The sequence below is a fragment of the Dipodomys spectabilis genome, unplaced genomic scaffold (assembly GCF_019054845.1).
Source record: "Dipodomys spectabilis isolate Male_0828 unplaced genomic scaffold, ASM1905484v1 ptg000340l, whole genome shotgun sequence".
Classification (NCBI taxonomy): Eukaryota; Metazoa; Chordata; class Mammalia; order Rodentia; family Heteromyidae; genus Dipodomys; species Dipodomys spectabilis.
The window spans coordinates 543,716-655,880 of NW_024871017.1; the positions used below are offsets into that span (position 1 = coordinate 543,716).

The 112,165-nt window shown below is 49.6% G+C and overlaps 2 protein-coding genes and 1 non-coding gene across 9 annotated transcripts; 1 reads left to right on the forward strand and 2 right to left on the reverse strand.

Moving 5' to 3' along the window:
- Positions 1-40,888: 40,888 nt before the first annotated feature.
- Gyg1 (glycogenin 1) lies at positions 40,889-67,091 on the forward strand. Its single transcript, XM_042665659.1, has 7 exons — positions 40,889-40,967; positions 42,470-42,605; positions 44,115-44,289; positions 44,521-44,683; positions 58,972-59,098; positions 64,332-64,551; positions 66,287-67,091. Exons 1-7 carry the CDS (start codon positions 40,961-40,963, stop codon positions 66,458-66,460), a joined length of 1,002 nt encoding a protein of 333 aa, XP_042521593.1. The 5' UTR covers positions 40,889-40,960; the 3' UTR covers positions 66,461-67,091.
- Positions 67,092-69,199: 2,108 nt separating this feature from the next.
- On the reverse strand, positions 69,200-104,637 carry Hltf (helicase like transcription factor). Of its 7 annotated transcripts, none has more exons than XM_042665639.1 (26): positions 104,460-104,637; positions 103,252-103,459; positions 101,849-102,015; positions 100,127-100,260; positions 98,979-99,076; positions 96,473-96,547; positions 96,138-96,329; positions 92,687-92,782; positions 92,060-92,144; positions 90,775-90,865; positions 89,080-89,159; positions 88,944-88,988; positions 87,847-87,933; positions 86,963-87,060; positions 86,052-86,195; positions 85,069-85,207; positions 83,993-84,128; positions 83,268-83,447; positions 79,715-79,839; positions 78,647-78,825; positions 77,241-77,366; positions 75,710-75,822; positions 74,972-75,152; positions 73,569-73,649; positions 71,079-71,250; positions 69,200-70,256 (listed from the first exon to the last, which is right to left on the reverse strand). In XM_042665639.1, the coding sequence occupies exons 1-25, from the start codon at positions 104,477-104,479 to the stop codon at positions 71,098-71,100; spliced, it is 3,033 nt and encodes a 1,010-aa protein (XP_042521573.1). In that variant the 5' UTR covers positions 104,480-104,637; the 3' UTR covers positions 69,200-70,256; positions 71,079-71,097. The 7 variants fall into 7 exon arrangements, with proteins under 7 accessions (XP_042521573.1, XP_042521572.1, XP_042521571.1 ...); XM_042665638.1 differs by having other exon boundaries at positions 87,847-87,936; XM_042665637.1 differs by having other exon boundaries at positions 78,647-78,837; positions 87,847-87,936; positions 90,775-90,868.
- Positions 71,696-71,800, reverse strand: LOC122095230. The gene has a single exon (XR_006145073.1). It is a non-coding gene; the product is annotated as a U6 spliceosomal RNA (small nuclear RNA).
- Positions 104,638-112,165: the final 7,528 nt, after the last annotated feature.

Genomic DNA, 112,165 nt, shown 5'->3' on the forward strand with positions numbered 1-112,165 from the left:
AAGAAGGAAGGAAGGGAAGGAGGGAGGGAGGGAAGGAGGGAAGGAAGGGAGGGAGGGAGGGAGGGAGGGAGGGAGGGAATGAAGGAAGGAAGGAAGGAAGGAAGGAAGGAAGGAAGGAAGGAAGGAAAGAAGGAAGGGAATGAAGATCATTCTTAGTTGAGCCACAGTTGGTGACACTGCTCTTCCTCACCACATCTAATTCCACCACTGCCCCCGGGCAGGAACGGATGACAGAGCAGCTCCGGTTACCCCTGGGCAGATGCCCTTCAGAGGACCGGCAGTTGGGAGTCTGAATGGGACTCGTTGTGCTGCCACCGTCATATCCAGCCAGCCGCTGTCATGCTCAGGCACCCTGCCCCCCCCCCCGGGTTGTTGTTAGACCTTAAGGCAATAGATGCTTCACCAAGGTGATCCGAGCATGTCCATTTTGTTTACATTTGGGACAAAAGACCCTCGTCTCAAAGGGATCTGGCTCACGAGATGCTTCCTGCGCCTGAATCGCTGCTCTGGCTGGGGTCCTCCGCCCAGAGGCGCCTCCCTCCAGGGGAGGCAGTGAAGTGCAGATACCCGCAACTCTGGGCACACGGTTCCCAACAAACGGTGACAATCTGGGGGTTCCAAACACAACCAAACACAAAACCGAACATAATCCTCCGTCATCTCCTCACATTGATCTCAACTCGGTGAGACTCGGTTTTTCTCGTCATTTGCCTTTCCTTGTTGGTTTGTGCTCATTGCTACTGATTTCTTCCTTGCTTTTTAATAATATTCAGAAAAAATTATTTAATATTAATTTCCTACCTAGTAGGTAGATAGAAAATATGGAACGGCTCCAATATACTAAACCAGGAAAAGTAAAAAAAAAATCTGAAATTTTACAAAATGAGTGAAACCTGACAATTTGTGATGGTGCATGGCCAGACAATATTACAATGTCACAAAATTAACCAACATGAGAAAGGTACCAGTGTTGCCACTTAGGAAGAAGGAAGACACAGGCAGGACGCGGGTGCTGATAGGGTCCCCTTTCTGTGCATTCAGTGGTGGCACGTAGAAAATTATGGGCAGAGCTCAAATTAGGGGAAACAACTACAAGAGCCCTTCTGAACTGGAAGGTTTTATTGTGCAAAATCACATTAAAAGCCACATTTTCTAAATAGTGAGACTAATGCAAATACAAAGCAATATTTCAAAGGTTATGCCTTTACACGGCCTCATCCTTTTTAACACAATTGTATTGCGTGATTAAAAGACCCAGCCATTTTTCCATAATGAGTCATAATAGCATCTTGAAAATTTCTCCAGTGTATAGCTTACTGTCAGAATTTTCTCGGGCAAAGCTTTTGGGAGATTCCTTTGCATTTCTCTGTCACAAAATCCATTAAAGCAGGACAGGTACAACGTCGATCTGAGGGTTATAATTTTGTCATAAAAATCTGCTCTCACACGAACTTAGCATAAAAGGTCTCCGTCCAGAAAACAGGAATTGAAATGTAGAACTGATTGTGCTCACTTATCTTCAATTACATGCCTTAAGTTCACTGGCGTCAAGAAGGTTAAGTAAGCCAGAAAAATGTAAAACAATTTTTGAAATAGGAGAGGGGAATTTGACACTTAAGGTTTCAAATGCATTATTATTATTATTGCCACGGTACCACTGAAGTGTGGTTTAAAAGACTACTCCAGAAACAAAGAAAAATGCATACTACCACTTCCTATATCAAGTAATTTGCAAGAACTGTGGCTTCTGTTCCTATTGAAAGCCCCCCAAAATTCTTTTAGTCTGGTTTATAAATCTTAAACTCAAAAGATAATTAAATTTTAATGGGGGAAACAGGCAGATGAGAAGGGTTAAGTTTTGAGAACAGCAATCATAATAGCAATAATAAGCATAGGAAAAGTAACGTTTACATGTCTGCCTCACATCACCAGTTGGGCAGAGGCTAGTATTATTCACATATTATAGGTTATAAAATATAGCTTTCGTGTCTTGCATTCACGTTGCAAATTGAAAACTACATTTTCCCACTTCCCAAACCAAATCCACCCTTCTCTAGGAGCAAATCGGAAGATTACCTAATTGCCAAGTTATCCGTGGGAGCCCCAGTGCCCAAGCCCTGGTAAGGTGCATCATCACAGGCACCCCGACACACCCCGAGGGCCGCATGGGGTGCTCACCCCCACTGCTCACTGCAGCCACCAGGGAAGCTGGTCAAAGCCCCCCAAGGGTCCCGTTCAACACTCTCCACTGTAACAGATTCTCAAGGAACTCCTTGGGGAACTCCAGTTTGAGAACCATTGAGCCAGAGTAACTCCAGAACTTCCTCTCATCTTATTTCTGTAACTTTTTAAAATGTATTTCCAATCTTGGCAAAATAGTTCATTCATGGGTTTTATGTCCAATTTAAAGTATAGAAAAACCAGGTAATAGGTGGAACAGAAATAACCACTCCATTTCATTGCCAACCTTCTGTAAGAACGGTTACCAACAAATTAAAAATGAGGTATTTGAGCCTAGGCATGTTTTTAATAGTTTAGAACTACACAGAAACATGAAGTGCAAAGGGAAAAGAATCCCTAATCCGAAACGTTATCTAGCTGATTCTACACATTTTAAGGAACTCAATGTTAATTCTTATGACTCTATATTCTATGCATTAATTGTTGAATTTTAAGATGCTTTAGCATTTTATCTTGAAGGTCCCATTCAAATCCATTTGGGGAACGTGACCTGTGTGCCGTTGGCCGAGACCTGAGTTCACAGTGGCTCCCGCCCCTGAGAACCCTCTGCTTTAGGCACTGTGGTGGGCACTCCTTTGGCTGTGAGGATTAGCTGTGCTAACAGTAAAACTGGGCCGCATCTGTGCAGAATACCTGCCCGTGTGTCTTTGGAGGTCATGGTATTAGTTTCTGGGAGAATAAGAGGAGTAATGCAGTTGTGTGACAGCCATGTGACTGTGGCCTTCACAGAGACAGGCCTCAGGACACATGTGCCAGTTACTCAGGCAGAAGACCGGAAAGAAAAACAAGAAGCAAAGGTACTGAATCTTATCCCCCAGCCCCTCCCTAAAGCCTCCCTTAGAAAACTACCAGAATATTCTGCCTCTAAGTCTCATGCTGATCTGGCCGTCAGTTCCATTTTCCTGACCTCCCTTTCCTCAGACACTGGGCCAGTCTGGCCTCGTGATTCTATCATATCTGACATGTTTACAGGCTTATTTTCTAATCAAATAACCTTATGGAAGGTAAATCTTTCTCATTCCTTTCATCTTATCCTAAACCAAACATATTTCAGACACAATTTGTGTGTGTGTGTGTTGTGTATGCATGTGTGTGTGCATGTGCATGCATGTCAGATTGCCTTGCACATGCTGAGTCTGAGTTCTATCACTGACAGAAAAATAAATGTTAAAGATTGCAGAATACGGAGACAATATTTAAATGCATAAGAGATGTCATGGAGCGCACAGAGACTTGGAGGTCACCAAAGTCAGGGTTAAGACAGGTGTCAGCGCTTACAAGCATGGACCACAGCCTGTCTGTGAATCTCAGGTGACAGAGCCCCTGCTTGGAGGCTGTTGTGAAGACTAAGAATGGTTGCATACAGCACGGCCCCTTGTGCAGAAGTGGGGGTACACTCAAGGTCTGTGCTCCAGGACAACTAAGTCAGAATGAAATTTTTTTCAAGCAAAAATGACAGGTGTTAGGAAAACCCTTTCTCCTTTCCAATTTTCCACCAAATAAACCATCCGGCAACACGTATCCCTTTTCTTTTTAGGTATAAGACATTTTGAATGGATTCTACCAAATCCTTTTTAAATGCAGCCTGAGATCTAAGTGCCATTTTATCTCTCTCCTTTGGACAGATGCCAAAACGGAGGCAAATGGCCTCCTCTGGGCCACACAGTTCACAAACATGGTGAAAGGAGAATTCAAACCAAGCAGTGGAACTGTAACATGCGCATGCTCACCCAGTACCCATTCCAACAGCCCAGTATCACCCAGCAGAACCAGTGCCAGAAAGCTAGGCACATCATCTGACACCCTGACTTTGGGAAAGACTCCAGAATCTCAAGCTAAGGAGAAGATTAGAAAATGCATTCCATGCTCCTAATTCGAGAGGTCACACATTTAAAGCTCAGAACCTCTAAAAAGCTACATAGAGACAAAAGAAGTGCTTGCATGTTCTAAAAAGAAAAAGAAAAAATCTAGCCATCCCTTGGACCAAGAAGTAGACTTAAATACGTTAACTAAGTAAATTAGAATAAAATTAACCCAAGCAGTGCTGTCTTAAAGCTCAGGGTTAAGTTAAGGGGGATTGCTTCCCCTCTCCCTTCAAAAATACCTGCTGAGAACACAACCAAAATTTCTTCCTAATTCAAACGCACCTGGAAGCGGGTAGAGGCAAGAGCCTACAACACATGGAGGACACTGAGAGAAAAGGCTTTTGGCTGCTCCACTTTTTGTTCTGCCCAAGTTTGTGGCTTTCACATAAACTGGAAATATGAGAGGGATTCATAATTAGTAAACTTGCTCATAGCAAGCCTGGATTTAGAGTTTTGAATATAAATATAAATTAACAAGTATTTACTGTTCTTTTCAGAAAAAAAAACAAAAACAAAAACAAAAACACAGTCTATCAAGCACTTACCCAGAGCTGGAAGCAGAGCAATAAAACCCTGTTCCAGGCTGAAACCAAACACACCAAGTCAGAAGTGATGAAGTCATTATCGCTGCGAGATTAAAAACACTCCGTCTCAGTAACAACTCAGACCCAGTTCGGGGTAACAGCTTCGGTCTATCAGAGTAAATATTTTATGTGCCAAAATATGTTGGTACACAGTCTGTACCAAATTATGTGTTTAATTAGCTGCTTTTCATCAGATGCCTTTACACCCCAGCCATCTCTTCTCCCTGACATATTTTTTTCAGTGGTAATGAATAAAAGAATCACTGGAAACAACTGCATTTAGGAAGAAAAACTAATTCCACCTTCAAAACTCCTCAGCTTACACCCTCATGCCTACTCCCTGGTAATGTGGTAATGAACAGCACACTTTTTCATTCAACTGAAGCTGGAGTTTTCAGACTCCCCTGACGTGGGGAATGGGCCTTGTGGGAGGGGGGGAGGGGTGTTGAAGGGGGGGAGCAGGCAGGCAGGCGGGTGGAGGTGGGCAGTGAGTCATATCAGGACATCTTGAACCTCTGACCAAAGTTTTGACACACTACAACTAGCCATCATCCAGAGTGAAAAATCCCAGACTCAAATGACCTGAGAATCACCCATGGATCCCAGCTAATGGCAGCACTAAGATCTGAACCCTGATCTGAGACCCAAGGCACAAGGCCTTCCCCAGTGCTCCTGAAATCAGGTTCTACGTTTGCACTGTTCTCTGCAGCCACATCCCCGTCTGCTCTGCTCTTGGTGAGACATGGCTAAGAGAGAAATAGAGGCAGGAAAAAGTACCAGGACCTGGAGAAGAGAGAAAACAAAGTCTGGTGATTCATTCACAGGGCTGCCAGGACCATCACACCTAGAAGAGAATAAGGTCTTCTCCTAATTTCCAACTTTCAATATTTCAAGTGTTTCTCATTAGGGTCTGACCCAGAGCTCTGTTGGCCAAAGATGGTGGGAAATGCTCTCCCTCGGCCCTCTCCCAAAGATGTCATATGGCCGTAATGTCTGGTCTAGTGGAGGAAGGTCAGTATCTCTCATATATTCAAGGGTGGGGGTGACCGAGAGTTCCGTGAGGAACCCGCAGAAATGAAGGTCGGTGATACTGCCTAAGGTTGCTGTCCTCCGCTCCTCACTAGTGACCCAGCCCAGCCCTTCCCAGGATGCTCTGCAGACGACGTGCCGTCCACCCATCTTGCAGTCTGACCAGTGACTTGTGGGTCCATGGATTGCTAGCAGGTGTTTTAAGCCCTGCCTGGCTGCTCCCCTGTGGTCTCAGATAAGAAGTGCAGGCCTCAGCCAGTGCCTGGTAGAAACCAGCCCCTAGCCTGAAGCCACAGCCACTGAGCCTGCAGTCTGGCTGACGTACAAACCACCCATGCACCACAAGGTTATTCCTATAAACCCACAAGAATTCAAGATTGCTTAGTAAGTGAATACAAGGATTAAATGTTCAATACCTAAAACACAGCTTGCTACAGGTTGTTAGCTCTAATGATCTCAAGAAGCTTATAAACTGTAATCCATGCTGGGCTATAAAAGTGTAACACAGACCAGGTGCAGGTGGCTTACGCCTGTAATCCTAGCTACTCAGGAGGCTGAGATCTGAGGATCGCAGGCCCAAGCCAGCCTGGGTAGGAAAATCCATGAGACTCTTATTTCCAATTAACCAAAGAAAAAGCCAGAAGTGGAGCTGTGACTCAAGTGATAGAGAACTGGCCTTGAGCACAAAAGCTCAGGGACAGTGCCCAGGCCCTGAGTTCAAGCCCCAGGACTGGAAAAAAAAAAAAAAAAAAGTGTCACATTCGCAGTCTTTCTTTAAAGTTAGCACTAGGCGTTACCAGCCTTCTATAGTTAAAAAAAATCTTTGCTCTTTTCTAAATCAAATTAAATCTAGTTCAAACACCAGATATTAGGGCTGACAAGTCTAATAGCTGCCCTTCCTCCAGCCCCTTCTCTTTCTCAAATAACACAAAACCCTGAGAGACAGTTCCAGACAACAAGGCCCAGAATTTCAGACAATGGACAAAAGTTAACTAACTTCAAAAAATATTTTGTTATCTTTGCCGGACCCCTAAGACCTCCAAATGTATGACTAACACATGCTTTTGGTAATATTGTTAAAATCTAAAGAAGTAAATGTCACCCATTGTCTTAATTTATATTTATATTCCTAATTACTTAAATTAGAATTAGAATTAAGAGGACTTTACAGGGCTATTTGGAAGTAATGGTGACTTAAAAAAAATGAAATGGTCTATCACCATCTTAATTTAATGTATCCTTAAAAAATGTAATCAGAGCAGTGAACACAGCAGCAGAGGATTTGTCTTAAGTGACACACAGCAAGCCTGCGCAGATGCAATTACGTATACATCAGAATAAGTGTATAGAAAAACAATCAAAGAGTAGCATCACTCTTGGAAGGGCAATGTGGCAATACTTAGCAAGAGCCATAAAGTACCTACATGCATGGTCCTTGTAATCTCGTTCTTAGGAACAAATCGAGACCCAAAAACTTTAAAACATATTGATCAATATGCTATCTACGTGGCTCTAGTGACAAGTAAAAACAATCTAAGCATTCTTAGAATAACACAGGTTTGGGTGTATCCTTTTTTTTTCTAATAGTACCTAATATATTTAAAACACAAAAGAACCATAAAAAATAGAAAAATAAGGAACAAACCAAGAGATGAATACTCAATGTAATGGAAGGTAGAAAAGAATTGATAGTGTAAAAACTGTCATTGTGCCAAGTGTGGTGGTACACACCTGTATTTCCAGCTACTGGGGAGCCAAGGCCGGTGCATCACAAGTTTGCCACCAGCCCCAGCAAAGAGAGACTTTGCCTTCAAAAAAGAGTGATTGCACATGAATGAAAATCAGTAACACAACACAGTTCAGATACTAGAGAGAAAGAGAGAGGAAAAAACATTTCAAAAGAGCCAAGATATTTTAAAGATAAGGTTACAGTGCTTACAGATCACAAAGACAAGATATATTTAGAAAGCACATCTCTAAATGGAACAAGAGAAGACAAAAACCTGAGAGACAGAAGTTAATATGCAGAATTGATAAGTGTTGAGATACACTTTATCAATAAGTACAGGTAAAATATTGCGATTTTTTTTTTTTTTTGGGTCCGGTCGTGGGGCCTGAACTCTGGGCCTGGGTGCTGTCCCTCAGCTCTTCAGCTCAAGGCTAGCGCTCTACCACCTGAGCTACAGCGCCACTTCGGGCTTTTTTTCTTTTTGCTTATGTGGTGCTGAGGAATCGAACCCAGGGCCTGAGGCATGCAAGGCAAGCGCTCTACCACTGAGCCACCTTCCCAGCCCCAAAATCTTGCGATTTTTTTAAAAGACAAAAGGGCTTACAGAGCCCTAAAGAGGAGGAAAAATGTGTACATCATACCAAAATTTAAGAATAACTTGACCTGACTTATGAAACAGTAATGCCTCTGTACATCACCCTAATAATAATAATTTCAAAAGTTTAAAGAATAACTTGTTTAAACACAAAGATCATTCTAAAACTGAACCAAAAGGAGGGAAATGTATTACATTAAAGGAACAAGAGTCCAACTAATCAAAAGCAAAGCAGCCTGTAAGGCTCAGCACAATTTCTAACGTCTTAAGGAAAAAGTACTTGGGGGTTGGGAAGATAGCTCAGTGGTAGAGCGCTTGCCTTGCATGCATGAGGCCCTGGGTTCGATTCCTCAGTACCACATAAGCAAAAAGAAAAAAGCCGGAAGTGGTGCTGTGGCTCAAGTGGAAGAGCGCTAGCCTTGAGCTGAAGAGCTGAGGGACAACGCACAGGCCCAGAATTCAGGCCCCACGACCAGACCCCCCCAAAAAAAGAAGAAAAAAGAAAAAGGACTTGGAATTTAGAATTCTCCACCCAGCCTACATATCTGTCAAAAAATAAGGCTTGACAAATATGTTCGTGGGCACAGAAGACCTCAGAAACTCTGTCATGTAAAGTCCCAGGAGGAATAAAAAAAAAAAATGTAGAGGGTAATGCTTGGGGGGAAGGCAGAACTCTGGGTATCAAAGCCAAAAAGACCTTGCTTACACTTAGCAAATGCTCGGCACCCACCTGAGCCATTCTTTTGTAAGAAAGCAAACATCAGAGATGCTGCTGGAGATCTGTGAGCAGAAGATTACACACTCAGATTTCCATGGCTGCCATCGTGGAGGAAGAGAGCCATTATCAACGTAAAAGAGGACACCAAGCAGTCACAACAGTCCCACTGAGGACTTAGGTCCTGTCCCTAGGTTGGAAGCTGGGTTCTCAGAGGCGCTTGGAACTCAGAGAGCATGGCTTGGCCTGCCAGCTAGAGCATGGCCTTTGATCGGTGCCTGGAAAGGCCATGAGCACACAGCAACGATGCCACACTGCTCCACGGAGGTCATTTTGCTCAGACTTATTCATGGAGCAGCCAGGGAGTCTCATGCCCAGCTGACTGGGAGCACTATCTCCCTGTGGATCAGTCAGTGTTTCAAGGAACAACATGTAAAAGGGAAAGAAGTTGATGGGGTGGAGAGAAATGGGAATGGGAGTGGAGATATTTAAGACAGGTGGGAGTGTATTCAGAATTGGTCAAGGGGTTCAACTCTAAAAACTAAAATTTAGAGCCCAGAGCAGTGACTGTAGCCTGTAATCCTAGCTACTTGGAAGGCAGAGGTGAAAGATTTTGGTTCAAGGCAAAAAAAAAAAAAAAAGTTGACATGACTCCATCACAACCAAGCCATGGGCACAGCGACACAGGCCTGACTTCACAGCTGTGGGGGAAGAAAATGGCACAGCACACACCAGCAAAACCCAGAAACACCCCACTCTGTACCCGCAGGACGAAACCACAGTGTACGTCCACAGCCGTGGAAACAGAGCTGCACGGGCAGGTCACTAGCTACCAGCAGGGCACTACGGACGTGAGAAAGACACCCCACCCCCAAGGACACTTTTAGCTTGTAAAAGTAAAAATAAAACTGAAGTACAAAAGAAGAAATGCAGAGGCAATTTATATGGAGACAGACAGACAGCAGCTTCCAGTTCTGGGAAGACAAAGTCAGGGTGCTGTCCTCTAGTTTCTCTCTGCTGGAACCACTAGCATCCCTGGATAGAATGTGTGAAACCTGTGTGGGAAGACTGTCAAGAAGGGTGGAGAGACTAACGCCAGCTGGACAGGGATGTCGGATCTGAGCTAGAGACCCTGGAATTCTGGAGTTTCGGGTGTTTATTTCTACAGCAGTGTCTAGTCTAGCCTGACAAATATTGGCAATGACAAAAACTCCTCCCCCCCCCCCAAGGAAACAATGGAAATTCACCAAAGTGGAGAAAGCATTGGTCATGAACAGCTGGTCTATGCTCAAAGCCCATGGTACTGGGCGGAGAAATACAGTTGGGAGCCATGACAGTGCTGGCGCGATGCCACCGCAGACCCGATGGCTGAAAAGAAGGCAGCAAGATGCTCTCCCCTCCCACCTTCTGCCCTGGCTGGGCAGAGCGGGTCCACTGCCAACCACCAGAGCAGCAGGGCTCTGCTTTGCAGGCACCTGCCCAGTGCCCTGCCCTCCCTCCCCTCCTGATACCCCAGCCCCACGGGCTTCTGTAAGTACAAAGAACACGTCGTTGCATTGAACCCCCCACCCCTGGCAACCTATCCAAATCCTAACCTTTCCTGATTGCCCTGCTCTGAGAGTGGAACCTATTGCTTCTATCCATATTTTAGTACCTACATGTTCATCCAGAAGTGACACACCATGGTATGAGGCATCCAAAAAGGTATCTCTAAGTATGAGCCTATTTATCAGGGTTCTCCCCGGAAACAGAGCGTAGGGTACATCTGTAGAGCTCAGATGGTGGATGTGAGCCCCTTTATTACAGTCACCGGACCTTCTGACCATGGAGGCCAAGGACCACACACACACACACACACACACACACACACACACACACACACAAGGTAAATAGATAAATAGATGAATGAATGGCAGGAATGGAAAGTAGGTCCCATCCAGGATGAGGATTTCCAGTGGGAGGGAAGAGGGTGGAAGAGGGTGAACATGCTAAGGTACTTTATGTACTTGTATGAAAACAGGACAATAAAGCTCACTGAGATTGGTTTGGGAAGAGCAGAAGGTTGTGACAGAGGGGTGCCCCAGATAGATGGCTGGACAGATAGATAGATGGATAGACGGATAGATCAAAGTGAAATCCTGTTGTACAACTAATTGGTGCTACTCAAAACATGTAAATGGAAAAAGGAACAAAACATCAAGTGAAAAACTCAGTTGCAGAGTATCTGTTATGTGGCAGATTTTTAAAAGATCACCGTGTAAAAGAAAACTTTGTATATATCAAGAAGTACTTTTTGGGGCTGGGAAGGTGGCTCAGTGGTAGAGTGCTTGCCTTGCATGCCTGAGGCCCTGGGTTCGATTCCTCAGCACCACATAAGCAGGAAAAAAAAAAGCCAGAAGTGGCACTGTGGCTCAAGTAGTAGAGCGCTAGCCTTGCATGCCTGAGGCCCTGAGTTCATCAGGCCCTCAGCACCACACAAGCAAAAAGAAAAAAGCCAGAAGTGGCGCTGTGGCTCAAGTGGTAGAGTGCTAGCCTTGAGCTGAAGAGCTGAGGGACAGCGCCCAGGCCCAGAGATCAGGCCCCACGACCGGAACCCCTCCCCCCAAAAAAGAAGTACTTTTTGTATATATCAAAAAGTTTGTGCTTCCGATTGTCTGACACAGTGCCTTCTCCAAGAGAAAATAAGAATCAAACACAATCCTTGCTGGGTTCAGGACAGGATGTATATCCTTAACCGGACAGGCTTGTGTGAGGCCCACCCCCTGGGTTGATTCGACTGAAGACCCCGATGCCGGGTGTGTCTGTGCATGTTTATCTGGAGAGGCTGGCATGTGAACTGGAGACCCAGTAAGCAGTGACCCTCTCCAGCAGACAAAGGAGAACTCCTCTCTGCCTAAGCTTGCACAACCACCTTTACCCTGCTCCTGGACTAGTGCCCTGTTTTCAATCGCTTTGTTTTCTGATTGCTCAATGGAGTTAAAGGCATTAAAAAAATTTTTTTTTGTTTCTAAAACTGATTATCTCTGCGACCAGCCTGTTCCTGATAAACACAAGAAGCAGTCTAAGATTAGACACGGCTCCACGCTCCCCAAGACAAGAAGGAACAAGGCTTGGGTGGCCCTTCACCCAACCAGCCTGATCCTGAACCCTGTGTCCTCTCAAAGGCCTGTGCCTTCATCCTAGAATGAAGTTTCCCTCTATACTAGTGTCTTTAAAATCCACAACGTAAAGGATGCTAAAGCTAATGCATACCAAAAAGAATGGAAGCGAACGGTTTCAGGTAGCAAATGAATGATTGGGATTATGGGGAGAGAATAGACACTCCTTCCTGATGGTCCGCTGGATTGGAACTAGTAAAGGAGACTGGTTGTTGTTTTTTTAATCCCAAACACCAGCAACCACGGAACAAGTCATAATTTTTCAAATTGTCAATCTGGTGGATTTTGTTAAACAATGTATTTTTGGCAGAACTGAGGTTTGAACTCAAGTCCTTCTCATTTACAAAATACTCTCCAGCACGTCAGATATAGGTGACAAGGTGCTATCTGTTGGCAGAGTTGGGGTCAACTGGGTTGATATTTCAAAGTAACTATCATTTGACAGCAATCACAAAACTTAGGAAACTGTAGTAAAATATTCTAAGAAACATAAAAATAAGGGGGCAAACTGATTCCATAGCACAAGTACAGAAGATGGGTGTTCTACAAATGCAAATTGCCTTTTAAACAACATGTCTCAGCCTTTGATATTCTAGTAAGGTGCTGAGCCTTGTCTCCTGTGTTTAGTGGATGAGACCTGACTTTCCACCACTTCTAACCTTGCTAAGAGGTGAGCAAGGTCATCTAGACCAATGCTTTTTTTTAATACTGTTTTTCAGATTGAATTCTTTTCATATTTGAATCTCAAGAGGGGAAATGGAGACTGTAAAAAATATCATAAAACCTCCTCATGTCTATTGAACATGGAATCTTGTTTCACCCTTGTATTTCAAGAACTGAGCCACGATTTAACACAAGCTAAAATAATCAGCCTTTCCATAATCACACACACACCAAAAAAACCACCCTCAATGGAACTCTAAATTGTTTTATTAGTGCTTGGCAATTATACCCTGGGCTGTTCTTCTGCTGGTATAGGCAGCATGTATTGTAGGCAGCATGTATTTCTTCTTAAAAAGGAAATAGTTTGGGGAAAAACTATATGCCACGTGTCTGCATGTTGTACAGTTAACTTGGTTGTGCTCTGCTCGTTCTATAAGCTCAGTGTGTCCTGGTCAAGTGTCGGGAGACATTGGTAGGGAACTGGACAACGTCCGTGTGCCCAGTGCTCCTTTCAAGTGTCTCACAGGGTGGGAAGGCAAGTGTCCACCCCCTCTCCCCACCCATACCATGGGGGTCGTCACAGGACCCCGCCCACCCACAGTTGACCGGTCAAGCCCAGGGCTTTCTGCCCTCCATGCCCTTTGCTCCCTACGATATCCCGGCTCCCTACCAAGGCAGAGACGTTCACCTCTCTACTTTGTAACCTCCCTTGACATTTTCAAAGCTCAAGGACAGGACCTTGGCAGGGGAGTGGGTGTGGGCCCCTGGTCCACAGTGGGCTTTGTGTGGCATCTCATCAGAACTCCCACCCCCAGCCCCCTTCCAGACAGGCTCTCCACATGCAGGTCCCCCTGTGGTGGTGATTTCACAGTTTATTTACTCAGCACACCCAAGAATAAAACTAATCACATGTGGGGAGGAGAAGAGCGCACGTGCTAATGTGCACAGAATTAACGGACTCCTCCATCCTGCTTTCTCAGAATCCTCCCCTGGGGTTTCCTGGGTGGTTTCCATTGCTTAAATGGACGTGTGAGAAATCAGTAGATGTCACCGGCCGAACCATTGCCCAGTCTCCTCTCCACTTAATGCCTTCCCCAATTATACAAATTCCAAACCCCACAGCTCAACACTGAGCCAGAAACATGCCACAGGTCCATGCTGGGGAAGATCTTAACCTTCGAATGCCTCATACCAAACAGAACCCACCCCGCTCCTTGCTGAAGGCTTCACCAGCGCCTTGTGGCTTCTCATATCCTGGCCCGCTCAGCCTTCTCCTGCTCCTCCTCCAAACATCCAGGTTTCCACCTCAGCTGGCACCGCCACACCTCCCTGCCTTCCTTCCTGCCTTCCTTCCTTCCCTTCAGTAAGGAATTCCTGCCACATGTAGGGAATTAATGTGTCCCTTTCATATAAATGCCTGTCACATATATGGAATTAATGTGTCCCCTTCACACACATGGAATTGGCGTGCCTCTTTCATACATGTAGATTTAACATGTTCCTTTCACAATGTAGAAATAGCATGCCCCCTTCAGATGGGTAGAATTAACATGTCCATTTCATGTGTGTGGACTTCACATGTCCCTTTCAGAGCTACTCAGCATCCTCCACTAGTCTCATACTGTGTTTAACTACTCTAGTTTTTGGTTGTATATCCTTCAAAAGAGAACAAAGTGAAAATGATATTTTTCCTCTTAACTGAATCCCATCCCCATCCTCAGTGGTAACTCCTAAAATCAGACAGACACAGAGACACAGAGAGACACAGAGAGACTGTGACAGAGACTGGGAGATCCAGAAACCATCCAGTGGGCTTTAATCTTATCTTTTCACTTATCTTTTCAACCTCTGCAGTCAAGTGAGCTCTGAAGAACCCTCTTCTCCTATAGGCAGACCTGATCACTTCATTGGAAGTTTCAATTCAGTGTATGTTCATTTGACCTGGAAGTCCTACCATCTCCAATTTAAATCTCACCTCCTCCATGTTCCCCAGTGGAGATCTGTGACTGCCTGGCAGGACCTGGGACTGGGCTGAGGAAATAGTAGGGGGTCTGCAGGGGGTCCCTGGTCCTGGACACGTCCACCACGCGGGGGGGTTGGGGACCACAACCAGGGCCCACCACGGCGCTTGAGTTCCCAGGCTGTAGTTAAAATAACCAGTCTGGGCATATGGAAAATAAATAAAAACTAAAGCCACAGAAAACAGCCATACCCAACATGAGTGCATGTCACGGTGCACACCAGCTCTTCCTCTCTGTGTGAGTGCATGCTACGGTGCACACCAGCCTCTTCCTCTCTGTGTGAGTGCATGCCACGGTGCACACCAGCCTCTTCCTCTCTCTGTGAGTGCAGGCCATGGTGCACACCAGCCTCTTCCTCTCCATATGTGCATGCCACGGTGCACACCAGCGAGCTGTTCTCAGGATGCATCCAGCAAGGTCATCCTGGACCCAGCACTTCCGACTTCCAGACTGCCCTGACTCTTGGTCCTCAGGCAGAATCCTGCCCACAGACAGACAGGGCTTGGCTTTTGTTCCAGTGGTTAGAATAGGCTTTTACTGACTTACTGGCATTCAACTTTTACTTAGGCATCTAATTTTCCAGCCTCTTTCAGATGCTGCAAGTTTCTGGGAAAATTAGGCTTGGGTGCCAGGCCTGGAGGAGCTGGGGTGGAGGAGCAGTGCCCCCTGGTGGACATGCTAGGGACCGACGGAGGGCCACAAGGCCTCACAGGTGGAGGGAGTTAAGGTTAGAGAGGCTCCACCTGGGGCCTTAATCTGGGGCAGGGAACAGTGTGGTTTGACAGGGTCATAATGCTTACATTAAAACTCAGGCACAGGGGCCATGAGGTGTAACAGAAACCACGCCCATCGCCCCAAGTTGAGCAGAAGAGGAATCTGAGACCACCTCCTAAACTAGGAAGGGCTGCATAAACCCCAGCGATCACTCTCAGGACCCTATCTCTTCTCTCAAAGGGGACTCCCTATATTTTGGAGAAAGAGTGAACTACTATCATCAGATCCCCAAGCTTTCTGATCAGATGAGTCAGCTCAACTGCTCTCTTAGAAATTCAAAGCCGCACCCTCATCTTGTAATGACCCCAAAGAGTTAACACCAAAGAGCCGATGCTCTGATCTAAACATGAACTCAGCATCTGGTGTTCAGGTGTTCTACAGTGTTGGTCCTCCCGGAGGTTGGGGCAAGCAGGTGCAAGCAGGGAAGAGAGAGGCAGGGAGGGAACTGCGGGGGGAAGGGTGGAGGGAGGGGGGGGATGCGGCCGTGCCTCTGAGGTCTGACCAGAAGTGTGCAGAGAGAGCACAGGTGGAGTAGAAGAGGCACTGCCTTCAGACACGAGTCCACTGCAACGTGCAGCCACAGACCTGGATGCCTAGGAACAAAGCTGGTCCCAGCAGAGGTGGCCGAGGGGGAAGAGGAACTCAATCTGGCTCACCAAACCAAAGGCCAATTCATTTCTCTCCAGAAGAGGAGCCCGCAGCTGCAAATGGCTGCCCTCGATGTTTACGTAACCATGGCAACAAGCAGCTCAGCTGGCCCCCTCCTGCTAGGATGGCTTCACTGGACCAGCAGTGACACCTAGTGGAAAAGCTTCACTAAACTTATTTAAAAAAAAAAAAAAAAAAAGACAACACAAAACTCATACTTCCACAGTATACCCAGGGAGTCATGAAAACCCAATTTCTTTGAAATGTGCACTCCGATCTGTGACTTGGGTCTCAGCAGGGCATCAGGAGAGGACCGCGTGCTGGGGACAAGTCTGACTCAACCAGCAAACGCAGGCTGTCGTGCAGAAAGCTTAAGCGCAGTGGAGCATGGAGAAAGCTTCCCCAGGCTCCCGGGGCTTGGAGAGACTTTTCCAGCGTGGGGAGGGAACAGGTAGGACGCTGCAGGGGAGCTGGGGGCGGGGCCTGGCGACTCTGGTCCTCTGGATGGGACGCTTGTGGGAGAAGATGGCGGCCAGAGCTGCCGGGAACCCTGGGGAACTATGGGAAGCCTGAGAGCAGATGCCCCAGGGCAGTGGGGAGGTTTTGTGGGGCTCAGACCACGCCTGGCCTAAGTCCAGACCCCCACATACCCATCACACAGTGCAGGTGCACCTGCAAGCCACCCTAAAACTAGAGCATAGAATGTAACACATAGAGGGAGAGCAAAGATAGAACTTAACACACAGTGGGACCACACAGTGGCCCCATTGCGCTGCTCTGGGACGGACTAGAATGTCACCTGCTGGGGCCACACAGACAGGCCCTGTCCCTTTCTGCATCCATCAAGAGGTCACTCTGCTTTCTGAATGTCCTCCAGGCCCTTTCGCCTTCTCCCTAAGAACAACCATTTGCTGCTATAAAAGAGGAGGAAGATGGCACCAGTCACACAGCGAAGTCATCCAGGATCCCTGGGGCTTTCTGCCCTCCACACCATCTTTGTCCCGGCTTTCTGGCTTCAGGCTTCCACACACAAAAGCTCTAAGCTCTAAACTGCCTTCTCATGGGAGTCCTGAGACCCCAACCCAGGGTTCCCTCCCGCCGGCCACCCTTCCAGCCACCTCACAATGAGGCTGCCCCAGCAAGCATCAGTGGCCACCAGACCACCCCCCACCAAGGGGCTATGACTCCCTAGAAACTCGGCTTTGTGTCTCCCCTGTGGGTCCACAAGACCCACATGGCTGGTTTGCTCCAAAACTTCTGCTGAGCCAATGCCTGTCTCCTGAGTCAAGGCAAATGAAAATGTGTTTGGGGCTGGGGAGGAGTGTGCTCACTTGTATGCATTCTAATGTTTACACTGAGTACACGCGCCAAGGACAGGGATGGACATTCGCTCCTAACCCCCAAGTTCATAGTGCAGGGTTCTCAAACTCAAATGCCTGCAGAAGCCACCCACAAAATAAGCAAGGCATTACCTCGGCCTGCACTGAGGGAGACTGAGACAGAGGAGGGAGACACAGGCCTGGCATTACTTCCTCTTATAGGGACACTAGTTTTGTCAGATTAAGGCCCCAGGTGGAGCCTCTCTAACCTTAACTCCCTCCACCTGTGAGGCCTTGTGGCCCTCCGTCGGTCCCTAGCATGTCCACCAGGGGGCACTGCTCCTCCACCCCAGCTCCTCCAGGCCTGGCACCCAAGCCTAATTTTCCCAGAAACTTGCAGCATCTGAAAGAGGCTGGAAAATTAGATGCCTAAGTAAAAATAGAATGCCAGTAAGTCAGTAAAAGCCTATTCTAACCACTGGCGCAAAAGCCAAGCCCTGTCTGTCTGTGGGCAGGATTCTGCCTGAGGACCAAGAGTCAGGGCAGTCTGGAAGTCGGAAGTGCTGGGTCCAGGATGACCTTGCTGGATGCATCCTGAGAACAGCTCGCTGGTGTGCACCGTGGCATGCACATATGGAGAGGAAGAGGCTGGTGTGCACCGTAGCCTGCACTCACAGAGAGAGGAAGAGGCTGGTGTACACCGTGGCATACACTCACACAGAGAGGAAGAGGCCGGTGTGCACCATGGCATGCACACACACAGAGAGGAAGAGGCTGGTGTGCACCGTGGCATGCACACACACAGAGAGGAAGAGGCTGGTGTGCGCCGTGGCATGCACACACCAAGAGGAAGAGGCTGGGGTGGGCAACTCCTGACTCCCGTGAACAAAGACAGCTCCTCCCCTCCCCTCACTAATGGGGGCTGCAGTGGTCTCCATCCGTGGAATCTCCCCCCTGCCAGCCACCCACACCTGAGCGGACCCTGGATCCTCCCAGAGTGTCCAGTGCACAATTAATGAAGAAGAGAGAAACTGGAGTCAATTCAGAGAAAAACCACAAAAGTGATTCAAGGTGTGCAAAATAAAGATCAGTAGGGCTGAAAGCAGCCAAGGGGTTCCACCGGGGGGCTTTGCAGGGCGATAAAAGACTTAGGCCAAGGGCAGTAACAAGCTTTCCTCCTACTGAGAACAGAACAAACAGAAAACAGACTCCAAATGAGCCTACAATTTGGATGTTCAGTAACTTTTGTATTTGAACAGATCTTTCCAGTAGAAAAGGTTCCTTCTCCACTCATTATCTCCCTCCAGAAAAGACTGTTAACAGGGAAAGAAAAAGCCATTTGCTGCTATGAAGTTGAGGTGTGATGTGGTGCACCTCCCACGAGCTCGGTGACAAGTTCAAGGTCAGAGGCCACAAATGGCCACATTCCGCCCCCCATACACACACACTCACTGCGCACTTTCCAATTACATGCTGCATTTCTCCAGCAAACAAGGAGAGGTGAACCCTGAGCAAACAGAGACAGGTGTAAACAAACACACCGTTCCTAAGAACTCAGTCATAGTTGTCCCCCGCAGAACTGAGCTGAGCATCTGTCGCTCGGGCTTCTGAGATGACCTGCATTTTCTTACTTTTCCAAGTTGAAGACAGCTTTTGTCTGAACTCTCTCCAAACTGGGCTTGGAGTCAACTGATTTCTAGGAAGCCTGAGAAAGAAGCCTGGGATTGTCCCTCTGTACCCCTAAGAGCCCAGGACCCCCTTATGCCTGGGCCTCTAGCAAAATGAATCACTTCTGCCAGGAATGCCGGGAAAGAAAGGTAATCAGACCCAGAAACACACCTGAGCTGTGCTCTTTCTGAGTCTTCCTCTTGTGTACGAGGAAGATCTTCCAGCTAGCAGGTGATAGTCTGTGGATAGCAGTGATATTCTAATAATGGTGTGCTTCTCGACAATCCCAGTGTTTGCAAAGGTAACAAATGAGTAGAAAGGACAGATAGAGACTCCAGGCGAAGACACAAGCCAGGAAGGCACCTGGGGAAGAGTGTCTAGAGTGGAGGAATGTGGGGCTTGCTTGCCTTGCTCAGTGGGAGCTGTGTGGCTGGAGGAAACGTGAGAGGCAAGGCATGCCGCCAGTTCCTGCTCCCCTCCAGGCTGGGCCCTGCAGTATCCTACCTCTCCCATACACACACACACACACACCTATTCACACACACACATATTCACACACACACACACACACACACACACACAGTGTCTCCCTCCTCGTACCCCCAGCACCTTTCTTTCGCCTTCACTGGCTTTGTTGCTGAGTTATTCCAGCCTCCTGCATCTTCAACTAATCACTCTAAGCTTCCAGATTAATCTTCCTACAGTCTAGCTTTATCACAGCCTGAGATACAGCAGAAACTCTTTAATCTGCCTCCAATCTTAGCAGAAAGCTGTCACCTTGTAACCCCATGTTATCACCGTTCCAAGCTCCCACGGCCTCTACCCAGAGGGCCATGATCTATCTAATCACTTCCAACCCAGAAAACCCCACCTGAGCTCTACCTCAGTCTACTCGGAGAGGCCCAGCTCTAAATACCACGGTCTTCCTTCTTTTTTTTTTTTTTTTTGGTCATGGGCCTTGAACTCTGGGCCTGGGCGCTGTCCCTCAGCTCTTCAGCTCAAGGCTAGCTCTACCACTTGAGCCACAGAGCCACTTTGGGCTTTTTCTGTTTATGTGGTGCTGAGGAATCGAACCCAGGGCCTCATGTATATAAGGCAAACACTCTACCACTGAGCCCCCTTCCCATCCCCACAGCCTTCCTTCTTGAATGAATGGAGTACAATCTCATTCACAGATAGAAGATAGATACACACACACATACATATATACATACATACATACATACATGGATACATAGATGGATAGAATAAACTATAAAACATATATATTTTTATATCCAATTTAGCACTTAATATGCATAGGGCATAAAGCCCTTGTTTTTTTCTGTACCCCTGACTCACCAACTAAACTAGATTTCCTAAGCAGGAATCATGCCTTATAGACCCTATATATCATTAAATTGTTGTAAGTTCTACAATATGTGGATGGTAAGTGTAAACAGAGAAAGACTTCTAGGTTATAAAAGCTGAAGTGAAAATGAAATAAAATAGAATGTGGCATCTTTGCAGCCTTTCCTTTCTGCAGGCAAAGAGCACATATAGTGATCAGTGATGGTCACTAAAATTTAGTTCCTCCCTTCACCCCCCTCCACATTCAGCAACTAATTAGGCAAGTAAACATATCTCTCAGCACTTGAATTCTCTAAGAAAACCTTACCAAATATGGTAGAACCAAACATGAAAGCATGTATGCACACGGGCCTCTTAGGTAATGCTAAAAATATATTTTTTTTACAAGCCTTATAAAACCAAGAAGATGACGATGCGCTTTCCATCCTTCCAAACCACTGTTGCACTGGGCGATAGCAACATTTTGCCCACACAGAAAGTGCATAGCAGGGGCTGGGAGGTGTCTCAGTGGTAGAGCGCTTGCCTTGCATGCCATGAGGCCCTGGGTTCGATTCCTCAGCACCATATAAGCAAAAAGAAAAAAGCTGGAAGTGGCGCTGTGGCTCAAGTGGTAGAGTGCTCACCTTGAGCTGAAGAGCTGAGGGACAGCGCCCAGGCCCAGAGTTCAGGCCCCACAACCAGACCCAAAGAGAAAAATAAAGAAAGTTCACAGGGGTGCCAGTAAACACACACACACACACACACACACACACACACACACACACAGACAAGACTGGTAAAGCCCTCATTATTATGGAGAAAGTCTGAAATCATATTCTTACAGAGAAGTCGTTTCCAACAGGAGGCTAAAGGGAAAATTCCTCTAAGCCTCCCTGGTGCCTCGTGGCCTTGCACGGATGTTGCTCAGTGGAACCAAGCCGTGTAGACGTGTTTCATAGGCGTGCTTTGAAGTCAGCACCTGCCAGCCGCTTTGAAGTCCTATCTGTCAAAGTCATAATCATAATAAAGTTCAAAATAACACATGCAGGAATTCAGTATTCAATTCCTATTTCACCATCTTCGATAGGATGATGCACTTGAGAGAAAGGGGGCGACTGGGCTGGCTAACAAATCATCAACTTCCAGTTGGCTCTCCTGTCTTGCTCCCACCACTGTTATCCTAGGTATCATAAAAGGCCTAGCTCCCACACCCATGAAGGGTCAGGACAAGCAGCAGGCACTGAGTACAATACAGGCCTTCCAGGAAGTGTGTGCAGAAGCCCTGACTTCTTCTAGGTCCCCCCAGTAGCTGAGCCTGGATTGCATGCCTGGAAGGCGACCTGACTCTCTTTTTCCTATTACAAACCAGCTGGACAGCAGTGGTCATCAGATCTAATACAGTGGAGTCATTCCAGCCTTCACAGCACCATGTAGGACCAACAGGAGACAGAAGCAGACCCACCAACTCAAGTCTAACAATGAAGTGCTGGGATTTGGGCCCAGTTCCCTAGGCCCTTGAGAAGCCAGAAACCCAGATCGTTATCTAAAGCTCCCTATTGTATGTGTTTTAAGTCAGATCAATTAACTAATTTGTTAAGATGCAGTAGAGACCAAACCCGCTGCAGCCAGCAGGGGAAACTTTCTCAGTGGAGTGCTGGAGACAAAGAGGAAAGAACTGGGAAAGAAGGTGGAGAGGGGGTGGGGAGGGAGGAGGGAGGTTCATGAAGCCATGGAGAACTGCTGTAAGAACTTGGAGCAGGGCTGGGAAGGTGGCTCAGTGGTAGAGCGCTTGCCTTGCATGCCTGAAGCCCTGGGTTTGATTCCTCAGCACTACATAAGCAAAAAGAAAAAAGCCAGAAGTGGCGCTGTGGCTCAAGTGGTTGAGTGCTAACCTTGAGCTGAAGAGCTGAGGGACAGCGCCCAGGCCCAGAGTTCAGGCCCCACGACCAGACCCAAAAAAGAAAAAAGAACTTGGAGAAGTCAATACCTAGAAAGGATATAAGAAATAGGTGTCCATGGGTACCATTACCTTGCTCTATAGTGTCCTCAAAGAACCGACTGACCTTATGGTTCTAGACATTAAAAAAAATGTTGGAGCCAAATGTTGAGACTTAACTGTGCATCCATGATAGCTCCTTCAGGTTACCTGTGTCCTGCGTATTGAAATAATTATTGGCAGTGGTTTTTGTTATGACCTACGGATTGTAGAGCAAAAAGTCTCTTGGCCACTCCCATCTGCCAAGGAGACAAAGCCTGAGAGAATTCAGTGGTCCTACATAATCGCATTCATCCATTGTGCGTCTTCCCGTCTCCCCCCCCCCCCCACACCCGCCGCTTCTGCCATCATCTCATTTATGTTGTTTATTTTCAGCCATTGGATGCCATCCAGCATTGTTGGAACCAAAGATAGTTATAGACTTTTGATAGCTATGGATTTTGATGAGAAAAGCAAATAGTCAGTGGGGAAAAACAAGAAAGAAAGAAAATACTTGTACTCCAAACTAGAATGAATGAAAGTTCTTGCTTTTTCCCTTTTAGATCAGGATCAGAACAGATCCCACCTGTGATCTCAGTGAAGATGTGAAGATGCTGGGGTACTAAGAGGAGGAAGCAGAGATCCCCTTGTACTGCGAGGAGGAAGTGGAGACCCCCCCTGTACTGAGAGGAGGAAGTAAATATCTCTGTATATTAATTCTTAGGGCACAGACAGCCGGTATAGTTCACGTGAAGGCAGGAAACAGTTCTATTTCCAAATGTCAAAATATTATACTAAAACAAGTGTTGTCTGATTTCCAAAGACATTGTTTCCAAAGTTGAGTGATCTGGTGATTCCTGAAGACAAGAATGAGGAAGGCCACGTGGCATTCTGTGTGAGCTAAGCCTCTATTCATCAACCTCTTCTTAATGCATGTCTAACTACTTCTCTCAGCTGGCCGGAAGGATACAGCTCAACCCAACTTGTAGATCTTCTACATCAGCCAAGAACAAGCATAGTTTTGAAGACACAGCATACCAGCTCCCTGTCCAAAAGACCTAATCAGCAAAAGTCTCTTGCCTGTTTGCAGAATACGCTAATTCTTCCCTATGACTTTGTCAGTCCATTTTATCTAGAAAGTGATAAGAAGCCAGACCCTAGAATTCATTCCATACCACTTTGAGATCTGTTCTGCTGTGGAATTCAGTGAGTGAGCCATGCTGTGTTCAAAAAAATGGTCACATCTTTCTTTGGGCCAAAATAAACCAAGTGGATGGAACTGACATAGCTGCTTTGTTACAAACAGGAGCCATTTATAAACAGAATGGTTATTTCCTTACAGCAAAAGAACAAAACTCTTTCTTAACCTATGCTCACATCTGATGCTTTACGAGCCCAAATGCATTCCCTGAACATAAGCTACGTCAGCACTGAGTGCTTAGGACTGGTAATATATTAGCTCTTTATAACTGGACTATTAAGTCTATTAACATTTAATGAAACAATTTTAACTTTACCCACAAAAAAAACCCACAATGCCTTTCCATCAACTCCCTCAAGGCAAAACAACATAAATTTAAGAGAGAGAGAGAAAAAAAAAACATGAAGACTCATTAAGTGCAAATGATCTCAATTGTGCAGGTTAAGTCCTAAATTTCTGTCCCGATGAAGTCCACATCTGATTTTTACTAGAAAGATGAACTCAAGCTGGCAATTACCCTTCACCATAACCCTACAAAATGATCTCAGCACGAAAACCCTAGCCTTCTTATCACAGTGGTGCAGACGAAATTAACCAACACACTCTGACAAAGTCCTAGCATTCCATTTGAAAGTTACACTGTGAAAGACTCCATGAAAACTCCTCTCCTTATACAGCACTGGATGGCTCAGATGGAGGAGGTAACATCCCCAGATCAACCCCAGGTCCACGCTGCACAAAGTACTTCATCAGGATAGAACTAATCACTTGGAAGAAGACAGGAACTTTTTTAAATATATAAATACATTTTATTCCTAGGGTCTGTTCTGAAACTTCTAAGTCAGAGGGGGAGAAACTGGCCTCTTTATTAAGCTAAAAAATATGCAAATAAACTGGCCTGTTCTTATTCATGTTTCTGTGTTTCTGTATATAATATCAACGTCTGGTCAGCTCCAGAGATAACAATTCTAAGCCTCCTCTTCCCCAAGCTGTTCCCCTTGGAAAACTGCCTCCTTTTAAATAAATAAATAAAGCTACAAACATCCTAGACTCTTTGCTATCTGGGGTTTTTGCGAGCTTATTTAATAATCTAATAATTTAAAAAAGAAGTGCTATTTAGTATTATTTTCTAGCACCTGTCTTGGAAGATCTCACGAGGCAGCGTTAGGATTTGAGCACTTCTAAGGAGCGCAGCATCCGAAGGCAGTAGGGGACTCCGGGAGCCAGCGCCCGGCAGTTGTAGAAGCTGTGAAAGCACCACGGTGGGAAGCGGCTTTGCAGGGACTTCAAAGCACACAGCGGTTAATTATCTGGCTTTTGGAGCAGCTTGGACCGCGGTGACAGCTGTTAGGCGAGGAGGCGCGGTGCCTGCACAACCCAGCATCAGCCTTCAGACGATGTCATTGTGCAGCTTGGATCTCACTGGAAAGAAACGCTTAAGGTCTCAGCTTGGTTCAATTCAAATGAGCCTAGGAGTTTCCCCAGAAGGCTTCCCAGCACAGGCTTACAGAGTCTGCTCTCTGCCATGTGCTGCTTGACAGGAGCATCACTGGGGCCTCAAGAGGACAGGACATTTGGGCTTTCTCTGCTCCTGGTTACTGAATCCAACCCGGAGGGCGGGTAACTTTGCTGAGAGAAGCAATACTATTCTGTAGGAAGACATTCACACACATGCGCACAGCTCTCTTTTAGCTGACAGCGAAGGTTGACTGTTTTTACCTGTGCGTAACAGGTGGAGTGCCTTGGGAATGCTCTCCGGCTGACCAGATATTCTGGGCCGAGGAATTGTCTGAGCGGCAGGAATGCAGCCAGGGCCTAGCTGGTTCTCAGAATCCCACAGCATCAGATTCTATCTATAACTCAACAGGCCCAAATCAACCACGTGCCAATCCCCACAGGACACAAGTCCCTTCCTAACCTCCTTCAGACCACTGGGGCTAAAACCCTGCACCCTATACAAGGCTGAACTCCTCTTGCTTGAGCCACACCTGGTGGTCTGTAAACATGAGGGGTGTGCTCCCAGGAAATTAGGAAAGCCAGAGGGAGGGGAGGGGAGGGGAGGGGAGGAAGTTAAGGGAGGGAGGGGAGGGGAGGGGAAGGGAAGAGAAGAGAAGGAAAGAGAAAGGGAGGGGAAGGGAGGGGAAGGGGGGGAAAGAGGAAAGGAGGGAGGGAAAGAGAAGAAAAAGGAAAGGAAGGGGAAGGAAGGGGGAAGAATAACAGGGAAAAGGAGGGAGAAGAGAAGAGAAGGAAAGGGAAAGGGAGAGGAAGGAAGAATAGGAAAGGGAAGGGAAGGGAGGGGAAGGGAAGGGAGGGGAGGAGAAAGGGTGAGGGAAGACTCCTTTGGATTTGTTGAAGAACAGAATTTTAAGTTAAAAAAAAATAGGGATACAGTAATAGGGGGTCAGAAAGCGAATTAGGAAAGAGGTGAAAGAAGGAAAACAAAACAAAAACAGATTAACAAAAACTGATAGGACCTAAACTAGCTTCATTGCTTGTAGAAAAATGTCTGCCTTTGAGTACTCTTAGTGAAGTTGTACTCTTAATGCTGAAAGTAAGTAAGTAAATGTAAGGAAGTAACTAACCCTTCAACCAACTCCCTGTGTCCTTCTGCCCTGTTTGACTGCGGGCTGACCTCTGGCAGGCCTGGGTCCTCATCAGGGCTTTGTAAGGAAGTGTGGTGTGGGCAGCACCATCTTTGGGGACTTGCAAAATTCAGAGCCCTCCTGACACTTCCTTGAAGCGGCCTCATCTTTCTAGTGTAAGCAACGTTTCCAGGCCTGCGAAGTGCGGGATGTGATCTGCCTCCAAGCGTTACACAAACTGACCATCGACACATGAACTTCTTTGCTGTTTCCAGTTCATCTCCTTGTCTAGGCAGAACCAGACACGTTGCACAACTCTTTCAGAATCTTGGTTCCCTTTCATGGCTGCCTTCTTCTAGAAGATTCTGAATACTTCTGAAACCCAGGCTGGATAAATTCCCAACAGGCCAGACAACTAGCCAAAATCCTCAAAGATGACAGGCCACAGCTGCTCCTGGTTTCTTAGGGAAAAAGAAGCAGGTCAAAGGATGCTCAACAGACATCCGCACAAAGGAGATGCAACAGGCTGTGTACAGGACGCCACGTTCCGTGGAGAGTCTGATACAAATAAAACAACTTCCACACTCTCTTCCTGCTTCTTTGTGGTACAGCCGCAAGCTACTCGCCAGAATCACGAGCCAAATAAATCTCCTTACAGGCTATATGCCTTTCCCAAGTGAGTTACTTGGGTGTTCTCACTGTAACACCAAACAGACTAATGTATCCATTGAACAGGCAGTGGAAAAGCCTCTTTATCTAACCCTGGAAGTTCACTTTTGCATCCAAACTCCCTTCTTGTTTTTTCCTTCTTGGTAATGCTCAGCTGTTTGGACTCAGGATCTCATTCTTGCTAAGCAGGCATCCTACTACCACTTGAGTTCCTCAGCCAGTCCATCATGGCGTTGGCTATTTTCAAGGTAAGGCCTTTGCTTTAGGCCTGCTTGGACTGAGCCTCCGCTTTGCGCTTCTGTCACTGAAATGACAGTGTGACCCACTGTGTCCGGTCATCGTGCTTCCCTCCTAGCTGGGTCACTGCCATCTACTATTCTGCCTGGCCGTTGGTTGAGCTGAAGTCCACTGAGCTTTTATGCTCCTGGGGAGATGCTTGGATGTCCCCTCCCACAGAGCTATGATTACACAACTGCGCTGCCTCCATCACACCCAGGTGCATCTTGCAAAAATAATCATTAAAAGAAAACCTCCAAAGAAGAAAACCCGAAGCCTAGCCTGTGTAGCATTGCATACAGGACATGCACCTCTATTTGAACCTCTGCTTCTGCTTTTTCCTTTCTAAAGATACACACTGGCCATCGGTGCCATTGATCATCCGACATCTGAGGCCCTAACCCCTGAGCCTCCCTGATCAGACGCAGGGTCAGGGAGGGAGGAAGTGATATACACCGAGCCATGGCTGTTTACAGACCACAGTCCTTGGGCCCAGCTACAAGCAGGACCTCTGGCCCTTCCAGGCTTTTTTCTCCTGATCTCACCTCAAAAAGCACCTGAACCTTCTCTGGACAGGTGCTCTTTCTTTCCAAACCAATCTGCCCAGGAGGGCTGTGGGACACACTGCCAGAAGCAAGGTCTGATCAGAGCAGCCCTGCCAAAACTTGCTTCTAGCCCAATGCACTAGAACTGTTCAAAGGGACTACTCCAGGGCCACCGGAAATACCAAATCATCACTTTGCCTTTTTAAAGTGTTTTAATTCATTAGAAAAGATTATTCCCATGACTGGATAAAAAAAACCAGGCTCCTCTTAATTTATGAGCTCTTCACTCCACTGACAAATCTCTACCAAACCTCCAGAGTCACCCAAATTGAGCTGAAATTTCACCTCCCCACTCTTCTCTGCTGCCCTATTCAGCTCCCCCTTGTAATCCCCATCATTTAATTATTTACTAATTAATTCCTTGTTCTAAAGGACCCTAAGCAACCCTGTGACTCAGTTCATCAAGGGTAGTAACTTGGCAGGAAGAGCTGACGCATAGGTAAATGCAGAGGAAAGCCTAGAGAGCTGTCTGAACAATGTGAGGAAAGCATGTATTCATACACTTCCAGGTCAGGCCAGGAGGTTGCCCTCCAATCTGAAATACACTTCCAGGTCAGTACCCTCACCCTCAATTAGAGTGTATGTTCCAGTGGACTCCAGCAAGCTGATTCAACATTACTTAAAAAAAAAAAAGCAACTCATAATTAGGAAGGTGAGCACCCTGCCAAAAACTTACATAATACATTCCAGAGCCAATTAAAAAATGAATTCTGGATGAGATATTTTCATAGAGCATAGTTGTATTCATGTAAAATATACCCTTTTCTTTTTCTTTTTCTTTTATGTCGTGGGGCTTGAACTCGGGCTTGAAGTCTTTTGCTCAGGGCTAGCACTCTACCACTTTGAGCCACAGCTCCACTTCTGGTTTTTCTGGTGGTTAATTGGAGATCAGAGTCTCATGGACTTTCCTGCCTGGGCTGGCTTTGAACTGTGGATCTCAGCTCTCGGCCTCCTGAGTAGCTACAATTACATTTGTGAGTGACCAGCGCCCTGCTCTTTCTTTTCTTTTTTTAAAAAAGAAAGCTTAAATCTTTCTTTTACAATTCAGAAATTACGGTAACTCAAGTTTCACAAGAAAACAAATAGGCTGCCATCTCACAAACTTGTGTCTGTGTAAGTTAACATCTGTGCTCCATCTGCATGCCCAGCCACCTCACAACTCAAAACTGGGCCACAGCCTGAGTGTCCCTCTCATGGGAGACCCACCTTATCTACTGAGGCAGAATCTGCCCTTTAACAAGTTCGGGGCCGCTTATGGGCACAGGAAAGTTCAAGGGGCCTTGGTTTCACATTCACCCAAAGCTCAAAACAGAAGGCCATGGCTTTGATCCCCAGCACCGCAAAAATAAGAAAGAGAAGCTGTTGTTCTAGCGCGATGGCTCTGCCCCTGACCTGACCTGATCATTACACAGTGTGCACAGACGTTGAAATGTCACACTGTGCCTCCGAAGTGTACATACAATGACTACGACTTAATTCCAATTCCAATCTATTCTTTAAACTATTCAGATTCAAGAGGTCCGAATTCAGGCACAGACATTTCGGGAGGGCCTGGTGCATGCCCAGAGAAGCAAAAGGCTCCCATACTCCCTGCCTTCCTTCCCCCTGGAAGGGGGTCCACCCTTACAGCCCACTGCATAGCTGCCCCACCAAACACGGGGCTCAGCATAACAACAGGGCTCCATTGTTGACCACAAGACAAGGTGAAGGTGGGGGCCGGGTGGCTCACTGCTCTGCCCAGCATACCTAGCCAGTTCAGGAAAAGATCCCAACTCAAAAACGTCACACATTGCTCTCCTGCTACTGTAAAGCTAAGAAATCTCGAACTCAGCAGCCATTGCAAGCTGAGGACTGCCAGTCACGGCTCACAGCAGCCATTGTGAGTGGTGGACAGACAGCACTGGCACCTCGGCTGATAAATCATTCCCTCTGACCACCTGTGTTATCTTTCAGCTTCCGCTGGCTTCCTGGCCTTCAGTCTGCCTCACTGAGCAACTATTGCTCCCATGGCTGCAGCTACCCAGAGTGAGGCTTTCCAGCAGGGCTGGGGCTGGGGCTGGGGAAGGTGTGACCACATTAGTGGGCTATTTCATAACTTCCCAGAGAAATGACCATTGGACCATTTCAAGATTTGTGAAACAGATTAACCAAAACAGCGGTATTACCTAACTGGCGTCACCACCCCTCACTTCCTGTAGGGAGTACTGTGCCTGAGCTCCCAGGGTAAGAAGTTCAAAGCCAATCCTCCCCGACCATTCAAAAGTAATTTCAGTAGGGCACTGTGGCTCACACCTGTAATCCTAGCTGCTCAGGAGGCTGAGATCTGAGGACTGGGGTTAAAAGCCAGCCCAGGCAAGAAAGTTCATGAGACTCTTATCTCCAATTAACTACCAAAAAGCCAGAAGTGGAGGTGTGGCTCAATGGTAGAGTGTCAGCACTGAGTGAAAAAAGCTAAGGGACAGCACTCAGGTCTGGAGTTTAAGCCCTAGGTACATGCGCATACCTGTACACACACCCACAATTTAACTTCTCCATGCCTCCATTTCCCCATCTGTAAATGAAGGCCCTACCCCGCCCCATTGAGTTGGTAGGAGGATCCAAAGGAGCATTTAAATATCTAATTAATACTGACAGGACTAGAATCTAAATATTCGGTAAATATCCAGAATGTGTATAGGTTAAAGCCATCTTCGGTGCACAAGGAAAGATTCCAGAGGTGGATTTGAGGTTAGAACAGAACATAGAACTGAAGCAGCTCACATGATGGATTGAAACCGGAGTCTGGGCTGAGGGCTGGGGTTGCAGGTTCCTACCTCGGCTGCTCCATAGGCTCTCCTTTGGGTCTGGGGACAGGGTTCCAGGTAGTGGTCCCCGGGGGTCCCAAAGAGGAGTCCCAGGGGTCTCAGTCAGGGCCCCAGGGTCTCAGTCAGGGGTCCTGGGCTGGTAGCCCCCGGGGTCCAGTCAGGGGTCATGGAGTACAGTCAAGGGTCATGGAGATCCAGTCAGGGGTCCTGGGGTTCCAGTCAGGGGTCCCGGGGGTCTAGTCAGGGGTCCTGAGGTTCCAATCAGGGGTCCCAGAGTCCATTCAGGGGTCCCGGGATCCAGTCAGGGGTCCTAGGGTATAGTCAGGGGTCCTGGGGTTCCATTCAGGGGTCCCGGGGTCCAGTCAGGGGTCCCGGGGTCCCAGTCAGGGGTCCCGGAGTCCAGTCAGGGGTCCCGGGATCCAGTCAGGGGTCCCGGAGTCCAGTCAGGGGTCCCGGGGGTCTAGTCAGGGGTCCTGAGGTTCCAGTCAGGGGTCCCGGGGTCCAGTCAGGGGTCCCGGGGGTCTAGTCAGGGGTCCTGAGGTTCCAATCAGGGGTCCCAGAGTCCATTCAGGGGTCCCGGGATCCAGTCAGGGGTCCTAGGGTATAGTCAGGGGTCCTGGGGTTCCATTCAGGGGTCCCGGGGTCCAGTCAGGGGTCCCGGGGTCCCAGTCAGGGGTCCCGGAGTCCAGTCAGGGGTCCCGGGATCCAGTCAGGGGTCCCGGAGTCCAGTCAGGGGTCCCGGGGGTCTAGTCAGGGGTCCCGGAGTCCAGTCAGGGGTCTCGGGGTCCAGTCAGGGGTCTCGGGGGTCCCAGTCAGGGGTCCCGGAGTCCAGTCAGGGGTCTCGGGGGTCCAGTCAGAGGTCCTGGGGGTCCAGTCAGGGGTCCCGGGGTCCAGTCAGGGGTCCCAGAGTCCAGTCAGGGGTCCCGGGGTCCAGTCAGAAGTCCCGGGGTCCAGTCAGGGGTCCTGAGGTTCCAGTCAGGGGTCCCGGGGTCCAGTCAGGGGTCCCGGGGTCCAGTCAGGGGTCCCGGGGGTCCAGTCAGGGGTCCCGGGGTCCAGTCAGGGGTCCCGGGGGTCTAGTCAGGGGTCCCGGGGTCCAGTCAGGGGTCCCGGGGGTCCCAGTCAGGGGTCCCGGAGTCCAGTCAGGGGTCCCGGGATCCAGTCAGGGGTCTCGGGGGTCCAGTCAGGGGTCCCGGGGTCCAGTCAGGGGTCCCGGGGTCCAGTCAGGGGTCCCGGGGGTCTAGTCAGGGGTCCCGGGGGTCTCAGTCAGGGGTCCCGGGGTCCAGTCAGGGGTCCCGGGGGTCCAGTCAGGGGTCCCGGGGTCCAGTCAGGGGTCCCGGGGGTCTAGTCAGGGGTCCCGGGGGTCCAGTCAGGGGTCCCGGGGTCCAGTCAGGGGTCCCGGGGTCCAGTCAGGGGTCCCGGGGTCCAGTCAGGGGTCCCGGGGTCCAGTCAGGGGTCCCGGGATCCAGTCAGGGGTCTCGGGGGTCTAGTCAGGGGTCCCGGGGTCTAGTCAGGGGTCCCGGGGTCCAGTCAGGGGTCCCGGGGGTCTAGTCAGGGGTCCCGGGGTCCAGTCAGGGGTCCCGGGGTCCAGTCAGGGGTCCCGGGGGTCTAGTCAGGGGTCCCGGGGTCCAGTCAGGGGTCCCGGGGTCCAGTCAGGGGTCCCGGGGGTCTAGTCAGGGGTCCCGGGGTCCAGTCAGGGGTCCCGGGGTCCAGTCAGGGGTCCCGGGGGTCTAGTCAGGGGTCCCGGGGTCCAGTCAGGGGTCCCGGGGTCCAGTCAGGGGTCCCGGGGTCCAGTCAGGGGTCCCGGGGGTTCCAGTCAGGGGTCCCGGGGTCCAGTCAGGTGTCCCGGGGTCCAGTCAGGGGTCTCGGGGGTCTAGTCAGGGGTCCCGGAGTCCAGTCAGGGGTCCCGGGGTTCCAGTCAGGGGTCCCGGGGGTCTAGTCAGGGGTCCCAGAGTCCAGTCAGGGGTCCCGGGGTCTAGTCAGGGGTCCCGGGGGTCCAGTCAGGGGTCCCGGGGTCCAGTCAGGGGTCCCGGGGTCCAGTCAGGGGTCCCGGGGGTCCAGTCAGAGGTCCCGGGGTCCAGTCAGGGGTCCCGGGGGTCCAGTCAGGGGTCCCGGGGGTCCAGTCACGGGTCCCGGGGTCCAGTCAGGGGTCCCGGGGGTCCAGTCAGGGGTCCCGGGGGTCCAGTCAGGGGGCCCGGGGGTCCAGTCAGGGGTCCCGGGGTCCAGTCAGGGGTCCCGGAGTCCAGTCAGGGGTCCCGGGATCCAGTCAGGGGTCTCGGGGGTCTAGTCAGGGGTCCCGGGGTCCAGTCAGGGGTCCCGGAGTCCAGTCAGGGGTCCCGGGATCCAGTCAGGGGTCTCGGGGGTCTAGTCAGGGGTCCCGGGGGTCTAGTCAGGTGTCCCGGGGTCTAGTCAGGGGTCCCGGGGTCCAGTCAGGGGTCCCGGGGGTCTAGTCAGGGGTCCCGGGGTCCAGTCAGGGGTCCCGGGGTCCAGTCAGGGGTCCCGGGGGTCTAGTCAGGGGTCCCGGGGTCCAGTCAGGGGTCCCGGGGTCCAGTCAGGGGTCCCGGGGGTCTAGTCAGGGGTCCCGGGGTCCAATCAGGGGTCCCGGGGTCCAGTCAGGGGTCCCGGGGGTCTAGTCAGGGGTCCCGGGGTCCAGTCAGGGGTCCCGGGGTCTAGTCAGGGGTCCCGGGGTCCAGTCAGGGGTCCCGGGGTCTAGTCAGGGGTCCCGGGGTCCAGTCAGGGGTCCCGGGGTCCAGTCAGGGGTCTCGGGGGTCTAGTCAGGGGTCCCGGGGGTTCCAGTCAGGGGTCCCGGGGTCCAGTCAGGGGTCCTGGGGTCCAGTCAGGGGTCCCGGGGTCCAGTCAGGGGTCTCGGGGGTCTAGTCAGGGGTCCCGGGGTCCAGTCAGGGGTCCCGGGGGTCCAGTCAGGGGTCCCGGGGGTCTAGTCAGGGGTCTCGGAGTCCAGTCAGGGGTCCCGGGGGTCTAGTCAGGGGTCCCGGGGGTCCCAGTCAGGGGTCCCGGGGGTCCCAGTCAGGGGTCCCGGGGTCCAGTCAGGGGTCCCGGGGTCCAGTCAGGGGTCCCGGGGTCTCAGTCAGGGGTCCCGGGGGTCTAGTCAGGGGTCCCGGGGGTCTAGTCAGGGGTCCCGGGGGTCCCAGTCAGGGGTCCCGGGGTCCAGTCAGGGGTCCCGGGGTCCAGTCAGGGGTCCCGGGGTCCAGTCAGGGGTCCCGGGGGTCTAGTCAGGGGTCCCGGGGGTCTCAGTCAGGGGTCCCGGGGTCCAGTCAGGGGTCCCGGGGTCCAGTCAGGGGTCCCGGGGGTCCAGTCAGGGGTCCCGGGGGTCTAGTCAGGGGTCCCGGGGTCCAGTCAGGGGTCCCGGGGGTCCAGTCAGGGGTCCCGGAGTCCAGTCAGGGGTCCCGGGGGTCTAGTCAGGGGTCTCGGGGGTCTAGTCAGGGGTCTCGGGGGTCTAGTCAGGGGTCCCGGAGTCCAGTCAGGGGTCCCGGGGGTCTAGTCAGGGGTCCCGGGGGTCTAGTCTGGGGTCCCGGGGTCCAGTCAGGGGTCCCGGGGTCTCAGTCAGGGGTCCCGGGAGTCCAGTCAGGGGTCCCGGGGGTCCAGTCAGGGGTCCCGGGGTCCAGTCAGGGGTCCCGGGGTCCAGTCAGGGGTCCCGGGGGTCTAGTCAGGGGTCCCGGGGGTCTCAGTCAGGGGTCCCGGGGTCCAGTCAGGGGTCCCGGGGTCCAGTCAGGGGTCCCGGGGGTCCAGTCAGGGGTCCCGGGGTCCAGTCAGGGGTCCCGGGGGTCCAGTCAGGGGTCCCGGAGTCCAGTCACGGGTCCCGGGGTCCAGTCAGGGGTCCTGGGGGTCCAGTCAGGGGTCCCGGGGTCCAGTCAGGGGTCCCGGGGGTCTAGTCAGGGGTCCTGGGGTCCAGTCAGGGGTCCCGGGGTCCAGTCAGGGGTCCCGGGGGTCCAGTCAGGGGTCTCGGGGGTCTAGTCAGGGGTCCCGGAGTCCAGTCAGGGGTCCCGGAGTCCAGTCACGGGTCCCGGGGTCCAGTCAGGGGTCCCGGGGGTCCAGTCAGGGGTCCCGGGGTCCAGTCAGGGGTCCCGGGGGTCTAGTCAGGGGTCCTGGGGTCCAGTCAGGGGTCCCGGGGTCCAGTCAGGTGTCCCGGGGTCCAGTCAGGGGTCTCGGGGGTCTAGTCAGGGGTCCCGGGGGTCTAGTCAGGGGTCCCGGAGTCCAGTCAGGGGTCCCGGAGTCCAGTCAGGGGTCCCGGGGTCCAGTCAGGGGTCCAGGGGTCCAGTCAGGGGTCCCGGGGTCCAGTCAGGGGTCCCGGGGTCCAGTCAGGGGTCCCGGGGTCCAGTCAGGGGTCCCGGGGGTCCAGTCAGGGGTCCCGGAGTCCAGTCAGGGGTCCCGGGGGTCCAGTCAGGGGTCCCGGAGTCCAATCAGGGGTCCCGGGGTCCAGTCCGGGGTCCCGGGGTCCAGTCAGGGGTCCCGGGGTCCAGTCAGGGGTCCCGGGGGTCTAGTCAGGGGTCCCGGGGTCCAGTCAGGGGTCCCGGGGTCCAGTCAGGGGTCCCGGGGGTCCAGTCAGGGGTCCCGGGGTCCAGTCAGGGGTCCAGGGGTCCAGTCAGGGGTCCCGGGGTCCAGTCAGGGGTCCCGGGGGTCCCAGTCAGGGGTCCAGGGGTCCAGTCAGGGGTCCAGGGGTCCAGTCAGGGGTCCAGGGGTCCAGTCAGGGGTCCCGGGGTCCAGTCAGGGGTCCAGGGGTCCAGTAAGGGGTCTCGGGGGTCCAGTCAGGGGTCCCGGGGGTCCAGTCAGGGGTCCCGGGGGTCCCAGTCAGGGGTCCCGGGGTCCAGTCAGGGGTCCCGGGGGTCTCAGTCAGGGGTCCCGGGGGTCCCAGTCAGGGGTCGCGGGGTCCAGTCAGGGGTCCCGGGGGTCCAGTCAGGGGTACCGGGGGTCCAGTCAGGGGTCCCGGGGGTCCAGTCAGGGGTCCCGGGGGTCCAGTCAGGGGTCCCGGGGTCCAGTCAGGGGTCCCGGGGTCCAGTCAGGGGTCCCGGGGGTCTAGTCAGGGGTCCCGGGGTCCAGTCAGGGGTCCCGGGGTCCAGTCAGGGGTCCCGGGGGTCTAGTCAGGGGTCCCGGGGTCCAGTCAGGGGTCCCGGGGTCCAGTCAGGGGTCCCGGGGGTCTAGTCAGGGGTCCCGGGGTCCAGTCAGGGGTCCCGGGGTCCAGTCAGGGGTCCCGGGGGTCTAGTCAGGGGTCCCGGGGTCCAGTCAGGGGTCCCGGGGGTCTAGTCAGGGGTCCCGGGGGTCTAGTCAGGGGTCCCGGAGTCCAGTCAGGGGTCCCGGGGGTCTAGTCAGGGGTCCCGGGGGTCTAGTCAGGGGTCCCGGGGTCCAGTCAGGGGTCCCGGGGGTCTAGTCAGGGGTCCCGGGGTCCAGTCAGGGGTCCCGGGGGTCCAGTCAGGGGTCCCGGAGTCCAGTCAGGGGTCCCGGGGGTCTAGTCAGGGGTCCCGGAGTCCAGTCAGGGGTCCCGGGGTCCAGTCAGGGGTCCCGGGGGTCTAGTCAGGGGTCCCGGGGTCCAGTCAGGGGTCCCGGGGTCCAGTCAGGGGTCCCGGGGGTCCAGTCAGGGGTCCCGGGGTCCAGTCAGGGGTCCCGGGGGTCCAGTCAGGGGTCCCGGGGTCCAGTCAGGGGTCCCGGGGGTCCCAGTCAGGGGTCCCGGGGGTCCCAGTCAGGGGTCCCGGGGGTCTAGTCAGGGGTCCCGGGGGTCTAGTCAGGGGTCCCGGTGTCCAGTCAGGGGTCCCGGGGTCCAGTCAGGGGTCCCGGGGGTCTAGTCAGGGGTCCTGGGGTCCAGTCAGGGGTCCAGGGGTCCAGTCAGGGGTCCCGGGGTCCAGTCAGGGGTCCCGGGGTCCAGTCAGGGGTCCCGGGGGTCTCAGTCAGGGGTCCCGGGCGTCCCAGTCAGGGGTCGCGGGGTCCAGTCAGGGGTCCCGGGGTCCAGTCAGGGGTCCCGGGGTCCAGTCAGGGGTCCCGGGGTCCAGTCAGGGGTCCCGGGGTCCAGTCAGGGGTCCCGGGGGTCTAGTCAGGGGTCCCGGGGTCCAGTCAGGGGTCCCGGGGTCCAGTCAGGGGTCCCGGGGTCCAATCAGGGGTCCCGGGGGTCCAGTCAGGGGTCCCGGGGTCCAGTCAGGGGTCCCGGGGGTCTAGTCAGGGGTCCCGGGGTCCAGTCAGGGGTCCCGGGGTCCAGTCAGGGGTCCCGGGGTCCAATCAGGGGTCCCGGGGGTCCAGTCAGGGGTCCCGGGGTCCAATCAGGGGTCCCGGGGTCCAATCAGGGGTCCCGGGGGTCCAGTCAGGGGTCCCGGGGTCCAGTCAGGGGTCCCGGGGTCCAGTCAGGGGTCCCGGGGTCCAATCAGGGGTCCCGGGGGTCCAGTCAGGGGTCCCGGGGTCCAATCAGGGGTCCCGGGGTCCAATCAGGGGTCCCGGGGGTCCAGTCAGGGGTCCCGGGGTCCAGTCAGGGGTCCCGGGGTCCAGTCAGGGGTCTCGGGGGTCTAGTCAGGGGTCCCGGGGGTTCCAGTCAGGGGTCCCGGGGTCCAGTCAGGGGTCCTGGGGTCCAGTCAGGGGTCCCGGGGTCCAGTCAGGGGTCTCGGGGGTCTAGTCAGGGGTCCCGGGGTCCAGTCAGGGGTCCCGGGGGTCCAGTCAGGGGTCCCGGGGGTCTAGTCAGGGGTCTCGGAGTCCAGTCAGGGGTCCCGGGGGTCTAGTCAGGGGTCCCGGGGGTCCCAGTCAGGGGTCCCGGGGGTCCCAGTCAGGGGTCCCGGGGTCCAGTCAGGGGTCCCGGGGTCCAGTCAGGGGTCCCGGGGTCTCAGTCAGGGGTCCCGGGGGTCTAGTCAGGGGTCCCGGGGGTCTAGTCAGGGGTCCCGGGGGTCCCAGTCAGGGGTCCCGGGGTCCAGTCAGGGGTCCCGGGGTCCAGTCAGGGGTCCCGGGGTCCAGTCAGGGGTCCCGGGGGTCTAGTCAGGGGTCCCGGGGGTCTCAGTCAGGGGTCCCGGGGTCCAGTCAGGGGTCCCGGGGTCCAGTCAGGGGTCCCGGGGGTCCAGTCAGGGGTCCCGGGGGTCTAGTCAGGGGTCCCGGGGTCCAGTCAGGGGTCCCGGGGGTCCAGTCAGGGGTCCCGGAGTCCAGTCAGGGGTCCCGGGGGTCTAGTCAGGGGTCTCGGGGGTCTAGTCAGGGGTCTCGGGGGTCTAGTCAGGGGTCCCGGAGTCCAGTCAGGGGTCCCGGGGGTCTAGTCAGGGGTCCCGGGGGTCTAGTCTGGGGTCCCGGGGTCCAGTCAGGGGTCCCGGGGTCTCAGTCAGGGGTCCCGGGAGTCCAGTCAGGGGTCCCGGGGGTCCAGTCAGGGGTCCCGGGGTCCAGTCAGGGGTCCCGGGGTCCAGTCAGGGGTCCCGGGGGTCTAGTCAGGGGTCCCGGGGGTCTCAGTCAGGGGTCCCGGGGTCCAGTCAGGGGTCCCGGGGGTCCAGTCAGGGGTCCCGGGGTCCAGTCAGGGGTCCCGGGGGTCCAGTCAGGGGTCCCGGAGTCCAGTCACGGGTCCCGGGGTCCAGTCAGGGGTCCTGGGGGTCCAGTCAGGGGTCCCGGGGTCCAGTCAGGGGTCCCGGGGGTCTAGTCAGGGGTCCTGGGGTCCAGTCAGGGGTCCCGGGGTCCAGTCAGGGGTCCCGGGGGTCCAGTCAGGGGTCTCGGGGGTCTAGTCAGGGGTCCCGGAGTCCAGTCAGGGGTCCCGGAGTCCAGTCACGGGTCCCGGGGTCCAGTCAGGGGTCCCGGGGGTCCAGTCAGGGGTCCCGGGGTCCAGTCAGGGGTCCCGGGGGTCTAGTCAGGGGTCCTGGGGTCCAGTCAGGGGTCCCGGGGTCCAGTCAGGTGTCCCGGGGTCCAGTCAGGGGTCTCGGGGGTCTAGTCAGGGGTCCCGGGGGTCTAGTCAGGGGTCCCGGAGTCCAGTCAGGGGTCCCGGAGTCCAGTCAGGGGTCCCGGGGTCCAGTCAGGGGTCCAGGGGTCCAGTCAGGGGTCCCGGGGTCCAGTCAGGGGTCCCGGGGTCCAGTCAGGGGTCCCGGGGTCCAGTCAGGGGTCCCGGGGGTCCAGTCAGGGGTCCCGGAGTCCAGTCAGGGGTCCCGGGGGTCCAGTCAGGGGTCCCGGAGTCCAATCAGGGGTCCCGGGGTCCAGTCCGGGGTCCCGGGGTCCAGTCAGGGGTCCCGGGGTCCAGTCAGGGGTCCCGGGGGTCTAGTCAGGGGTCCCGGGGTCCAGTCAGGGGTCCCGGGGTCCAGTCAGGGGTCCCGGGGGTCCAGTCAGGGGTCCCGGGGTCCAGTCAGGGGTCCAGGGGTCCAGTCAGGGGTCCCGGGGTCCAGTCAGGGGTCCCGGGGGTCCCAGTCAGGGGTCCAGGGGTCCAGTCAGGGGTCCAGGGGTCCAGTCAGGGGTCCAGGGGTCCAGTCAGGGGTCCCGGGGTCCAGTCAGGGGTCCAGGGGTCCAGTAAGGGGTCTCGGGGGTCCAGTCAGGGGTCCCGGGGGTCCAGTCAGGGGTCCCGGGGGTCCCAGTCAGGGGTCCCGGGGTCCAGTCAGGGGTCCCGGGGGTCTCAGTCAGGGGTCCCGGGGGTCCCAGTCAGGGGTCGCGGGGTCCAGTCAGGGGTCCCGGGGGTCCAGTCAGGGGTACCGGGGGTCCAGTCAGGGGTCCCGGGGGTCCAGTCAGGGGTCCAGGGGTCCAGTCAGGGGTCCCGGGGTCCAGTCAGGGGTCCCGGGGTCCAGTCAGGGGTCCCGGGGGTCTAGTCAGGGGTCCCGGGGTCCAGTCAGGGGTCCCGGGGTCCAGTCAGGGGTCCCGGGGGTCTAGTCAGGGGTCCCGGGGTCCAGTCAGGGGTCCCGGGGTCCAGTCAGGGGTCCCGGGGGTCTAGTCAGGGGTCCCGGGGTCCAGTCAGGGGTCCCGGGGTCCAGTCAGGGGTCCCGGGGGTCTAGTCAGGGGTCCCGGGGTCCAGTCAGGGGTCCCGGGGGTCTAGTCAGGGGTCCCGGGGGTCTAGTCAGGGGTCCCGGAGTCCAGTCAGGGGTCCCGGGGGTCTAGTCAGGGGTCCCGGGGGTCTAGTCAGGGGTCCCGGGGTCCAGTCAGGGGTCCCGGGGGTCTAGTCAGGGGTCCCGGGGTCCAGTCAGGGGTCCCGGGGGTCCAGTCAGGGGTCCCGGAGTCCAGTCAGGGGTCCCGGGGGTCTAGTCAGGGGTCCCGGAGTCCAGTCAGGGGTCCCGGGGTCCAGTCAGGGGTCCCGGGGGTCTAGTCAGGGGTCCCGGGGTCCAGTCAGGGGTCCCGGGGTCCAGTCAGGGGTCCCGGGGGTCCAGTCAGGGGTCCCGGGGTCCAGTCAGGGGTCCCGGGGGTCCAGTCAGGGGTCCCGGGGTCCAGTCAGGGGTCCCGGGGGTCCCAGTCAGGGGTCCCGGGGGTCCCAGTCAGGGGTCCCGGGGGTCTAGTCAGGGGTCCCGGGGGTCTAGTCAGGGGTCCCGGTGTCCAGTCAGGGGTCCCGGGGTCCAGTCAGGGGTCCCGGGGGTCTAGTCAGGGGTCCTGGGGTCCAGTCAGGGGTCCAGGGGTCCAGTCAGGGGTCCCGGGGTCCAGTCAGGGGTCCCGGGGTCCAGTCAGGGGTCCCGGGGGTCTCAGTCAGGGGTCCCGGGCGTCCCAGTCAGGGGTCGCGGGGTCCAGTCAGGGGTCCCGGGGTCCAGTCAGGGGTCCCGGGGTCCAGTCAGGGGTCCCGGGGTCCAGTCAGGGGTCCCGGGGTCCAGTCAGGGGTCCCGGGGGTCTAGTCAGGGGTCCCGGGGTCCAGTCAGGGGTCCCGGGGTCCAGTCAGGGGTCCCGGGGTCCAATCAGGGGTCCCGGGGGTCCAGTCAGGGGTCCCGGGGTCCAGTCAGGGGTCCCGGGGGTCTAGTCAGGGGTCCCGGGGTCCAGTCAGGGGTCCCGGGGTCCAGTCAGGGGTCCCGGGGTCCAGTCAGGGGTCCCGGGGTCCAATCAGGGGTCCCGGGGGTCCAGTCAGGGGTCCCGGGGTCCAATCAGGGGTCCCGGGGTCCAATCAGGGGTCCCGGGGGTCCAGTCAGGGGTCCCGGGGTCCAGTCAGGGGTCCCGGGGTCCAGTCAGGGGTCCCGGGGGTCCCAGTCAGGGGGTCCTGAGGTCCCAGTCGGACGCCTTGCGGATGCACTCACCGGCCCTGGGGTCGGCGGCCCGCGCTTCCCGGCAGGTGGCCCCGTGGAGCCGACGCCGGGCCGGGCGGTAACTGAGGCGCGAGCCGGGCGGGCGGGGTGGGGCCCGGGAGGGGCGGGGCCCGGGAGGGGCGGGGCCGGGCGGGGAGGGGCGGGGCCGGGCGGGGAGGTCGGGGCCGGGGAGGGGGCGGGGCCCGACGCGCGCCCACGTGACGGCCGCTATAAGAGCGCAGGGGGCGGCGCCGGGCGCGCTGCCGCCTGACCGCCGCAGAGCGAGGTCGGGCTGTCCGGACGCGGGACGCCGGGACCGAGGGGCGCTCAGAGAGGCGGACGGAGGGACGCACCGGCCTCGCCAGCCCGCGGCGCCCGCCATGGCAGGTACGCGCCCTCCCCGCCTCCCCGGCCCGGGACCCGCGCCCGGCCCGGCCGGGGCGCCCGGCGCGCTGCAGACCGCGGGGCCGGCCGCGCGGGGCCCCGGGGGCCCCCGAGTCCCCCTTCCGCGGGACCCCCGAGCTCCCCGCGCGGCCCCGGGAGGCAGGCCGCGGCCCCGGGGCCCGCAGCCCCGCCCGCCGCCGGCCCTGGCCGCCGCCCCCAGCCTATTTTTAGGCCGCGGTCCGGGGCGGCCGCGGCCCCGCCCGGCGCTGCGCCCTCCGCGTCCCCGGGCCGCGGCCGTCGGGCGCGGGAGGGCGCGGCCCCGCTCCCCCCTCCGCCCGCCGGCCCCGGGTGCGGGACCGGAGCAGCGGGGCCGGGCCTGGGCGTGGAGTGACAGGTGTCACCGTGGACGGGGGCGGGGGGGCGGATGGCGACCGCACGGGGAGCGAAAACGGCGCCGGGGCCGCGTCGGGTGTGAGGAAAGCCGCGCCCCGGGGTGACCCGTGCACCCGGTGTCCCCGGAGGACCGGGCCGCAGGGCCGACGTTCCTTGAGCAGGAAGACGAATCCATGTTGGCCCTCGGTTCCTGAGAGGCGTTTCTGGAGGTCGGTGTGTGTCCCCGTCTGTCTGTCTGTCTGACCGTCCACGAAGGAAGGACGGGCGGTCTCTGAACCCGGTGCAAGCCGGGAAGGCCTCCCCAGGAGCTCTCGGAGCTCGCTCGTGCGGTGGGGCCGGGAACTCGGTTCCAGAGAGAGGGAAGAGTCAGGTGGAGGACCTGAGTCGTGCAACCGGCCCAGGAACGGACCTCTGCTCCTGACAGACAGCTGGATTTGTGGATGAGTGAAAAGACCCCCCCGGAGTGGGGGCCCTTTCCCCACCCGGGGCCCTTGGAGCATTTAGAATGTCATCAGTGCGGGCCGCCCCTGGGAACAGCCGACAGCAAGCATGTGTGTGGACCAAAGGATTCCGCAGGCCCCAGACACCCCCAGCCCTGCAAGGCCAGGGGAAAGTAGTTCTTAATCTCCTGTGATCACCTGTTAATTGCCCCAAATTCACCCCCCCACGCCCCACCCCGGGTGCTAAGCTGCGATTTGGTGTGCTAACTCACCGTGTCTAGGCTGGATCTGATCATCCTCTAGCAAGGTGTTAGGCAACCCTGCTGAACTGTGGTCTTGAACCATTCATTCAGCTTGCTTGCTTGGCTGGTGTCTACCATTTGAGCCATGCCTCCCCTCCTGTTCTCTTGCTGGTCATTTTGGAGATGGAGATGGAATCTAGCAGGTTCTTCTGCTAGATTTAAACTGTGATCTTTGGGAAATGAGCCTCCTCATCTCAGCCGAGAGGATTATAGATGTGAGCCAGTGGTACCAGCTTACTGAACCATTCCTGAAATGACTACTCGGGGTTTTTCCCTGCCTTTACTGATGCAGTGAATTGATCTCCCAGGAGCTGATTCCACCTTTGCCCAGCACCAAGGCTGTACTGAGTGTGTTTTTCTCTGTGTTAAGATCAGGCCTTTGTGACACTGACCACAAACGACGCCTATGCCAAAGGTGCCCTGGTCCTGGGCTGCTCCCTCAAGCAGCAGGGGACCACCAGGAAGCTGGTCGTGCTGAGCACCCCCCAGGTCTCAGACGCCATGAGGTGAGCACCCCCCTGGCTGCCTGCCCTTGAGTGCTGACTCCCTTCTGTTTCTGGTTAGAAGTTGACCTGGGTGTAGAGAAAGATGAGAGTTGCTGAGTAGGGTTCCAGTGTGTGGAACCATTTCCTGTGTCTGGGGACATGCTCCTCCTTCCAGAGGCGTGTCTGACCTCAGCTGCTGACCTCAGCTAGCAGGTCTTGGGTTCATATGCTCCCTGCTTAGCCCGCCTTTCTGGTGTAACTGCTCACCTGCAACATAGTCTTCACTAAGACCTCTTTGAGCCAGTGGTTTTGCTAAAGGAAGCACAGTAAAGCACCAAGTACTTGTGGTTGAGTTAGTTTACTTTTATTATTATTATTATTATTAATTGGGATTTGAACTCTGGGCCTGGTACTTGCTGTACTATTTGAGCCCCGCCTCCAATCTGAGGTAGTTCATTTTGCTTTGTTGGGATTAAAATTTGTGGTATGACCAGAGAATCTGTGGCTTACCCCTGGAATCCTAACTACTGATAGGCTAAGATTGCTGGGATCACATTCAGGGCTGGTCCCGAAAGACAAAAGTTCATGAGATGCCTTCTCAAGGAAAAGCTGGATGTGGTGAAATACGCCTGTTTTCCTAGCTACCAGAGAGCCGAATGTAAGTGGATCGTACTAGGCATGCCTGGGCAGGAAGCAAGACTCTATCTCAAATAGCAAGCACAAATCAGGGCTGGAGGCATTGCTCAGTAGTAAGAGCACCTGCCTAGCAAGGCCAGCATCCTGAGTTCAAACCCCAGTATTGCCCCATCCCCACAAAAAATTGGGACATATGAATGAACCCACCTAGTTTCTAAGGCTAATAACTAACTGAAAAATTTCTGTACACATCAGCAGCTTTTTGTTCTGTTTATTTTTACCATTTTCTGATCTTCATAGGAATTCAGAACCCCCTTACATTAAAAAGAAAAAACATGTTAGCACGAGCCTGAGTCTGTTGGTGTGAATGTGAATCGGAAGCCGGACCCTTCCTTGTATCAACCTACCAACCACAGGCCACTTGTGCTAAGATTAGTGCCTTACCCAAGCCCTTCATACTGACCTCTCATAGACGCTTCCTAAAGTAAAAGCCAGTTAATGCTGGGCATGGAGAAGTGTGGGAGCTCACAGACCAAAGTGAGTTTCTCATTATGCCCACGGGTTACATGTCACCCCAGAACAACAGAGACCAGAAAGCCATGCTCCTTTGTTGCTCCTGGGATGCAAAGGTTCAGTCAGCTCTCAGTCAGTTACCTTAGCCAGAATCATTAGTTCTAGGCCTCATTGTGCGTGTTACAGGCAATATTACCCAGCATCATTAGCTAAAATACGCAGTGGTAAGCCAGAATCTAGTAACATATAATTGTCAAATGCATCGTTGCACAAAATATCATTGTACAAAGATGTGCTGTCCCCCGGGTGCCAGTGGCTCACATCTGCAAACCACACTAGCTGGGAGACTGAGATCTGAGGACCGTGATTTTATTTTGGCAGGAAAGCCCTAGAGACGGTCTTCGACGAAGTCCTCACGGTAGATGTCTTAGACAGTGGTGACTCTGCACACCTGACCTTAATGAAGCGGCCTGAGCTGGGGGCCACGCTGACGAAGCTGCACTGCTGGTCCCTCACACAGTACTCCAAATGTGTGTTCATGGATGCAGATACGCTGGTGAGTGTGGCTTGTGAGAGAAAGCGCAGGCATCCACGCCTGCTGACGCACCTCTAGGCCCCTGAGATGCTCGGCGAGACTCACCAGCGTCCTGACCGCCGTGACTTGCCGTAGAAGGGTCAGGTGGAGAGGGACAGTACCCCATCCATGACTGTGCTGGGTACTGAGTGAGAACTGCAGGAGGGTCTGCCAAAGGCGGTCCCAACAATGCCTCTCTCCCCTCTGCATCAGGTCCTAGCAAATATCGACGATCTCTTCGAGAGAGAAGAATTGTCAGCAGCACCAGACCCGGGATGGCCTGACTGCTTCAACTCCGGGGTCTTCGTCTATCAGCCCTCGGCTGACACCTACAGCCAGCTGCTGCAGCTGGCCGCTGAGCAGGGCAGTTTTGATGGTATGTATCCATGGTCTGCCTGTCCCGTCCTCCTTACCACTTCTAAGAGTGGCTCTTCTCAGAGGTGTCATTGCATCATGTACAAGAGATGGAGCAAGCATTTTAACGTGTGTGTGTGTGCATGCACTCACACACGCGTGCGTGCCTGTGCCTGTGTTTATGTAAATGCACCATTTTTCTTATAGAACATAAGATCAGTGCTGACTCAAATAATCTTATAGGCTTGCTTTAAGTGGTTTTTCCATCTTTAAAGAGTATGATAATTACAATGATTATTCAAAAGGAAAAAAAAGGTCTGGGTACTGGTGGCTCATGCTTGTAATCCTGGCTACTCCGGAGGCTGAGATCTGAGGACTGGCTTGGAGGATCAAAGCCAGCCTGCGCAGGAAAATACTGTTACCTCAAAATTACCTAGCAAAAAGTCAGAAGTGGAGGTAAAACTTAAGTGGTAGAGCACTAGCCTTGAGTGAAAAAGCTCGGGGACAGTACCCAAGTCCTGAGTACAAGCCCCAGTACCAGTGCGTGTACACACACACACACACATACACACATACACACATACACACACGGGTGCGTGCATGGATCTGTGATAGATGGTTTGCTGTTGGTGGAAATTGGGTTTGGTGTTGTCAGTTGGCCGGGGTCTGGGATTCGCTACTTTCTGAAACTTCCTTACAAAGTATAAGGAACTTTGTCTCAGTCTTGTGTTGCTGCTTGGCTAGTTTACAGTCTAAGCCAGTAGCTTTCAACCAGCAGCAATTCACTCCCCCAAAAGGACAGTTGGCAACGTCAGTGGCTGTTGGCAGGCCTGCTTGTTGGCATGTTTGTTCCTCTGTTGTGACAGGGTCTGGCTGTGTGGCTCAGGCTGGCCTCATACCCTCCATCCTTCTTTCTCAGTCCTCAAGTGATGAGACCACCACTGTGTGCTACCAAACCTGGCCTAGAGACATTTTTATTATCTCAACTGTTAACATCTGGCCAACAGAAAGGACAGCTCCCCTCCATAGAGAGCCCTCAGCGCCACCTGTCAGAATGCTGGGCTCCCTCTGTTTGGTAGGGGGATAGGAAAGATTGGGGTAGAGGACATAAACTGTATGCACATCATGGACATGCAGAATGGAACCCCTTATACAACTAATTGATTCTGTAAACACAGCAGGAATCTCCAGGCCAGAACACACACTCTATCTCACAAGACATACAGTCTTGTTTTAAGCAACTTAAGTAAGCAAATAATACATTGAACATTAATATTGGCCAAAAAGTGCATTTTTGCCCTTTTCACGTCTTGAGTTTCTGCTGATTTCCTTTCATAGAAAGGAATGAACGTTGTGTGTGAACTCAAGTTCAGCTGAAAGCTGTGGACTCAAGTTCAAGTTCACTGCTGCTTGCACTGTGACAGTTACCTCTGCAGAAAGGGAAGAGAACATTTAGCCAAAGTCCACTGTTTGTCTGCTTGGAGTGGCTTTCCTCTCCTCCTGTATGAAGGAAGCAAATGTGACCTGCCAGGCACCCATTGTAACTGCGCCCAGCTCCAGTGCTCACATTCTAAAATAGACCTGACTACCGCCACCCACCCAGAACATGACTGTCATCACACAGGGAGAATCCTGCGTCCAGCCCAGATGCGAAGACAGCCATGCACAGCTGAGCAGCTCAGGCTAGAGTTGTTGAGTCTGGCACTCAAAGCTGGGAGTTCAGCCTGTCTGTCCGCCATGTTCTGGTGTCCGTCCGCAGGCACTGGCCAAGCAGGTGGATCGGCTGGTACACAGGCTGGGTGAGGAAACCCTTCCTACTTTCCACCAGAAAGGGGAAGCACTGGGAGGGTCTAAGCCTGCTGGCTGCCTCACCCAGCTGCAGAGCCTCCAGCTCACCTTCCTTCCTCACCCTCACCTCCCTCACTCTCCCGCCGCCCTTCCCTTGGCTCCGCTCCCCACCAGGGATTGCACTTGCTCAGTTAACAGGAGTGCTTAGTGGAGAGTCAGGCCATCAGCCCTGCAGACGAGAACCCACAGGGAGTTGTCAACTCTCCAAATTCAGAGAAGAAGCCAGAGGCTCCTGGTGAAAATTGTGGTGTGCAGGGGAGTCACACGTAGCAAAGAAAGCTCTCTCCAGACTCAGGAGTGTGTCGCCAACTAGTACTGAAACTCGTGTTTAACTGGACGTGGTAGAGCCTGGTGATGAGCGGCACAATGGGGCTGGGACTGGTGAATGCTGACAAGCCCCTCTGGCTGCTTCTGGCTGAGCTCTGTGACCATGGTCAGAGCCCTTCTGCAAAGGAATGTGGCTGTCATTCTTCTCACCATCAGCCCCTCCAGCCTCCTCCCCGGCCACTGCCTGCGGCCCGGCAGCACCCCTCATATGGCCATGCATGCTGCATTCCTTGACTTCCCAAGTGTCCAGAGTGAGAACTTAGAACAGTGATGACACTGCCCATTCATGGCTGGCATCTTGTTCTCCCTACAGGAGGCTCTGCATCCAGTCTCTCTACTGTTCTGTATCTTTCCATTATCACTCTGTTATCTCAAAAGTGTCTTCATCACTGAAGTTCCGTTTCCCGAAAGCTGAACCCAGTTGAACTATTGTGTAGTCTCTACTAGACTAGCATTTTGTGGGACTGAGCCACCAGCACTTTGTAAGAAGCAGAGAAGGCTCCAGTCTTGTTCTCCGTGACAGGAAACTGAGTCCTGATATTGTGGGTGCTAGCCACAGGTTCACCTCCTGTACGTCCTCAAGAGAAATGAAGATGGTGTGCTTGATTCTTTGATTTTGAAGAACTGATCTGGATGCACAATGCGTTTTATTTTCCTTCCTTGTGTGAATCTAAAGTGTCTGTAACAAAGAAGACAGGAGCTTAGTGCTTAGAAACTCTGTCATCATCATTCCATCTCTCCTGTGTGCAAGCCCATCCTTTCTGACCTCTTTGGCATCTTGGCACTTGTTTTATTTACTGTAACCTAAATAATATGTGCTTTTTATTGGTGTACTGGAATTTTAGTCTATACTTGTGTTTTTGGAAAAGATAGAGAATAGGTTTGTTTTTGTTTTTGTTTTTGTTTTTTTTGCGAGGGGGTAGGGATGGCGTTGTCAGTTGTAGAGTTCAACTCTTGGCCTTGGCGCTGTCCCTCAGCTCTTCAGCTCAAGGCTAGTGCTCTATAACTTGAGCACAGCACCACTTCTGGTTTTCTGGTGGTTTATTGGACCTAGAGTCTCACAGACTTTCCTGCCCGGGCTGGCTTTAGACTGTGATCCTCAGATCTCAGCCTTCTGAGTAGCTAGGATGACAGGCATGGGCCACTGGCGCCTAGCTTAGGTTTAGTTTTAACATAAGCAGAATGTGTAATCTTCATGTTCCAGTTTCTGAGCAATTAGAGGTTCCTTGAAATAGAGTGTGATAATGTTTTGTTGTTGTTTTGGCTGAATTGCAGTTCAAAGTCAGAGCCTTACGCCTGTTGGGCACTTGCTCTACCTCTTGAGCAAGCCTCCAGCCCTCTGTGTGTTAGTTATTTTTCAGACAGAGTCTCATGTTTTTGCCTGAGTCTGGCCTTGGACCAAAATCTCCCTCTCTGTCTATGCCCTTCCATCTAGCAGGGCTACAGATGCATGTCACCGTGGCTTGCCCTGCTTGCTGGTTGAGGTAGGGTCTCACTAACTTTTTGCCTGGACTTGCTTCAAAGCACACTCCCTCCGATCTCTGCCTCTTAAGTTGCTAAGATAGCAGGTAGAAGCCACCATGCCTGATCTTTTTAATGTTGTAGATGATGTTTTACAGAACAAGATATGGTGCTAAACTTTATGAAAGTATGAGGTTGAGCCAGAGCCACCGTTGTCATCTTTGTAGTTAATGAGACTCTGTGCTATGCCTTCCTCCAAAATGGAGCTAGCCCTGGTCCGGTCTGAGCCACCTTGCTCACAAATATTCAAGAGTGCGTGAAATCCCAAGGTGGTGGATTCTGCCCTGCCTCCTCCTCCTGGGGTGGTCCTTGGCCAGCTGCCACACGAGAGGTTCTTGCTGCCCGCAGAGTGTTTTGTCAGCTGCCTTGATTCCTATCCTTAACTGATCGTTGATACACTACCTATGAGAAAGTGGAAACTGTGGGTTACATGCAGTGGCAAAGTAAGTGAACCCACAGAGAGTTTTTTACCTCATGGTACCCAGGAGTCTTTTTGAACCTAGCTCTCTGTTTTCTTTAGCGTCGCAGCTCTCAGAGATCCCGCTGTGGGCGAGAGAGACGAGGCGGGAGGGACCACCATGTGACACGTGTGTGTGTGTGTGTGTGTGTGTGTGTGTGTGTGTGTGTGCGTGTGTGCGCGCGCGCACGCGCAGGCTCCCGTGCAGCCTTTGACGTTTTCATTCATTCCTCAACAGCCCTGTGAGGAAGCCATGCATTCGGTGACCAGTATTTACTGATTGGCCTGTTTAACTACCACTGGGAACCTATTGTTGTCAGCGTCAGGATGGTGGTTTTCCTGATGTCCTGGAGCAAAGCCACATGGGAGCTGGAGTCCCTTTAAACTCTGTGGCTGAAGGTGTGTGTGTGTGTGTGTGTGTGTGTGTGTGTGTGTGTGTGTGTGTGTGTGTGTGTGTGTGTGTGTGTGTGTGCGCGCATGTGCGCGCGTGAGTGTGCGTGCTCCTACCTTGCAGCGTTCTTTACAGTAAATCTCAGTGGAGGAAGATCCCTGTCAATTTGGCGTTATTATGGATTAATTACTTTAAATTCAGTTCTCTGAGCAGACACAGCAGCTCATCTCACAGAGGAAACAGAGGCTGGGATCTTTCATCTCTGCTCCCTGTCATCCACAATGTCTGAAAGCACCTTGCCATGCTCAATCAGCACAGTCAGCAGCTGTGCAGCATTTTATGGGATCTAGGAGTTTTCTTGAGAGATTTCTCTGGCCTGCCTTTTGGTAGCAGGCCCACTTATTGTTTCAAGTCATTTTAGCCTCCAGGCTGAGCAAAGACGCTGAGTTTAAGGACCTAGAATAGATGTAAATAATGCAGATTTTTATCCCTGCCTCTGGAAACTTACGCTCTTTGAGACCTGAAAGACATTTCATAGCTGATGGTGCAGGTAGCCTCCTCTCAGTTGGTACAGATTCAGAGTGCTGAGATAGTCTGGGTCAGGAAGATCTGCCCGACACTGGGAAAGTAACGTTCTAGTTTAAAATGAGTGTCTCCTGGCATGTGTGCAGTAGTTTACCTGCCAAGAATCGCTCTTTAGATGTGAAAAAGAGAAGGTCTGGCATAACGTGGTGAAATAAATCAGTTCTTCTCACAACAGTAAATCAGTGGGTTACGGCCATTGAGAAGCAGGGATGGGGGAAGGGTAGGGCCTGGATCTTGCTAAGCTCGGGTTAATCCACTGATCCTGCGTAAACCCCAGGATGATCCCCAGCCCCGGAGCTGGGCCTCCCTAAGCTGTTACCTGGTGGCCATCAGCATGTTCCCTATAGGCCACACAGTTGTCTGCCAGGGTGCATTGTGGGAAGTGGGCTTCAGAGTGATGTCTGCCAGGGTGCATTGTGAGAAGTGGGTTTCAGCCTTGTCTGTAGCTTGATAATAGTTAAAAAGCAAGCAAAGGAAGAGATGCTTTGCTCTTCCTCTCTCTGCCCTCTTACTGGATGAGAATTGAAACTATGGCAAACTAGTCATTTCCTATAGAAATGACTTTTTTGTGGTAGTAACGTTTTTTCCCCACTGGTTACTTTTGGGCCAAGATCCCCCTGTCTGCCTGGACTGCAATCCACACACTAGTGGCTTCCAGCAGTAGCTCTGCAGACAGATAAGTGCTATCATGCCCTGCTTTTGTTTAGATAGTGTGTCCCAGAATTTTTGCCTAGGCTGACCTGAAACTTAATCCCGATGTCTGCCTGGGCAGCTGGGTGTCAGGCCTGCACTACCACATGCACTGGCGGCTGAGAAGGGGCTCGTGTGTATGTCCTGGCTGACTTCTGTCTCAGCTCCCTGGGATTCTAGACGTGAACCGCCAGTGCATAGTTTGAAATGATATTTTTACGTGCAGCATCCTCTGTTATAATAAATTTAGAAAGAGTCCTTGTCCAAAACTCTCTAGACCGGACCGTCTCAAGTTTTCATAGGCAAACAAGTCAAATGGATTCTGATTTTGCAGAAACACCATCTTGCATTTCCGCCAAAGTGAATGCTCCCACTTCATGCCCCTCCTCCTGGAGACTGGGCTGCTCCTAGCAGCAGAGGTCAGGGGCATCCTGGTTGCAGAGAGAGTGGGATTCAAGTTTAAGCTGGAGTTGAATGTCCCCACCCACCCACCCACACTGACCAGCCACCAGCCAACAGTCTGGCGAGCTTACAAGCTACAGAGTGATGAACACATGCACACATTTATGAGATGGAGCATTACGGTCTTGTGAAAACCACTGGACACACTCTCTGATGATGCTATGTCCTGTGCCTGGGCTCCTGACCCTGCTCAGAAGAGCTAGAAAATAACCATGTGGTTGTGAGCTTGCTACTTGCCCAGTGCCTGGCAGAAGGATGGCAGAGTCTGATATTTGCTTTTGTCCACAAAACAGTGCAGGTGTGCTGGCCTGCTCCCTCTCCTTTCTCCCCTGGGCTGCTGCTGGCTCCCTGCTGCTGGCTGATAACCGTGTTTGTGCTTCTGAGATGACTGGAATTAAATGCCAGAGGAAAGAAAGCTGCCTCAAAGTCTGAGGTGACTGGATGGAAGTCCAGTGGCTTTGGTAGTGGAAAGTCATCTGTCTTCCAGGGGGTCTTTTTAGGGCTTGCGACAGGCTCCTTCTGTTTTGCTCTGTAGTTAAAGGAGAGGGTATCGCTCACGCCACACATTGATCTTTCTGGTGGAGTTTAAACATTTGAGCGACCTTGAAATGTTTAGCTGTGCATTCGGGAAATGATAGCTAGGCTCTCTAGGCTGCAGAACTAAGACTTTACCTAACAAGTCACAAAACCCTCGGTGGTATTTAGCACTGTTGTCATTCATAGTGTGCACTCATGGTGACCCCTTGAGGTCCCGTCCGTGACCACAGCCCTGGCCTGTGCTGCCAGCTGAGCTGTGTTCTTGCTGGGGAGGGGGAGGGGGCAGTGCCCAGTGGCACGGTAGGCTGGCCACATCACATTGCTGCCTTCCCTCCCATTCCTGCTCACAGGACTGCTGTGCACGGGAGGCCGAGCCGAGCGGACATGGCCCTCTGTGGCAGAGGTGCCAGCAGAGGCGCGGGCATCAGCAGCCCGAGCTCCAGCTCCCAGGCATAGGAAGGTTGGGTCTGGAAGTCAGGCTGGCCGTGCAGGCCTCTGTGGAATGAGAGTCCAAGAGCCAGTCATTTTGAGTGGGATTATTCCATTTCTAAAGGATTTATAATGTGCCGTGAATGAAGGAGAAAGGGGGAAAAGCACCAGGCAAAGGAACCAGCTGTGGTGTGGATCCACACCTGTAATCCCAGCACTTGGGAGCTGTAGGCAGGAGGACTCTGAGTTGGAGGCCAGTCTAGGATACATAAGTGAAGGCCTGTCTCCAAGACCAAACGCCAAACAAGTGAGCATACTGTCCAGTTTCATAAAGTCAAACTAGGAAAAGCTACTGCTGTTGTCTGCGGATACACAGTACATGGAGTAAGTAACATAAGGAAGCAAGCTCACAATAAAACTCCAAAGTTGGGATGGAGGCCCCCTCTTGGCCAGGTGCTGGGCCTGGACGGGAGCCTCCCAGATGATACCCACAGCAGGCTGCTGATGCCTGGCTTCTTAACTTGGGCCTTGGGTGTGTGGCGTTTATTGGGCTCTTGGCTCCCTGTGGTTTTTGGTAGCACCAGGGTTGGTAATATGAGTAGAAGCGCATCGTGCTTGGAGGGAAAGTCTCAGGACGGCCCTCCTTCTCACCCCTCTGTATCCGTAGTTTTCAATCAAGAAAATAATACCAGGAGAAGTGGAGGGGAACTCCCGTGGTGCCGGTCAGCAGGTGCAGTCACCATGCTCATTCCTTTGGCCCCCACTCTGGGTGCCCTCACCCCGGACGCCTTGGTGTCTCTCCAAAGCCTCCTGCTCCTGTGCAGGTCGGGCTGGCCCCAAGGGCTGCTTTGCTCTGCCACTGTCCCCACCCTGCCCCGGCCCCAGCCCCACCGGGTCCCCCCCACCGGGTCCTCCACCCTGCCTGGCCCCCAGCCCTGCCCATGTTCATCTGGTGCCTCTCTGTAGCCCTCGGGTCATGGTTTAAATTGAACGCAGGGTCCCGTGGAAGCGTGCTCCTTTCTGAGCCGGGCCAACATGTGCCTGTAAGGCCCTGCACGACCACACGGCCCCCATGCCCTCCCCGATTCCCCTGCCACCCCACCCCACACAATCCCGATTCCCCTGCCACACACACACTCCCCGATTCCCCTGCCACTCCATACACACACTCCCGATTCCCCTGCCACCCCACACACACACACTCCCGATTCCCCTGCCACCCCACACACACACACTCCCGATTCCCCTGCCACACACACACACACACACTCCCGATTCCCCTGCCACCCCACACACACACACTCCCGATTCCCCTGCCACCCCACACACACACACTCCCCGATTCCCCTGCCACACACACACACACACTCCCGATTCCCCTGCCACCCCACACACACACACTCCCGATTCCCCTGCCACACACACACACACACTCCCCGATTCCCCTGCCACCCCACACACACACACTCCCCGATTCCCCTGCCACCCCACACACACACACTCCCCGATTCCCCTGCCACCCCACACACACACACTCCCCGATTCCCCTGCCACACACACACTCCCCGATTCCCCTGCCACACACACACACACACACTCCCGATTCCCCTGCCACCCCCCACACACACACTCCCGATTCCCCTGCCACACACACACACACACTCCCCGATTCCCCTGCCACCCCACACACACACACTCCCCGATTCCCCTGCCACCACACACACACACTCCCGATTCCCCTGCCACCCCACACACACACACTCCCGATTCCCCTGCCACCCCACACACACACACTCCCCGATTTCCCTGCCACCCCACACACACACACACACACTCCCGATTCCCCTGCCACCCCACACACACACACACACTCCCGATTCCCCTGCCACACACACACACACACTCCCCGATTCCCCTGCCACACACACACACACTCCCGATTCCCCTGCAACCCCATACACACACACTCCCGATTCCCCTGCCACCCCCCACACACATACTCCCCGATTCCCCTGCCACACACACACTCCCGATTCCCCTGCCACCCCACACACACACACACTCCCGATTCCCCTGCCACCCCACACACACACACACACTCCCGATTCCCCTGCCACACACACACACACACTCCCCAATTCCCCTGCCACACACACACACACTCCCGATTCCCCTGCCACCCCACACACACACACTCCCCGATTCCCCTGCCACCCCACACACACACACTCCCGATTCCCCTGCCACCCCACACACACACACTCCCCGATTCCCCTGCCACACACACACACACACTCCCCGATTCCCCTGCCACCCCCCACACACATACTCCCCGATTCCCCTGCCACACACACACTCCCGATTCCCCTGCCACCCCACACACACACACACTCCCGATTCCCCTGCCACCCCACACACACACACACACTCCCGATTCCCCTGCCACACACACACACACACTCCCCGATTCCCCTGCCACACACACACACACACTCCCGATTCCCCTGCCACCCCACACACACACACTCCCCGATTCCCCTGCCACCCCACACACACACACTCCCGATTCCCCTGCCACCCCACACACACACACTCCCCGATTCCCCTGCCACACACACACACACACTCCCGATTCCCCTGCCACCCCACACACACACACTCCCGATTCCCCTGCCACACACACACACACACTCCCCGATTCCCCTGCCACCCCACACACACACACTCCCCGATTCCCCTGCCACCACACACACACACTCCCGATTCCCCTGCCACCCCACACACACACACTTCCGATTCCCCTGCCACCCCACACACACACACTCCCCGATTTCCCTGCCACCCCACACACACACACACACACTCCCGATTCCCCTGCCACCCCACACACACACACACACTCCCGATTCCCCTGCCACACACACACACACACTCCCCGATTCCCCTGCCACACACACACACACTCCCGATTCCCCTGCAACCCCATACACACACACTCCCGATTCCCCTGCCACCCCCCACACACATACTCCCCGATTCCCCTGCCACACACACACTCCCGATTCCCCTGCCACCCCACACACACACACACTCCCGATTCCCCTGCCACCCCACACACACACACTCCCGATTCCCCTGCCACACACACACACACACTCCCCGATTCCCCTGCCACCCCACACACACACACTCCCGATTCCCCTGCCACCCCACACACACACACACTCCCGATTCCCCTGCCACCCCACACACACACACTCCCGATTCCCCTGCCACACACACACACACACTCCCCGATTCCCCTGCCACACACACACACACTCCCGATTCCCCTGCCACCCCACACACACACACTCCCCGATTCCCCTGCCACCCCACACACACACACTCCCGATTCCCCTGCCACCCCACACACACACACTCCCCGATTCCCCTGCCACACACACACACACACTCCCCGATTCCCCTGCCACCCCCCACACACATACTCCCCGATTCCCCTGCCACACACACACTCCCGATTCCCCTGCCACCCCACACACACACACACACTCCCGATTCCCCTGCCACACACACACACACACTCCCCGATTCCCCTGCCACACACACACACACACACTCCCGATTCCCCTGCCACCCCACACACACACACTCCCCGATTCCCCTGCCACCCCACACACACACACTCCCGATTCCCCTGCCACCCCACACACACACACTCCCCGATTCCCCTGCCACCCCACACACACTCCCGATTCCCCTGCCACACACACACACACACTCCCCGATTCCCCTGCCACACACACACACACACTCCCCGATTCCCCTGCCACCCTACACACACACACTCCCGATTCCCCTGCCACCCCACACACACACACACTCCCGATTCCCCTGCCACACACACACACACTCCCGATTCCCCTGCCACCCCACACACACACACTCCGGATTCCCCTGCCACCCCACACACACACACTCCCCGATTCCCCTGCCACCCCCCCCCACACACACACTCCTGATTCCCCTGCCACCCCACACACACTCCTGATTCCCCTGCCACCCCCACACACACACTCCCGATTCCCCTGCCACCCCACACACACACACTCCCGATTCCCCTGCCACCCCACACACACACTCCCGATTCCCCTGCCACCCCCCCCCCCCACACACACTCCCGATTCCCCTGCCACCCCACACACACACACTCCCGATTCCCCTGCCACCCCACACACACTCCCGATTCCCCTGCCACCCCACACACACACACTCCCGATTCCCCTGCCACACACACACACACACTCCCGATTCCCCTGCCACACACACACACACACTCCCCGACTCCCCTGCCACCCCACACACACACACACTCCCCGACTCCCCTGCCACCCCCCACACACACACACTCCCGATTCCCCTGCCACCCCACACACACTCCCGATTCCCCTGCCACCCCACACACACACACTCCCGATTCCCCTGCCACACACACACACACACTCCCGATTCCCCTGCCACACACACACACACTCCCCGACTCCCCTGCCACCCCACACACACACACACTCCCCGACTCCCCTGCCACCCCACACACACACACTCCCGAATCCCCTGCCACCCCACACACACTCCCGATTCCCCTGCCACCCCACACACACTCCCGATTCCCCTGCCACCCCACACACACACACACTCCCGATTCCCCTGCCACCCCCCACACACACACTCCCGATTCCCCTGCCACCCCACACACACACACACTCCCGATTCCCCTGCCACCCCACACACACACTCCCGATTCCCCTGCCACCCCACACACACACACTCCCCGATTCCCCTGCCACACACACACACACACTCCCGATTCCCCTGCCACACACACACACACTCCCCGACTCCCCTGCCACCCCACACACACACACACTCCCCGACTCCCCTGCCACCCCACACACACACACTCCCGAATCCCCTGCCACCCCACACACACTCCCGATTCCCCTGCCACCCCACACACACTCCCGATTCCCCTGCCACCCCACACACACACACACTCCCGATTCCCCTGCCACCCCCCACACACACACTCCCGATTCCCCTGCCACCCCACACACACACACACTCCCGATTCCCCTGCCACCCCACACACACACTCCCGATTCCCCTGCCACCCCACACACACACACTCCCCGATTCCCCTGCCACACACACACACACACTCCCGATTCCCCTGCCACCCCACACACACACACTCCCGATTCCCCTGCCACACACACACACACCCCGATTCCCCTGCCACCCCACACACACACACACACTCCCGATTCCCCTGCCACCCCACACACACACACACTCCCGATTCCCCTGCCACCCCACACACACACACACTCCCGAATCCCCTGCCACCCCACACACACTCCCGATTCCCCTGCCACCCCACACACACACACACTCCCGATTCCCCTGCCACCCCACACACACACACTCCCGATTCCCCTGCCACCCCACACACACACACTCCCCGATTCCCCTGCCACCCCACACACACACACTCCCCGATTCCCCTGCCACCCCACACACACACACTCCCCGATTCCCCTGCCACCCCACACACACACTCCCGATTCCCCTGCCACCCCACACACACACACTCCCGATTCCCCTGCCACCCCACACACACACACTCCCGATTCCCCTGCCACACACACACACACTCCCGATTCCCCTGCCACCCCACACACACACACTCCCGATTCCCCTGCCACCCCACACACACACACACACTCCCGATTCCCCTGCCACCCCACACACACACACTCCCCGATTCCCCTGCCACCCCACACACACACACTCCCGATTCCCCTGCCACCCCACACACACACACACTCCCGATTCCCCTGCCACCCCACACACACACACACTCCCGAATCCCCTGCCACCCCACACACACACACTCCCGATTCCCCTGCCACACACACACACACTCCCGATTCCCCTGCCACCCCACACACACACACTCCCGATTCCCCTGCCACCCCACACACACACACACACACTCCCGATTCCCCTGCCACCCCACACACACACACTCCCCGATTCCCCTGCCACCCCACACACACACACACACTCCCGATTCCCCTGCCACCCCAAACACACACACTCCCGATTCCCCTGCCACACACACACACACACACACTCCCGATTCCCCTGCCACCCCACACACACACACTCCCGATTCCCCTGCCACACACACACACACACACACTCCCGATTCCCCTGCCACCCCCACACACACACACTCCCGATTCCCCTGCCACACACACACACACACACACTCCCGATTCCCCTGCCACCCCACACACACACTCCCGATTCCCCTGCCACCCCCCACACACACACTCCCGATTCCCCTGCCACCCCACACACACACACTCCCGATTCCCCTGCCACCCCACACACACACACTCCCGATTCCCCTGCCACCCCACACACACACACTCCCGATTCCCCTGCCACCCCACACACACACACTCCCGATTCCCCTGCCACCCCCCACACACACACTCCCGATTCCCCTGCCACCCCACCCAGCGCCCTTGTGCAGAGGACACCCACCTCTTGTTGTTATCAGCCCTAGAGCCCCAGGTCTGGTGTCTGGTCACATAGTAGCTGCTCAGTAAACACTAGTTGAATTATATGAACTGGGGAATGGCCACTCCCAAAACCATCTTTTATAAGGGTGACATGGGACCTTGAAACTGTGTATTTTTTGTTGTTTTGTCGGTCGTGGGGCCTGAACTCTGGGCCTGGGCGCTGTCCCTCAGCTCTTCAGCTCAAGGTTAGCACTCTACCACTTGAGCCACAGCACCACTTCCAGCTTTTTCTGCTTATGTGGTGCTGAGGAATCGAAACCAGGGCCTCATGCCTGCAAGGCATGCACTCTACCACTGCGCCACATTCCCAGCCCTAATCAGTGACTATTTTGAAGATCTGGTTCCATGCTCCTGTGAAGCTTGTGAGCTGCTTGGGGTCCACTAGCCATGCTCTTTTCTCTCTCTTTCAGGTGGGGACCAGGGCTTACTCAACACCTTTTTTAGCAGCTGGGCCACAACGGATATCAGAAAACACCTGCCTTTCATTTATAACATGAGCAGCATCTCCATCTACTCCTACCTCCCGGCGTTTAAAGCGTGAGTGTGTGTGCATAATGCCCTGGGGCACCTCTCATCTTTCTGAGGGAAGTGAAGTTGAGTGAAGTTGAGCTTTTGTCTGATATGATGCAGGGTGCAGTTCGGAGGAGCTGATCTTGCTGCCTGTGTGTGGGGTGAGCCCCAGGGCCCTGGCGTGCGGTGGAGGACGGGGCTTATCCAAAGCCTGGTGCGGCCCTCTCCCCAGTCATATACACACACGGTCAAGAAGGCAGACGGACCCGCTGTGGGTGCGCGCCTCCCTCCCCCCCGCCCCACAGCTGGACAGACAGACCCGCTGGGGTGCATGACTCCCTCCCCCCTGCTGGACAGACAGACCCGCTGGGGGTGCACGCCTCCCTCCCCCCTGCTGGACAGACAGACCCGCTGGGGGTGCACGCCTCCCTCCCCCCTGCTGGACAGACAGACCCGCTGGGGGTGCATGCCTCCCTCCCCCCTGCTGGACAGACAGACCCGCTGGGGTGCACGCCTCCCTCCCCCCTGCTGGACAGACAGACCCACTGGGGTGCACGCCTCCCTCCCCCCCTGCTCCCCTGCTGGACAGATAGACCCGCTGGGGGTGCACGCCTCCCTCCCCCCTGCTCCCCTGCTGGACAGACAGACCCGCTGGGGGTGCACGCCTCCCTCCCCCCCTGCTCCCCTGCTGGACAGACAGACCCGCTGGGGGTGCACGCCTCCCTCCCCCCTGCTCCCCAGCTGGACAGACAGACCCGCTGGGGTGCACGCCTCCCTCCTCCCTGCTCCCCTGCTGGACAGACAGACCCGCTGGGGTACATGCCTCCCTCCCCCCTGCTCCCCTGCTGGACAGACAGACCCGCTGGGGTGCACGCCTCCCTCCCCCCTGCTCCCCAGCTGGACAGACAGACCCGCTGGGGGTGCACGCCTCCCTCCCCTCTGCTCCCCGGCTGGACAGACAGACCCGCTGGGGTGCACGCCTCCCTCCCCCCTGCTCCCCGGCTGGACAGACAGACCCGCTGGGGTGCACGCCTCCCTCCCCCCTGCTCCCCGGCTGGGCTGGGCGTCGTCACCCTCAGAGGGGTGCACCTCCCAGACACCCAGGGGTCAGCAGGACTCAGTGGTGCCGCTGTCAGGTCAGAGCTCTGGAGACAGACTCAGGCCACCTTCTGGATGGCCACTTGCTGGCTGGGGACCTAGCACGGTGGTTCCACATCATCCTGGGTGCCCAGGAGCGGGGGGGGGGGGCGGGGGGACCCGGCGGGGTGGGGCCACTCACGCCCAGCTGAGGGCAGTGCAGCCCTGTGCTCACTGGAGCCACAGGCAGGAGGAGCCCCACCGGCCTTTCCCTGCTGCGTGGCTCGGCCCCCGCCCCACTTTGCGGGTGCAGACTGAGGAGGGAATCAGGACCCGCTCGGGGCCGTCGGAGGGCGCAGTGAGCGGGCCAGGCGCCGTGTTGCTCTCGCTGTCAGCCTTAGCCCGGGTGCGGCGGTGCTTACGTTCCCCGGGGCCCAGGCCTGTTCTTTAGCTCTGACTCGTGCCTGAGGATCTGAGGAGATGATTGGGCTTCTCTGTCAGGTTGAGCAGGCAGGGCGGCCCTCTGCTGGGTGGCTCCCATCTCTGCTCCGTGTGCCCGGGCATTCCGTCCTCCTGTTTCCTGACCCAGAACTCGCAGGGTGGGGGGCATGCCCACCCGTGCTCATAAGCACGCTGCTCCTTGCAGCAGAACGACTTCCTGTGTGGTCCCTTTGGGGGACAGGCCTCCCCCAGCACCCCCAGATAAGGACTGTGAGGATCTGATCCCCATGGCCTGCCTTCATGCTCAAGGAGCAAACCCTGAGCCATGCCACCTGCATCCTGAAGCAAGCAGAGGACTCACTCCCAAGAGCCCGGGAGAGGTGTCTGCAGACCTGGTTTGTTGTCGTGGGCGTGGCCCCTCGGCTGAAGCAGTAACAGGGAGCTGTGCGACACAGACGCCCTGCATCCTGGGCAGGTGCTGGCCGCCAGACACGATGGGTCTCGTCTCCCCGTGACTCAGCTTACCTCCACGGGCTGCCCACCTTATTACCAGCATGGGCAGGTGCTGGCCGCCAGACACGATGGGTCTCGTCTCCCCGTGACTCAGCTTACCTCCACGGGCTGCCCACCTTATTACCAGCATGGGCAGGTGCTGGCCGCCAGACACGATGGGTCTCGTCTCCCCGTGACTCAGCTTACCTCCACGGGCTGCCCACCTTATTACCAGCATGGGCAGGTGCTAGCCGCCAGACACAATGGGTCTCTTCTCCCCGTGACTCAGCTTACCTCCACGGGCTGCCCACCTTATTACCAGCATGGGCAGGTGCCAGCCGCCAGACACAATGGGTCTCGTCTCCCCGTGACTCAGCTTACCTCCACGGGCTGCCCACCTTATTACCAGCATGGGCAGGTGCTGGCCGCCAGACACGATGGGTCTCATCTCCCCGTGACTCAGCTTACCTCCACGGGCTGCCCACCTTATTACCAGCATGGGCAGGTGCTAGCCGCCAGACACGATGGGTCTCGTCTCCCCGTGACTCAGCTTACCTCCATGGGCTGCCCACCTTATTACCAGCATGGGCAGGTGCTAGCCGCCAGACACGATGGGTCTCGTCTCCCCGTGACTCAGCTTACCTCCACGGGCTGCCCACCTTATTACCAGCATGGGGCACTCTGCCTTTCGGGAGAAGTTGGTCTTGTGTTTCTTTTATTGTAAGGCTGAACAAGAAGCCAGTGGGGCTGAATTAACCCCGGGGGGGCGGGGGGGAGAGGAGGAAACTTGGAATCTTAGTCCTGTCTCTCAAGAACTCGGTTGTTTTAATCCTCTAAGTGAACTTCCCAGAAAAAGGTTGAGATCCAGAGGATGAAAATGGCTTCTCCCTAGAACAAAGCAGGGGTTCTCGTCTGGAAGTCTCCGGTGTGTGGCTTTGCCATGTTTAGGTGACGACCAGGCCCACTGGCCGGGCGTCCCCACCGGCGGGCGGCAGGGGTCAGGCCGGCTCCCCACCCCGCATCCGCCCTCCTCGGTCAGCTGTCCCAGACTGCACAGAGCCAGGCCAGGCGTCCCCACTCCCCCCCGCTCCCCTCCCCTTCCCCAGCTCTCCTCCTTCCTCACCAGTGGCCTTGGGAAGAGAAGTCTGGAGAAAGCCCTTGGGAGCCTGTCCAAGTGTGTCTGACAGTGAAGGCCGAGAATATGGATGGCCATTTAGGGCCGGAAGGGCATGCAGCGGGGCGGGTACGTGGAGAACAGCGGCTGTGGGTTCTCACGTGGGTGGGATCGAGGTGCAGGGGGTGGGAGAGGAGGGGCTCCACACAAGGGTCAGAGGCAGGCCGTGTCGGGGACACCGAACGCACAGCCGGCAGGAGAGACGGTGCGGGGGCAGTGTGGCCAAGTCTAGGGAGAGGCCAGCACCAGGCCACGCACGTGGCCGGCCAGGCCCCAGTGTGTGTTGAGGGTCTGGGCTTTAGCAGTTCTCACTTCCAGGGCTCTCCAGAGAGCACATGCAGGGCAGCTGGAAGGGGCTCGGCCTAGGGGTGGGAGCTTCTCCCACGCTGCTGCACCCCTCCCCTGCCCCCGTGGTTCCCTCCCCTTCCCCCCCCCCCCCCCATGGCCCTCCTCACTAAGATGCTTTCCCCAAGCCATGCTTCCTGGGAGAATGGGGATGCTGTGCGCTCCTGCGGTCCAGCTCCTCCTCCCTTCCCTGCAGTACACCCGCGTTTCCCAGCCGCTAAGCCACTCAGGAAAATTCTGTCTCATCTTTTGGTAACATAGGGTCACCGGGATTTATTTTCACGGCTCACATAAGCAGTCTCAGTGCTGGGTCAGGTTCAAACCATGTCTTGTGATCTGGACGGCTCTTTCCAGATTCTAGCAAGTTAAAATTAGAACATTTATTTTAAGAGATGTGTGCAAGCTGAGACCAATCCCCGTGCTGGGGCAGAATGAATGGCCACGGGTCTTTAGAGACAATTGGGAGAGGCCCTGCATCTTGTTTTCATTCCTGGCTGGCAGTTGGGTATGAATCAGGAAATGGGCTCCGCTCCTCTCAGTGAGGCCCCCGCCTGCCCTGGGCCCGCAGTTCAGCTCCCTGCCTCCCAACCCCACCTGCGTGCGGCCTTCTGGGGACACACGCCACCCGAGAGGGCCCCGCGCCCCTCCGTGAGGTGTGCCCCAGTTGCTCCTCTCCTTCCCCCCCGCCCCGCTTTTCTATTATTTCCCTTAACTTTCTTCTCATTTTCCCCCCTCTCCTTCCGTTCCTTTTTTCTTTTATCCTCGCCTCCTCTCCCCCTCCACCTCTCCTTTCCCTCCCCTCCCCTTGTTCACATGCTAGGCCAGTGCTCTACCATTGAGAGTCATTGCCAGCCCCTAAAATAGTTTAAGCATGAAGCAACTTCTCGTTTCCTGCTGCTTCACTCTCTGTGGTATTAGGTGTTCAGGCATGAGTAGTGAGTCGACTGGGATGGTAGGCTGTGCCCGTCAAGGAGGACGGTGCTGGGTGCTGGTGGGAGCTCCGCGCCTCGCCTGCACGGTGGGTGCGGCTGCGTGGTCCAGCTGTCTTGCCTCGCGCCTTCTGCCCTGCTGCTTGCTTCTTGGTCTGGGTTCTTGGCTGAGCTTGGTGCATTGGCGTCTCTCCTTTCAGATTCACTGTTTGTGGGTGGGCATGGCCTTGTGGATGAACAAATGACAATTCTGGAAGTGTCTCACAGCGAGGCTCCGGCTGGGCGTCACCCACGGGCGGGCAGCCCTCTGTACCACTCAGCTTCATGCCTTGCTTTCCTCAGTTGTTGTGGAGGTAAACTGAGGGAGAGCACGTGACACTAATCTGTACCTGGCACATTCTAACAGCCTGGTCTTGGCAGCCTTACCTGCCACAGCTTCCATTTGTGGGATGTCAGGAGAGCAGGAGAGCAAGGACTGAAGCTCACAGTGCATCCCAGTTTTGGTTTGTGCTCAGTAGCACTGCCACTGTGCTGACTGTGGCAGGCTTGTCTTAGGGACAGGCTTTCTACACCATGGGGGCAGACGTTTAGGGACAGGAGTTCTGGCCCACTTGAGCTTTTCCGAGCGGCTGCGCCCTTCCTGCCTTGGCTGCTGCTTTTACACAGGGTCTTTAGCAGGCTGAATCATTTAGAAAGCCATTCCCATGGTTACAGCGAAGCTGCCTCCTCCCCACCTGCCAGGTGGGGTGCCGCCCACGCCAGCATCCACACCTCCAACCGTTTCCTCCACGTCTCTCCACAGGTTTGGCGCCAGTGCCAAGGTTGTGCATTTCCTGGGACGTGTGAAGCCATGGAATTACACTTATGACCCCCAAACCAAAAGTGTCAAAAGCGTGTCCCACGACACCCCTGTGACTCACCCGGAGTTGCTCGGCCTGTGGTGGGGGCTCTTCACCACCTCCATCGCCCCTCTGCTACAAACCTTCGGTCTGACCCATGGCCCGGGCTCATACCTGAGTGTGGTAGGTCCTACTTTCTCCTCTCGGCATTCATGAAAAGCTAGTGCTGCACTTCTGAAAGGGTGGTAGAGCAGTGCCAGCACGGAAGTGCGCTGTGTGGAAAACTCTAGATCTGGGAGCATGGAGAGGGACTTCCGTGGGTTTCCACACACTCACATGCTGCAACTGTGCGTTTCCCTGCTCCCTGTCCACAGACAGGTTCTGAAATGATCCCCAAAGCAGTACGCGTCCAGGCTGGGCTGGCCACTCAGTGGTCAAGTGCCTGCCTGGCACGTACAAAGTCCTGGGTGAGCAGGAGAGCAGGGAGGCCCCCATTCAACACTGCAGGAACCGCTTAGAAAAGCGTGTGTGTGGTGAAAACCACAGCAGTGTGGACACACGGCGGGTTCCTAGGATGGTGTGGAGGTCCCAGCGCCAGTCTCCGGCGCTGCTGCCGGGCCATGGAGCTCTCTCAGGGAGGCCCACAGTAGCGACTGTCTGTCGTGAGCACGTTTTCTGAGGCAGCTTCTTCTATGGATGGCTTGGAAGAGGAGCAGGAATGTGATCTGACACTAAGACACGGAGAACAGGAGGACACGAGCGGACTGGAATCAGTTACCTCCCTGGCCACAGTGACCAGAGATCCTTCCCTTTTCTACCGCAGATATTGTCCTCATGTAACTTGCTACCATTTGTACAAAATGGAGACTTGAGAGGAGAGGAGGAACTCGCTCCACCTTCTTACTTCACTGCTGCATGCAGGCCATAGCATCACACTTGCCCCGCACCTGGAGCAAGGCGCTCAGTAACTGAGCCCCGCTCACCTAACCCTACCACCACTCCACTCCATCCAGTATGGGCTGTCCCCCTCCCTTCTCCCCGAAAGAGGAGAACCTGGACTCAAATCCAGGTCAGAAAGACTGCAATCCTTACGAAAATTCAAGGTGGGGCCTGCCTGAGGTCTGTGTGGATGGCAGCGCTGTTTGTGATGGGCGAGGGAGATTATGCTTGAAATGCCGACCTAGGCACAGACGCCCAGAATCTAGCCTGGGAGCTTGCTGTAGCTCACAGGCCCTGGGCGGGGTGACGGAGGACCATTCCTGTTGCAAATGGGGTGGAAGGCGCCTGAGCCCGGGCAGCCCCTCCCGCGCTGCTCGGCCACACCCTCCATGGAGACAGACCAACAGACAGGCGTTAGAACAACCAGTGCCAGTGTTTATCGTTCACCCCTTCTAGTACCTAAGTCCGGAAGTCACCCCACTTTCCTTCCTTCAGTGCAGCAACTTACCTAGGTGTTGCAGCCTTTCTGGGCAGGTCCTTAGCACCTGAGGTATCGCTTTGTTTAAGTTCTCAACCTTTCCAAGCCTACCCAGACTGCGAATTTATCTATCACCAGGCTTGTGTTCATTCCCTTGCCCGCCCGTCTTAACGCTCTCCAATGAACTGTTTGCAGCTCTCAGATTGGCCTATTCACTGGCTTTCTCTTGTGGCTTCTGTAGAAAGGTATGCAGAACTTAAACATTACCCCAGTTACTGTTCTATGTCTCCACTGAGTCGAGAAGTCTTCATTTTGTTAGGAGAAACCGCCATGCGACCCTTGTATTTTTGTGTCTTTCCCCGTGTGCTCTATGTAATTATTTTCATTTTGCCACTCTGCATGACAGTCCACCCTGACTCTTCTCACCTTTTTCAGTTGGCTGCTTTCTTTCGCACGGTCTCGTTCCCAGCTCTCAACGTCTCTCATGACGTCTTCTTCTAGGAGCAGGTCTCCGGAGCCGTCTCACACCTGTCCCTCGGGGAGAGCCCCGCCGCACCCCAGCCCTTCGTGTCCTCCGAAGAGCGGAAGGAGAGGTGGGAACAGGGCCAAGCCGATTACTTGGGAGTGGACTCCTTCGATAACATCCAGAGGAAACTTGACACTTACCTCCAGTAGCGGCACCGCCGTTCTCTGTGGACAGCCCGTCTCAGGCACTTGTTTCTGACAAGGCTCATAGTATCTAGAGCTGGGTTGCGAGAGGTCTGTTACAGTTGTGGAGGCTTGCACTTACTAGATTAAGGGTTTTGCACGAAGCAGGTGAGAACTGGGCAGAAGTGGTGAGGAGCTAGGCAGCGCAGCGTCTCCATCATCTCACGCTTTGAGGGCGTGCAGCTCTTAGGCTTGCTGTACACATCGGCTTTCTCTGGTTTAGCTAGTGGTTCGGGAACTCTTGCCATGCTGACTGTGGTACTGGGTGAAGGAGACGCGGTATCACACTGTGGCGATGGCTAGATTGAACTCTACCGTGTTTCAGATCCGAGCTCCACGCTCTCCTCTCACATGGCCCACCTCTCTCTTGCTTACACCTTCACTTCTGGGGACCTGCCTTTTGGAACTGCCTTTAGTGGCACTGCCAAGTGAGTCTTACTTACACAAGACTACCCATAAACGGTGCGTCAGTATTCCCTGCACCTCAAGGCAGCATGTGGAAAAGCTTTTGCTCAGTTCTGTGTATTTGGAATAGTAGTGTGTTCTGATGGCTCCCTGCAGTAGCATCCTATATGAAAAATAAAGACTTATCATGGTATCTTGGTGGTTTAATTCAGTATTCCCCACTTCATGCTTGAACATGAACAGGTCATGTTAAATTATTTGTAATCGGTCAGGGTGTAAAGCTTGACACAGGGATCATGCTACCTAGGAGATTTAAATCTAATGTTCTCCACATGGTGAATGGAGAGCGCAAAGTGAGATGAGACTAGTCTGTCATCCACCCAGGAGTTACTCAGAATACTGCAACCTGAAAACTATCAGGCTGTCAGTCAGTCACCTTTCAGAACATCAGAATCAGCACCAATGCCTTCTAGAGTTCTTATCTCAAGTAAACAGTTAGCAAGTTTACAGATGATGTTAGGTTGCAAGGGATGGCAAGCGAGGGAAAGGACTGGCCCAAAACACCTTCAAAACTGACATCAGAAGTAACTGCAAAGGAGAGGACAAAACTTCTGAGTGGAAGAACGAGCTGAGGTTTGAGCGGAGGCACCTCCGCCATCTCCATGCAGCTTACTCTTATGTGGTGGCGGAAGGGCACCCGGTGGACAAGGATGGCCTAGAAGCCACCCTGGAGGCAGACCACCACGAGCTCAAGGAGAACCCTGAGCGTGTTTACCTACAACTGTAAGACAGGAAATGAAAAATTACTCCAGGGTACCACAGCCACTTTGGACTGGTAGAGACCAAGTTACAGTGATCTTCAAGTACTTGAAACACTTACCAAAGCTTGAAGTGCCTCCATGTGTCAGGTGCCTCCACAGAGCCCTCCCTCGACACACAGCACTCAGAGCTTCAGATAAATACCACCTCCCTTCTGTGGCCATGGCATATGCATTACGAGTATTAGAAAAGCTAAGATCCAGTTTTGATATAAACCAGACATAAAAGCACCCAAGTCAGGCAAAACACTTTTGTGTTCTATGTACTACTTTTTGTTGCCTATCCTTAACACAGCAGAAGAAACTGGCTATAAAAGTTTACATAATTTCTTTTACAAAAGTATTTGGTGAAGGCCATTAGCTTTTAGAAGAAGTGATGTTTGTCACAGAAAGTAGCGTATGATGTCTAAGCTATGTGGCTGGGAAGTTTCTGAATGGGGCTGAGCTTGCTTTCCTTCCATCTGTGTCAAAAATGTTCTTTCCAGGTAGCCAAGACCATCAATCTTACTGAGTAAGGTGGATAAACAGGCTGTATCTCCATGTTAAGATTCCACTGTGGTAATTACCTCTCCTCTGTCTGCTGCCAACACCGGTGGGCCTAGCAGCCTTCGGCCCCAAGACAAACTTGCCCACATGAAGGTCAAATGCATCCACCTGGGCGTTGGTAACATGCTGGATGATCAAAGTCTATAATTAATACACAAATTAGTGCATGCCTACTTTACAACCTCTATGCCTGTATTTTGCAAATGCATTTTAAGAGTCAATGTACTAAAAATAAAAAGGTTATTTATTAGGAGCCAAACATTAAGTCTGTCCTCACATGTTCAATGAATCTTGCCCAGATGCTACAGAAGAGAATGTGGTAAGTGCTGTGAATGAAAGGACGCTCAAGTGTGAGCATGGCCGGGCCCACAGCTGTGCTCTCAACAGTGCCGTAAGCATGTTATTTGTACAGAGCATTGCCCTCTTTTTTTCTTACACGTGAGTAAATTAACTGAAACCAGTGTTTTATTCATAGAATTTTAGACTAAATACATACAATAATTTTTGAACAAGAATTTCAATCTGTTAAACTGATAAAAATAAAAGTTGACTGAGCAAATTATTCTCACAGTACTTTTTGTGTGCTCCAGTTAAAAATTATATAATATAAACAACTTCAAAGAAATGGGATTTAATGAGAGATTCTTTTACTGTGTTTAAACAGAAAATAGACATTAAATTATGGCTCCAGGGGCTGGGAAGGTGGCTCAGTGGTAGAGCGCTTGCCTTGCATGCATGAGGCCCTGGGTTCGATTCCTCAGCACTACATAAGCAAAAAGAAAAAAGCCGGAAGTAGTGCTGTGGCTCAAGTGGTAGAGCGCTAGCCTTGAGCTGAAGAGCTTAAGGACAGCGCCCAGGCCCAGAGTTCAGGCCCCATGACCGGACCCCCCCCCCCCAAAAAAAGAAGAAAAAATAATTATGGCTCCAAAGAAACTTGTAATTTTTTGAAGTTTTTATTGACTTTAAAACAAAATCCAGTTTAAACCACAAAATTCAGTTTGAACCACAATTGAGATTACAATGTTTCCAATGTATTTCTAAAGCTATTATTCTATGCAATAAAACAATTAACAGCATAGCATAAAGTGAAGTTTTCATTCCAGTGGTTTATATATTTTAAGATAAACTGAAATTTCTATTTAACAGCACTTAACTGTACAAAAACAAAAGGTAAATTTAGATGACTTGTCAAACTTATGAATGTGTTTAAAAACACACTGGTGTCAATGGGATGACCTTTGTAACCAAGCAGAGTAGATTGTGGGGGGTTTTCCTTAACGCCTGTTTATCCTTAATCTCACTGGAGTACCAGTATCCAGAGAACACACATGGCACTCCAATGAAACTGATCTGAGTTTTTGTGCAATGCTGGACCTACAAGGGAAAGAACTTCCCGGGGGCTTCTCATGCTAGACCATCCCAAGCTAGACTCCTCACCCTGCAGAAAGGTCTTGGTCTTGACTTAACAACCAGAAGGCCCCTCTGCCTCTGGGGAAAGCACCTGAGGGTTGCTGGACTGCCCACCACGCTCGTGGGCAGCAGGGCTCGGGCAGGACCCACCGTGGGAGACCCACCTGTGTGCCTCCAATCTCTTACCTGTCTCTACCGCTGGAAGTAACATTGAAGGTGTGCTGAAGTCGGTGTCATCAAGCTAGAAAGCATCTCTTATTATAGTACTTAGTTTCTGCGCTTTAAAAAAATGTCCCCTCAAGAAACCACTGATTACCTAACTTGATTGCTAAATTTCTAATTGTTTTAATAATGACTCAGAGTCATCTTGAATTCTGTGGCAAATACTGTTTGCTTATTAACAACAACAACAACAACAAAGTAAGAAAATGGTGAGGATGAGTTACTGAAGTTCCAAATTAAATTGGCTCTAAACACACAAAGCAATGTTTCCATTCAGAGGTCTTTAGGAGGTGAAAGGACTTGGGGAGGGCATCCAGCTCAACTTCCGTCCAGACATCCCGCCTTGCACAAACAGTAGTCTTCTGAATTATAAGAATGTACAGTTACTTCCAAAAAAGCTGCACAAATAAAGCATCTAACTCATAGAAATCTCTATCTAAACTCCATAACTTAAACATTCAAATAAAGATGGGGAAAACTGGTCCCCTCTCACCCCAGACTGTGTTTACACTCTGTGAATGTCAATTACGGTTATGCAGTGACTATAAAACTTCCTGACTAAATGGAGCCAGCAGAGCTGTAACACAGTCCCTCGTTTTTCATAAACGTAATACTGCATACCACACGTAAACTATCAATGAAGCTATTTTTTAAAAAGTGCAAAAACATTGCTAGCCTGGACTTTGGTCTGTCAGTTAAGGTTTGGTTTTGGAATGCAAATTAGGCTTTTGAAAGCCCAGTGAATTCAGTGTCTCTGGCGGTCTGCATGTGTTTGGATTTACATGGACTGTGAGCCAGCACATCACAAATCAGGCTCTGGTGAAGAACCAAACATGTCCAACACAGAAAACAAATCTTTATTGGTCAAGAGTATAAAAGCGTCAGCCTTATTGGAAATATGAAAAAGCCGAGTACTTGGAAGATATATGAAAATACTCAGCAGTTACTATGAAAAGCGGAATAACAAATGTAATCTTTTTTCCTCAAAAATTGTTTTAGGCCATAGTATAGAACAGAACTTATTGCTATTTGAAGTGTCATTAAAAATAGGTTTATATATAGATTACATGTCAGAAATACCTATTTACTAAAGTGAAGCAATATGCCCCTTTTAGAAAACTTAACTCTCTAGATCTCCTAAATCTATTTTTACTTCCAAAACTTATGTATCTGATCAAACTGACCTTACAAAAATCCCACAAATTATAAATCAATTAAAGTTCTGATTTCGTTAATTTTAGCTTGTTTCGTTTCGTTAGCATTTGTTTTCTTTGTCCCAAAAGCTCCAGCTGCAAGTTCTCGTTTTGTGTTTTGTATTTTCAGCATATTTTCTTCAACAGAATCCTTCACAATGAACTTTCCAAAGAAAAAAGGGAAGAAGAAAAGAGAAGGCAGTTAAGTACTTAAGATACTTAAGGTAACAGCATTTGAAATCTGTAGCATTTTTTAAAAGCCCTACAAAGGACACTGCATGAACTATTACTGAGAAGCATCAAAGCAAATATGCTAGCAACAATATCTATTAAAAACAAAAAAATAAACTTCAAAGCCTATTGACAATGCAATGCTGGCAGACACTGGAGTAACTTGTAAGAAAACCTGTTAGCCATTTTTCTGTGTCCAGTGAGAATATCAGAACATGTTTGTGCTGCACCCGCCTTTGCCTTCTTCTACACCCCACTAGGATTTCTGTGTGCAGAAAAGGAAGGTACTCATACTCCTAAGTTACTCTGAGAGCCCATCACCCAGGAAGGACAGCACACACACGCTATAAAAGTGTCTTTTTTTCTTTTTTCTTTTTTTAAATATGGAACGCTTCACGAGTTTGCGTGTCATCCTTGCGCAGGGGCCATGCTAATCTTCTCTGTATCGTTCCAGTTTTAGTATATGTGCTGCCGAAGTGAACAAAAAAGTGTCTTTTTTTCTTTCCCCAGTCCTGGGGCTTGAACTCTGGGCCTGGGTGCTGTTCCTGCACTCTTCAGCTCAAGGCGAGCCCTCTACAGCTTGAGCCACAGCGCCACTTCCGGTTTTCAAGTGGTTCATTGGAGATAAGAGTCTCAAGGACTCTCCTGCCCGGGCTGGCTTTGAACCGAGATCCTCAGATCTCAGCCTCCTGAGTAGCTAGGATTACAGGCGTGAGCCACCAGCACCCGGCTTTTACAAAATTACAAATGAATTTCCAGAAATCAAGTAATGAGTTTTTTATCCAGGACACTATAACAATAAATGGGTGGGTAGGGGTGGGGATAGAACGACTCATAATATGACCTCAAGAGATGTGTATGAAACGTTTGATAAAATTCAGTGTTTAAATCTGATTTTTAAAAATACCTTATTTAAAAAAAAATTCTAACACTGGGATGTGGCTAAGATGTGAGGATTTAGTTTCAAAGTCAGACCAGGAAGACCAATCCAAGACACATCTCCCATTAACTAGGAAAAAACCAGAAGTGAAGGTGTAGTTCAAGTAGGTAGAGCACCACCCTTGGGCAGAAAAACCTAAGTAATAGCATGAGACCCTGAGTTCAAGCCCCACTACTTGCAAACACACACACATTCTCTCTCTCTCTATATATATACTTATATATATGTTTTAAGTTTAAAGATATGTGACAGATTAGAAATTTAAAAATTTTTAAGTTTTTGAGTCTAGGATAAACTATTTTGAACATACATATTATTTGAAAGTAACCAATATATAAAGCACATTACAGCATAAAAGTGTGTTTGTACTCCAACAGAAAACCAGCAAGATGTACATAAATAACTAACAAACCAAGTATGAACAGGTATGACCTCTGCTCATGGTACTAGGTGAGTGAAAGTTAACTAGCCTACTTGGTCTGGGCTTGGTTTAATACGTTTACTTGCAGTTTTCTTTAGAATAGTGCTGCGGCTCAAACCTAGGACCCTGGCATACGAGGGGGACACTCTGCCCTTAAGCTAAACCTCCAAAAAGATTATTTTGAAAGCAACTTGACAATTATCTAACAAAAACTCTAAATCCAGATTTCTAGTTTTTTCAATCTTTCCTGAAGAAATACCTGTGTATATCCACAAAGACGTATGTATAGGAATGCTCACTGTGCAAGTCTCTTTGCTAGCAAATGCTGGAATGGTGAAATGAATTATAATGTAAAACATATATAGGTGCCAAGAAGAATGGGCGTGTAGAGGGGTCCACCTGAGACAGAGCAGAGTGATGTGAAGAGAGTTGTTACTTAAGTGAAACAGTTTCCGCAGGATGCAACAACAGAACAGCTGTGTAGTGGTGTGAGTGTAGTTACTGTGAGTGAAGAGTACACTGGAAAGAATAGTTAAAACCATGTACTGTCTAATGAATATTTTACCACAAAAATATGTGAATCTACATATTAACAGTGAGCAACATTTGTTTAGTGAAAATGTTGTAAAATAATAAATAACCCCACTTACCTTTATATACTTTCACTTTACATCTTTCTATACTCCCACTTATCTTTAAATCCACCTGTGTAAGTGGAGATGCAAGCATAGGAATGTGTGTGTCTACAGAGAAAAGACCCTGAGCAGCCTATTTTCAACTATGCAGGGAGAAGGGAAAGGAAACCTCGCATCTTCTCTGACTCTCCTGCACTCATCACAAGGTGTGCAGGCACTGCTTGCAGACAGGCCCACTTGGTGTCAACACTCACTTTTGTGATGATGACCTCTTGCTTCTGGCCCAGCCTGTGGCATCTGTCAAAGCACTGGTCTTCCGCAGCAGGGTTCCAGGCCTAAGGAGAGCATGAGGGGCTTGTCAGTGCTCCGTAAGGCTGGCACGGCACCCACACTTACCTCGGCACCATCCACTTCTCCTCAGACACTGGGGCGACACAAGCCCTCCCTCCAGGCCGGGTGACAGGCAGGCTGCCTCCTGTGCCCTTTCCCTCAGCCCTGGTTGGGAGGCTCAGCCATGATGCTTACAACAAGAGACTTCACTGTTCAGCACCCCTAATGCAACAGAAATGGCACAGCTGCTCCACTACATAGTGAACCCAGCTCAAACCAGAAATTAAAAGTTAATTTGGATTCGGACAGTCCAAACCCCATCGTAGACTCAAAAAAGCCTGGATCCCTGCAGATACAGCTTCAGATGACAAGGTCTTGAGTATTGCTCACGTAATTCTGGACCCCTTCTAAAATCAGTATTGTACAGTCATAATGACTGCTTAAAGGTTGCTGAGAACATTCCGTTCATGTTTATTTATTTGTCAAATTCTGAACCTGGACCATCAGCACCAAAATCTCCTATGAAGCATGTTTACAATATTCAGGACTTGAGTCCATCCAAATACCCCTACTTTCTTATGGGGATAGGGGCTTAAAGATGCATTCAACCTACTTCTGAGGCACACTAGAGCTCAGACAACCAGCACCCGGATATTAGCCGCTTTATTCACTGCCTGACTCCCAATGTATCAGTGTTCCACCCGACACTCATTTGCTCCATACTCAGGAGAGAAGCAACAAGCACAGCTTACCAGCACATTAAAACAATACGCCAGGCACAGCGGCTCACACCTGTAATCCTGGCTACTCAGGAGTCTGAGACCTGGAGATGAGGTGCAAAGCCAGCCTAAGCAGAAAAATCTGCAAGATCCCATTACCAATTAGCAAGCAAAATACCAGATTAGAAGCATGGCTCAAGAGGTAGAATGCCAGCCATGACCAAGAAAGCCTAGCAAAGGGCAAAGACATGAATTCAAGCCCCTGTACCAGCAGACAGACAGAAACAGACAGACAGACAAACACACATACACACACACACACACAGAGAATCAGACTAGTTTTTTTGTATTATATTTCAGTTTCCTCCGCTAAAATAGGTATAATAATGTTTTCTCTGGTTTACTTTTTTTTTTTTTGGTCAGTCGTGGGGCTTGAACTCTGGGCTTGGGCTCTGTCCTTGTGCTATTCAGTTCAAGGCAAGCACTCTACCGGCTTGAGCCACAGCACCACGTCCTCTCCTCAAGGATATTGTAAGAATTTCAACTAATATATATATATGCAACATGCAGATTAAGATTTTTTGAAGGAATAATAAAAAACTACTCACTGGATCCATTAAAAACACTCGAGAAGCTGCACAAAGATTCAAACCAACTCCACCCGCTTTTAAGGACAGCAGCATTACAGTTGGAGAGCCTTCTTCTGTGTTTTGAAAACACTGAATTGATTCAACTCTTTTCTTTTGGGCCATGGAACCATCCAAACGTGTAAACACAAATCCTGAGGCTCTAACGGTGAAAGAGACAAGTAACATTTACTACAACTTTATTTTATTTTATTTTTTCCCAGTCTGGGCCTGAACTCTGGGCCTGGGCGATGTCCCTCAGCTCTTCAGCTCAAGGCTAGTGCTCTACCACTTGAGCCACAGCGCCACTTCTGGCTTTTTCTGCTTATGTGGTGCTGAGGAATCGAACCCAGGGCCTCATGCATGTAAGGCAAGCACTCTACCACTGAGCCACTTTCCCAGTCCTTACTACACCTTTAAAAAAGAGAAGTTAAACAGTAACAAATCTTAATTTGATCCCTGCATTCATCTGGAACTTCAATAATTTTCACGAATGTTTTACTGAACATATACTAACTTTTCAAGTATTGCAGTCAGTTTTTTTCTAATTAATTCAGGACCCAATATTTTAAATCTTGTTACCAGGAAATATGCTATGGTAACTCTGAATATCATTCTTTAGATAGGTGATATAACTAGAACTACTAAAATATTAGGTCTTTTTTTGCTATCAAAATAACATACACATATAAAGTCAAGTAGAAAAAAACTGTAACTTACTTTAATGGTGTTTCTATTAAAGACAGGAATGTAGTAAACTGAGAAACAACCAAACTTTTAATGTTGGGATTCTTTGTTCTTAACTCAATCAAAGCATGCATTAGAGCATTAATCTGTAAAAAAAAAAAAAAAAAAAATTGAGATGCCCATTAGATTCTGTTTCAACTGGCAATTATCTCTAAAATTTCTAATACCTAAAAAAATTCATTGATATATACTTCTTGTGCATCTTAATTCATTGGTATATACTTCTTGTGCATCTTAATTCATTGGTATATACTTCTTGTGCATCTTAACTCATTGGTATATACTTCTTGTGCATCTTAACTCATTGGTATACACTTCTTGTGCATCTTAACTCATTGGTATACACTTCTTGTGCATCTTAACTCATTGGTATACACTTCTTGTGCATCTTAACTCATTGGTATACACTTCTTGTGCATCTTAACTCATTGGTATACACTTCTTGTGCATCTTAACTCATTGGTATACACTTCTTGTGCATCTTAACTCATTGGTATACACTTCTTGTGCACCTTAACTCATTGGTATACACTTCTTGTGCACCTTAACTCATTGGTATACACTTCTTGTGCACCTTAACTCATTGGTATACACTTCTTGTGCACCTTAACTCATTGGTATACACTTCTTGTGCACCTTAACTCATTGGTATACACTTCTTGTGCACCTTAACTCATTGGTATACACTTCTTGTGCACCTTAACTCATTGGTATACACTTCTTGTGCACCTTAACTCATTGGTATACACTTCTTGTGCACCTTAACTCATTGGTATACACTTCTTGTGCACCTTAACTCATTGGTATACACTTCTTGTGCACCTTAACTCATTGGTATACACTTCTTGTGCACCTTAACTCATTGGTATACACTTCTTGTGCACCTTAACTCATTGGTATACACTTCTTGTGCACCTTAACTCATTGGTATACACTTCTTGTGCACCTTAACTCATTGGTATACACTTCTTGTGCACCTTAACTCATTGGTATACACTTCTTGTGCACCTTAACTCATTGGTATACACTTCTTGTGCACCTTAACTCATTGGTATACACTTCTTGTGCACCTTAACTCATTGGTATACACTTCTTGTGCATCTTAACTCATTGGTATACACTTCTTGTGCACCTTAACTCATTGGTATACACTTCTTGTGCACCTTAACTCATTGGTATACACTTCTTGTGCATCTTAACTCATTGGTATACACTTCTTGTGCATCTTAACGGGACTTAGTATAATGCTGTCACATTCATATACTGTCCACTAATGTGAGCCCAATTTCTGAAGTTTCAGACATGTCCCTTCCCTACAGGCAAAAATTAAAGACTCCTTAGGTTTTTAATGATAAATTAAAAACCTAAGACTGAAAGACTACTATAGTAATGAACCCACTTCTCTTTCCTTTCTAACTCATTACCTGAAATAAATGAAAACTCAGTGCTAAGTACTATTTTGTCACATGGTGTGTACTCCAGTATCTGCAGGTGAGCACTTTACCTTAGAACTAGATGTCCATTCCGTGCTGGACTTCCTCTCACTGTCGCATGCCAGTTCTTCAGGAGGGCATTCTAAGAGACTGTCCCCATGTATGTCATGTCTGCATAATGGGCACTTTGCATGCGGCTGAAGAAGGAACAAAATATGAGCCACAGTTTTCAGGATCAAAATATAAATGGCCCCCGTATCTTTCAAAGTATTTATTATCTACGCCACATGGCTATCATTTTACTAAGGTGTTCTATTACATTCAGATGGACCTGTATGTTGGGACTCTCAGTGCTCCAATGTAGTAAAGGCATGTGTATAGAGGAAGCAAAGTACACACCCTTGACTAGCTTGACAGCCTGAAATACTACGTATTCTGTCACTGCCACTAAGAAGTCAAAAGTAGTAATTTCTTGAACCTAAGTGGAAACATAGCAAGCTATGTACAACTGTTTTTCAGAAGAAAAACCAAATAAAATGTTTTAATGGTTTATGAAGCTAATCATTTATAAAGCTTGTAACAGCTTATCAAGCTATCCATATTGGCTAAATCCTATTAAATCCATTAAAAGCATGATCTAGTTTACTAAGAATAGTTACAAGATGTAGTCACTTGTCCTAAGACTTCCAGTAAAATAAAATTGTATCTTATTTAAATAAGTATCCAATACCATCACAAAAAAAGTAAAACATCAGAATCTCAGTACAGTGGGATGACCTTTTGGGAAGAAGTACAAAAAGATCACAGTGATAGTAGTGTAAGAATTTCACAATCAAGCTGAACAAATGTAGTTTGTTCTACATTATTTTTCTATATTATGTTTAAAATGTTAAAAAAAAAAAAAAACAACACTAGCTCAGACTGCTTATAAATTATTGTTTACTTGAAAATTTACCATACGCAAGATCTAGACCTACTTTATCCAATGCAACAGGACATACCACGTGTGGCTAAGCCATACTTCACTTTCAAGATGACAGAATTACAATCCATCAGAATTTGAAGATTTAGTTTAAAAAGAAAAAGCATGTATCATGTTAATACCCACTTATTTTAGACATGTTGGACTGAATTAGTATTTATTATTAAGATTAATTTATTTTTTTAAAAATACACTGAGTAGGACACTGCAACCACTCCTGTCTCACATTATTGATATACTTACTAACAGCAACAACCTGAGGTTAGTAGAACTAGGATTAACCAACCGTAAAATACAGTGCCTACAAAAGATGCCCATTTCTGTTATGTTACGAAAAATGCATTACCTACTGCAACAGTGAAATAATAAACCATAAAAGATGCAGTATTAAATTCAAGTGCAAAATTCCTTGTGCTATCACGAACTTGAGTTTTTCCTTTCCACTAGAGGTTTGCCACTCCGTGAAACTGGATCTGTACTGAGCCAGACACCAACCTGCTCATTCTGAATGACTTGGCAAATACAAGGCTTACAGAACACGTGTGCACAGTGTGTTATCACAGGAACTGTTAAGGAATCCAAGCAAATTGCACATTCTTCATCTGAACCTGAGCTCAGAATTAATTTCATCTTCCTTATTAACTTCTTTCTCAATTCTTCAGGTGTATCGTTCCCTAGAGAAAAGGCTGAAAAATTAATTTCAGAGCAAGATTTATAACATGGCTACACAAGTTCACCTACCATATATATATATATATATATATGGGAATGTTTTGCTTGCCAACATAAGAAGTCTCACTTTTTCTGGCATCGAGAGTGAGTTAAAGGGTGCCATTGATCAAGATGCATTATACTCACAACCTGAAATGTTGCATTGAAACCCCTTTGTAAAACTACTTAAAAAAAGAAAAATTCACATGACAGAATAAAAGCCTATTCACATAACAGCCGCTTTCACGCAAAGGCATTATTAATGTCTGCTCATATTGTAACAGAATGAAAGGTGGATGCAATCTGACTTTTCATGTACGGGATCTATCCCTGGAGATTCTGAAAAGACTTCAAGGCTGCCTTAGTGGCTAAAAAGAGACTTGGGATGCCAGGTACAGTGGCTCGTGCCTATAATCCAAATCCAAACTTCTCATAAGGCTGAGAACAAGAGGATGGAAGTCAGAAGCCAACTGAGCAGAAGAGAGCAGGAGAACCCCTCTTCTCTAAGCTTTCCCACGCAGTGGCACACTCCTGTCATCCTAGCCATGTGGGAGGCTGCAATTGGGAGGATTCGAGGCCAGCCCCAGTGGAAAAGTCCAAGAGACTATCCCAATGGACTGCGGGGGGAGCGCCTGGCCAAGCCTAAAACAGGTGGAGCACATGCCAAGGCTGATGCCGTGGTAGGTGGAGTGGCTGCCTAAACGAGTAGAAACCCCTAAACCAACTCCATACCAACAAGGAAAAAACTCTTGGGTATAGTCCCAAATTGAGTCCTTTCCTGAAAAAAAAGTCCATCTGACAAAACAAAACAATCAGATTCAGATGGCATAAAGAAATGTCTCGTCTCCTTACCTGAGGGGCCACTAGCAGACCCAGCATTTGTAAGAAGGTGAGTGTGACAGCAAATCTGCCGCAGTCTGAGCAAAAGACCCAGGACATCCGCATAGTGCGCCAAGACGGTCCCTTCGTTGAAATACCTAGAAATAAATGGTCAAGTATTATGAAAGCTTCCAGACCACTCTGCTGGAAACCATTCCAAAACAAGAAGGAAAAACCTAGCAACTCTTATCTTTTAAGGAAACTCCTATCTGTAACAATAAAGCATAGTGAATGAGACGGAGGTATGATCGTAACACCCTCTACTACTGTAGATCTCAAACCATTTCCAGATCTCAGTTCTTCACAACAGATAGCACATACTAAAGGGAATAAGCAGCACATGCCACGTGCAAAGTGGGCACACACCTGGTGACCTGCACCCCTGGGCAGGGGAGGGAAGCTGAGGGAGGAAGCCTGGGTGCAGCGTGGCTTTGGGAACAAGGCTGTGGGCACAGTGCTTCATATTAAGGCCCTGTAATTCTTCTGCTGCTGCTCTATCAACAGCAACACAGGCTATAAGAACTCACAGAATATCCTACACCGTAAGTAAACTGGCGTTCCCTGCTGGCTCTGGAACACAACTATGATTTTCATATGCATCTAACGAACAGCTAATCCAGAAAGAACTCAAGAGATTCCAATATTGAGTAAATTCAGCACAGAAACCACAGGAAAGCCATGGAAGCAGTACAAAAAGACCAGGCACTGCTAAAACCAGAGAACAGCACTAGGAAACCAAAACTAAGCAGCCATACAGAGGAATGCAAAAAGAACTATACCTAAGAAAAGTGACAAAAGACCTCTAATACACACACACACACACACACACACACACACACACACACACGTAGAACCAAAATTAAAAGTATACTTTTCAAGAAAGGGAAATAAAGGCTGGAATCCAGAGTCATAAATGGTGCCATGTGCTCCAGGAAGAGCCAACAAAGAGGTCCTGGGCAAATGGCTGGACTTGAGAGAGAATCAAGCTTCTCCACACAAATATTCAGTACAAAATATAATGGTACAATGTCGGTATAGAGTCTGATGGAGGGAATGAGTGGTGCGAGCATTATGGATCTGGGCAACTTGAAGAATTAAAGTGACAGAAAGAAAGGTAATCTAATGGTTGAGAACAAAAATTTTATTCTGCCAATTTTAACCATGTAACCTTGGAAAGGCAGCTAAATGTGCTTTCTTGAGCTTCCACAAGTTGTAACCATTACATGGTAAAGCAATTATCTGACAAGACTATTATATTAAAAAAGCTAACACATTTAGAACAGCTAATGTTATTATTACAAATGAATCCTCAACTCTTATCAGTAACAGAGGCAACAAACATTTCTGAATATTCATAATAAGCAACAAATAAGCAACAAAATAGAGGGTAAACATTCAAGTTCAAAATCCAATTACTGGCTTAAATACCACATTAGAAGTCACCTGATGGCACCACACCTCACGTTCTTATTCTATGAAACATAGGTAGTAATTCTATTAATTTACTAGAACTGTTAAGGGCTGGGATGTAATCAGTGGCAAAGCACTTGCCTATCAATATAATGCCTTGGGTTTAATCCCTAGTACTAAAATGAAAAAAATAAAATAAAATAAAAAAGTATCTAAAGCTGGGTCTTATGGCTCACACATATAATCCTAGCTACTCAAGAGGCTGAGATATGAAGGTTGCTATTTAAAGCTAGTCAGGGTAGAAAAATCCATGAACCTCTTACTTCCAATTAACCACCAAACATCTGAACCTAGAGCTATGGCTCAAATGGTAGAGCACCAGCCTTGAGCAAGAAAAAGCCAAAGCCTTGAGTCCGAGCACACACACTGGCATGTGTGTATGTACGCACGTGCTCGTGCACACAGTCTGAATATAACAGCCAATGATTTTTTTGTTGTTGTTGGTTGAGGGGCTTGAACTCTGGGCTTGGGCGCTGTCCCTCAGCTCTTCAGCTCAAGGCGAGCGCTCTACCGCTTGAGCCACAGCGCCACTTCTGGTTTTCTAGTTGTTTATGGGAGATAAGAGTCTCACGGACTTTCCTGCCCGGACTGGCTTTGAACTGTGATCCTCAGCCTCCTGAGTAGCTGGGATTATAGGCGTGAGCCACCGGCACCTGGCCTAGCCAATGATTCTCTTAAAACACAAATCAAATTATGCCACCCCACTGGTTCAAAACCTTCAAGGTTTACCTCATCAAAGGTAAAGCCAGGGCTGGGAAGGTGGCTCAGTGGTAGAGCGCTTGCCTTTGCATGCTGAAGGCCCTGGGTTCGATTCCTCAGCACCACATAAGCAAAAAGAAAAAAGCCGGAAGTGGCGCTGTGGCTCAAGTGGTAGAGTGCTAGCCTTGAGCTGAAGAGCTGAGGGACAGCGCCCAGGCCCAGAGTTCAGGCCCCACGACCGGACCCAAAAAAACAAAAACAAAGGTAAAGCCAAAGTCCTTGAAATGTGCCACCACGACTGTACCATCGTCACCCACCCCAGCAGCTCTGCCATCAGGATTGCCTCCGCTCCTGCTCGGTGAGTGATCAAGTTCACGGCATCCATCAAGCTCACAGGCAAGCTCTCAGGTTTCAGTTGCTGTTCCCTCACCTGAACTGCTCCTCAGCCCCACTTACATCATCACGCTCAATGAGGTCCTCCCTGCATACCCTATTAAGAGAACTTTGGCATGCTCTTATCCCTGCTCTCTGCTTTTTTCCATAAAATGTAATAGTTTTGTAACTGCCTTTTTCTCCCTTTTAAAAGATAAACTCCTTGATGGCAGGCAGTTTTCTTCTGCTATGTGTATATTCCTGCCCTGCATTAGGTACTTAAATTCAACTACCACTGTAACATGGAACTTCGAAATCTGCTGGACCGTTCTTTCCTCACCTCTCATTTTTCCGTTTTGAAGACTCCCCATTTTTGCAGTTCTGCTCTTTCCCCTTGGCTGCCTCTCTCTCTCTCTCTCTCTCGCGCGCGCGCGCACGCTCTAGGGACATTCACACTCACTATGCTTTGGATTACACTGGAATTACCTCCTCCAAGTCCTAACCCCTCTTACCTATCTCACCCCCTCTTGTTCTCTCTTTGCCACCAATTTCTCTAAATGCACCCATTCCTGCACTACAACAGCCCTTTTGAGTCTCCACTGGCCATTCCTCGTGTGGGCTTCTCAACCCTACACTTTTCACGCCTCGAGGCAGCTCTGTTCTTACGCCTGCACACTCCCCTCAGCTGTAGCACTTCACAGTTCTACTTTCTAACAAATGGAGGTGTTCTCCACACATACAGTCTTCTCGATGGTTTTCAGCTAGCCCCATGACACAAAGTCAGAAGCGGAAGTGAGCAAGGTCTTCGGATTTTATGTAAACTTCACATTTCTTCCAGACTTACAGAATTACTTACCTGGTGAATTGTAAACCACAGAAGATATTTATCTTTCAATATACTCGAATATTTATTGCTAATGTACCTAAAAATACAATTTAGCTAATGGGAAACAAAAAAGTTAAATTTTTAACACTTTCTCCATACCTTCCAATCGTAGCTTTGCCTTCATTTTTCACAGACTGATAAATCTGTCTCTCTTCATCTGAAAGTGTGATATGCTGAATAAATACTTTACGTTCTGGGAGTTCCAAAACAGGCTTTCCTTTAATTTTGCTTGTCTTTGTTCTTCTAAGTGTGATATTTTTAATTAGGGACTGTAAACGCCTATTCAAAATAAAACAATTATGTAACTTTATATTTCTATATAAGTTGATCAGATAAGAATAGAAAAAATTATTGTTTTGTAACATCAGTAAAGTTTTTTTAAAAGTCCATTATTTGGCTTTTATCCAGACTAATAATCACAGAAATATTCTAGAATAACAAATTATAGCAACAAATGCACTGAAATTTTCTATCAACTTGGTCCTTATTTACGCTTTTCCTCCATTTTCTGTTCTAATCATGAACCCTTTTATTCTTCAACCTTATCAACACCCAATACTCTATACTTCAACTGGCTCATTAAAGAATAGTTTTTCCTATCTCAGCTGAATCTGTTAATGTTAACAAAGACCATATAAAGCTCTATCATTCCTTTCAGTTTGCTAAAACAGGGGAAATAGAACTATTTTGTTGCCCCAAATAAAAGTCAGTAGACCCTGAGAGTCCACACTGAAACATACATACGTTTTAGAGAGCAAATAGTCAAAATAGTAAGGACTGCCATTGATTGTAGCTAAAAGATCAACTGTCACTAGATGACTTACCTAAGTCCTCCTTCATCTCCCATTGTTACAGGACGCTGAATTGTTCTATGCCACCATTCTCTATCAAGAAATGGCTTCAGTTTTAAAAAGGAGAGAAGAGACCACAGATCCTTTAAAGAATTCTGGATAGGAGTACCTGAAAGAAAGAGGAAAGGATGATAGCTCCAAATCCAGGGTAGGCCTTGCCTACTCTGGTCAACTACTCTATACTACCAGCCCTTGTAACATCACTTTAACCAGAGCAATGAAATAATTAAGCTGTTCATCTTAGCCAACACTGGTGATTCACACCTGTCACCTAAGCTACTCAGAAGGCTGAGAGCTGAGGATCAAGGTTTGAAGCCAGACGAGGCAGGAAAGTCTCTGGCACTCACCTCCAATTCACCACCCAAAAGCCCTAAGTAGAGCTGTGGCTCAAGTACAGCACTAGCCTTGAGCAAGGAGCTCAAGCATCTGAGCCCGAGTTCAAGTCCCAGTATTAGTGGAAAGGAGAGAAAGAAAGGATGAAAGGGAGAAAAAGAAAGAACAAAAGAAAGAAAGGTGAGCAGGCCTTAAGGGAGTATGTTCAACATCAGTACCAGGGAATGCAGATCAAAACATTCCAGTTGAAATGACTGCTATCGAAATCTAAAAGACAGCTGCTGGCAAAGATGTGAACATGGCACCCTGCATTCTGTGGTTGGAGATGTAAATGAGTATAGCCAGCATAGCATGTGGAAGATTAAGAGTACCACAGTAGTTAGGAGCGCTTAGGGGCCATAGTGAAGAGGGTGGGCAGGGAAGACAGTTCAGCGGGTCCTCCTGGGGCCCAATAGCATGGCAGCATGGCCGCATGGCCACACACAAGGGCAAGGTTTGTTTTTTAAGCCAGAAGAAAGGATTTGGAATATTTTCACCACAAAGAAAGATAATAGAGGAGACAGATATACTTGCCTTGACCTGAACATCACACAGTGAAACAGGTACTGGAACAATCACATAACACTAACCCATAAATACATGTCATATTTATGCATCAAAAACTTAAAAGTATAATTTAAAAAATTAAAGTCAAAATAATACACTGCCTTACTTACCTGTCAATACCCATCTTCTTTCTGCTTCTAAATCAAGTACAGCTTTTGTCTGCTGAGCATTTGGATTTCGTATGGCATGTCCTTCATCCAAGATCACCCTAAGCCACCTTATGCTGTGCAACGGACTGTCGCCTTTGGTCTGAAAAGAATGTTCCATATGAATTGAAAAGCACAGCAGAGAAAACGGAAGTTAATGTATTTGCTCAGTATCAATTCTTACTTTATGTCTGCCTCTGCCTTAAGCTATACATACAGTGAATGATGGAATACTCACCAGCACTGAGGTGCTACACGTAATACCTGAAGTACCACTGGGGTATAGCGAGCTTAGTTTTCAAACCCACAACATAGAGAGCCACTCTGCCTCATTCCGCAACACAGCGATGCTATCCAAGTGGCCACTCCTAACAACTACTTGCATGTATCAGCCTTACTTGCTTTTAGATAAAAAGTAATGTCCTTACCAGAAAACTGAAATTGCGATTAGGAGTTATTTTTTAAGGTTTAGCCAAAGAACTGGAATTATACAGAAAAAACAATCTGACAGTCCTGAGACTTCTTGATTACAGATACAAGAAAAGTTCATTTTCAAACTGAGCTATTAAATCATTATGAGAGAAAAGAATTTCCAGATTATTAAAACAGAAAATATATTTATATATTGCATATACCAATGACAGTCAAATTTAAGACTTTTGCTTGAAATATTCTAAATGGAAAACATATCCAAATTAGTTTCCAGAGAAGAAACAACTCTTTTGTCAAGTGTCTAAAATATATTCTTTATAATCTCAAATATTGAGAAAGAAAAAGAACACAAAGCATGAATTTTAGAATACTTCAGAAAGCTGAAACATGGCTCTTGAATCCAACCTTTAAATTCATCTAGATAAAGCTGAGGGCATGGCACAGGTGGAGAGCTCTTGTCTAGTAAATGAGAAACCTTGGTTCAATCCCTTACAAAACAATCTCAGTATACTTACTCCATAGTCATGAGTTAAAATGTTGTATGTAGTCAAAACAATATCCTGTTTTGAAAGCAAAGCTGGGTCTCTAATACGATCGGGCCCATAATAAACATAAAAATTCAAGTGCACTTCTGACTTTATATGCTGTCCAAACTGATCCTAAAAAGAAAATCAGAAATATTTTTATTAAGAAGCAGGTAAGTGCCAGGTTTCATATGCAAACAGAAAGTGATATGTAGGCCATCTCTAAAGATTCATGCCTGTAATATTAGTTGTGGAGGATTGTGGTTCAAAGCCAGCATAGGCAAAAATTTAGTGACATCTCCAAAAGGAGAGTTTAGTGATACACACCTGTGCCCCCAGCTATGAGGGGCACATAGACAGAATGATCACAGTCTGATATCAGCCCTGAGCAAATCTGTGAAACTATATCCTAAAAACTAAATGAGGGCTGTGGGCATTGCTTAAATGTAAAGCACTCGATTTCAAATTATCAGTAATGTAAAAAAGGAAAAAAAAAAAAGTGCAGTTCTGGCAATAGCCTCAGAAATCAAGTTACTAAAACAGCATAACATCAATTTCCTATAATGTAAACTACGCTAGTCATTACTTTGTTCCCGGTAAACTGACATATCTACATAGTAATACATTTAAGTTCTGCCTAGCCCTACCAATGTATAGCTACTTGCTTTGTTTCTTGTGTTTGAGATACAGAGCTGTTCAAACTGAGAAGAAAACAGTCAAGGTTGGCTCCTTGCACAGAACACCTAAAAGATTCTATATCAATGAGTTTACAGACAAGAACAGTGCATCTGGGGGTGAGTGCATACACGTGCCCACATGCACAGTATGGAACGTTAACCTAGTATAGGCAAGATAAGTATTAATTCCATTGCGTTTTAAAATGGCTGGCTCTGAGAACTTACAATCCAGTTGCTTAATACAGAAAGTGGGCAGATGATCAGAGTTGTTCGAGGTCGCTCTTCAATCTCAGACTTTTTTGAACCCACCACTGCAGATCCTCCTAAAAGAATAAAGCATTGGTACAGACTTTACCTTGGTTGTCCCTCCACTGAAAACGTAAGACAAAAATCAATAAGGGGATGGTAATGTACTTCCATGAAAATAACAATCAGAAAGCATTTAAAAACTAAAAATCTAGACAGTGATTGTCTACTGGAAGAGCCAGTGGACTGACTGGCAGACAGCACAAGGAGGAAATCTTAGTATCTTAATATGCAGTTTTCTCAATCTGTACTATACTTAATGCTGTAAACTTCAAGATGCCTCCAATGATCTTCACTTCCTATGTATGACTTCTGTAGTCACGTCACCCATTCTACCAAGACTGCACTCTAGACTAACAGGATACGGCTGAAACAGTTTACCTAGACTACATTCCAATGGAGCATGGAGACTCGCATATGATAATGTCAGCTAACACTAAGTACTAAGAAGAACTAATGAAGTATGACATGCACATAGACATCTGGGAGGAAGAGTTAGGGAGAATGTTGCACTTATAGTGCCTTTTGATGTATACCATAAAAAAGTATTTTTTCCCCCTGGGTACTGGGACTCAGCTTTTCCACTCACAGTCAGGCTCTACCACTTGAGCCACACCTCCAGTTCCAGCCTTTTGTAACGCAAATACAGTAGAATAAGGCACAGAAAGAAGCTGCATCAAGATGAACTTTTCCCTTTTCATTATTTTTTAAGCTTCTTATGATTTTGTAGTTTTTACAATTTAAAACTTTCTCAAAGAAAATATAAAAGAAAACAAAAGCTAGAACACTAGCCAATTACTGACCCTTTTTTAACATTTTCTTTTTTGTTGTCGGGGTAGATGATGTAAGTGCACAATTGAATGCTATATCTTCTTTAACCTTAGATGATCCTGCTGAAGAGAACAAATGATGACATCTTAAAAGATATTTTTCAATTAACTCTAAGGACAAGAAACACAATGCTATACCACTACACTCAAGAACTTAAAATACTATATTAAATAAAAATATTTGGTAACTAAAATTGCCACCTCAGAAACTAAGCCTATCTCTCTAGCTCAGATAGGTGTCCACTGTCAGACAATCTTTGTCTAAGAAAGAGTAAGACAGGACATATGCTAAGTAACTCAGCTTTGGAAGACTTTTTCAAGGGAACAGATGTTTGACACCTAATAGTGGGCTGCCAAATTTTCCAACCAGTCCACCAGTGGTGATCAGTTATTTTCAATGTGCAATTTAATTAACTTGGAATACAATACAATCTGAATTAAAAGAAAAAATGAACCACATTTTACAGAAAAAAGAAACTCAGTGATTATTTTTACATACATAAAGAATGTGAATGTTACCAAAAAGTCGCCTCCAACTAACATTATATACTATCTATATATAAGAATATAGTGCCTATAACTGTAGCTACTCAGGAGGCAGAGTCTAAGAGAATCACTTTAGAGGCCAACTCTATTTCTTAAAAAGTTTGCAAGGCCCTTTCTGAACCAACAGCTGGGTAAGATGGCAAGCATCTGTCATCCCAACTCTGTGGGAGATGTAAACAGAATTGTCGTCTGCTAGCCTAGCCAGGTGAGGCCTTGAGCTCAAACCCCAGTACAGTAAGTCAATAAATAAATACATAATGAAGTGCTACTGAACCTAAGTTATAAGTTATTTTAAGTTGGCTTAAGTAGTACCTTGAGATTTTAATTTAACTATGCACTGAATGTGGCCTCATTAATAATTTAATACATATGGTAAGTTACATGAAGAGTTCAAATGTAAACAGCATCTAAACTTAAGACCTATTACAAAAAATTTCCAAGCCAGAAAGATGCAAACCAATGGTCTTACTTCAATAATCTTGTAAGTATACATTATGAATATTGAGAAAACATTATATACATACCTTTTACCCTACTTCTAGTCTCTGACTGTACATGTTTTAGTTTGCCTGAAATCAGAACCAAAATAAACATAAATATGGGCAGACTGAAATAGTAGCGAATAGGACATGTTATCCAATCAAACCTGTCACACATTACCTTTCATTTTCTGGGGTAACTCACTTGTCTCAGCCTCCTCTGAATCGCTGCTTTCAATGTACTGAACCACAGTTTTTCTTCTAAAACATACAAAGAACTTTTTTACCAAACCCAAATAAAACAGGAAGCAGCAACACCTTTAATAAATACAATATAAAGGCTTTTTGTCTTGTCCATTTACTTTCTGAGAAATACTGCTAGGAGGAACATTTTATTTGACAGATGAAAGTCATATCTGCTTTTATAACCAGACAGGTACATATACAAAGTGCAGTACAACTATACTCATTTCAATGCTGAGTTCAATATGTAACCGCTCAATTACATTTATATAAAACTAGAATAAAAATTGGTTATCAAAGAAAATACTTACAATAAGCAGCCAACAGCAAAATGATTCTTTCATAATGAAAGTTTTCATAAATTTCATGCAGAAACACAAATATGTCCATGTACTCTGAAGTTTGACTAACCTAAATTTGAATTCTTCATTCTGCCACTAATTTGTTATGGGACTTTAGCCAAGTAACCTAGTATTATCCCAGTGCCTTAGTATTACTCACTTGGAAAACAGAGAGTAAAGATAGAATCCACTTTTTTTTCAAATCCCTCTAACAAGTGTCTGTAGCCCAGTAAGTGTATCAACTAATGTTGCTACAATTATATGTTCGCTGCTATTGCTCTGTATTCTATCACTGTCTGTACATGTCCTTGCATCTAATACAGTTTACCTAATACTGCTCTGTTACTGGGTTTGTTTAGATTTGAGATTTAGCTAAGAGGAATACTGATGGCTGCTAATTTTTTCCTCAGTTCAAATGGGTATAAATGACAGAACAATCAACCAGACTACATTTTGAGATCACTATTGGTAGAATAACTACTACCAGATCTGTGTGAGATCTATCTGTAGATACTGAATGTAGACTATATAACAAAAGGCTAGTATTTAGAGTTTGTAAAGTTAATAGATCAAAAGTAAGAACAGAGGGGAATGAAGTGTTTATCCCATTCTGCCTAGATGATCATTCGCTATGTATTAGTATAATACTGTCCATGTTATGTCATGTTCCCCTTACTAGTAAAGTGACACAGAACTGAAAAGAGCAACAGGAGCAACAGATGTCCCTGCCAAGCCATGCTATAAATATTCTCCAGTTTTCATCCCCTAGGTTCTACAAAGAAGATTCTTCTAAGCCGGGTGCCAGTGGCTCATGCCTATAATCCTCACTACTCGGGAGGCAGAGATCTGAGGATCCCGGTTCAAAGCCAGCAAGGGCAGGAAAGTCCGTGAGACTCTTATCTCCAATAAACCACCAGAAAACCAGCAGTGGCGCTGTGGCCTTGAGTTTAGCCTTGAGCTGAAGAGCTCAGGGACAGCGCCCAGGCTGAGAGTTCAAGCCTCAGGACTGATTAAAAAAAAAAAAACTCTTTGGAAACTCAACAGAAACGAACAAAATACAGTAGCTAGATCTTAGTTACTAGGTGAAATGGAAAAGATGTGGTGGTAGAAAGATGAGTAATCATTAAAAACTAACAATTCACTTCATTTATAAATAACTATTACTTTGAACTAAAACGTTTGAAATAAGTAATGAGTATGAAGTAACTACGCAATTGAGAAATGGTGATCATCTCTCTTACACATGAAAAAATAGTTTAAACATTTCAAACAATCAAATCACAACAGTTTACCTTTTGGGGCGGGAGCTGGAGGGTTCTGACATAGGAGGCTTTTTCTTCTTGATATTTGAAATACTTGGTGCTTCACTACATCTGGGTCCTTCTATTGCAAAATTTTTAAAAAATTGTCAAATTACCATAAACTAAAAGTACTCCTTTTAAAACCTTGGTTTCCCATTTCTGACCTCCAGTTTTTGTGACTATTTCACCCCTCCTATTTTTGTTGTTTTGTGCCTGTCCTGGGCTTAAACTCAGGGCCTGGGTGTTGTCCCTGATCTTTTGCACTCAAGGCTAGCACTCTATATCAGTTGAGCCACAGTTCCACTTCCAACTTTAACTAGCATTAAGAGTTTTACAGCCTGTCCTGCCAGGGCTGGCTTAGCACCATGATCCTCGATTTTAGCCTCCTGAGTAGCTAGGATTACAGGTGTGAGCCACTGGTGCCTGGCTTACTTCACGCTTTTAAGCCCTCCCTCCCTTCAGCTCTCTAATCATTCTCCAGAATAATCTACACACTGGATATTCTGCCAAGATTTCACTTTACAAGAAAAATCAGACATATCACCTATAAGCCCCCAAGTCTTCTACGGTTTCTACCCCATCATCTATGTATTCCTTCTGTAGCATGTCTGCTTTCTACAGCTCCCTCATACAGCTATTCTCCAGTTTTTATACAAGCCCACTATTTTCTTCACTCCAAGAAATCATCTCCCAACCCATGGGATTTCTTTCCTACCACCATCAAAACAAAAATAAGAGTAAAATCACACATTCTAATCTCTCTTAAAATGCCCTACTTCTGATTCCTACCCCCAAATAATAGTTATTTCTAATTTTTTTACCTGCTGAAGTATTTTCAGTCTTGCTCTTCTTTAGCGTCAGAAGTTAATTTTATGAAGATCAAAAATTGTTAAGTCCAGATATCTCATTTCTCCTCTGACTTCAGAATTTAACTCCAACCTATCTCCAGCTTCACCTGCTATTATCCATGCACACTGCATTTTTATAAATACCATAAAACACACAGATCCCAGAACATTTTTACCTTAAATTTTCCTTTGATGGAATTTCTTTCTCAGATCACTAATGTCACTAATGTTCTTCTCCAGCTTTCTGACTGGTAAGCTATCACCCAATTCAATCACCTGCTTTATGAAAGCTTTCCTGACTACCAGTGCTCAGGAGGTTCTTTAGAAAAGGAGACCCTAAATTCTTGTCTAATCAGAAGTAAAACCTGTTATTAAAGTCAGGAAATCAGAAGTTAGGTATCCGGTCATGTTCAGAAATAAAAGCTCACCTTTGCTCAGCCCATCTGCCTCTCCTCTGGTACAGTCCCTTCCAAGTTTCACAGGGGCACTGTTCACAGTATAGTCTTTATGCTCCTGGGTGAAAGGCAGTATTTCCTTCATCAGCTTTAAATAAACATAAACAGATCCTACATTTATAGTGCCTTAGTTTGGGTAATAAAGACTTTTAAATCACTTCCCAATTCTAAAACAGTGGTGGCTAAAGAGAGATGAGCAAGAATGTACAAATTAACTGGGCACTAGTGGCTCGGCACCTGTAACCCTAACTACTTCAGAGGCTGACATCTGGGATCATAGCTCAAAGCCAGCCCATGTGAGACTCATTTCCAGTTTAACTATCACCAAAAAGCTCAAAGTGGAGTTGTGGCTCAAGTTGTAGAAAGACAGCCTTGAGAAAAAATAGCTGACAGACAGCATCCAGACCCCAAGGTCAAACCCCACTAAGCAGTATACACAAAAACAGAGACTGATACTTTTATAAACATCCTGTAAAGAGCATTAAACATATTTCTGAAAATATCAGACATTATCAATTTCTTGGCAATTACTTTTTAATGAACTTTAAAAACTTCACAGTAAGAGAAATTTCACACAAAGCGCATTTACTAGTACTTTACCTTCTTCTGTTGATTCTTTTTAACTCTTTCAACAGGAAGAGGGCTGCCATCATGGAAGTTGGTAAGAATTACTGCAATGGCTGTTAGAGTTTTACCCTTTAAAATATTTTTTAAAAACATATGGTTAAATTCTGAAACACAGTTGACCAAAAGCAGTCCATATCCAATTTGAAAACAAAGTAACCAAATACTGAGTAGCATCCAAAAGCCATAAAAGTATATGTTTATTATACCTAATAATAGACATGCTAAAAAAATGACTATTTCACTCCATTAAGAAATGTTTTTCCTCAAATCATAATTAGGAATTACTAAATGGTTTACTGTAAAATACATGCATCTCTGAAAAACATCATTTACTTGAATGACTAGAGATCTAAGATTCTACATTTATCTTTGAACTATCAATTTTATTATGCAAACTATTCAAAACCATTCCTATGAAGTTCAGAACTAATTTTAAGTGAACAGTAATTCCCATGTGTACATGAAGGCAGTAATTTCATTAAATTTGATTTGAAAATAGTACCAAAAATTAAACACCAAAACTTATCAGAAGCATAAAGGGTAATTGTAAGTCCTGTGCATTTTTCTTAAATGGAAACCAACTAATTTTTTAAAAATGATCTACAGAGGAATTTAGCAAAAATCTCTGGCAATTTTAAAGCACAGTAAAAAGCATTTTTCGAATTGTGGTCCCCCACTGACTCCTGTGTGGCTCCAGGACCCTTTCAGAAGAATCAGGTCAAAACTTTTTACAGCGCTGGTAAAACAGACCTTATTTGGAAATCATGTGCACTACTGCTGCTGAAGGCTCTGGTGGAGGAGTGCTAGTGTCTCAGCATGAAGCAGAGGCAGCTGGCACCAAACCACACACTAGCCCTCGTGCTCCCAACACCTAGACACACTCACAGAAAAGTGAAAAAGCCAGTTCCTCTTAAGAGTGTTCTGACTGAAGCAAATTTTTATACCTCTTATGCACACATCTGATTAATTATTCTGTGTAACAAAATAGGAAGAACACGTAAACTACTTGTATATAATTATTCTGTGTAACAAAATGGGAAGAACACGTAAACTACTTGTAAATACAAGTGTTGCTTGGAGTACATCACTGGAGACTGAGTTGTAACCTCAGCTAGTCATTTTTTTCATACAACCATTTTTTTTAACTTGAAAAACTGGCAACTTTAAAAGTGAGTGTCTAGAAAATACTTTCCTGACAATGAGCAAAGTGAAGCTGTCACTTCAGGAAACAAGTATTTGTGAATGATAAAATCTGAAATGTCAATAAAATTTAGAACTTTGCAAAATTTTTATTAACACTATGAATATGGGAACTCACAAACATGTAACTGATTTTCTAGTATGATCATATCGGCAGTAATAAAAAAAGACAAGTCTCTAATAGTGTATGTTGAAACATAACAGCAAGTGCAGATCTGCACAAAACAGTGAGCAAACGTTGTCTACGTAAGTGAGCCTGGTTATAAAATCATGCCTAGGTAAAACACGCACTCAAGTACAGGACAAACAACTGGATTTTAATGAAAGAATATAAGAAGTTCATTCATATGATTTAAAGTTTCAAATCAATTAATACTTATTGGATATTAGTGTAGCATTCAGGAAGGAATCTATTAATTATCAAAAAATTATTAAAATACTCTCCTTTACAACTACTTAAGTTTTTTTATGTACCTCAACCAAAAACAACATAGTCACAACACACTGAATAAAGAAGCAGTTGTGGCAATTCAGCTGTTACTTTCTGACTGAAAAATGGAAGAAAAAAAATTTTTTAATGTATAAGACAGTGCTCTCACCAAAATTACTATCGTTTTTGAACAGTCTTCCTTTCATTTAAAAATGTGCTATTTAGGAAGTGGCGCTGTAGCTCAAGTGGTAGAGCGCTCGCCTTGAGCTGAAGAGCTGAGGGACAGCACCCAGGCCCAGAGTTCAAGCCTCACGACCGACAAAAAAAAAAAAACAAAACTCAAAAATGTGCTATTTAGGGGCTGGGAAGGTGGCTCAGTGGTAGAGCGCTTGCCTTGCATACCTGAGGCCCTGGGTTCAATTCCTCAGCACCACTTAAGCAAAAAGGAAAAAGCCGGAAGTGGCGCTGTGGCTCAAGTGGTAGAGCGCTAGCCTTGAGCTGAAGAGCTGAGGGGCAGCGCCCAGGCCCAGAGTTCAGGCCCCATGACCGGACTCCCCCCCCCCCCCCCAAAAAATGTGCTATTTATATTAACAATTTGGGAGTTTAAGTGTTTAAGTTTAATATTTTAAATATTTCTTTCAATGCCTAATACTATAAGTACTAATAGGTATCACTCACAAAAATGAAATCTAAGACCAAAAAGCATAAAAAAACTGGTCTAATGATTCATAAGTATCTACTAAGTACTCTTATGTATCATAGTATTTGTGACGGGATATAATTTTACACAACAACACTGTTTTCACCTTTTTTGCTTTTCGCAGTGTTGGGAACTGCACTCAGGGTCATGCAATGATGCTCTACCACTGAGCTACCCCTACTGTTTTCACTGGTTTAAAGAAAGCTTACAGCTGGGCACCAATGGCTCACACCTGTAATCCTAGTAACTCAGGAAGCTGAGATCTAAGAATCGCTGTTCAAAGCCAGCAAAGGCAGGAAAAAAAACAAAAAACCAAAAGTGATGCTGTGGCTCAAGACATAGAGAGCTAGCCTTGAGCTGAAGAGCTGAGGGACAGCGTTCAAGTCCCACAACCAAAAAAAAAAAACAACAACAAAAGCTTATAAAGAGTGATCAAGAGCAGTGTGCTACAAGTACCAAAGTGCCTACAGTGTTATGCCACTCACCAAGGCAGCCAAATTCTTTGGGCCTCAGTTTCCTCACCTATAAATTATATATAATAATACCAACCTTGACATACTGCTGCTCAAATGGAATTTCTTATAATAAATCATTTGGCACATTGCTTTGCATACCGAAAGCACGCAATAAAGTGATATAAAAAAAAAAAAGCAAGCTCATAAATTGCCCTGACTTTCAAAAGAAGAAAACCTAGAATACATTTATACCATTACCATTACGCAATTGTTCTTTAATCAAACAAAAAATTTAACGTTAGTTTAAGGAAATACTACAAAAAAAACTGTTCTACCCTGAAAGTAATTGTCATGGATTCCATCCTCTAATGTTCAAGAGAAATGACTGGTGACAAGGGAATTAGTTTCCTTGAAGAGTCTGGCTCTGACAAGAGACAACAGGCACACTTCAGTAACCGAATCCCAGATTTTGAAACTTCTCAGCAGCAAAGCCTTAGAAAGTAAACTCTTAATTCAAAAGTCTACCCTGAAAGTAAACTCTCAATTCAAAAGTGGCACCTATTTTTCAACTTCAAAATTACTTAATATGAAAATATCGCCATAAAATAAGAACTCATTAGCTTGGAAAATAATAATTACCAAACCCATATCATCAGCTAAAATCCCTCCATGGACGTTCTCTGGTCGGTCCTTCTCAGAAAAATTTGTTATGGTGTTGTAGTATAAGTCATTTCTCTGTTCCCAGAATGGTGGAAGGTCTTTACTGTTTTCTCTTGAAATCATCCAAGACAGAGCTTGTTTCTGATGGGGAAGCAACGGTGTTTCAACAGCCTACAAATAAAATGCCCACAGAGAAGCACAGTCAGCCCTCTCTCCTCTCACATGGAGAATCTAAGCTGATCTTATCGGAAAATAAAAAATAAATTGGAGTTTTTAAATCCTCAAGTTTTAAATTGAAAATATTGTTTCTGTACCTCAGCTGGTTCCATCTCATGAGTTTTATCATCTTCTTTTAAATCTTCAAACAATTTGTCAAATTCTGTTTTAAGCTACAATAAACACCAATAAGAAATATCAGTGAGCAAACCAACTAAAGTGATAATTTCACTTACTTCAGATTTAAATCATGTAATATAACAATTCATATGCCAAAAGGCACATACGTTAATTCTTTAAAGTCCAACACTGCTCACTGAAGGTTAAACAGATGATCTTGTAAAAATATGAAATTATAGAGAAAAATATAGGGAGGGGCTGGGAAGGTTGCTCAGTGGTAGAGTGTTTGCCTTGCATGCATGAGGCCCTGGGTTCGATTCCTCAGCACCATATAGGCAGAAAAAACCAGAAGTGGCACTGTGGCTCAAGTAGTAGAGTGCTAGCCTTGAGCCGAAGAGCTGAGGGACAGCGTCCAGACCCAAAGTTCAAGCCCCATGACCGACAAAAAAAAACCAAAACATATATATAATATATATATATATATATATATATATATATATGTATGTATATGGGGAAAAAAAGTTCACAGGGGCTAGTGATGTAGCTCCCTGCTAGAGCACTCATCTCAATGCGAAAGGCCCTGACTCCAACCCAAGCCCTGCAAACAGACCCTGAGAAGGTGACAGAGCACAGAGAGGCACTTTGAGTCCATGGGCAGGGGTCAAATCACTTGTCACACACAAACCTGCATGTTCAAGCAGAGCCCTGTATCATTTCTAAAAACCTTTAAAAGGAACTAAATTTGGATGGTCTCCAAGGGTTTTTCTGAAAATAAAGTTCAGTGGTTCTATTAATCATATTCAAGTTATTTTGACAGTCTATCGGGTACACCTTACTTTTTCCAAGTCCTAGCAATAAGAAACTTGCAGGTAGGTTCTGGTGGCTCACACCTGTCCTCCTAGGTACTCAGGAGGCTAAGATCTGAGGATCACCGCCCAAAGCCAGCCTGGGCAGGAAAGTCCATGAGACTCTTATCTCCAATACACCACTGGAAAACTGGAAGTACCACTGTGGCTCAAGCAGTGGAGCGCTTTGCCTTGAGCTGAAGAGCTGAGGGACAGCGCCCAGGCCCTGAGTTCAAGCCCCAGGACCGACAAAAAAAAAGAAACTTGCTACATACTATATTAGGCCAATTTATTGTCATGCTAATTTTTTGGTCATTTAAACTTTTTCTTTTTCCTTTTGGTACCAGAACTAAGGCTTGAACAAGGATCTGGGCACTGTCCTTTCGTTTAATTCAAAACTAGTACCACTTATGCCATAGCTCCACTTCCCAATTTTTACCAGTTAAATATACTTTTCTGCCTGTGCTGGCTTCAAACTGAGATCCTCAGATCTCAGCCTCCTGAGTAGCCTGGCCTCATCTTAAATTGTGTAGCCCAATTTTACAACAATACACACTTATTGTAATTACTTTTGAAATCAACATATGAATGCAAAGCAGAAGCCTAGAAGACATGAGGTGGCCCTGGTTTGTCCACCAGACACAGGCTCAAGTGCCCTTGAAACAACACATGGGGAAAATATGAAGACCACAATTAGAGACCAAAAGGGTAAGAGTAGTTGAAAGGGACATCAAGCAAGTTTTGATTTTTTTCATAGGTCCACATTAATTTGTGTATTTTTCTTCTCAAACTAACCACCACGATAGTATCCTAGATTACAAATTAAAGCAAAACTATTACTAAGATCTGCACGGAATAAAAAAACATTATATACAGTCATGTGCGTGCTTCTATGTATGTAATAACTGCCTATGAACAAACATACAGTCAGCCCTCCTTTCAAAGATTAACCAGCTACAGATCAAAACTTGTTAGGCCTACAATGGTCTTGTCTATATTGAACACATAATGTACTCTCTTGTCACCATTCCCTGAACATCATTGGCAGTACATTAGTAACGTAAGCAACCCAGAATCTTGCTACTGTAGGAGTCCAGTATGTGGGAAGATGTGCATGGGTTATATACAAATACTATACCACTTTAGATAAGGGACTTGGGAATTCTGGAACCGTTCTCTGTGAATATCAAGGGACAACCTTACTCTTTACCAATGCTTTCTAGAGAATGTTTGCAAATAAAAACATGTATACTCTAGTTACTATACAATGTTTCATTATTATCTCCACATATCTGAAGATCACCAATATTAACACATACGTATTTACCTATTTTTTAAACACCACTTTGAACCTTTAAGATTCACTTTTAGATTGCCATACAAAATAAAGAGAAGCCAGGTGCCAGTGGCTCACGCCTGTAATCCTAGCTACTCAGGAGGCTGAGATCTGAAGATCTCAGTTCAAAGCAAGCATAGGCAGAAAAACCCACGAGATTCTTCTCCAATTAACCACTCAAAAGGCGGAGGTAGAGCTGTGGCTTAAGTAATCAAGTGCTAGCACTGAGCAAAAAAAGAACCCAAGGATAGGCCGTAAGTTCAAGCCCAAGGACTGGCAAAAAATAAAAATAAATAATCAAACCTGTTCAGTTGTCATCTGTACTGCAGCATGAACTGGCATACTATAGCTTGGTCCAGCTCTTCCAGAGTTCCAACCACTTTCCAAACTGAATCCTAAAGCTGTAATATATAAATGGAAACAACAAAATCACCAAATGAAAGAGAAAGAAATAAGAAAACATAAAGCTCATTAATGTATTAAAAATTCCCAAAGAGAATTTCCAGTAGTAGAGTACCTGCTGAACACAGGTGAGGCCCTAAGTTCAAATCCCTAGAACCATGAGAAAGAAAAAGAAAAAAACAAGTTTAGGCAAGTTCTTTATCACTAAGCTACAATTCTAGGCCTAAAAAATGTTTTAAAGCTATGGCCAGGTATGTTGGCTCTTGCCTGTAATCCTAACTACTTAGGAGGTGGAGATCAGAAAGACTGTGGTTCTAACCTAACTCAGACAAAAAAGTTTGAAAAATACAACTCAACCAATGAAAAGCTGGATTGGGCAAGTGGCAGGGGGAGGGGGGAATAACATGCTATACAGGAAATATAGGAGAATCCTCAGAACTGCAAAATAACAGCAAAAATCTTTAAATAAATCATTCAAAATTTTTCGTTAAAACAATTCCACATTATCTGAATAAAATCCTATCAACAAATAATTCTTTTTCATTTCCTATTGGGAGATGATTTTTTTCCCTTTAAAATTAAAACAATATTCAAATCATGATGTTAGCACTGCAGGCAATTAAGGGAGACACATGGGATCTCCTTGGGTTGCTTGTGCATGTATGAGTCGGGTCATGCTTGCAGCGTTCCCATTTCAATCAATGATAGCCAATATGTGACCAGGACTTACTAAGACTGTAGGCCTACTGATAGCACAGCCCCCGAATTTTGTATGAGTACTTTGTGATGTCTACACAATGGCAAAAACATGAAATGATATATTTCTCAGAATCTGGCCCACTGTTAAATGACTTTTAACTGTATTTCAAAAGAAATATAAAAGAAAAAAGTCAAGAGATTTTCTCAGAAGAATCAAAATTAAATAAATAAATATTATAACCTGGAACTTTTAGAACAAGTGAAATTTGACCAAACTCAAAAGTGTAAATGTTTTGTAATCCTTTCATGTTACAATGTCAAAATAATATTAAGTTAAACCCTAAACTTACTTTTTGGTGCTGGACCCAGTTTAAATCCATGTTTCTTCAACTGATCCAAAACTGCTTTTCTATTTTCTTCTTTTCCCCAAAAAGTCATATGCAAGGGCATGGTAAAAGCGTTGTTTGCACCAAAAGGAACTACCCTGTTGTAGTTAGGAGAGAAAAAAGACGGAAAATAAGTTTGTTTTTTTTTTAATCCTAATTAATCTGTTAAATATTCCAAGTATCCCGTTCATATGCTGCATGGATATGAATTAAGAAGGGAATAGCTGGGAAGACACAAAAGACCAAAAAGGAAAGAAATATAATCAGCAACCATCAGAAGGAAACATGTTTTCTGCAACATATAATACTAGATGAAACTGAGAAACTGGGGTAGTTTTAAAATACAAAAAGAATTTCTATTAAAAACAAGGCTGTGGGGCTGGGAAGGTGGCTCAGTGGTAGAGCGCTTGCCTTGCATGCCAGAGGCCCTGGGTTTGATTCCTCAGCACCACATAAGCAAAAAGAAAAAAGCCGGAAGTGGCGCTGTGGCTCAAGTGGTAGAGCACTAGTCTTGAGCTGAAGAGCTGAGGGACAGCACCCAGGCCCAGAGTTCAGGACCCATGACCAGACCCCAAAAAAAAACCAAGGCTGTCAAATAAATACATGTACATTTACTAGAGAAAGTGAAGCTCAGGATAACAGAATCATTAGAGGAACAAGTTGCTCTGCCAGGAGAATAGGAATTGATTTGTTACGAACTTGCTAAGAATTCACTAAAAATTCCCATCTTCATGTCCGAAAATTGTGAACAAGCAAGACAAAAACCAAGTCAAACACTGCTGATCATTTATTTGTTCTTCAAATCCACCTGGGAGTAGGGTATAGATATCCTAGTCATTGGGACTGAGGCACGAACATCCCACAGATTTAAATGGAGACCAGTAAACACAAATGCCTAAAATTTTAAAAATGTAACCAGAAAGTTTTAAGAAATGAAAAAGCAAGCTGATAGCTCATGCCTATAGTCTTAACTACTCAAGAGGCTGAGATCTGAGAATCATGGTTCAAAGCTAACAAGGTAGAAAATCCTGAGTCTCTTGTCTCCAATTAACCAGCAAAAAGCAGGAGGTGGAGGTATAGCTTAAGTGGTAGAACACCAACCTTGAACAAAAACGCCAAGCTAGAAGTGCAAGGCCCACAACAAGTAGTGGAAGAGCTAGAAAAATATAAGGCCTAACTTCACGAATAGCTACTTCTAAGTTCCGACAACCTGATGTTGTGTGGAAATGAGATCTTCCATTTATCAAAAGAAATGTCTTCATGAGCAACTTTTAAATTTAGACAACATTATGTAGAAAATACAAAATGTCTACCTTTAGACCATGAAAGTGAAAAGTTCTCAAACATGGTACAGGCAAAATAAACCCAGATGCCAGGCGACCAGTTCAAGCTCTGATTTAAACACTCTCCAAATCCCAAATGTATGCACCAAAAAGACTTGAAAAGATGGAGTATACCTCCTAATGTGGGAACCAAGTCTATTTTTCTCCCTGGCAATAATTTAATAGGAAAACAAGGGACAGATGTTTGATAACTGGAAAGCAGCAGCCAATAAGAGAGCTGAACATATGTCTAGAGGCATATTGATAAAAGATGTCATGGGACCCTTATGGCTATAAGAAGCAGCCCTAGTAAGTTTAATGGTCAAATCCCAATGATCAAAACTAAACTCCAAAAGTACATTACCCTTCCACTTGTGCCAATTTGTTGTCCATGATAGAGGCCAAAGCAGCTGCAAGATCTTTCTTTAAATGGCCAACCTGATTTCCATTCACATTATTCACTTTGATCGCATTCTTATCATACGGGTTATTGGGCTCTCGTTGTAATGCAACCATTTCATTATTATTAACCTAATTAAAATATGAACAGGCATTGTTACATTATAAATACAAACACAATAAAATAATAGCTTGACTCAGTCTCAGATTTCTGTGCTAAATATTATATAGTAACAAAAACTTGGACTTAAACTAAAACTATTAAAGAATATATCTAATGATTTTTTTCTCTATAAAGCTTTTCTAATTATATTCACTTACTATTTAAAAGATAGTTATATCTAATTATCAGATCCTCACCACTTGAAATTTCCAACACCTAAGTTAGCCTTTATCAAGTGCTTACTAAGCCATGCACTGTTAAAAGTATACTGCACAGATGGAGTTTTGAACTACTCACAACCAGCATTATTCCCATTTTTTAAACAAAGACACTAAAGCACAGGAAAGTCAAGTAACTTGCCCAAGGTCATAAATCTAATAAGTAGCAGAGCTGTGATTTGAACCCAAAGCAGGTTGGTTGCTAAGCTTGAATCCTCCAGAATCTAAAAAGGGGGGAAGAAGCATTTATAAGTCAGAAAGGAACCGCATGAGGAAACTAAATCTAGCCTCCAACTCATATCATTTCGTTTCCACTTAACTAAAAACTGAGAAAGAGACATTAAAAACAACAAAATCAGGACTTCTGCAAATTCTTCCAGAAAAAGTTGGGCATGACAACTCATGCTTGTAATCCTAGCTACTTAGGAGGCTGAGATCTTAAGATTATTGTTCAAAGCTGGCCCAGACAGGAAAAGTCTTTGAGGCTCTTATCGCTACTAAACTACCAAAAAAAGTCAAAAATGGAGCTGGGGCTCAAGTGGCAGAGCGCTAGCCTTTAGAAAAAGAAGCTCAGGAACAGTGCTCAGGCCCTAAATTCAAGCCCCAGGACTAGCACACGTGTGTACATGTGTATACAAGCACACACACAATAATAATAAAGATGATGATGATGATGAAATAAAACAAAAATAGACATTCAGAACATAGAATTTGTGCATTGGGGGCAAATCTTTTTATCTTCTACAGTTTCTTTTTTTTGGTTATGCAAAGGATAACAGCTATCCTCTATCTCAGAATTACTACTGTAACAATCAAATGATAAGACAGGCAAATGTGGTCTGTATACTATAATCATGACACAAATGTAAAGTGAGCCAAAGAAGGTAATTTCTCTCTTGCTTTACTTGAAATAACTGCACATATTGTTTTATAGGTTAATACTATAAATGCATTACCACTTTATTTAGTAGCTACTTTTATACTCACTACTCCAGTGTAATAGCGTAGCCCAACCACATGACCTCTCAATGTTCCAAATAAAACTGAATCTAGCTCTTCATCGCTGGTTAGGAAGTCATCTGGAGGAATAATATCTTGAAATTCAAACCGTGGAAAGAAAGTTGGATATGAGAGGCGTGGAAAATTTCCATGGACACCATACTGGACAGTCTGCAAGTACTTCCAAACAGGATCCCTGTTTTTAAAAAGAAAGAAAGAAAGAAGAGGCACAGGAAATTCCTGGTATTAACCAACTATTTCTCCAAGACCGTGCATGGGCCAATCAATCGTAGGGCAGACCAGCAGTTTCCTCACACGATCTTAGCAGATGGAAACCTTAACGTGGAGATCTCAGCTAACAGAATGAGCTGCTGTAGCTATGGCAGGGCAGTGGATGAGTGGGGCAGGCGTATCCACTCCACACACCCCCTCCCCGGGGAAGCACCACCTCCGGTGCAGCGGGAAGGCGTCGTGCCAGCACGTCAGTGACAACTCGTCTCCTGAGACTCGCAGGTGTTTTTAACCTAGCATTCGTGACTGAACTCCCCGGATCGGAAAGACGTCTCACCGGGGCGCCCGGAGTGTGGCGACATCATCTCAAGCCCCTACACCACTGCCCCGGCACGGCGGGGCACCCGGGGCCGAAAGCGGGCCTCGCCGGGCTCTGGCTGCGGGAAGCCCCCGGGCGTCTCCCCGCTCCGCGGGGCCTCGGGGCTGGGCCGCGGGGCCTGGCACGCTCGCCCGCCGCGGCCGCAGCCCCACTTCCGGCTCTCGGGGGCGGGGAGGGGGGGTTCGCCGGAGCCCAGAGGCTCAAGGACTCGGCTGGCCGGGCTGGCTTCGAACCGCGGGAGCGGAGGTGTCGGCCCGCGGGGCCGCCCGCGGCTCGCCCGCGCTCGCGGGCCGTGCGCGAACGCCGCCCCGCGAGCCCGAGCGGGCGGCCCGGGGGCGGGGACGGACGCGGCCCGCGGCGCGGCGGGCGTGCCTCCGCCGGGCGCCCGCGGCCCGGCCCCCGCCCCTCCGCGGCCGAGCTCCCCGCGCCGGGCCCCGCACGGACCGCGGCCAGGGCCGGGCTCTCGTTTCTCCGAGGCCGCACGCGCGCCGCGGAGGGCGCGGGGCCGAGCCCGCCCGGGGAGCGCGGAGGAACCGCGGCGAAGGTCAGGTTCACGCGGGGACGCCGCCAGGCCCAGCCCCTTCACCTCTTAAACATCCACGACATGGCGCGGGGCGGGTGGCGACGGGCTCGCCGGCAGCCCCGGTTCCTCCCAAGCGGCCTCGATGAGCCTCTCTCCGGGCCTCGCAGCCCAGAAGCCTCCGACAGGATGGGGACGCCGGACCGAGGACGGGGACGCGGCGCGTCTCCTCAGACGTCGACGCCGTCTCCTTCTAGCAACAATCTGAGAGACCTGCGACGCTCTGCGATTGGCACTCGGGACGCCCAATCGCGAGGAGGATCCTGAGGCGAGCGGCCAATCAGCGTGCCGAACGGAGTGGGACTCCGCCCCGCTCTGCGATTCAAAGGCGGTGGGCGGGGCCGGAGCCGCCAGGGCGGTTCCATCCGGGTTCTTCCCCGCCCCCCGGGGCGGCGCGCGGGAAAACCACGAGGCGGGTGAGCGCGCCGGGCGGCGCCTGCGGCCGAGCCCGACGTGGGCGTGAGGCGCCCTCCCCGGCCTTCCCCGAGGCCGGCCCGGCCCTCAGGCCCTCCCGGTCCCCTCACGCGCCCGCGGCGCCGGGTGGGGTCTCCCGCGGGCTGAGCTCGGCCTTCGGGGGCCCTGGGCGCCGGGGCCGACGCCCGAACCAGGCCCGGCCCGCACTCCCGCCGCGCGCGCCCGGGGCGTCGTGCGAAGCCCGGCGGCGTGAGGGCCCGGACGCGGAAAGCGCGCCTGGGCCTCGGCGGCTCCCCTCGGGCCGTCGGCCCTGACCGAGGCCCGGGCGGGGGGGGGGACCCCTCACCCCGAGGCCCGGGCCGGGGCGACCCCTCCCCACCCCATCCCACCCCGAGGCCCGGGCCGGGGCGACCCCATCCCACCCCATCCCACCCCGAGGCCCGGGCCGGGGCGACCCCTCCCCACCCCATCCCACCCCGAGGCCCCGGCCGGGGCGACCCCATCCCACCCCGAGGCCCGGGCCGGGGCGACCCCTCCTCACCCCATCCCACCCCGAGGCCCCGGCCGGGGCGACCCCATCCCACCCAGAGGCCCGGGCAGGGGCGACCCCTCCTCACCCCATCCCACCCCGAGGCCCCGGCCGGGGCGACCCCATCCCACCCCATCCCACCCAGAGGCCCGGACAGGGGCGACCCCTCCTCACCCCATCCCACCCCGAGGCCCCGGCCGGGGCGACCCCATCCCACCCCATCCCACCCAGAGGCCCGGACAGGGGCGACCCCTCCTCACCCCATCCCACCCCGAGGCCCCGGCCGGGGCGACCCCATCCCACCCCATCCCACCCAGAGGCCCGGACAGGGGCGACCCCTCCTCACCCCATCCCACCCAGAGGCCCGGGCAGGGGCGACCTCTCCCCACCCCATCCCACCCCGAGGCCCCGGCCGGGGCGACCCCATCCCACCCCATCCCACCCAGAGGCCCGGACAGGGGCGACCTCTCCTCACCCCATCCCACCCCAAGGCCCGGGCCGGGGCGACTCCTCCCCACCCCATCCCACCCCGAGGCCCGGACAGGGGCGACCTCTCCTCACCCCATCCCACCCCGAGGCCCGGGCCGGCCTGCTGGGCAGGGCCTGCGGGCGCCACGCGGCCCCAGGAGAGGGGCTTGAGCTGCCGAGAGCTGAGGACCGCAGTTCGAAGCCAGCCCAAGTAAGGAAGGCGTGAGAGCCTGCACATCCCCCGACCCAGCAAAAGGCCCCAAGTGGAGGTGAGGCCAACACCAGCACATACACACCCGTCCCCGTGGTGTGTGTGGAGAGCCCTGTGTGTGCAGCAGAACACGAGAGGTGGCCAGCAGCCCGTGTTTCCAGAAGGGCTTTTGGTCACCATCTTAGACTACCGAGATCTGCTAGGAAGAGAAGGGAGGTGGGCTGCGTGTGAACGGGTGCACGCCAAGCCGAAGCGCTGCCACCCCCCATGTGTAGCATGTCACGTATCGCTTTGTGCCTCCACACAAAAGAATGTTAACGATAGCATAGCCGTATCTCAGGTTATTTCAAGTATTTTACTTTCCCACCAGGAGACCGGTGGCAGGGCAGGTCAACCTTTAGTCTGCAGATTCCAAGTACATTCCTGAAACATGTGCCAGAAAATGCACACGCTGATAACGTGTTATGTGTGACACGAACGAGGCCATCCTCAATCAGCTGAAACATACCATCTAAATGTGCGATTTGGTTCTTTGAACACTTAAGATCTTTGAATAATGACTGTCCCAAGGCCAAAGAACTTGGTATATGAAGTAAAATTTGCTACTCAGGTTAAAACTTCTCTCCCTTTGGTCAGGCATTTTGCATCCCAGAACCACCACCTGCTGAATTTCAATTCCCTTTCATATAATCATTCTTTTGTTATTTTTACTTTAAAAATACCAAGTGCAATATGTACTTGTTTAGTTAAAACGTTGCAGCAGTTATCATGCTAGATAATATTTTCTGAAAAAAAGGAACATTTGTAACTGGAAAAGGAGCTGCAGAATGGCAGGTGCTGCTGGATGAGTAAAGAGAGAACAGTGCCACACCAAGAGGAGAAGGGAGACCAGATTTCACTGGAATTTGATAACGTTTGTGTCTTAACTGTAATGGACAGCCATTGGACATTGGAAACTGGAAAACGATCTAGGCTTTAAAGTTTTCATTCTGCCAGCTATGTGGAGAATGGGTCACAGAGGATAAGAATAGTAACAACTAATTTATAGTTGGGGAAATAGTGTGTCCAGGTTGAGGTATTAAAGCTAAGGAAACTAATAGAGTTTGCTGGAAGATTTGGGTGATAGTGATAAAGAGGGAGAAGAAGTCCAAAACTCTTGCATCTACCCACCTCCCAGCTAGACTATTGCATACCTGCAGCCTTTGGGCAAACTGATGGTGTCACATGCCTGTGTGATTCAGTGAGCATGAACTTCAAGAATGATATATTCAACTCCTTGTGCTATGTCCCCTTTTCCCCACTCCAGCCTCATTTCTCCTGTCATTTCTCAATCTAATGTGTCACTAAAGTCTTTAAAAACAATGGATATTTTCTTGTGTAACTAAAAGACCATTTTATCACTTAGCAAAGTTAATCATAAAATAATCTCTAGTATCTTTTGTGAGCAGACTCAGATTTTCACAATTATTAAATGTGCCCTAAACTTTGCAAAGTCAGATTTGGAAAACTTTGGAGGAAACAATAACTTAAGAATCTGAGTACTTGAAAGTCTAGCTTCAATACAAAACTTCAAGTTTTGGTCAAAAACTAAGAAAATCAGGAAGAAAGTATGATGAGTGTTGACTTGCTTTACTTCTTTCACCCAAAAGGAGGTTAAAGGTCAATAGGAGAGAATTTTCAATAATAACAGGTGAGGAGATTTGCTGAAAAAAGTGTCTCAGGAAAAGGCCCCAGAGTGCCATCACACAGTGGGCAGAAAGGACAGGATGACAGAAAGCAGTTTCTGGAGATCACCATAAAGTTGTGCCCTGTTTTCCCAGCCTACAGTTCCATGATTCTATGGTCTTAAGGCCAGCCTCAGAGACTGAAAGGTGCCAGAGCAGGAGAGGAGTAAGAGAAGTGAGGAGGCTCTGTGTAAGGTTACAAAGGGGACCTCTAGAATCCAGGGGAGTCCCGGGATATGTGTGCAGCAAGCCGAGGGTGGAGGCCTTCCTCAGATCCTGGTTCTAAGCAGCAGCAGAAGGAAGCCAGTCTCCCACAATGAAGCAAGTAGTTCTGTCAGTCACAGTACCTGAAGAAGAATGGGAGTTCAAATGCAAGTACAAGTATCCAGGAAAGAAAGAAAGGGAACTAAACTCAAAACTTTCATTCGAATGCCTTTAAGTCTCAAAATGACTGAACTTCCAGGAAGTAATTCACTTATCTCTAGTTAGATATACTGAAGGTTTTGGACAAATGAAGTTCAATGAAGGAATAGAAAGTGTTACCTTTGCGAATGGTGTAATTTAGGTTCACATGCCTGAGAGCTTCCATTTATAACACATCACAGTGAACTTACACCAACTATTTATTGGAGATACTCTGGTAGAATTAGGGGAGTTTCATCTCTTTTGCTTTTGTCTATGTAAGATGTTCTCTATATTGAATGTGTTGCTTTTTGCCATAAAATATGAGAAATTATACCAAAGAATTTGTGAGCCATTTCTCAGCTTTTAAACTAATTTTGTACTTACAGCAAAGTTGTAGAGTGCTTGCCTCGCATGCATGAAGCCCTGGGTTTCATTCCTCGGTACCACATACACAGAAAAAGCCAGAAGTGGTGCTCTAGCTCAAGTGGTAGAACATTATTAGTCTTGAGCAAAAGAAGCTCAGGGACAGTGGAAAGAAAGAAAGAAAGAAAGAAAGAGGGGGGGAGGGAGGGAGGGAGGGAGGGAGGGTGGGCAGGCAAAAAAAGAAAGGAGGAAAGGAAGGAAAAGAAGGAAGGAAAGCAAGAAAGATTGGCATAAATTGTCCCACTAGGACAATGACCAAGCCGGGGAAGTGAACAATGCTACAATGCCATTTCTGGACCCTCTACTTTTTAAAAACCTGCAGGAAAGGTAAGATAAAACCTTGCGGTTTCATTATTTACAACTGAGTTTTCTTACATTTAATTAGGCCCAACAGACCCAGGGACAGAATCCTGGGTAAAAGACAGCTAACAAGGCAGAAGTGATATATAATCAATGCTGAGTAAAGTTCTTAGTAACATGGGGTATCCAGGATATGGTGTCCAGAAATAACAGTCCATGTTCTCATTATTACTGTTACCATTATAGGCTTACTGTCTAATGAGTTCTTCAGCACTTCACAAGGAATATGGTTGATTAGGGCCTAGTTCCTGGGTGAGGTTCAGTCAGCAGAATAGTTTCCAATACCAGACTAACAGTTTCCAGAAGGCAGTCTTTTCCCAGGTGCATGTCCTTCAAGCAGACTAAGTTGTTTCAAAACCCAGGAACAAAAGACACTCCAATCTCAACCCCCACCCAGAGAAGTCTGTGGTACTGGGGTTCACACAGCTCCTTCCCAGGAGATAAGCATTTCCCGTAGGCTTTGACTCACCCACCAAGCCCAGAACTTGCTGCCTGAGGTCTGGCCTCTCCTTTGCCTTCTGCCCAGTCCTTCCGCAGATTCTCAGCACCACTCCAAACCCACCTTTCCATTCAACTCTACGTGCAGTGACTTCAGTTTATTTTAGTGAATACTGCAAAGGACTAGTCAAGATTCTTCTGCCTCCTTTGTGGCAAGAAAATTAAAGGACAAAAATTTCAATTCTACATGCTCTTTTGACTTAATAAATACAAATGTTTTAATGCAGGAAAACCATTAGTAAATTATCACAACTTACAAAACCATATAGCCATATAAATGCTGCAGTTAAAGTTGAATATAAATACAAATAGCGCCATTTCAGGTACTCTGAGGAGTTTCTGGGTTTTGTTGTTGTTTGTTTGTTTGTTTGTTTTTTGTGGGGGCTTGAACTCAGCCCTGGGCCCTGTCCTTCAGCTTTTCAGCTCAAGGCTAGTGCTCTACCAGTTGAGCCACAGGGCCACTTCCGGTTTCCAGTGGTTTATTGGTGATAAGAGTCTCATGGACTCTCCTGCCCCGGCTGGCTTTGAACCGTGACCCTCGATCTCAGCCTCCTGAGTAGCTAGGATTACAGATGTGAGCCACAGGCACCCAGCTAAGTCTGTGTGTGTGTGCGTGCTTGTGTGTATGCATTTTGCACACGCACACGCCAGTACTGGGGCTTGAACTCGGGGCCTGGGCTCTGTCCCATAGCTTTTTGCTCAAGGCTAGTGTTCAGCTACTTGAGCCATAGCTCTGCTTGTGCTTTTTGATGGTTAATTGAGGAGTCTCAGACTCTCGTGCCCAGCCAGCTTTGAACCACAGTCCTCAGATGTCAGCCTTTTGAGTAGTACTCTGAGAAAGTGTGTAAAACCTGGAAAAGAACAAAGGAAACATTTCCAAGGAATTCAATCCCGACTTAATAGAACTAGAACTTCCAAAAGACTCAAGTTCATGAACAGATGAGTTTTTAGAATTTTAGCATGTTAACATCCTGTTGCTGTCATTAACACATATTAATCAATGATAATTTGCAATGTAATTAGCAAATATGTATTAAACAAGTCAATCAAAATGCTAATTTTGTAACACTTTAGTAAATAATATTTTCATTTTTCGGATGTTTGATAAGGTGCTGCGATGTTAATGTCCCTAAGATAAACATTAAAGCACTGATGATGTAGGTTAGATAAAAAATTCAGATGAACAGGAAATAGTCACTAGTTGATTAAGGCGTGTGTGGTGGCGCACACCTGTAATCACAGCAGTAATCACGGTAGCATTTGGAGCATGGGGAGCAGAGACCCTACACCAAAACAAAAACGGCAGCAGAAGGCTCCCGGTGGCCTGACCTGCACGCAGGGGCCTCGGGTTCACGAGCACAGGCCGCTGCTCGGGAGGCTGCGATCCGAGGGTCGCGGGCAGCAGAGTCCGTGGGGCCCGTGCCGCCAGAGACCGGCTGGGTGGGCTGCGGCGCGGGGCTCGGCCGGGGCTGGCAGGAGGAGACAGCACAGCAGGCCCCCCGGGCCAGCAGCCACTCAGACAGGCCAAGACTAACGGGGAGCCACCCAGGAAATGCACCCCACAACCCGCGTCCTCCTCTCCCGCCCCCCCCCCAGGTTCCTGGGCGGCCTTCGGAGGGCTGGGATCCCCTCCGACCCGGGACTGCGGCCGGCGGCCGGGCCAGGCCGGACAGAGCGGCAGGCCTCGAGAAGCCCTGCGCGCGCGCATGCGTGCGAGTGCAAGCAGGGGGAGAGGGTGGCTCCAGGACGGCCCCAGAGCGCTGGCCCACCCAGCACCCCGCCGGGTCAGCTTCCTCCGCCGCCCCCCGCCCCGCCCCAGTGTCGGTCACTCGCGGTTCCATCCCGCCGGCCCTGCGGCCCTGGACGGCCCCCCCCAGTGAAGCCGTCGGGGCCTCCCGTGGTGAGCTGGTCTGGGGGTCTGGCGGGGCGGTCGCCGTGCGCGCGCGCGTGTGCATGCGTTGTGTGCGTGTGTGTTGTGTGTGCAGGTGTTGTGTGTGCGCGTGTGCGTGTGTGCATGCGTTGGGTGTGGGCGCGCATGTGCGTGGGCGCGCGTGTGTGTGCAGGTGTGTGTGTGTTGTGTGCGCGCGCATGTGTGTGCAGGTGTGTATGTTGTGTGTGCGCGCGCATGTGTGTGCATGCGTTGGGTGTAGGTGTGAGTGTGTGCGCGCGTATGTGTATGTGTTGTGTGTGCAGGTGTGTATGTTGTGTGTGCGTCTGTTGTGTGTGCAGGTGTTGTGTGCAGGTGTGTATGTGTTGTGTGTGCAGGTGTTGTGTGTGCAGGTGTTGTGTGTGTGCGTGTGTTGTGTGTGCAGGTGTGTATGTGTTGTGTGTACGTGTCGTGTGTGTATGTGTTGTGTGTGCAGGTGTGTATGTGTTGTGTGTGTGTTGTGTGTGTATGTGTTGTGTGTGCAGGTGTGTGTGTTGTGTGTGCAGGTGTGTATGTGTTGTGTGTGTGCAGGTGTGTGTGTGTTGTGTGTGCAGGTGTGTATGTGTTGTGTGTGCAGGTGTGTATGTGTTGTGTGTGTGGTGTATGTGTTGTGTGTGCAGGTGTGTGTGTTGTGTGTGTAGGTGTGTGTGTTGTGTGTGTAGGTGTGTGTTGTGTGTGTTGTGTGTGTATGTGTAAGTGTTGTGTGTTGTGTGCGCGTGTGTGTTGTGTGTGCAGGTGTGTGTGTGTTGTGTG

Excerpts from the sequence above, each read along its gene's own strand:
- Gyg1 (XM_042665659.1), top strand. Across the intron at positions 42,606-44,114 it reads CAGGTCTCAGACGCCATGAG|GAAAGCCCTAGAGACGGTCT; the intron begins GTGAGCACCCCC and ends TTATTTTGGCAG. Across the intron at positions 44,684-58,971 it reads TGAGCAGGGCAGTTTTGATG|GTGGGGACCAGGGCTTACTC; the intron begins GTATGTATCCAT and ends TCTCTCTTTCAG.
- Hltf (XM_042665633.1), bottom strand. The coding sequence starts at position 104,479 with ATGTCGTGGATGTTTAAGAG. Across the intron at positions 79,840-83,267 it reads GGCAAAGCTACGATTGGAAG|GTATTTCAACGAAGGGACCG; the intron begins GTATGGAGAAAG and ends ATTTATTTCTAG. Across the intron at positions 75,153-75,709 it reads TTAATAGAAACACCATTAAA|AGCCTCAGGATTTGTGTTTA; the intron begins GTAAGTTACAGT and ends TTTCACCGTTAG.